Source organism: Nyctereutes procyonoides, unplaced genomic scaffold, assembly GCF_905146905.1.
Source record: "Nyctereutes procyonoides isolate TBG_1078 unplaced genomic scaffold, NYPRO_anot_genome, whole genome shotgun sequence".
NCBI lineage: Eukaryota > Metazoa > Chordata > Mammalia > Carnivora > Canidae > Nyctereutes > Nyctereutes procyonoides.
The window spans coordinates 29,137,639-29,240,564 of NW_026575048.1; the positions used below are offsets into that span (position 1 = coordinate 29,137,639).

The window sequence follows — 102,926 nt, forward strand, 5'->3', positions numbered from 1 at the left end:
TGTTTTAGAGCTGGGAGAAAGCTCAATTTTCCTTTCTTCTGACCCTGAGATCTACAAGGAGACTGAACAGGCACTGTTTCACTGAAAAACAAAGTTTCCACTTAAATGAATTAAGTAGTATTTTAGCAGAAAGTGTGTACTTTCAAAACTCCTGAATGGCAATCGGCAGAATCTAACCCTAAGGCTGATAGCTCTAAGGGGACATTGCTAATTAAATTTATATGGCACTTATTAATTTTAACAATCATACTAGTCTCCATGTTGACCCGCTAACTATGTACAAATATACTGCTTTTTCAGGCAGTCCAAATACAGAGACATTTACCAGTTGTCTAACAAAGCAGTTGAGTACTGTATCAGGAATGTTTTTCATAAATGATTGTCAAAAGATGTGAGAACAATGATTTTTTTCATACACATTGAATGAAATTATTCCCACAGAACATCTGAAATATATGGGCTCAAAAGTCTAGAAAAATACGCAAATATATTTTTAAATGCTTTTGAGAGCATAGTCAAAATCACTCAAAATGGAACTCATCCTACAAAAATGATTCTCCAATCTTTTCATGAGATAATCACTTGGCCACATAAGAACATTTCTTTCATGTCTTCATTCTGACATGCAAATGGTGTAACATACCTGGGCGTGTATTAATATGGCTTCCTAAAATATAATAAAAACTATGTTGTCTGACATTTTACCAGGGGGCCCTAGGACACTTTTGATGTAAAAAATTTTAATTTAGGTAACAGGGACCAATGACAAGCCAGAATTGGAACCATTCACTTTTGTAGGTCAAAAGATCTCAGAGGTCATTGTTGTAGGCCATTAAACGAGAAAGGAAGACAATGAGTGGTGAGTCCAGATTACAGGGCTGGCGACTTTTCCTTCTTGGTGTGGTGCTTCTTTGCCACACACTCACCCAAAGTAAACTTTCTGAGATTTCTTTTGCTTTAAGGTAAATTAACCTTGTTTATTTATGAAATGTTACTGCCTTGGTCCCACTTCTATCAGAAGTAGCTAGATGTCAGTATACTTTAACATTTCAACACGTCTAAATCACAAGCTGCTTGCTTTTACAACTTACACTTAACATAAAATTTTGCTTTCCAGGGCACTTGGGTGGCTCAGTTGGTTACATATCCAACTTGATTTCTGCTCAGGTCATGATCTCAGGGTCCTCTGAGATCATCGGGGATCCTCTGCGCTCAGCGGGGAGTCTGAGACCCTTTCCCTCGGCCCCTCCTCCACTCTCTCTTGCTCTCAAGTAAATAAATCTTTTAAAAATCTTTTTTGCTTTCCATGCAGTTTTTTTAATTAAAGAAAGTTTTTCAGTTTGGGAAATTTCATTTGTGAATGATGGGTTTCTCTTACCATTACCCTTAATTTGATGCTATTATATGAGGTAATTCAAAAATATCTTTGGTTTGAGGTTGGAGATTAGAAAGCTGGTCTATATACTGGATCTTATGAGGGCATGTAAAACTTTGGCACATAAATGAACAATACTAATTCTAGTACTCCAAGTGCTATTTAACAGATGTTTTACTGTGGGTTCTCCTTTACATTACTGGATTAATTACCTCTTTAAAGAGGCACACAGGAAAAGTCAATGTGGAGTTAGCATCTGGACTAGCCTTCAATGTAAGGTGAATGGCTAAATCATCAAGGACAAGAACATTTTCTACAAAATAGGCCCTTCCTGTTAACAGGATATTGCAGATTTTGTTCACTCAAATAGATCTTTCAAGTCTGACTGAGGCCACCATTACCTTCGGTCTAATTAAACAGATAAGATTAAGAAAGGGCTTTAGGTTGTAGGATCTTAGTGAAACAAAGGGAGTCATTCTCTGTATGGTGGATTTTGAACTGTTTGGTTTTGAAAGCATACAAAATATACTAAATTAAAATTTGTGTTCTGGAAAATATGGATTCCAATTTTCAGACCTGCAGGTCTGTGCTTCCCCATAAAACTGGAGTGTCCCGATCATTGTAAGCAACAGGTGTAACTAAGAAGTAACAAGTGGAGGGATGCTTCATGGTTACTGTTTCAATTAAATGATGCTTCCAGATCCTTAGGTGTTCCGGGGGACTACCCTTCTTTGCCACACTCTCACCCAAGGTTCCAGAACAACTCCAAGGCCCCTCAAAACTTCGGTGATGGTCTTGGGAAACCCAATGCAGATCAGAATATCACTCTGGGTACCCCAGTGGGTCCACCAAAGTATGAAATTTTAGCATTCTCCTACCTTCTGAACTAGACTACTCTAAAATCATTCCAGCAAATGTCTCAATTCTCATTAAAAGGGACAAAAGGGATATCTCTGACACAACTAAAAAATGTGTACATGCTAAAAAAAATAACACTCATTACTACAGCAGCATACAAAACATCAAGGAACAGCAGATAGTTTCAAGGACACTCAGATTACACATAACATTATGGCTTCAGATTGGAACACAGATTGTGAGTTATGGGCAGAGAAAGCCTTTGAAAAATAATGTTGATTTGAAGAAGGGGAAGGGGAAGGCTTATGTTTAGTCTGTTAAGTAGCCAAAAAACTCCAAAGATATTAAATTTATATGTGTATAATTTTTAAAAAATATGTAATTGAACACTTGAAAAAATATACATGTCCCTGAAAATATCACTGACCCAATCTTATGGGGTATTTTAATTTTATTGGCTTTCCAAAGGTTCAAACTCTATAATGATAAATTTCTCTACCTTCCTCACAATCAATAACTAGGACTGGGTCATTACTTTGAACTCACATCTACTTTTTCTAATATCCCTTAATTTCTCTGCATGCCTCTTCTACCCGCCCCCACCAAAAAAACAAAACAAAACAAAACAAACAAAATCAAGATGTATTAAAATATTTTAACTGCAAATCCACTAGGTTCCAAAATATTTCAATTCATGAGACACCTATAGCACATTATCTATATTTGTACACTTTATTTAAAAACAAATAATACACTTAGAGCCACCAAAAAAAAATAATTAGCTTATCCATACCCTGAATTTACAAAAGAAACTTCTTGCACCACAAAAATTAGCATTTGGATTAATTTACATTAATTGGTATTATAACTAAATTTAAAAATACCTGAAGATCAAACAGTCTGGTCCAGGGCTCACCAGTTAGGGGGGTGGGGAATTGAGGGTATGGAGAAAAGAAGTTACTGAGGAATCTGAACTGATGATGCCCTGAAGTCAGCTCTAGTAAACTGAAGTTGAAAAGACATAAAGTAACCAGTAGATTTCAGGATTACAAAGAAGTGGTTCCTCCTAAAAACAGATATTAGATCATATAGTTGGAATGGGTGTAGGGACACTTCTTAATTTGGATTGAAAAAAAGTGTGTGGAGAGGGGGGTTGTTATTTGTTTCTCACAAGAGGCAAACTTCAGCCAAACAATGAGAAGAAAGTAGGAAGGGGGGCATGTGGTAGACCGAAGGCTTTCTGACTGCTGATAATACCGAATTTAGCAGATCTGTACAAGTCAACTAAAATACCATTCTCTGAGACATTTTCAGAAAGGAGCTACCAACCAGGGAAAAATCATTCTACATTAACAAGGCACTCACTGGTTCACAGCCTGTTAAAAATCCAGGCAGACATTAAAGTTAATCTAAATTAAAATGAACTTTCTAATTTGCATCAAAAGGATGACAAGCATGTGGTCCCAGTTAAATCAAATCTAAAGCTGGATTAGCAAAGATCCAGAAAATTCTGACCCCTAAGCACCACTTCAGGAATACTCCTATAATAAGTAAGTGGAATCTAGGGATCTCTATTTGGCCTAAATTTGGTTTTTTTTTCTTAAGATTAAGAACAGAAACAAAAATGGAACAAAAGCAAAAAACAAAACTGATGCAATCTGTTAAATACTTTGTCAATCTGATGTCCCTGACACTGACATGGAGGTCCAGCTGGATGATGGATATGGCCAATTAAACTTTCAGTGCTGAAAGTAAAAATGATTCAAATCATTTATGGAGGCCTGTCCTTTGTTTTTAAAGAGGAACATGTTTCCTGGACCTTCCCCTTAAAGGAACTTCTGGAATTGATACATTTCACAAAAATATACATATAATTTCTGTCAGCTACTACTTTTGTACAACCTTAATCCCAGTGTCAAACACATAAAGTACTACAATTATATAAATAACTAGACAAATAACATGGTAACAAAGGCAACTTCTGAGTAAATAAAATTAATGATTATGTACTTAATAGCCTTGAAATAGCTTTCAAAGAATAAAGCAAGCTGAAGAAAACTGTACTTAGAGCTCTTTTTCTTTGTAACTTCAATAACAGTTTGGCTCTTGGTTGAAAATATCACATATACCAACCACAGATTAACTATATCCACTCACTATCAACCTTAATGATAAATTTTAAGCAGTTCTTTCAAAAGAAAACCAAAACTCTATTAAGTCTTTCAATCTGATTTGTGACATCTTAGTTCAATATAACTTAAATGACAAAGCCTGAGAAAAGCACCAACATAGATTTTTAAATTGCATCCAATCATCATTTCAGATGTCATAAAGATTTGCTTTAGTTAAAATGGCAGCAATGACAAAGAGGTAGATATGAAAGATGTCATTTAAACACTACTCTTAGGTGGTATTTTAACTTTTAACTAGTTCAGGTATCTAAAAATAATTTTTACTAGCTGAATCTTCATCACATAAGAATTTCATGGCATGCTTTGAAGGGAAATATATGAAGTACTAAAAAAGAGGGCCTTTAGAAAGTACATTTTTAAAAAAATTAATTTACTTAGCCAACATTTGATGAGATCCCATAATTTTGGTGAACCGAGTTTCTCCTTTTACCTGAACTTGACTATAGTGAAAGAATAGTTATTTTCCTCTCTACTGAAATTTCTAGGAATTCACATTCAAAATCCTTGGAAAGTACATGTGGTGCTCAGAAGAGCACAAAGACAACGCATGAAATGTCCCCTGAAATCCTAGAAGTTGAGCAGATACACTGAAGACACTGATGGTCACAAATCAGGACCGTCACAGATTGGCAAACACACACCCACACATACACACACACACACACACACACACACACACACACTTTCTCTCTCATAGCCCCCCGCCCCCCCAACTCAATCCTCATCCTCACTGTAAGGCTGCATTTGTATTTTATTTTAAAGGCACCTCTCATTCTCTAGCTATTGCCTTCTTGATGATATCTGTTTTGTTAAAAATCCTGAATGTTCAATGGAAATAGTTCAGTACTGAGAATGGAATATTTTTCAATTCACATTTGAATAGCCAGGTTTTCTTACATTCAGATTTTAATAAACTAGAATGACAGTCTTTAAAACAAGCATGCTAGCCTATAATGAATATAGTATATACAGTAATTTAAACATTTAGAACTATATATTATACTGCAAAAGCAAACAGCACAACACTCATCATACTCATCATTACCTGCGGTGTACACTATCTCTAAAAACGAAAATACAAAACAGTAAAATGCACCTATGGTTTATATATATGTGTGTGTGTGTGTGTATGTGTGCGTACACACACACATACACACACACATATATGAAGTCTATATATATTATATATATTCCTACAATATATATAATATATATTTATAAAATATACATACATTTTAGACATTTTCAAATAAATCTTTATCATTATCTCCAAAACAAATTTATAGCAAGAATACTGAAGGAATGAGAGTCAGATAAACAAAAAATTTTTCACAAAGTTCATTATCAGTGATGCAGCATAATTTCCCCCTTTTAGTCCTAACTAAAATGATTATAAAAGCTAAATACTTTGCATAACTAATCTGTTTAATGGCAAAAATTGCTAAACTTGTTCAATAGAAAAATACTGAAGGTCATTATATCACTTATGTTAAATATATGTCTAGGGTTCGAGTAGCAAATGAGCTCCATATGACAGTTGGGTTTTGAGAAGGGTGCTGCAAGCTCCCAGAGATGTATCCATAGCATATGAAAATAAGGCAGGGACCCACATCTCCTGCGGATTTTCAGACTATCCCAATACGTTTCATCCAAAATATTTACAAACCAAATGCTATGAAAGCATTTCAATGACTGTTTGAATCTTGAATTTGTTCGTTTTGCGGATTTCTGTTAAATTTTCAATAGGCTGGGAGGAAAATCAGACCCATGTTTATGCTTCTGGCTGGTTGGAAGACAGCTTTGGCTCATTTCTAGGCTGGGATTATACAGTGCTAGTGGAGAAGAATCTGTTTCTGTGTATAGTCTCCAATGGCATGGCATTGGCTTGCTAAAGAACTTTCAACAGTTCCATCATTTGCACTATGGTCTACGTATCTCATGGTCATTTTCCACTCACTAACAGAAAAATTTCAACCATGAGGTATAAAATGAAGGGAAAGAGAATGTCTTGGTTTTGCGAATTTCAGTGACATTAAGTAAAGCAGGCACTGAAGACCTTGGGAGGTAATTAAAGCAGTAACTGGTAGAACAATAGCTTAAACCATCATAAATATGCCAAGTAAGGGCACCTGACTGAATTTTCCAGTATCCTTCTATAAATGTTAGGTTAGCAACACCATTTTTTCACTCAGAACCAAAAGAGGAATGCACCAAATAAAATGTGGAATTTTGTATCTGCATGGGAATAATATAAACATTCACCTGGTAGCCCAAGTCCAGGTCAATTCATTTGATTATACAAAGGAGTCCCTTGAGCCCATTGTTAACCAAAGCACAGATGAAATGACAAGGTTGCTGTGTCAAAATATTAAAGCATATCTGTATATCGATCAGGCAAATCCAGCACACATCTTTAAAGAAAATTTGCCTGTATACTGCAAAACTCTAGAGGCAGAAAAGCAGAAATTTTAAAGAAAAACTGTCAATTACTATCCATATCACCACCAGAATACATCTTCAAGAAGTAGATACACATGTTATCAGAAGTGTCATTGATATGACAATGGAATATGTAGGGAGAGGAATGTAGGAATTATATTAAAAGATTAAATTCTTTATGGATATGGATTTAAAGGTGAGGAACTATTATACATACATTTTGCTGAAAATTTGGGCATTAGTAATTTATTTCTCATTTCTACATTGGTCTCTGACATTTGGGGTAAACAAGAGAGTGTGAAGACAAGTGAGACAGCTGTAGGGATGATGTCTATATATTCAGTCCAAAGAGTGGGGTTATGGGAATCCCAAGACATGTAGGTCACAGGATAGGTGAGCTCAGGGAAGCCTGGTCCTTTATGACAATATTCTCCAGAAATGATATTGATATATTGCCTATTAAAATACTCTGGGTTTTCCAATTAAGGAATGGAAGAGAAGTAGGGGAAGGGAAAGAGAACGAGAACTCTTTAGCCAAAGTTATGCACCAAACTCTTCCATCCAGATTTCCAGATTCCACTTATTGAATATATTAATGGAGGACTTCTGGGGTACAAAAGAGTTGCTTTATTTAGTCCAGCAAAGACAGCTGCCTGACATTAACCAAACCCTTTGGGTTGTTAAAACATAATAATTTTAAACTGTTTTTGGTAGATGTCAGATAATTTGAACATGAGAGACAAAGAGCAAGAGGTCATCTGAAGCATGGTTTGTGGGTTTTGACCAATGTGAGTACTCACAGATAACTTCCAACTTTTCAACCACTGAAAGGTCTGATTTCATCGATAGGAGATAACCATTCTGGTACTATAAATATCACATGAATAAAGTGAATTTTAAAATTAACAGAGAGTATTATAAAGATATGCCCTGCCTGCCCTTAAAAATAAACAGAATCTCAAACTTGAATAAGTTAAACCCATTAGTAAAAGCAGACTCTATCAACTATTCATAACGGTGACTGTTTTTGACAGCTAAACTTTACAATGGTACCAAATCTATTTTCAAAAATGTAATACAATATAGAAATCTGCTTACAAACTAAATATTTGTTTAGTATTTCTGAATAATAATATATTTAACATATTATTGCATTTCTTTTTTTTTCCCCTAATAGGTAAAATGCTTTGCCAGGTGCTTTATGTGCACAGATGAAAGGAGAGCTAAATTAAAAACTCATTTTAACACTGCCTGGTCATTACGCACATAGGGGTTAGTACAGCAGATATGGTAAAGATTACTGTTTTGACTACCTAATGTGTTTAACAAGATTCTCAGGGGAGAGCTAGGTCTAAATTTCTGTTCTTCCTCTACTCATTCCCAGTCATCAAGCTTTTTAATTATCCCTTATAGCATGCCCTATTTACTCAATAGGGACAAGCTAAACTTATGTTCGCTCAGGCCTGCCTAGCGAATTAGAACAACCTCAGAAATAAAAGCTCCTATTTGGGGGAAAATTTGAAACAGTTTTCAGGCTCACAGATTCAGCTGAGCTTGCAGCAACCTGAACAAACCTTAGTTTTAGAAAACAGTATACGAATTGCAAAACTATACTTTAACAAATGTTCTCTGTGCTCCTTCAGCAGAACAAAAGGGCAGGAAAGGTTGATTCTTGCCCTGGTCTTCTGTATCTCTTTTGTGCAGTTGATTATTTATAAAGAGCTAGAAGGTGAAGATGATGCATTGTGTCATACAAAGACTTTAGCCAGTGCATCAGCCCCAGCACTGGCTATATAGCATTTGGATGGATGGAAAGCTACATCATGAATTGATTCTTCAAACTTTTTCCGATGAGCTGTGAACTCTTGGATACATGTCTTACTTTCTAGGTTCCATAAACGTATTGAACAGTCATGACCTGCATCAAAAGGAAAAAAAAAAGAAAAGAAATTGAAAGGAAATATTACATTAACATGAAAATAACAAGGATAAATAAGTAATCCATAGTTGATGTACTTACTGCCAGACATCAAGTACAAGCCATTAGGGTCAACTGCTAGACTTGTAACAGCTTCTAGATGGGCTACCATGGAGTGGATGAGTTTGCCTTTGGAAAAAAGAGATTATTGCTCTTTATTAATAGTTTTCCTTCTCCTGAAATATATGCCAGCTACCACGTTACACTGATTTCTCCAGTCACCTCTCTGAATACTTACTGCATTAATAGCTTTTTCCATCACAGCTCAACAATGTGTCTCCCTCCCCACTCTAGCCATGGTAACGAAGAAAAACAAAAGCTCAAATTTCAGATTATATTTTTGTCTTCCAAATAACAATATAAAAGTTAGTCATTTGTACACAAATATTCTTTGAGTCATGTTCATTAACTCAGACATTACTAAACAGCTACTTTGCATCCTTTAGCTACAGATAAATTATATGGGTTGTGAGAACAGAAGAGACTGAGACAAAGATAAAGGAACAGAGAAAATCTGGCCACAGTTTTGGTGGAAATAACATATAGGAAGGGATTAAAATATTAAATTACTCATCACTCACAGCTAAGCAAAGTCAGCAAAAGTCAACAGTAGATACTCAGGTAAATTTGGCTGATAATATGGAGTGTTCTCCTATCAACACAGCTCTTCAGGAATTTCTTTTAAACTAGTGAAATGCAATTCAATAAAAAAAATGGGAAAGCCCACACATCCTAATTCAAATCAGTCAGAACCAGACAGTCAATATAATAATACAGAAAAGAGTTGTCCACGGGACATCAAATCAAGTTAACCAAATGACTTGGGTTTCCAACTCCAATACTAAGGCTATGCAAACACTGAACAATTTTAAACAAAATATGATAGAATGATCATATGCCTCTACTTCCAACATGTTTCTACTTTTTCCCAATATATTCACAGCAAGAGATCAGTTTTATTGCTATTTGAATGACCTTTTCATTGTGTCCCTATTCATAACCTTGACTCTAGGGACAAAACATAGTATCTACTTATTAAATAAACCAAGATGATTCTATATAGTACCATGAAGACTAGTTCTTAGAAGATTTGGACAGATTAAACAGAAATTGAGCTGGGAGTGTCTATATCTGTTCATGCCTACTCTTGGACTATGCAGCCACTAAGAGACAACCAAATCAGCATACTTATAGTGGGGTTTGTGTTTTTTTGTTTTTTGTTTTTGCTTTATCACTGATCACTTTGCAAAACACTTACCTGTATTGTTATCATAGAATTTGATGTGCCTGTCTTCATGAGCAGTGATGCTGATGGGAAGAGTGGGATGGCTGATGACTCTATTTATTTGGCAGGAAGAACTGGCTGCAAAAAAGAAAAAAAGAGCAACAAAGTTAGTCAAAACTACTAATTTCTTCACACAAGGGAACGGAATACTCACCTAGGAGACTAAAAAAGTAAATGATTTGACTTTAATTTGTTTTTAGTTCATTTATTCTGTGACTATTTATAATTTTAATGTTTTAGAAAAGAACTGCCTGAGCAATACCATACTAACAAATATAGAAGTACCCACAAACGAGAATTTTCTTTTCCACCTGCAATCAATGGGGGCCAACCAGGCTTTAGCCTAGGGTCACTGACATATCTCATTCTCTGATCATCTGCGATACTTCTACTGCTTTAATAAAGTTCCATCATTACTTACATGTAGATGATACTCAAATTTAAATCTCTTTCTAGATACAGAGCATTTTTTTAAGATTTTATCTATTTATTCATTCATGGCAGACACACACACACAGAGAGAGAGAGAGAGAGAGAGAGAGAGAGAGAGAGAGAGAGAGAGAGAGAGGCAGAGACACAGGCAGAGGGAGAAACAGGCTCCATGCAGGGAGACTGATGTGGGACTCGATTCCGGGTCTCCAGGATCACACCCCAGGCTGAAGGCGGCACTAAACTGCTCGGCCACCGGGGCTGCCCGATACAGAGCTCTTTATCACATAGTTATTATCTGAAGACAAATATGACAAAGAGAGCTTCTGACCTCTTCAATTTCTTTCTCGTAATAGAAATGGTCATCGGGGCAGCTGGGTGGCTGAGTCAGTTGTGTCCAACTCTTGATTTTGGCTCAGGTCATGATCTCAGGGTGGTGAGATTTAGCGCTGTGTCAGGCTCAGTGCAGACTCTGCTCGAGATTCTTTCTCTCTCCCCCTCCTCCTACTCCTCCCCCAAAACTTGCGTGTGCACATGTGCACACACGCTCCCTCTAAAATAAATAAAATCTTAAAAAAAAATAGAAATGGTCATCATTTAACAGTCTATCATGTTTGGAATCTTAAAACAGCATCCTGACTATTATGTGCACTATATAGTAAATATAGTAACTTTAAAGAATTTCAATTATATGCACAATGAGACAGGCAGGCCACATGTCCTTAGGTCCTTATCACAGTGTATGAACCAAGGTCTAGAAAAAGTTGTGACTCCCCCAAAATCATGTGACAAAGCCAGTACCAATATTAGATGGCTCATGCAAATCACACTACTGCCAAAAATGGTACCTAAACTATCACAGGTCCTTCTGAAAGTCTTTTATCAAAAGGAAATCAATCATTAAAAAACCCTTTTAATTAGTAAGTTTTGTTAAGACCCCCCCCCCTTTTTTTTTTTTCAAGGAAAAAACTATATATAAAGGTAACACTAAAGATATGTCAAAGTTAAAATAATCATGTCATGGTCCAGGGAGAGGAAGGGATGACCTTCTTATAAAGCACATTATTGGGAGATCTGGCAAATTTGAATATAATAATTTGAATTTGATAATTTAGACAATAGCATTTTGTTACTGTTAAATTTCCTGATTTTGATTATATGCTATGTCAAAGAATGTCTTTTTTTTTTTTTTTAAAGATTTTATTTATTTATTCATGAGAGACACAGAGAGAGGCAGAGACATAGGCAGAATTCTGGAGAAGCAGGGCCCTCACAGGGAACCTGACATAGGACTCGATCCCTGAACTGGGATCATGCCCTAAGCCAAAGGCAGACCCTCAACTGCTGAGCCACCTAGGCGTCCCCACAATGTCCTTATTCTTAGGAATTACACGCTAAAGGCTCTAGGGCTCTACACAGTGTTATGATGTCTCTTAAGTGGTTCAGAATCAAAAATTATATACATATACAGAGAATGATAAAGCAAATGTCACAATGTGCAAAATGCTAAAAACTGAATCTGGATGAAGGGTGGCTAGTGGCTAGTTTTTGTACTATTTTTGAAGCTTTTCCAAATATTTAAAATTATTTGCAAAAAGAGATACAATTTTTTAAATCTTAGAATAGTTATTATGAATTTATATTCACATAATGGAAAATATAGATAATTTTGGTAAAAATAGCTGTAATATTAAGTGTACTCTATTGGATTTTCTTGTGGTTCCTAAAAATATGACATCTTAAAAACTGAAGATAGTCTTTTCCCAGTGTTAATGGCAAGGGCCCATCCAGCCTGTTCTGTAAGAATAAAAAAAAAACAGTCATTGACCATGTAGAGTAAGCTCTGGGTCAGTTATACTCAATTTAAATGGTCCTAAACAAAGAGTTTAGTTTCAAAAGTCAGCCTAGATTTTTCCCCCCTCCGGAGATAACACACCATTGAGCAATATCCTCTGTAAGATCTAGCAGGAAAGTAACAACAGAAAAAAAATACTTTAAGGAAAATATCCCATGTATTCTGAGAAAGAGGTTTCTGAGAATTGTGTTGTGATCTAGAAAATAATTATGATAGAAATCAAAAGATGGAAGCAGGTAAAAGAGTTTTTATTTAATAATACCTTTAAGGACATGTCTCCACTTAATGGTAAATCAGAAAGTAAGCAAAATGCAAAGAACACTAAAAATCAATTGAAGGCCTACAAGCATCATTCTAACAATGAATCTAAATCCTCCAAGTATTCATATTCAGCTCACAACTTAGAAATGCTTTACTTTTCACTGGATCAAAAGTACTCAATTACCTGCTTCAACTACCTATGATGAGTTTTTCAGTCAAATCACCACTGACATTAAAGAATAGAAAGCTAGTTTATTCTGATTTTTAAAACAAAAATCCTTCACCCTTTTAAACTCTATAAGAAATTTACTTTCACCTTGAAACATGTTTTTGGTCAGAACTTTAATTCAAAAAAAAACACCTGCTAAATTCCAGAAAAGAACAATGTAGTCAAATATAAATAGGGGTAGTCATGGTAGAAAGGAATAAAAGACTAAATTAAATCTGCTCTATACAACTCTAAAGTAATAAAACTGATAATTTAGGAAATGTCAAGACATATTATAACTCAAAATAAATATCAATTACTCCAATAATGCTGCCTTTGTTCAAAACATCTTTGGCAGTTTTCTTCAGAAAATGTTTCCAGTATAGGGCAAAAAGATCTATGACTTTATAGTCATATGCTTTAGGGATAAAATGGGATTGCCTAGCTCAGTTTATCCATCTCATCCACCAGACTTGACATCTTATTAATTTATAGCAGTCATTAAAAATCAATTATTTACCACTCAGGCAGGACATCCAAAGAATAGACCAATCTCGAGGTAATTCCAAAAACATTCACATTTTTCTTAGTTTTATATTGTTTTCTGTATTTTACTCCTGTAACTTTAGGTCATATATTTAAAATGGCTTTAAATTTACTGAGAGCCTAAAACTTGTATTTCTTGGCAAAAGAAATTCTCTTATTCCTATTCCATAATCTCATATTTTTTGTCTCTCTCTTTTACATCCAAATAGTTCAAAATTCTATTAATGTCTACTTCCCAAACAATTCTCACAGGACCTCAGGAAAGAACAAAGGACAATGGACTGGGAAGAGAAAACTAAGAAAGCCAAAATGGAATGAGGGAAATTTTTGAGAGAAAAGGAGTAGAGGGAGAGAGAGACAGACAAACACACACACACGAGATAAATTTTTGAGAGAAAAGGAGTACAGGGAGAGGGAGAGAGACATATACACACAGAGAGACATGTGCACACTGCAGTAATTCTTTTTAAAGCTAGTTCTCAGACTAAAACAGTACCTGTGTACACAGTTTTCTTTATCAACTGCAACCTAAACTATCACTGCCTAGATGAAGCCTAAAGATAGAAAGCAATGGTTAAAAAAACCAAAAACCAAAAAGACTCTTCTTCACAATCTGAGAAATTATTTCCTGATTTTCTAGTATCCAATAAGAAGCTCCATATTTGAGATTCTGAAAGGCAAAACTTGATCTACATTCTAATCAGGCTGTGTCAAATTACATTACTAATAAAAAATTAAGTTCTAATAGGCTATGTCAAATTACATTATTAATACAAAATTAAGTTGATTTAGAAAATGAAACTTAGAAATGAAAAAGACTTATTTTATATTCAGAATAAATATTATTTTCTTCAAATAGAATTGAAAACTAATCATTTGGTATAAAATAAAACTTGACTCCTCTTTGGAATAGCTCAATTGCTATTCCGAATAGTTCAGTTACAAATGTGCATAAACAGCCCAAAGTCTTAAAATCAACTGTGTTCTGTGATTTAAAAGGCAGAACTCTTTATAATAACAAGTATTTTTTGTAGTTGACTCTGGCAGTTATGATTCTAATAAAACTTAAAATTTTGATCCAGAGCAGCCCGGGTGGCTCAGTGGTTTAGCGCCACCTTCAGTCCAGGGCGTGATCCCGGAGACCCAGGATGGAGTCCCATGTCGGGCTCCCTGCATGGAGCCTGCTTCTCCCTCTGCAGGTGTCTCTGTCTCTGTCTCTCTCTGTCTCTATGAATAAATAAATAAAATCTTTAAAAAAAAAATTGATCCAAACAAAGACTAAGTTGGAATACATACCTGAATCTGGGTTGGATTCTAAAGTGAGAATGCGCTGTTGTGTTTCCATGTTAAAGATGCTTGTATATCCTTTGCTGAATGATGCTACCATATGGCTTGGGTCACTGCTCACCAGATCCACAGAGGCAGGGATTCCCAATTCTAAGAGATGCAAAACATATTCAGAGAATGGCGTTCAGAGGATCTACTTGAAAATGTCCTTATTAATATAGCAAAACAAATAGTCACGAGATTTCCTTAAGAAGAAGACTCAACATTAGAATAAAAATTAGCTCATAGCCATTCAATGGAGATTACTTCTTTTGCTACTTTTAGCCCTATTTTATTGTATTACCTGTTCAGCAGGTCTTCTACCTGTTACTCAGCTAAAATATTAATAGAATTCAAGCCTTTACTAAGTAAATAAATGGAAAACATGTATGGACTACAAGTTTTGTTGCTTCCACCTAACCTGAGGTTTAAAGCAGCATCGTGGAAATTCTTTATTTTAAAAGCCTATTTCTTATTAGGAATTCTAATTTCAAAGTATTATTATTATTATTATTATTATTATTATTATTGTTATTGTATGTAGAATCATACAAATATCAGAGGCAGGCAACTCATCAGAACCCAGAGGGATAAAGAAGGTATTTTTTATCTATCATTTAGAATATGGTAAAACTTGGTAAAATTTGGAGTGTATTTATAAACAGAATAGAATATGTATACATAAATATATTGGCTCAAAATCTAAAGTAAGGAAACAGTTCAAAAATGTGTATGTTACAGAAGAAGATATATTAATGGCTAATGAGTACACAAAAAGAGGCTCAAAATAATTAGCCACCGAACTAATGCAAATTAAAACCACAATGAAATACTGCTAAGAACCCACCAGAATGGCTAAAACTAAAGATACTGACAACACCAGATATTAATAATTAAGGACGTAAAGTTATTCTCTATGTTGGTAAATTGAACACCAATAAAAATTAATTTATAAAAAAAAATAAATAAATAAAGGGGCCTAAAGAAACATGAAAAAAAAAATAATTAAGGACGTAAAGCAACTGAATTCTCACACATTGCTGTCAGTGATATAAAATGGCAAAACCACTTTGGAAATTGGCTTGGCAATTTCACATAAAGATAAATGCATAATACCACTTCTAATACCCAGCAATTCTACTTTTAGTTCTTTATTAGCTCATAAAAAATACATGAATGTTCACTGCAGCTTTGATCATAATAGTCAAAAACTGGAAACAACCCACATGTCCATCAAGAGGTAAAGAAACACATATACTGATTTAATGAAATACTATTACACATAAAAATACTTACTAGAACATGGATGAATCACAGAAACGTTATAGAGTAAAAAGTCAGATACAAGAAGAGTATACATTGTATGATTTCATTTATATGAAATTTTAGAACAGATAAAACCTATCTATGATGAAAGAAATCACAGCCCTGACTGAGAACAGGAAGAGGGACTGGGAAGGACACAAAGAAACTCTAAAAAAGTGAAAGAAATGTTCTAGACTTTGATAGGTGGAAAAGTGATGTATCTGTCAAACTCAATAAAATGTATCCTTAATATCTGGCTTTTACTGTATATAAATAATATCTCGATTTTTTAAAACAATTTTTAATGTGTGCTATTTCACCAAATACTGTGCTTTTAAGAATCACTAAGTTGGAAATTCAAGCAAATATACTTTCATTGCTTAAACACACCCCTTAAAATTAAACCTAGACTGTAACAGCTTGTAGAATCATTTACCTACTTATTTGCTTGTTGTTGGATTAGAGGTTTTATAAAAGATTCATTAGAATAATTTTTTAAAAGTATGTACCTTGATTATCATTAAATACACTTAGGGCTGGAGCAACCTCAGTTGTATTCCATAAACGGAGAGTGCCATCTGCTGAACAGGACAACAAACGCTGATGTGCTGCACTGTAAGCCAAGCCCCAGACTGCATCAGTGTGACCCAGCAGAGGGCCTCTTAAAACAGAAGGATCTGTACAAAACAGCAAGAATACAAAGTCAAGAGAAAAAAAAAAATCAAAATGGTACTTAGGTCCCAGAGAAACTAAATATACAGAAAAAAGAGTACCTGAGAACAGTATAAAACATGCTTCCTAGTTTCTAGTATTCTTCTGAAATGCAGCTATAACCAGAAATAGGCTTGGAAATATGCAAATGTAGAGTCTAGAGTTTATAAGTTAAAATTTTAAAGTATATATTTCTCTCCTTAAAAAAATTAGGTATTTCCCTCACTTCTCCCTTTTTTTCTATTTGTTTAGATTTTTTTAAAAGGCAGGTTAACACACATCACGTGAATTTTATCTACCTTCAGTGAAGCCACCACTCTTCCCTAAGAAGTGAAGAGGGATCCCTTCCTCCCCTGGGCTCTCTCAGGCCACTTCCACTCTTGTCCCTTCTTACTATGAATGGTGGTTATTCCTGGGAGCACCAGACCTCTGCTATTCCTAATAGACAGGAACTGAGGCCTAGAGGAACCCCCAAATCCTCAAACAGTAATAATGTGTATAATAGGGAAGGAGTAGGAGGAAGGAGGATCACTTACCACCGTTTCATAATAAAAGTCATATTGGAAACTTTATTACTCCTCACGGTGACTCTATGAAGCAGTACTTTCAAGATGGCTCACACATTAGGCTTAAAATGTCAATAATGTTATCTGTCCTCTAGCCTCTCTCTGTCATACCATAAAATATTTATTGAAGACACAATGTGTCAGGCATGATGCTAGGTGCTGGGGCCACCCAGATAACTAAGACACAGTACTATCTTTGTCTCCAAAGACACTGTGGTAAGTACAATAATCGTTGACAGACACCAGTTTCCATGGAGAGTAACTGGAGTGAGTGAGAGCTTCCTGGGGAGAACGGCACCTCAAATATATAGCCATTGGCCACTCAAAAGCTAGAGGGAACCCACTGCTGGCAAAGAAGGCAGTACCAACAAAATCATAAAAGGGCAGAAAGCAGGACATGTGAGGGAATTTATCAGCATTACTGAAGCATGAAGTTTAAGGTAGGAAGTAGAAGAGATGCAAGTAACTAGATTAAGGTAGGATTTCTTTTTTTTTTAAGATTTTATTTATTTATTCATGAGAGACAGAGAGAGGCAGAGACATAGGCAGAGGGAGAAGCAGGCTTCCTGCGGGGGGCCCCATGTGGGACTCGATCCCAAGACCCCGGGATTATGCCCTGAGCCAAAGGCAGATGCTCAACCACTGAGCCACTCAGGTGCCCCTAAAGTAGAATTTCTACAACATATTAAGGTACTTGGAAATTATTCTGAAAGCAAAATGAACCACTGAAGGGTTTTTGAGGAGCAGTAGGTTTAAGTATTTAATATGGTAGCTTTCACTGTAGTGCAGAAGACAGACTGGAGAGAATCAAGATGAAGGCAACAGGACTGCTTCAGTAGACTGGGAGAATGATGATGTAGACCCAAGAGAGGACAGTGGCAAAAGAGGCAAAACAGAAAGGGTAAATTCAAGAAATATTTAGGGGGTAATATAAAAAAGACTAGGTAATTAATAAGGTGTGGATAGTAAACAGAACAAGACAAAAAGGATAACTTGTAGGTTTCTAGTTTGGGTAATTTTGGTGGTGCCACCACTAATAAAGAATATATGGGAGAAGAAACACAACACTTGTGGGGAATTTATGGACAATGAGGTGGCCACTTTGAAATGTTCTGTAGGCAGTGTGAGGCTTAAAGAAGAGATTTATGAGTCAACAGCATGCAAAACCATAGAAGTAGATTCAGTCTACCAAAAAATATGTGTACAAAGCAAAGAATGAATAGGTTCTGGGCCTTGATAAATGCCAATATCTATGGCGGGAAAAATAAAAGTTTAGGAAGGATAGGAGACAGAAATTGTCACAGACTTAAATGTCAAAAAAGCCAATAGTGGACACATTTCCAAAAGGATGGAATAATCTACAGTTTCAGATAGCCAATATATCTAGCAAAATAAAGACTGTAAAATACTTCTTGGATCAGCCAATTAGGGAGTAACTGATAATCTTATATTTAAGTGGTACAACCAGATGACAGAATGCACAGTGATGATGCACAAGGAAAGGACATGGAATTAGTAACTCTTGATTGCGTTTTCTAGTCATTACCACCAGAGACAGATGATGAAGAAAAGGCCACACACAGGAAAATGGAATCAAGAAAAGGCTTTCCTTTGCCCACAATAGGAGTTACCTGAATTTACTTATATGCTGAGGGGATAAAAAGAAAAGAGGGCGAGGCTTAAGATGAGATTGAAACAGAGCAAGACGGGATCCCTGGGTGGCGCAGCGGTTTAGCGCCTGCCTTTGGCCCAGGGCGCGATCCTGGAGACCCGGGATCGAATCCCACATCGGGCTCCCGGTGCATAGAGCCTGCTTCTCCCTCTGCCTGTGTCTCTGCCTCTCTCTCTCTCTGTGACTATCATTCATAAATAAATGAATGAATGAAAGAAAGAAAGAAAGAAAGAAAGAAAGAAAGAAAGAAAGAAAGAAAGAAAGAAATTAAAAAAAAGAAAAAAGAAACAGAGCAAGAGAATCAAGTTCAGTCTCACCAGAAACAAGAGAGAATGAGGTCAAGAGCAAAAGGGGAAGAACTGGTTGGCCTGGGACAGAATGAAGACAACTGATCCTCTTGACAGAGAGATAAAGGAAGTAAGGAAAAACACAAAGGGGGTTTATCTTTCACAAAAGATATGTTAACTGCTTATTAAATAAATGTTGGGAAAAAAAATTTTTATTGAATTTCTTAGGTTTGGTAGTAAAATTAATCTAAAGTGAAAATGAAAATAAATATGGTTTTAGGACATATATGACACTCCATTCTAGAATTTAAGAAAGAACGTAAGAGGAAGCCAACATAGTCAATTCCTAGACAGTTTTTGCAAGAGAATTAATTAATGGTAACATATAGTTATAGATTATAATGTGGATTTATGTTTCATGGTACTGTTCCCAAGACTAAAAAGGGGCACTTCTTACTTTTTAAGGCTTTTCAAGTATTTTGGTGTCATGGAGTTTAAACCATGACATCATTAACCTCTACACACTCCAATAATTGATCAAGATGATGCCAACATTCATTTTCCTTCAGTTATTTGTCAAGAATAGTAATGAAACATGATTACAGATTAGTAATAATCTATCAAATAGTGTACAGATGCCTATAAAATGAAAAAAACAATTGTCAATCAAGCCAGCATTTCCAATCAATAAAACTTTGGAGGGGAGCGGTAGAAACTGCTTTTTCGGGAATAACATTTTTTTTTCTTTTAGCATTATATATCAAATTAATTCCTAAATACAAGAATCCTTTTTAACAAAATAAAGACCTTATTCTCTTTTACCAATTTACTTTTAAAAATATCTCATTTTATCCTTGTATATGCTATGGAAAATGTGTAAAAAGAAAACAATTTATTCTTTCATATCTTCGGGGAAACACCTACCATAAGAGTCATAGGGATCAATGTTGGGGTTGGTGGTATTCCAGCCCTGGATCAGTCCATCAGTACCACCACTGTAACACTGCTCACCATTGCTGCTCATTACCACACAAAGCACTGGACCTCTGGGAGATAAAAATCAATTTCTATTCCCAAAAATCAATCTGATAATAGGACTTGTTAGAAATAAGAATGCTTAATTATTCATATGGCTATTTTTCTGCTTTTTACAATGAATAAAAATACTATAAAGGCATTGCTCATTTTTTTTTCTGCTAAACCAGAGATTGGCAAACTATAGCCTGTGGGCCAAAGGCAGGCAGTCTTTATACAGATCTCAAGCTAAGAATGGTTTTTACATTTTTTAAGGGGTAATTAAACTAAGCTAAAAACAAGAATATACAACAGAAAATATATGGCCTACAAAGCTGAAAAAGTATTTACTATCTGACCCTTTATATAAAAACCATGCCAATCTCTGTGCTAAATCAAGTGAGTTAGTGTATTTCTTAAGCTTACATGAAAATAGGAAAAGCATGCAATATTATCATTATTTAAAAATTCTTCATATTTTTACCTAGATTATCTTTAAGGGAAAAAAAGGTCAGGATTTTTAATATATAGACCTTATTGCATCAACATATTTTAAGCACAAGATATGTAACATTTTAAACATCATCCAAATAAAATCTAATTTCAGCAAGGATCTCTGGTAGGAATAAAGTTGTTTTTAACACTGCATTATCTGCCAGTTTCTTTTACATTTGCCAGAAAAAAAACCCAAACAAAACCAAACAAAAATGCTACTAAATACAAAAAAATATGTAACATAAATACTCAAGTGAAAGAAAATAATCAGGCTGATATACAGTGATGCTGACTGAAAACAGAGAAAAAGCACATACTTACTTATGAGCCCTGAATGTATAAATAGGTTCCACATCAAGAGAAGTACTCCTAAATCAGAGAGAGAGGACTTTTACCACTCCAAGTTTCAGTAGTAAACAGTATTAATGAATATATGCTGCAAAATTGCCTTTAGAAATACCAACACTGTAGTAATATACCATTCTCAACCTAGGACACTTAGGAAAGTTTACCTGACACCAATCACATATTTCTGTGGCCTTAGGAAACAAAATCCTTGTTTAGTAATAATACCTGATTATAGTGCTCTTAGCATTGTCATAGTCTATTTGACTATTTGAGAGAACCACACTCAGAAAACAGCATGGGCTTTGAGGAGATAAATTTCTGGAATCAAACAACTGGCTAACTCTAGGCAAAATATCTATTCTTTTGAAACTTCAGATTCCTCTCTATTTAAAACAAAACAGAAAAACTGGGATAATATCAAGTACAGGATTAAATGAAATTCTGTAAGTAAAACAGCCTAGGACAGAACCATGCACACAGTAGGGATTTCAATAAATGGTACTTTAATTTCTTTGCATTTCCATCAATGCTAATATGTCTGTCTTTGATACTTGGACAAATTGTCCCAGTCATCAGTTTATTCAGTATTCAGAACACTGAATGTATTGATACTCTACATTGCCTAATACCGGCCATGACTGTAAATTGAAACTGGATTTAAAGTCAACTATTTACCATCTCTTATATTGTATTGAAGCTTTTTATAGGCATATGCTTTCTCTCCTCAAGCATTTCCAAAATGTTAAGCTCAAGGTAAACAGACCATGTTAATGTCTGTTAATGTCACAGACCATGGGAAGGTATTATTACTAAGCTATCACCAGCAAGAAACTTGTTTCAATATTTTTCTAAGTTTTAGTCAAGAATATATGAGACATTCACATTCTCTGATCTAATGAGATGCACACTGTAACCAGAGAAATAGAAAGACAAAAGGCACAATTTATAACTAAGAAATAATTTTTCTCTGCTGAAGATATCTGATCCATATAAGGATTCTCTTGGTGTCAGCAAGATCTGGTTGAGCTATCTGAAGAGGAGGGATATATCAAGAAATCAAGTATTTTATCTAGACTACAGATGACTCACAGCGGGAATGTCACTGATCTCTCAAATTCAGCAACAGCTATCCTCTATCAGTAATAAAACTTCCGTAATCTCCTCCAGTTCACATTTACTTCTACTCTTCTAATAATAAAACTGTCTGACACTGGAGAAAGGCCCTTGTGGGCACATACTGGGTTCTAGACCACCAGATTCAAGGACACAAGGACAGGGACTCCCTGTAAGCACCCCAGCAAGTGGGGCTAAGACTAGTTTGGTGACTGATAAAAGCGTCTATACCAACCCATGTCTGTTCATGCTTACAGAGGAACGAAGGGACCAAGAGCTGGCAGGTAAGTGACAGCAACAATGCTGCCATTCCAACTATACCTTTTGTGGATATGAAAAGTGCCTAATGGGATCAAGGCAAAAAGACAAAACCAAAGAGAAGTCCTTCACCCCTCTCAATCAGCCTTCCTTCCCTTCTACACCCTAAGCTCAAACCTAATAAACAATAGGATGGTGTTGGGGTGGGGTTTGAGGATTCTGAACATGCCTACACCTCTTTATAACAGTAGAAATCTTCAGTACAGATAAGGGACTCCACAAATATGACAACCATTTAAAACACTGTATAAGGATTGTAAACAGCATTCAGAAGCTCTGGGAAACTATCAGATAATACCATCTCTCTCTCAGTGTCAGTTTTCCAACCTAATATCAGATTGTGAGTATGAGGGAAAAAATTCTAATTATGTGACAAGGTAAAGAAGAACTAGAAGAGATACTTGAGAAATTTAATAGCAAATAATTTGAGCATTTTTTCTGCTGAAAAACTAATAATTAAAATACTCAAATACAGTTAAAATAGAATATTCTCACTTTTTGGCTGGAGCTGTTTTCTGCAAATTCCACATTTTTAATGTGTGATCCTCTGATGCTGTTATCAAAACAGGCTCAATGGGGTGGAAAGCAAGGGCTCGAATGCCATCAAAGTGACTTCGTAATGTAAACTTAGGGTTCCACGTCTTCCTCAATGCATCTTTATTATTTGCTATCTATTAAAGAAACAAAAGAAATACACCCATACATTTAGTTCAGGACAGGAAAAAAAGTATATTTCAACATTAATTCTTGCTGATTTGCCATTAAGTCATCACGTTTTGCAACTTTCAAAACAATATAATTTCTAAATGTATATAATCAAATCAATAGACAAAATTAATATGCCAACAGTGCTTTTCTTTGAAGAAATATGAATCCTGTAACAAGAAAACAGGTAACAATTCAACATTGAAAGAAAATAACATAAAATAGATCTTCACTGGGATGACTTAAAAAAAAGATAAGATTTCAACCTAAATTATAGAATAGAAACTAATCTGGGATCAGAACTGAAAAACTAAGTTACCTTTAAACCTGTTAACATTATAGAATACAATCATACTTCTGAGATTTTCAATACTTTCTACAAAGACCCAAATTTTCTTCATGAAATTGGAACAAGATTTATAAACTGGAAACATAAAATGTTAACACTGTAAGAAACAATCAGATGTTACAAAACAATAGATTCCACTCGTAGAACATGTCATGTTGCTTTTCTCCACAAAAACTTCATCCCAACAACTAAAAAAATGCATTTTTTCTCATTCCAACTTTTTTTTTTCATTTCCAACTAATGGTAAAGCCAAAGAAGTTCATGTTTAACTTTACACTAGCACCACATATGAACTCTTCAAACTTTACAACTAACAATTATGCTAGGTTTAAGTAAGAGTAGGGCAAATACTGTTAACACTGGAGAAATATTACCATACTTACAAAGACAAAAACAATGATACTAAAAATAGCTGCTATTTTAAGCACTATTCATTATTTTGTATATTTTTCAAAAACTTAACATGCATTAACTCACTTAACTGTCACAACAACTATGAAAGAATTAACATTATTCCCACTTTATAGACTAGACATATAAGAAAAGGAGAAGTTAAGTGACTTGTCCTCTAGTAAGTGGAGGAGTCAGAATTCAAATCCAAGCGGTCTGGCTTCAGAGATTACATTCTTAATATAAACTATAACTTAGGACCCAGAAGTTTAAAAATTCGCAGAAAAATTTGGATAGAGCATATCACAATTGGGGCAGTAAAAAGACAAAACAGAGGATGCAAGGAACTACTGTAAGAATTGGGGCTGGTTATCCTTGTGGGGGTAGGGGGGACCGGGCAGGCAACTAACTAAGTTGACTCTTGTCTGCTCTTATTAAAGAGCTAAAAGATTTTCATATATAAGAACAATTCTATTCTTTCTGAATGTCTTAATGTAGTAGACAGCCACTAAGATGGTCCTCAACTAGCCCTAGCTCCTCATATTTATGTCCTGTGGAGTCCCCTTCTACATCATAGGATTACTCTGTGACCAATAACATAGAGCAAAAACTTTGCATCTTAAGTGTTCTTGCTGACACTGGAGGAAGCCAGTTTGCCATGCTGAGGAACCCACAGAGGCCCATGTGGTGTGGAACTAGTCTCAAGCCAATAGCCAGGAAGGAACCAAGGCCTTCCAACAACCACATGAGTGAGCTTGGAGGCAGATCTTCCCCAAGTCAAGTCTTCATTGAAGACTGCAACCCTTGCCTACATGTTGACTGTCTCGGACTGTCTGGTCTCTACGAGAGACCAGAACCACACAGCTAAGCTATCCCAGACTGCTGACCCCCCAGAAATGATAAAAAATGTTGTTTTAAGTGGTGCAGTTTGTCACAAAGCAATAGATTACAACAAGTTTATTAGAACTAGAGACTACTTTCAGAAGTGCAGATATAATACTAAGTTTTTTTAACTCAGATATGTTAAAAAAAAAATGACATGACCGAGTTCCATAACATATTGAACTAAATCTTTGTGGGGTTAGTATAGAGAGAACACAAGTAATCTAATGGGAACTTCTGCTTCTAGCTATGATCGACTAGATCATTAGGATCAAGTATGCACTTGAGGACAAGTAAAAAAGCAGAGCTAAAAATTTTTAAATCAAAACCAGCAAGATAGTGAAGAAAAAGCAGACCATAATCCAAAGGAAGACAGAATTCTAAAAAGCCTAATATTTGGACTTATTTTTCCCAGAATGTGTTTAGTGATTCCATAGGGATGGCTGAGAGGTCAAGCTGTGCTTCTGACAGTTGTGCAGTGCAAGAAGATGCAAACTGGTGTTCAGTGCCTGCCAAGAAAGTGGGGCTTGATGAACCTTCTTGCTTTTTAGGTTTTAAGTTCAAAGGGCTGCATTCTAGATAGAAGAGTTAACTATAAGAATACAATTCCTACAAGAGACATGAACAGAAATCTCACAGAGGAAGACATAGACATGGCCAACAAGCACATGAGACAATGCTCCACGCATCACTTGCCATCAGGGAAATACAAATCAAAACCACAATGAGATACCATCTCACACCAGTGAGAATGGGGAAAATTAGTAAGACAGGAAACGACAAATGTTGGAGAGGATGTGGAGAAAGGGGAACCCTCCTACACTGTTGGTGGGAATGTGAACTGGTGCAGCCACTCTGGAAAACTGTGTGGAGGTTCCTCAAAGAGTTAAAAATAGACCTGCCCTACGACCCAGCAATTGCACTGCTGGGGATTTACCCCAAAGATACAGATGCAATGAAACGCCGGGACACCTGCACCCCGATGTTTCTAGCAGCAGTGTCCACAATAGCCAAACTGTGGAAGGAGCCTCGGTGTTCATCGAAAGATGAATGGATAAAGAAGATGTGTTCTATGTATACAATGGAATATTACTCAGCCATTAGAAACAACAAATACCCACCATTTGCTTCGACGTGGATGGAACTGGAGGGTATTATGCTGAGTGAAATAAGTCAATCGGAGAAGGACAAACATTAGATGGGCTCATTCATTTGGGGAATATAAAAAATAGTGAAAGGGAATAAAGGGGAAGGGAGAAAAAATGAGTGGGAAATATCAGAAAGGGAGACAGAACATGAGAGACTCCTAACTCTGGGAAATGAACTACAGGTGGTGGAAGGGGAGGTGGGTGGGGGTGACTGGGTGACGAGCACTGAGTGGGGCACTTGAGGGGATGAGCACTGGGTGTTATTCTATGTATGTTAGCAAATTGAACACCAATAAAAAATAAATTTATAAAAAAAAAAGAATACAATCCCTACAAAGACTACAGATCAGCTTTAGATTATCTGAAAAACTGAAAATGGAATGAGATGATCCAGATTTCTAGTGACTACAGATACGAGAGAAGCAAATTAAAATATGCTCCCTGAGGGAAGATATTACTCTAGGCCTGAAGTTATTGCTACAGACAACTTTTCAAGTATAGTTATCTGGACATAAAAAATGCATGTGTAGGATATGCATATGCAGGATAATACAGCATAAATGAAAATGAGCAGAAACATAATCATAATTAATGTGTTCAAGAAGAAAAAAGACAACCTTGTAAATTTTGGAAGAAATCTATAAACAGTTAAAAAAAGAATTCTAGAAGCAAACAGTGTAAGACCTAATAGATGGGTTTAATTACAGATATGCATAACTGAAGAGAGAATTAGCGAACCAGAAGATGGATCATAAAAACATCTAGACTAAAGTATGAAAGACAAAAGATGGAAAATATCTGAGAGGGAGTTGGAGAGAGGATATAGAAAGATTTAGGAATGCCTGGGTGGTTCAGCAGTTGAGCATATGCCTTTGGCTCAGGGCATAATCCCAGGGTTCTGGGATCAAGTCTCACACTGGGCTCCCCGCAGGGAGCCTACTTCTCCCTCTGCCTGTGTCTCTGCCTCTCTCTCTCTCATGAATAAATAAATAAAATATTATAAAAGAAAAAAAAAAGACCCAACAATAGAGAGTTCCAGAAGGAAAAGAGAGAGAAAGAAGCGCAAAAGCAATATTTGAAGATAAATGGCTGAGAATTTCACACAAAATTGATAAAAATATATTAAGCCAGGGAGGTCTAAGAACTTCAAGAAGGTTAAATAAAAAGAAAACTAAGCTATAGCTGACATTCAAGACATAGGGAGATTATCAGTCAGAGGAAAAAAAAAAATCAGACTACCACTCAATGTCCAATAATAGAAATGACTGATTTTAGCAGAAAACAACAGTGGAAAAAGATGAAATTATATATTTAGAGTGCTTAAAAATGAAACAAAACAAGAAAACCCTTGCCAACTGGAATTTAATACCAGATGTAATAGTTAACCCACTCAGGCGAAATATAGACAATGTAATAAAACCAGAAACTGAAGAAAATGGGCACCAGCAGACTTTTACCAAAGAGAAATATTAACTGTTCTTAGAGTAAAAGAAAAGTGATCGCAGATGGATAATCAGATGTGCAGGGGGGAATAGAATAAAGCAAAATGAGTAACGTAAAGTGGATAATCCTAACTGAATACTGAATGTACAAAACATTATCTTGTAGGAGATAAATGTCTAGAGAAAATACATAACAAGAATGATATATATTCAGGGTAGGAGGCTTTTTTTTTCCTTTTTTTAAAGATTTTATTTACTTATTCATCAGAGACAGAGAGAGGCAGAAATATTGGCAGAGAAAGAAGTACACTCCCTGCGGAGAGCTTGATGTGAGACTCAATCCCAGGACCCCAGGATCATGACCTGAGCCAAAGGCAGATGCTCAACCATTGAGCCACCCAGGCGTCCCAGGGTAGGAGTTTAAGTAGTTAAAAGACTTAAAGGTCTTTGCATTAAAATTCTGATAAGGATGTGTGTGGTAATCTCTAGAATAACAATAAAAAAGAGTAATGAAAGAGTACATAATCTCCAAATAATGGGTACGGGTGAAGAATTAAAAATAATCTGAATATAGGCAAAAACAGAAGAAAAAGGAACACAGAATAGGTAGCACAAATAGATGATGGACTTAAATCTAAATATATCAAGAATTACTTTAAAAAGAAATGGCCTCAGTGCTCCAAATAAAAAAGTTGTGAAAGATTTGATAAAAAAACAAAAGTCAACTGAGTGTTTTTATATACACAGACATAAAATGTAAAGATATTAAAAACAGAAATACTTTTTTAAAAGGACATATCACATATGTGGAAATGAGACCATTTAAATTAGGTTGTTATAGTTCCAGGTGAAGAAGAATTGGAGTTGATGGGAGGTTTAAAAACAAAAACCCAACTATGGATTTTAGCTATTTTTGGAGGGAGAACCTAAAGACTTACTAATGAACTTAGCAAAAAGAGTGAGAATTTTTGATTTACAGGAAGAGGAGTGAGTAGTGAAGTTGCTCTTTGGAGTATTTCCTTCTCATATCCACAGTCTGCTTAAGCATCCATCCTATATATCCTATATGGCAAGAGCTATACTGTGTTCTCCAACAAAGATAATGAAGTATCAAAGTGAGAGGATTTTAATGGAGATAAGACAGACTGTAAACACTTTATAAAATAAGCAACTGTTTTTCTGACAATTTACTGTCATTAACAATTATCAATGTATTTATAAACAACTGCGTTGGGGATTAAGTAAATGCATGCATAAAGGCATCAAGATTTCAATTTTGGTCCAAATCATTGATGGGTCTGCCTTAATATCTGAAAAGAACCCTCTAGACCTCCCTGCCTATAACAATAGCTTAAGTCATTTGTAGGCAGGGTATTCATTGATAATATACTAAAGAAGAAACATCTATGTTGGTAGCCTTAAACACAAAACCCAAACTTGGTAATAGAAAAGGAATTCTTTGCTGTATCTAAAACCAATAAACAAGCTATAATGACTTATGGATTTAGGCAAATAATTTTAATCTCTAAGCAATGTGAAAAATACGATCATTTATAATATTTTTATATTTTCAAAGTTTGCAATTAAAATGGAACCAAATTCTATACTTGTGAAGAAGTTTTACCACTGTCTTTTTCTAAAAACTTTTTATTTTTAAGAACTGAGAAGAGAGCAACAAAAATAAAACCACGACTCACATCATAAGTTAGTGAGTCTGCTTCATTGGCCACTGTAAGGCCTGCCAATTCTCCAAGGCCCAGTTCACTTTCAAGGGCTTCATCTGCTCCCATGATGAAGGACTTCCCAGAAGAAGGAGGAAAAGTCAATGCTTCCACTGAAGGGGAAAGACAAAAAAAACATTAAAAAAAAAAAAAACTTCTAAAGTGTAAACAATTAGTCTCTTAAGGGGTATATCTACATTTGATTACTGTTAAATGCTCTTAGACAAAATTCAGTGAGCAGAAAACCCTGAAGAACTAGCTGTTTGGGTTTTTTTTAATAGATTCTATTTATTTATTTGAGAGAGAGAGAGAGAGAACATGTGTGCATTAGTAGGGGCAGGGGCAGAGGGAGAAAAAGACTCCCCGCTGAGTGAGAAGCCCAACTCTGGGGCTTAATTCCATGACCCTGAGATCTTGACCTGAGCAGAAATCAAGAGTAGGGTGCTTAACTGATTTAGCCACCCTAGGCACCCCAGAACTGGCTGCCTTTTCCATATCTTAACCATAACTAAAAGTAACATCTAATTAGAAAAGTACAACATGAAACAAATCAAATAGATCATTGTCCTTTCTTTTTCACAAAAAAAAAAGGCTTTTCCTCATTTGATAGTTCTTGTTAATTACTCAAATTATTTCTTTCAATTATTAAACATATATAACAAGTGATCTGAACACTGCTGGTCTCATTCAAAATAAAACTGTTTAATTCTATAACCTAAAGGAATATATAAAATTTCAAATGAAAGTGGTTACAACTGTAAAATATGCCTATATGAGGTAAAATTAATGCTGGTGTTAGAAGTCAGGATTATGTCTGGAGACAAAGGAAGGAGCAGTGATCTGAAGCACAGGCAGGACTTCCAGGGCCCTGGTAGTGTTCTGGTTCTTGACTTAGGCAATGGTAAGACAACTGAACAACTCTAACATTTACTACTGAAAAGGAGGATTGTCTAAGTTTTAATTTTAATTAATTTTAATGCCAAAATTTCAACCAAATGACCCACATGAGACTAGGAGGCTGGATCTTCAGCCAGGTGTTTTGTTTGTTTGTTTTCATTTCTACTATTTCCAGACAACTTTGTTCAGGCATGAAATAAAAATGATTCTTTAAAAAAAAAAAAAGAAAAAAGACTAAGATTCATGGGATGTGAGCATGTACAATGTTTGGGCTAATTTAAAGAATGCTCTAAAAATGACCAAGTAAAACCTGAAAACAAAAGAAGACAGCAACTCCTTCTACCATGCACCACTGCCTAAGCCAGTAGATGTGAAGGCCAGAGAGAGGGCAACAATGAGCAGAACTCACTTGATTGATCTAGATCTAAGATGCCTTAGAACTTAAGACTACACATGACATTTTATCTGGTATCTAAACATTAGCTCTAATTAGCTTTTACAAAATTACTGAACTGTACCTCTTAAGTATGGCTCTCTGTCTTCTGAATTATTAAAACAAAAAGTAATAACATTTATAGCATATACGAGCTATAGATGTTTTTTCTGAAATCAAACTGGAAACCAAGAAGCATCAGTCATGGACAATTAAATACACAATATATTTCTTGCCTACTTTTTCGATGCTGAAAACCTTTCACTGAGGAGGAAAGCTTAGGACCAACGTTATAGACAGTAAGTTAGATATTCAACTCCTCAGTTTTAAGGTTCTTAAATATCTATCAAGGGCACTTTCTGTGGCTTATGTAATACTTTTGCACATTTGTCATTTAGTATATAGTACTTAGTCTGCCTCTATTATTAGAATTCTGTCAGATGAAGTCTCTGATAAAACTCTTCAGTAGTTATCAGAATAAAAGAACTAACTTTTTCCTTACCTAGACATGATCTTAGAATAAATGAAACTGATTAAAATTCTCACACTGACAGTGAGAAGTGAATGTATCTCCTAATGAACAAAACATACCCAACTAATGAGGCCCATGACTTCACATCTTTAATTCAAACGACATGTCTACATCGAAGAAATTGTACATTTAAACTACAGAGGTGTACAAAATAAAAATAAAACTATAGAGGTGTAACGTATATGTCTTTGTTATTAAATGTATAAGTAATAAATTCCAAGTATACTATAATTAACTCTAACAAATAACTAACCATGTCATGGTCAAAAATTTCATTTAAAACTTACTCCAATCATAAGTCTCTCCATCAAGGTTCTATCGGTTTATGTCTCTCTAAAATGTAGTTTAATTTAAAAACCAAGAAAGAAAAACATTTAAGATTTTTCTGTGGCTTTTCCCTGGCTGTTTTGTTCAACATTAATAACTTGAACTGATATGTTCACTGCAAATAACTACAGTATTTCAATTCAAGACAATTTTTAAAAATAGGTTTTGAAAAATATTTATTAAGATTATTTTATGTCATACTAGATTTTTAGCTTATGTAAATATATATATATTAAAATCAATTTCTAAATATAAACATTTTATATATTTACAAATAGATAAATCAGAACTTGTATCTAAAAGAAAGAACTGGGGCAGCCCCGGTGGTGCAGCGGTTTAGCGCCACCTGCAGCCCAGGGCGTGATCCTGGAGACCCTGGATCGAGTCCCACGTCAGGCTCTCTGCATGGAGCCTGCTTCTCCCTCTGCCTGTGTCTCTGCCTCTCTCTCTCTCTCTCTCTCTCTCTCTCTCTCTCTGCATCTCTATGAATAAATAAATTAAAAATCTAAATCTTTAAAAAATAAAAATAAAAAAATAAAGAACTGTATTTATATACCATAAGATGGTACTATGAAAACCTAGGAACCTAAATTTCTAAAAAGGAAATGGTTAAGTATCAAGTGTAAAATATAATATGTAGTCTTAAAGTTATAATTATGAAATTATATAATAAATTATATAATTTATTTTTGTGGTTTGATGTTAAGTGAATAAAACAAAATAGAATTATTCTATCTGGGAATTGTAACTTTGTAAAATATATATATATGTATACTCATTTAGATAGGGACTGAAAGGGAACAAAGTAAAAACAGAAAACAGAAAATGTGACTAGACTTTCAGGTGTCTTTTTTCCCTTTCTCATTTATCAGTGACAAACTGCTTAAATAAAACATTTGAAAATATTTATATGAGTCTCAGGGTAAACATTTACTACTATTTACAGCCTTAATTTTCTCATTGTTGCAATGGGATAAATAAAACAGCCTATGTATACCAATACATGGCTTCTGTGGAGCCAGGGCATGTTCTAAACTAGAATTTAGAGTTGGTCTTTAAGTTTACACACCCTTTTTCAAGTCTAAAAGATTGAAGTTGGAATCAAACCCCCTTGAATGTAAGAAAGGCTACATTTGGAAATGCTATGTAGATCAAACATTTGTAAAATAAAATTCTTTTCTTAGATACGTATATCCTGAACTTAGATATTTATATCCCTGTACTTTTTGTGCTCCAGTGTCTTTTTTTTTTCTTTTTTTTTTTTTTAAAGAGGAGAAGGAGAGAGACAGAGAGAGATGGTGGGGAGAGGCAGAGGGAGAGAAAGAGAGAATCCCAAGCAGGTTCCACACTAGGCTCAATCTCACAATCCTGAGATCACGATCTGAGCTGAAATCAAGAGTCAGACACTTAACTGAATGAAGCCACCTAGGCACCCCCAGAGGTCTTACATACTTACCTTCATCTGCCCTATTTATCTCATGTTCAGGAAGCCTGGAGCTCGTGGGTCTGGACGGTGAACCCACAGATGGCTGCAATGAGGGAAGTTCATCAACATCTCTCAAATTAGCAAGCATATCTTGTAGTTTTGACCTATTGGGCCCTAACCCAAAAAAAGGGAGGAAGAGAACAAAAAAGAATAGAATTATCCAACTGCATCAAAATGATGCCACATATCTTATTCACATCTTCCTACATTCACCTTTAAAACTACCCTACCATATTAAAAAGTATTTTCCAAGTTTTCAAATTATTTTAAGTTTATTTCTTGAGAAGAATTATGTTTTACATATGTTTTAAAAATTAAGCTAATGGAATAATACTGCTATTTGCATGAAAAACAATGTTCATGTGCAATTTGGACCATTAAAAATATTATTCTATTATCCCTGTATACTGCTCTAAATGCAGATACCACAGATTGTGAAGCTACAGTGTACTGAATTAAACAATAACATCCCTTTCTGTTTGTTTAAGTTGCATTCATTGCCTTACATCCTGAAGCTATGGTACCCGAGGTGAAGTCTCATGCCCTACTGATTACTTACCTGAGCTTTGATTCTTCATTCTCCCACATCCCTGTTTTGACTGTTTTATATAGGATAGAGGCTGAAACAGATCTTCGGTAGTTTTTCCTGTTACAAGTTTAATTAAGAATGGGAAAATCTTACCCATAGTCCATTATGGTTTTTTCCTATACCAGCAAAGAATACAACTACTTTTAAGCAATTTTAACTAATATCTAAAAATATATTTCAAGACAGTATGATTGAAGTACACGATCTGACTGGAAATATTTCTACTAGACCATATCAAAAGGACTCAAACTTTTCCAGAATAATTTTTAATTCAATTAAAAAATATTTATGGTGATTTATAAATCCATGCTTCATGTAACAAGTCAAAGCACTGCTTCAGTTCTGTTTCTATCATGTCTTCACCTGTTCCCAGAACACTGTTTTATTAAGACAACATGAACTGATAACGATGACCAAGATGTGCTGAGCCTCACTCTGCAGTCCCTCTATCCACAATGAAACAATTTAAAATTCTCTCCTTGAAGTCAATTTTCTTCCTTATCCAAAAAAACTATATGCTATTTGCCTGCATACTGATCATAATCCCCAAATTGAGAAAATCCAATAGCTTCCATTAGTAGGAATACTGTTCCAGTCAAATGGTGCCATTTTAGATCTTAGGTGCTAAATTCTAACTACAGCAATGCCTTGATATTTGACAAGAACTGAATAATCAATATAATAGTAGATGGATTCTACATAAGACCTAGATACCCTTCCAATTGAGAGATGTTTCACATTTGAAGACATTCATTATTGTAGCATAAAGACATGAAGAAATACCAACTTTAAGCCAATATGAAATTTAAAATATTTTCTCATTTATGATATTTGCATTAAAATTTCAGTGGAACTGATTTTGCCATGGCTCTGAAAAATCCTAATAAAGCATGTCTCATTACGGTTTAAGATTAAATTTTTTGTTCATACATTTGGATAAAAGATACAAAATGCTCTTATAATTTAATATTAATCTTTCTCATTGTGATTTAATTTATATTGAGGAGACATCAAATAACATCATCTCTCAGTTATTTAATAGTTGGTATAATGATAACATCAAAACTAGTCACTTTTTATCCATTCAAGCTAAATACTTGTAACACCTAAGATATTTTAAATAAAGATTTAAAAGTTTATCAGTAATGACTACACTACTTTTTTCAACTTTTAAATATATATTTCACTAAAGTGGATTTTATTAATCTTACTTTATACTACTTTAACATCTCAAAGGATGCAATTCCTCTTGCCACAAAAGGGAGATCCATGTTCATAGTGTCAATGAAAGTAGAAACACAAGGAAGTATAGTTTAGCCTTGCTCTCCTAAAAAGGTGTTTTAGATGGGTTTTCAGGGATGCTTGAAAGCCTCTGTATTTCTACTTTAATACTTAATTAGCTCTACTGCTAAACCTAATAATTTGTATAATGAGTTACATATGTATATATGATTCACAGGGCTAGCAATTTCATTTTAGCTCCCATTTTTTATATAGTAAACATCTTATCAAAAAGAAAAAGGCTAATTGGTAATATTACTATAAATGAAATTCACCAAAATTTTTAAATTACAAAATAAATACTTTTAAAAGTTGTGTATTTGACTCTTGTGCCCTGTATAGCATATAGTGGTGAGAGCAAATAAACTGTGTGTTATGAACACATAGAATATTCAGGGGTAGAAATTAACTTTCTAGCTCTAGGTCCTAAAAGTATATGCAGTGCAATAATTTTGGTGGATTGCCAGAGGGTCATGCTAAATCAGATTTAAAATTATCAAGAATGAAAAATCATTGTGGTAATTAAGCATATACACTTTAAAAATGAAATTAGTACTATGTTTTGAATATAAAGTCCCAACTCTCATGAGGCTCTAGATGTATTATTGGGATATATTAAGATTCATAATCATATGCATAGTTATTTTATTTTTTTTAAGGTCATACTCAAATAGCTAACCATTTAATTTCAACCCCTGAGAGCAGATGAAAAGGAAGGAGATCAGGAGCAGAAAAGAAAAAGAGTAAGTGGTTTTAGGAAAACACTGAAAAAAAAAATCGGGGGATGTAAAAGAGGCAAGATTTATGATTTACAGATACAATGTTTTCCACTTACTCTTCACCCCCTTTTTCCCCTTTCTCTCCTTTTTGTATTGTTCCTTGAGTTTGGTAATTACTCCCTGGTCCACATTCCAGGCTTCAGGCACGAGACACTGGTCTTCCTTTTCTAAATAAGTGAAACAAAAGAAACAGCCTTTTTAAATAAAATATTGAACACCATAAATCAATTCACTGTTATGTCACTAAATGACATAACCATTTTCTTCATTGTATCACTAATTTTAAAAAGTTATTGCTTATTCCTTAGATGTGTAAATCATACAAAATCTAGTATCTAAGAAACGACAATCAATTCAATTTCCCAGGTAATAATAAATTTCTCCTGAAAGAAACATAGGGAAAAAAATCCTAGAAGATCTGTGTGACTTTTAATAAATTAAGCCCAAAAACTCTAGAAGAAAACCCTCATTTTCTGAATTCAATTAGGATTGACTCACAAAAATTTATGCAATGAGAGGTTATTATTAAGAAATTATAGAAGTCTTCAATAACCTTTTCACTTTAAAATTTTTATATTTTTGGCATGTGTTCAACTAATGATCCTTTTTTTTACAGTCCTTATAAATAGCACTGTGTATACTTATTAATCAATCTTCATTCAAAATTTAAAGCAATGTAAGTGATTTGTTAATTTACAAATTCTTAAGTAGGAAACTGAGCTTCTAGTAGATAGTAGATAAATTCAATCAATAATTTTCACTATTATAGAAGAAAATTTAAAGAATGAGTTATATATTTTATACTTAGTACAAAATTATTTATATACTATGTAATGTGTTAGCTCAGAACTCTCACTTGAACTCCAGAATCATATATCCAACTGCCTACTCTACATTTCCATTAGAAAGTCTAACAGATTATCTCAAATTAAACATGTAAAATCAAATTCCTAATCTTCCAAACCCAGTATGTTTCATCATTGTTGCATTTGCTCAGACCGAAAAATCTCCCTTTCATACTTCACATTGAATATTTCAGAAAATACTGTTTTTTCTACCTTCCAAATATATCCAGAATCTGACTACTTAGCACATGTACTACTTCTCTAGTTATTCTGTCTCTTGCTAGAATTACTACAATAATTGTCCCCTCTCTCTCCACACCAATACTATTGTCAACATGGTGCTCTAGGTAATCTATTCTCAAAAAAGTCAGAATGATGCTTTAAAATAAAAGTGAGATCAGTCACCCTTCTGCTCAAATTCCTCCAGTGGTTCCCCATCTCACCTGTGTTCTAAAGCCCTACATGATTTAGTCATTTCTTACCATATTTCCTTTAGAATCACTCTGCTCCAGCCATTCTGATGATCCTTGAATTCCTCAAGCATATCAAAGCTGCTGCTATCTTGGGGCCATTTGCTGTGGCTTTCTTTTGCCTGAATATTCCTTCCATAGAAATCATACTGCTAACCCACCAATCAACTTTGAATGTTTTTTTCAAATGTTACCCTCTAAATTGGACCTACCCCATTACAATTTTAAATTGTAATCTGTCTCCTCCACTTCACCCTGACCCCAGCACTCTCTATCCCCCTTACTCTGTTCTACTTTTTCTATTTTCCAAAGCATCTAACACCTTCTGACATGCTATATCACTTATGTTTATATTCTCTTAGTAGACTATATGGACCACAGGGGTAGGGATCTTCACCAAATGACTTGGCACACAGAAAGCACTTGAGCAAAATTTGTTAAATGACTGGAATAAACCAAAATGAATCAGAACAAACAGGAATCTATTTTTAACAAGTTAAATTTCAATCTGCAGTTTAAAAACCTTAACTGGGCCTCTGAATAGATTAAATACAATAAATTTTAAAACAACATTTTTAGGGCTCTAACTATATAATCTATCAATAATAAAAAGTCTCTAATTTCCCAGAAAGATCTAACAATTAAAATTGTTAATATTTCATCAATCACGTAATAAATTAAACTGGGTAGCTTTTGAATCCTACAATGTCTTCAGTTTTTTAAATTAAAAGGTAAGCCTTATTGTAATCTTCACTAGACTCACAGCAATAGTAATGGAAGACCATGGAAGATGTGTGGTAAAATCTATTTACTTTTCAGAAACCAACAACATTCTTTACCTAGGTATGTTCACTCCTTTTTTTAAGAGGGTGGGGAGAAATCAATAAAGCACTTTATACAGTTTAAATGTCCATTTAACTAAACAGGATTTGTAATCTAGTTCTATTAATTGCTTAAAAGTGAATATTTCTGAATATGAATAATGAAATCCTAAAAACATGTAAGGCTAAACTCCTGGTAAAGAAACCTCTAGTCAACTGAAAGATTCTATTCACTCATACTCAGAAATACCCAGTAAACTACTAAAAAGTGAAACAGCTCAAAGGTGGGACTAATCACTCATGTTTTCACCAGTAACTTCACAGAAGGTTAGCTTAAAACATACACATCATGTATCATAAAATACCCTGGGCTGTGACTCACACTATAAAGCAAAGGAAGTGACACAAGAAACAATGCAGCTGTCTTTGGAGAGAAATGAATCGAAATACCCTAGCAATGAAAAAAAGCCAACTATCATTTATACAGATGTATGATTCCTCAGAGAAAGACTTCTGTGTACCACAGTGGATCTAGCTATGCTGGTAGAACTGGTGCCTAAAATACCTGAATAACTTGATATATAAGCTCAGTAGTAACCATACAGAAAAGAGACTTCAATTTCCCCCTGGTTCCCAAACTTTGTTCTGTTGCAAAAAAAAAAAAAAAAAAAAAAAAAAAAGAACTAGTCGCTATAAAGCCATTATATACTTCAATGACTAATTATCCCATATAATAATTACCTTCAAATTTGCCACAAAAAAAGGGAAAAGTGGCATCATAAGAATTCCTGACAACAAAACCCCAAGGAAAGCCCCCAATTTAAAACTAGACTAGTTGGGCAGCCCTAGTGGCTCAGCGGTTTAGTGCTGCCTTCAGCCCAAGGCCTGATCCTGGAGACCCGGGATCAAGTCCCACGTCGGGCTCACTCCGTGGAGCCTGCTTCTCCCTCTGCCTGTGTCTCTGCCTCTCTCTCTCTCTCTCTCTCTCTCTCAGGAATAAATAAAAAAAATAAAGTATTAAAAAAAAAACTAGAATAGTTACTGATTCTCTAACCTTACCTGTCTTTAAAGTACATAAAACCACAACTAAGGGAGTCCTGGAATTCTTCAACCTCAAAAGAAAATTTTCCTCTCATTCTTAATATCTCTCTCTCTTCCTCACTCACACTACATATACACACACCTGATGGAACTGATCACTTTGGAAGAACTCATCACAATGATAACATTTCCAAACCTCTAGAATAATCTATGCTGTATACGTTTTCCCCAAAATAATTGTTTTACCTCCTAATGTTTAAAATTTTAAATTTGTTTACAATAATTTGCAACAAGGAATTCTATGCCTTGCACAAACTGATGAAATCTTCCTAGAATGAGTTAACTACAGATTTTTAAATTTATACTTCTTTTGCACAGAAGATGCCAGAGATAAGTCTCTAAAATTCTTTATTACATTCTCATACTCAATTTCCACAATCTAGACTTGCAAGTTCTACTATCTAGGCAGGAAACAGAACATTCTGTATATGGGTTCAAATGCTTTTCATGGTTTATTGCTTATATTAAAAAAATATACATATAAGATAACTAGTTGTATAACTTTCTTTAAATACACACACACACACACACACACACACACAGATATACCCTGGATAAAAGGTGCCAGCAGTAAAAGGTTCACAGGATATTCAAAATTTCAACATTATAAGAAATTTGCAGTGTTCTTCAAGATGTTGCCCTTCTGGTAAAATACTAGCTTCTTTTATTTACTTAATATCTCTGGCTGGATCCAGTATGCTTCCTTACCCCATTCTGTTCCATCGCCTGCACTTCTAGACTCACTGTCTCCTTCCTCGGATGTAACCAAGAAGTCAAATTCCTTTAGAGCTTCTTTTGTATCTCGATCTTCACTGCTATCAGGCAATGCTTTTTTCCTAACGATCTAATGAAAAAACATGCTAAATTAAAATTTTAGGATATTTATGAAATTAACTTAAATAAAGGAAAACAGTATCCCTTTATCACTGAATGAGAAAACCCAATTATTGGCTTCTTGAGAAAATATATCTTTGTTATGTTAGTTATAATACTTAATTCAATGTAAAACAGATAATCATTTTAAAAAGATATACATTATACATTTTAAAGTAGTAATTTCAACTTTGTTCAATGATGCTTGTTTTAAATAAGCTAATGAAATCATATATTGAAAATACTGAAATATAAGACAGGTATTTATAGATAAACAAAAAATGTCCCTGACATACTACTGTACTGAGAACCAACCATATCTTAACATTTCTTGGATGCAGTCTGTCATTGTACAGACATTCTCATCTAACCAAAAAGAGAAACATTTCATAAAATACAAAAGTTTTACAGAATATAACCACGAGAAATGTTAACTCTACTACATTATCCCTTACAAAATCTAAAATCACGAAAGCTACACACTCAGAAATGCATGCCTCAAGTGTTAGAAAGTACGGTGCTAGAGAAGGGGGAAAAAAAACAAAAAGACAATCTCCCTGGTATTTCTACTATTGTAACCTTGCATCAATTTTCTCCAATAACTCTCTATATATTCAAATTTTTCTAAAATACTGATCTTCCCAAGTGGGACTTGACTTATAGATTTAATAGTATATCTGACTGCTATGTACTATTAAATAGTTTTATGTTTATGTACTTATGTACTGCTATGTTTTATGTACTTAGGAACATTTCTGGATTCACAAATCCAGTTGGAGGATTGAAATTTAGGCTGAATGCATGCAGAGATAATTTTTGAGATCTATATGCCAATACTCTTTATGAATTATCTTCTTTTTAATCACCTCCAACACCAGGAGTCCAAAGAAATTAGGATGAATGGTTTGTAGCTTCTTTTGATAAAATGGACTCACTATCTCAGCTTCTCAAGGCCTTAGGTTCTTCACTTAATGTAAAATGGAAATATCATGATCTGATCAAACTTCATTGCTGGGTTACTGAAAGTGTTTTAAATTCATAAGGGTTCAAGAGTGATCAGTAGAACAGAATATAGAGTCTAGAAACATTATAAGAGATAACAAATACCTGACTTGTGAGACCCTGTTCTCATGCTTATTCCTAATCAATCACAGCACTTTTCATCTAAGATGAGATATAGACTCAGAAATCCTTCTCAGTGAACCAATATGAAGGATCCTTAAAAAGTTAAAAATAGAACCAACCTACAACCCAGCAACTACACTACAAGGTATTTATCCAAAGGATACAAAAATGCTGATTTGAAGGAGCACATGCACCCCAATGTTTATAGCAGCACTATGAACAATAGCCAAAATATGGAAGAGCCCAAGTATGTCCATCGACAGATGAATGGATAAAGAAGATGTGAGATATATAATGGAATATTACTCTGCCATCAAAAAAAATGAAATTTTGCCATCTGCAACACCATGGATGGACTACAGTATATTATGCTAAGGGAACTAAGTTGGAGAAAAACAAATATCACATGATTTCACTACTTTGTGGAATTTAAGAAACAAAACAGATAGAACATAGGGGAAGGGAAGGAAAAAGAAGATAAAAACAAAGAGGGAGGCAAACCATAAAAGACTCTTAACTACAGAAAACAAACTGAGGGTTGCAGGAGGCAGCGGGGAGGTGGGGAGCAGTATGTGCTAAATGGATGATGGGCATTAAGGAGGGCACCTGCTGGAGATGAGCACTGTGTTACATATAACACATAGTGATAAATCACTAAATTCTATTCCTGAAACCAATACTACACTATATGTTAACTAACTTGAATAAAAAAAAAAAAGTCCTTCTCAGTGAAAAAAGTCCTTCTCAGTGTAGAACTCCAGGAAGCCACTATCAGGAGAAGAAAGCTGGTGTAGTAGATGAAAGCTGCCCTCAATGTCCTATTACATATAAAAACTGAACAGGGGAAATCTAGCAATGCTGCGAAAATAACTGATTTAACTATTCAGAATATTTCCCTAAAATCAAGACATACTTTTATGTATTCCATATTCCATATTCCAATCCCCATCTAGCAAATCTAAAACAAAAAAGCAAGACCAGCTTGACATACTGTGTACAGAAAACCTCATGCTGAAGGTGTATTCTTTTGTAAACCATATGCTAAGATTTTTTCTAATTTTCCCTGGGCAGCCATACTAAGGTAGAAAAGTATCTCTGAAGAGTTATACTAACAGAAGACGATGACCTTCATTGTTCCACAAACTAACATACTGCCTAATCTGTTTTCTTTTACCCTAAAGGCTTGACCCCTCCTTTTTCCTGACCCTGACAGGACACCAGATATGAATTAGAGGGGCCATCACCAACATCTTGTAAATAGAGAATTCTTGTTCTCAATGACTGATGAAAAGAGCAGGGAAAATACAGACGTACTGAATGTCTGAATGTAATTTTCACATTCTAATTACTAAATATGGTATGAAGTCACAAAACTAACTCCTTGGGAAAAAAAATGTTTCTAGGTCTCCTCTCCTCCATATAATCTTATGAATGAAGATACAGCAAATTGCAGGCCACTGTCTATCAAGTCTTCCACTTAAATAAACAAAAACTCCTGTGTTTTTAATGGTTAGGTATAGAAGAAAAGTGTGACTACCAACAGAGAGTAGAATTAGTAAATGGGAAGGGGTGGGGTTTGTTGTAATAAACACCTATCACTTTTCCTTACATTTAAGGTTCCACTCCACTCCTACCTCCAATGAGTTTAGAAATCAACTTAAGAATTATGGTAAACACAAAATACTTATAGGTTGTATAGGGTGACATGAAGATTAAAAAAAAGGATAGATGGCCACTTTGAAACCATTAGAAGAAACATAATACAAATGGGGATGGGACTGTGACTAACAATAGTTAGTGATTCTTAATCCCAATCCTCTTAAAGTATCTGAATATAGAGACTAAATCTTGCTAATGAAATTATCCTTCAAACACTTTAAAGTTGATCACTTTTTATACACATGTATAATGTTAAGATCATTATTACACCTAACTAATGATATGGTGAGAATGCAAAACAATGATGGTAAAGAAAAATAAGGTGAAAAAGTTGATTACAAGGAAGGGAGGGATAAAGAGGAGGAAAATGATCCAGAACCCAATGAACAATCAAACTCCAATAGAGAGCAAAGGGCAAGAAAAGAGAGCATATGTGGCTACACAAAAATGACAGTTACAATACTCTGTGTTTCTGCATTTTCTTAGTTGAATCTACTCAACTGTTTTGATTAACAAAATAAAATAATGGTTTAAAAACCTGTTTGTTTTAATAAATATTTTAATATGATGATTTTCAGCCATTCTCTCTCTCTACAGCATTCCAATAAATCTTATAAGTCATGCTTAATCATTGCAACATTGAGTTAAACTGCTGGAAAGTCCTTTTGGTATGTAGCTATTAATCTATACCTATGAAAATTAATGTAATATAGCCTAAGAATTAGCAAAGTTATTACAAAGAAACCAATTATTCATTTAGAGATATTTTTCCCTGAAAAACTAAAAGGATTTTTTAATCCAGTGCTTAAATGGAGTTAAGCATGTTTATATTAGCTATGCCTTCACTGCTTAATCACAGAATTGCTACAATCTAGCTGCAAGACAAGACTTTGTAAATTCAATTACTTAAAAAGAAACCAGTTTATGGCTAGGAATTTCTAGTAAGACCATACTTAAAGTATCATAATCAGTTATAATTTATCAATGAGCTAAAATAAAGTATTTTGATGGGAAAATACCATCTCAATGCAGTTGGCCCAGAGAAATCACAAAACAGTACAAAACTTCCAAATGAACAGGACAGAGAAAAGGTATCATGCAAGTTTAGGCATTTTCTTTTACTACAGTAAATTAAAACACATGCTATTACTACCTGTTTGGATAAGAAAAAATGGGGGTGACTACTTGAAGTTCTAATAATATCCATGGCAAGGCTATATCAGCAGAATACTACTGAAGAGTGGTTCAAGGAAACAATAATCTGGAAGTAATAATTTGAGAGTCACTGATGGAGGCAGAGGGCATAAAGAACAGAGAAGCTATACCCAGAAAGCATTTATATCATTTTTCATATATAGCATCTCATTTATTCCTCACAAAATCTTCTGAGGATATAAGATAGGTTTTTATAGTCCCCATTTTACAAACTAAAACACTAAGCCTGAAGGGTAAGATGCACAGATAATTAGTGAAGAACTGAGACTTAAACCCAAGGCTTTCAACTCTAGGTCAAGTCGGCTTCACTATCTTGCTTTCTCCCTTATACTCTTCTTAATTAAATAAAATGAAAGAAGAAACGTAAATATTTTCCTAGACAAAGCAAGGAAATCATCCATTACTTAAAAAAGAGAGAGAGGAGGAAGAAGGAAAAAGAGAGAAAAGAGGAGAAGGAGGAAAAAGTAGGGAGAAAAAAAGAGAAGAAACGAAAAAAAAAAAGAGTTGAAGGTGACAGAATGGAGAAGGGAAGAAAAGGGAGAAGCAGCAAGAGACACTACTTATTCCAAGAAACTATCATGGGAAAGTCAATGAATTTATAAAGATCTAAACAAAACTACTGAATAATTCTAAGCAAGTTTGAAGGTATCTAATGAAACAGTTCTAAAATTTTGTTAACATTTGTCTACCAAAGCAACCAACCCAGACAAGAGAGACAAAACCACACTGCTTAGAGGTGATGCCTCACTATCAGGTACTATAATGGGTCTGTCAGTTCTATTGTCTTAAAGCACCAGTAACACTGCACTGTTATAGCACACACATTTTTACCATATTCACCAGCTCTATCAAACTACTAAAATGTTTAATGAGTTAACAAGTCAAAGAGTGAGGACCTTTCAGGAATTCTAAAAATTTTTTAAGTAATCTCTTTACTCTGTGGAGCTTGAACTCACAACCTGGAGATCAAGAGTCACATGTTCTATCAACTAAGTCAACCAGGTGTCCCAGAGAGTGAAGACCTTTAAGAGAAAGCTACCATCCTAAAAATATTCTTGAATTTGAACTCAATACTAAAACCTCTTAGATTAAATTTCCCCAAATTCATGAAAAAAGTTAAGGATTTTGGTTGAAGCACATGGATTTTTACTTTAAAAATTTTTTTTTCATGTTGGCAAATGGAACTCCAATAAAAAATTTTTTTAAAATTTTTTTTCATTTCGATTATTTTTTAAAGTAAGCCTAATGATTCCTAAAAATATTAATATCTGAGTATCCAACTCACCGTTGAAGTATCAATGATACTTTTCTCTCTTCCATCAATGTCATCATCTTCATCTTCATCACTGAAATCTGCAGCTGCACTTTCAAGGAATTTGAAATTATCCAGCACAGAGGCAGAATCTGTTAACTCGGATTTTCTGGTTTAAAACATGTACACCTTGCTCAGTTAATCTTTAAAACTCAACATTAAGAATTAATCCTTGATATGTTGCACTAACTTCTGCTTATATTGTAACTATATCCCTCAAATAACATTATGAACTACACTGATTCTTATCCATTATATTTCCATGGATTTTAATTTGAAAAGCACTATAGGAAGCAGTTACTCTTTTGAAAGTACTTTGTAATCATATCTATTTAGATTGATGTTACTATAAAGGACTCCCTCTCCTGATTCAGTATTCTTTTGATCCTTAAGTCAACCTTAATGCATTTCTTTTTAAAAATATTTTTATTACCTCTACTTCTATTTTTCTCTATTTTTTCCTCTCTGTAATTATTCCTCTGATATGTAAATTTCTATAAGAAAATAACTAGTGGATAGGTCCGTTTACTCTGACACAATCTTATATCTCTACTGAACAGCTAAGGAGTTGAAAAAATATGCACATAAAATAATGTACAAAATATATTACTAAAAATAACTTAATCAAAATAATATATTACAAAACTTGATCCTGTTAATGACTATACCATTAACCTTTTTGAAATAATTGACTTTTCAAATATGTAAGATGTTAATTTAGCTCCCTCAAAATAAATCTAGTACACAATTTCCTAAAGGCCAGAATAGGATGATTTCTTTCCAGTTCACTTGGAAATGTTTTAGATAGGAAGGCATCTTCTTAAAAAAAAATTTAGCCACGACTATGGAAAAATTTTCAACACAGATAAATCTTAAATTTCAAATCTGCTAGGAGCTATGTTTTTGTTTTTTTCCACCCTATTCTGTATCCTTACACAAATCAGACTCAAAATAATCAGACTTAGAATAATACCCTTGCCAGTTTCAAAAGTCAGGTCAAGGGCAAAACACTGACAACTAGAGTGGTCTTTTCTGAACATCTTTATAATGATTTACAACAACCCTTTAGGTAAAAGTGTAACCAAGAATAAGGCCTACATTGTTGATGCCTACACAAAGAAACAATAATCTGACATTTGTGTAAATAAGTTAATGTAGTCTTAAATATTAATGAATATAGAAGGCTCTAATGATCTTTGTTTATAGAAGTTTGTTTATAAAAGTCCTATTTGTGAACCTTAACCTATTTGTGAACCTTTACAAAATTATGAAACTCATAATTTTAGTTAATGTTCCAAATAACAGAAACTATGTTCTCACTAGAAAATGTACAGAGTTCAACTAAAACCATTCTTATAGTCCAAACATGCATTAAAATGAAGCAAAATAATATTTAGACTTTCAGAGTTTTTGGCTTTTTTATTTCTTTAAGAATAATTCCAATTTCTTATCAATAAAGAATCTCCTTATTTAACTGTTCATGTTCATTTTAAGCAGAATTCCATATAACTGTATGACACATGATCCAAAAAAGCAAAATAAAATATTTCAAACAGCTGCTGAATTTTTCACACTTATTCTATCAATTAAAAATCTACACTTAAGATATTTTCAAAGGAAAGATAAGTCACAATATTAGTAAAAACATAAATGTGGCTAAAAAAGTTTTACTTCTAAAAAACTTGAGAAATTTATATGATTTCTAGGTCACCAGGATTGAATTTCATTCTTACAGATTTAAACTGAATCTCCAAAAGATGGCTTTTTGTGAAATTCTAATAGTAAGTGACTGAGCTTCAAGATATTAAGATGTTTAAACCCATAAATTTCAAGCAAATAAAAATATCTTTAAAATATTCTTAAAATAATAAGTAACTCTAACTCCTATGGGTTATCTTCTATCAAATGAAATTTCAATTTTTTTATTAAACTTCATAATGAATTATTTCTGTAGCAGTATCTAAAACTGCAAGTATCACAAATGTCACCCAAAAACCAAAAATATTTAATAAAAACTAAAATTTTAGCTAAAAAGCTTTCTAGACAAAATACTTACCCAATCATTGCTGTCTCTTTAACTTCAGCCTCTGTGCCATTTATAACTGAATCCTGATTTTTGTCATCTTCCCTGTCAGTGACATCACTTGAAAAGCCCAACAAAGCTCGCACTCGTTTAGATTTCACATCTAGAATAGTATCTGTGTAACCCACCTCCTGTAGATACCTGCATGTGAAGAAGATCCTTACAATTCAGACATATTGGAATCAGTATTCTCTAACTTAATATGCAAATAAAAGTATTTCTTTAAATTCATTGCCCGCATAAGATTTAACAGTACAGTACTATGCTAGTAAGACTTGCTAATAAATAATCTTCCAGCTGCAGATGGAGCTGTCTCTTGCAGTACCAGCCTCTATGGTCACTGAAAAAAATCAAAGAACTATACAATACACCATTCATTACATTTATCATAAGAAGAAGCTGTTCCTTAATATACCTAATAGCACATTCTTTCTTCTAGGCAGGAATGGAGCAAACTCGCTCTCAAATTCTTAATGAAATACTATTTTACAATAGCAATTACTATATCAGTTTTTTCTTTACATTTCTGATATAGTGTTATCAAATCAATGTTTGAGATCTAGAGAGGATATTTCTAGCATATTTGGTTTCCTCCATGACATACAAGAAAAGTATATTCCAAAGAGTCATTTCTACAGAAAGGAAGCTTTTATCCTAAGACAACTCTAAAATAAAAATAGCCCACAATTCAACTGTGGATGTGGGATGCCTGTGTGCACGTGGGTGTGTTACAGAGAGGCAGAACCATAGAAAAAAAAAAGGAATAGGTTTGTACTGAAAGCTAGAGCTGGTCTAACGCCCGTTTCTGCCATTCTTCCCGTGTAACATTAATTCTCCTGAATCTCAGTTTTCTTCACCCTAAAAGCAACATACCCAGGACAGTATAGAGGATGGCATACAGAAGATACTCGATACCTATTAAGAACAAAGATGACCAAAAAAGACCAAAAGTAGTAGTGGCAGGAATATGAAAAGGGCAAACATCATTAATGATGTCATTAACAAACATGATAGACAATTATTAGGCGTGAACCTCTAAGTAAGCATCAAGTCTATGAAATTGAAGAGAAAACAAAGGTGGACAAGATAACCAGTCTGAGGTCAGTTTATTTCAAGATCTGATATTAACAGATTACAGCTCAAAGAGTTATTTCACAAGGATGTGTGACCAAAATGGAGTAAGTGTATCTTATCAAATCAAGATTCTCATTTTTCAATACTATCCAATATTTATAGAAAGGTTTTGATTAAAATTTGGATAATAAATGTTTAACTTTCCTGAAGTTAATCAGTTCTTCTTACAAACCAACAGAAAGGTGTTAAGTTTTTCTGTTCTTAACAAACATCTGATTTATACCTTTCTTTGGCAACAGAACCACATTACAGATAACTGTTTCAAAAACTGCTCTTTCCATAGGTAAGTCGGCTTTACCAAGTAGTTACCTACTTATTCAGTGATAAAATACCACCTTTAAAGGGGCAGATTATGAGTCTTTTAAAATTTTTGAAAATTATATCTCAGATTGCTTGCTACGATAATCACTTCTCATAAAAAAAGAAAATCAGCAACTTTAAAATCACTTATTTATGAAAGAAAAACATATACATCATATTTAAGACCAAAGTGAGGGCACTATGAAAACCACTTATTAAATGTTAGTGAATTCTCATTTTTTTCTAACTTTGAATAGATAACAAATACATAAAAGGAGACATTTTAATATTCTCTTCCCATTAGTCAAAAGGAATGGCTGGCACAAATTCACTCTGAAAACCATTGGTGTAGACTACTCAAAGGAAACTCAAAAATCCAAAACAGGTAAGTAAATTTTATTTTAGTGAAGCACAAATCAGAATACCAATTTCAAACATGATATGCAAGAATCAGGCAGTGAGCCCGTTAAGTGGGTTGTAGGCTACCACCTGACATGTGAATCTCCTTCCAGCTTTGTATTCCTCTTTATAGTCTCAAATACATATTTTATTTTTTTTCCTAGTTTTTTTTTAAAGATTTTATTTATTTATTCATGACAGACAGAGAGAGAGAGAGAGGCAGAGACACAGGCAGAGGGAGAGAAGCAGGCTCCATGCAGGGAGCCTGACGTGGGACTCGATCCCGGGTCTCCAAGATCACACCCCGGGTGGAAGGCAGCGTTAAACCGCTGGGCCACCAGGCTGCCCATCAAATACATATTTTATAGGAGGTATATATGTTAGTGCAAAATTTGCAAATTTGGGAAATTAAAAAAGTTCTTCAATCTATTTAAAATAGGAAGTTTAAAAACAACACAAAATTACATCTGAATATTATATCTGCAAAAAGTAACTTTAAGAGTATAGAATTCTTTCAAATGTAAATATGCATATATATTAAAATCTAGAAGCTTAAAATTATACTCTGATAAAGTTCACATTATAAAAAGAGAATTTATCCTTGGCAAATCTTATTAGTATTTAATGAAAAATAAATTCTACCACTAGGGACAAAAATGTTTACTATGAAAAAGGAACAGTAATTCAATTAAGTGTTTTCATAGCAACAGTCTAATAATAAGAGATAAAGTTATTCTGAGTTGAAAATGAAAATTATATATATAGTTATAGATAATAATATTATATATATATATGAAAGTATACTTCTCTTTGACCATGGGATACTTACTGTCTGAGTAGTTGTCGGCCCTGTTTCCACATTAACTGGCTATTTTGTTGTGGCTGTACCTCTGTTTCATTACCTTCATCTGGAAAACATTAAATCATAATAAAAGTGCCTTGTTTTATACATTAGAGGGCATCTCAATTCATAAAATTATGTCCAATAAAAAATTTTTAAGATTAAGAATATGCAAACATTCAACAAACTGTAAGGTATGTTTTAGGACAATGTATATTCTGGTTTTTTTTTTTTAAATCTAATGTCCATAACAAAAGTTATATAAATTCATTATTGCTACGAGATTCGCCTGAGAGTAGCAGAATTAAAATAAAGACAGATTCCCAATCTCTAGTAGCCTGAGAATTTCCTTCCAGGACAAAGACCTATTCAAATCAAGTCACACAATAATGGTCTAATGAAAGTATTATGGAGCACCACATCAGAGCTAGAACAAAGCACTCAGTAATGATGATAGAAAAACCAGTTTGGTAAAGAGTAGATAGGGAAGAAATAATTTCAATCCAAATCTATTTCCTTCACTAGTTATTAAATGAAAACTTCAAATATTCTTTTGAAGGCATTCTTTCTTTGAATGAAAACCACCTAAGCCTTGTAAAGCTTAATTCATCATTTGGTAGAAGCTGAATCCTTTCAGGAAGATAGTATAATAAAAAGAGCCTTCTCTGTGACAAATCTGGACTACAGAATTTCCCAACTATACTCTGACTCAACTTTAAAAATACAAAAAAGTTCACACTTTCTATCAGTCCTTGATCAAACTGCAAGAAGCTGTGATCTTTTACAGAAGGTTTTATTCAACTGGAGATGTAAGAAAGACTGGGAAAATTTGTTTTATATTTGATGTAAAGCATTTACTGTGTTCCAGATGCTGTGTTAAAAACACATACATTATCTCTTAATCTTTACAACCTCAAAAGATAGGTGTTATTACTAACCCTATTTTAAAGATGAAAATGATGAGTTTTACAAGTTAATTGTACGATTTCCAAGTTAGAAACATAGTTTTAAGTACTGAAATCACATTTGACTCCAAAACTCACATATTTCCCTCTACATGCTATTCCCACTACAGTAAGAAATTAAAATATGTCAATAAGAATTTGATCTTCCATTTTCATTTTTCACCTAAAATAATTAGGCCAAACTCTGTGATATACTAAAGAAATAGCAGTAGACCAGATTGTGGCGGGAGGATTAAGTTACCTCAAAAAGTTAGATTACTTGGGATGACTTCAGAGTACATACTTTAAAAAAAAAAAAAAAAGGCAAAAATAAAGTCCCCATACTAAGGAAAAACAACACACATTTTGTTTCCATTGACTCACAAATTCAGGAACTATGGTTCACAAATGGTTCCACAAATTCAGGAATATACTATGGTATGTTCTAATATATCTCCTTTTTAAGTCAAGTAAATAACCTATACTTGCCAAGTAAAAATACTTACACTGGCATTTTAAAAGACTAAAAATTTCATATGTGAAAGAACTTTTGAGGTCATCTTATTTCTTATTAGTATAGGCCTCTCTTTACTATCCTCAGATATACTCAACTGCCTTTGCCTACTTTGGCAACTAGTGATGTTACCGAAGTGTGCCACATGCACTCAATGGAATACTATTCAACAAGGAATGAATTATAGATACACATCAACATGAATGAATCTCAAATGTATTATGCTAAATGAGAAAAGCTAGAATCAGAAGACTACATATTCCATATCATTCTGGAATTCATAGAACTTTCTGGAAAAGGCAAACTATAGGAACATAAAACAGAGTAGAGGGAAGAAAATTGAGGTTCAGGAGAATTAATGTTACATACGAAGAAACTGGCAGAAACGGGCTTTAGACCCAGCTCTAGCTCTCAGTACAAACCTATTCTATTTTTTTCTATGCTTTTACCTATCCGTAACACACACCTCCACATGCACACAGGCATCCCACATCCACAATTGAATTGTGGGTTATTTTTATTTTAGAGTTGTCTTAGGATAAAAGCTTCCTTTCTGTAGAAATGACTCTTTGGAATATACTCTTCCTGTATGTCATGGAGGAAACCAAATATGCTAGAAATAGCCTCTCTAGATCTCAAACAATTGATTCAATAAACACTTTATATCACTTTGTATCAGACGAAGGGGTTGACTAAAAAGGGTAGTAGTAACAAGACTATATATGTTTGTGAAAACACTAAAAGGGTAAATTTTACTTATGTAAATTGTACCTTCATAAAAAATAAATTAAGCCAAATCAAATAAGAATACATCTTAACCCTCTTTCAAAAAAGTGTATTCACATATTGAGAAAAAATCTGACTTCCTGGATAACGTTTTAAAGAAAAGTCTGAAGTTAAAAGAAAAAAAAATTTCTTGTACATGTAAACTTGATTTTTCCCACATTTCCTTACCCAAGCTAAAACTCACAACACTGTCTCAATCAACTATCACATTTACTCTTACTTTATCAAGTTTAAAAAAATGACATCATACAAAAGTAAGGATTTTAAAGTGGTAAGAGTTAAACTGCCTGGTAATAAAAACATAGTTCACTGGTACTTCCAGTCAAATTGGAGTAACAGGGACCCAATTTACCCTCCTGCTTGAAACAACTATAAAATGAAATAGATGAAATCATGATTAAGACCCTGAAAGTCAGGCCACAAAGGACAATGATCTCTGAGAGAAAGGAAGCACACAAGTGAGCCGTGATTAATCCAGCTTGCTCCCTTGACAGTGTTTCTTTATCACGGCATAGAGAGACCCAGGAACAAAAACAAAAACAACATCTGAAGAAATAATGGCTAAAAAGTTATAAATTTCACAAAAACTATAAACACACAGATCCAAGACACTCAACGAATCCCAAATACAAGAAACATGGGATGGGGGGAGCACCTGGGACTACATAATGAAATTGCTTAAAACCAATGACAAAATGGAAACTCTTAAAAGTGCCAGAGAAAAAGGTCACATTCTACATATAGAAGAACAGAGATACGTTTAATAGAAGATATCTCATCACAAACAATGCAAGCAAGGATGACTTATTCAGACACAGAAAGGCTGAAAGAACTCATTGGCAGCAGCCCGTATTACAAGATATGCAAAAGTCCCTGAGTCAGATGGAATTGGATACCAGAAAATATGAATCCATACAAAGGAATGATGGGCACTAGAAATATATACTCTTTATATTATTTAAATCTCTTTAAATGAGAATTGACTGTTTAACAAAAATAATAATGTAGTGTGACTTATAACATAATTGAAGCAAAATATGTGAAAACAACTGCCAAAGAGAGAAACCCATGGTTACAAGGCTCTAGAAGTGGTATACTGTCACACTTAAAGACAGACTGCAGTAAATTTTTTAAAAAGTATACCATAAACCCTAAAGCAACCATCAAAATAGCAAAGAGTTACAGCTAATAAGTCAGAAAGAGATAAAATAGAACAACAAAAGAACTACATTATCACAAAAGAAATCTGTAAGAGAGGAAAAGGGATCAAAGAACAGAATGAACAAACAGAAAATAAACAGCAAAAGTGGTAGCTTTAAATCTAACCATATCAGTAGTCACATGAAATGTACATGGTTTAAACATCTCGATTAAAAGGCAGAATTTGTCACTTTGGATAAAAATATTCTATTTTTAATATGTACCTGGCTTCTAATATTAAATAAAGGAGGCTGAAATATGGAAGATAAACAGATTTTAACATAACCTGGGGTAATATTCTCCTAAGGTAAAAATGTAAAGATTTGGATATAGAACAAAATTAGGGGGGAAAAGTGAGAAGGGAAACTAATTTTATTATAAAAAATGTCTCAGATCCTTTCACAAAGATGGAGCCTAAGGCAAAGAAGGATGCCCCTGCCCTTCCCAAAGCCAAAGCCTTTGAAAGCCATCCTGAAAGCTGAAAGGCATCCAGGGTCACGAAAAAAAGAAGATCCGCATGTCACCTACATTCCAACGACCCAAGACCCTGAGTCTCTGAAGGCAGCCCAAATATCCTTGAAAGAGAGGCCCCCAGGAGAAATAAGCTTGATCACTATGCCATCATCAAGTTCCCCAACTACCAAGTCAGCCATAAAGAAAATAGAAAACAACATATTTGTGTTCATTGTGGATGTCAAGGCCAACAAGCACCAGATCAAACTGGCTGTGAAGAAGCTTTAAGACACTGATGCGGCCAAGGTCAACACCTTGATCAGGTCTTATGGAGAGAAGAAAGCATATGTTCAACTGGCTCCTGACTATGATGCTTTGGATGCTGCCAACAAAATTGGGATCATCTAAACTGAGTCCAGCTGGCTATAAATCTAAATATAAATTTTTTCACCATAAAGAAAAAAAAGGTCTCAGAAAATATCTGGATTGTCACTTTAAAAATAAATACTGTAAATGAATAAAAGAACAAAGACTAGAAGAATTCCTGCTTCTTTAAAGTTTACCTTGTTTGGATATACCAACCTCTCCCAGTCATTGTCCTCATCACTGTCACTCACAAATCTCTCAATAACCTGTCACTCACAAATTTCTCAGGACCAGGTTTACCATGCTTCCTCTGCAACCAAATGTTTACCTTATCTTGAGCAAAATTAATATTCATGTGAGTGCTCCAATTCAGCCTCCCCACAACCACCACCCTCTCTAGCTGTCATACCTCAGATCTTGTCATGATGAAGAACAGACAGAGGCGAATTCCCTCCCTGAGCACCTCCTTCAGGCTCATACTCCCACCTCACTAGATCTGTCATTTAGCTGAGACTTTAGACCAGAGGTCAGCAAATTACAACCTGCAGGTCAAATGTGGCCTGCCGTACGCACTCATTTATGTGTTGTAGCTACCTTCATGTTAGGACGTCAGAGCTGAGTAGCTGCAACAGAGAACGTATGCATAAAAAAGCCCAAATATGACTATCCAGCCCTTTAAAGGAGAAGTTTGCTGACCAGCTCCAGACCACAGCCTAGCCCCTCACTTTTGCTCATTAGCCTCCTTTTGTCTTCACTTCCTTCCCTCTTTAGTTTTAGTTCGGTCTATCACTTCAATTATTCTTTAGTCAATGTCTCAAATCTCTCATCCATTTGGTCTCTCCATGAATTCAATGAATTCCATTATGAACTATTTTCATTCTATTTAATTTCTACCCAAACTGTCAAGTATTCAAACCAATGCTTCTATATAAACTCATGATCACACAGCTCACCTGGACTCTTAGCTTTTCTCAATCCTACTATTTGTTACAGTTTGCCCTCTTGCTCATTATTATTTAAACCTTCTCTACTTTTCTTAAACCTGTCATACGTTCTTAGCAGGTAATCCAGTCTTACACATAAAGCTATCATATTAAACACCCATCTTCAAAGTGAAACCCAAACCTACAAACTGATCACCTAATTTCTACATTCTTTCTTGGGAACAAAAAAGACATGCTCCTCTCACCACTCTCAGAATTCAGAATCCAATCCCTGTGCTTCTTTAGATACCTTCCTATTTTGAGTATCTCTTCTCTCTCCTTTTTATATGCTCCCCCTCTATGAAACACATCACACACACACATACATACACACACACACACACACACAATTTCCTTGATTCCATGTGCCTTTTCAGCTATCTCTCTCCTTCACCTTCACAGTCTAAGCTTCCTGAAAGATAACTACACTTAGTCTTCATTTTCCACTTATCTCTTTGTTTCTACCCTTAACTTTCTCCTAAAACTACCCACAATAATGACCCACATGTCACTAAATCCTGAAGCTACTCTTCAGAACCTCTGGCCATTAATCATGGTGCTTTATAGTCCTAATCCCTCTCTTCTCCTGGTTTCTATCCCACCATTAAGATAATTCTTATCGGGATCCCTGGGTGGCGCAGCGGTTTGGCGCCTGCCTTTGGCCCAGGGCGCGATCCTGGAGACCCGGGATCGAGTCCCACGTTGGGCTCCCAGTGCATGGAGCCTGCTTCTCCCTCTGCCTCTCTCTCTCTCTCTCTCTCTCTCTCTCTCTCTGTGTGACTATCATAAATAAATAAATAAATAAATTAATTAATTAATAATTCTTATCATTTCCTTTTCAGCTTTCCATTCTTCTACCAGTTTTTTAAGTGTTGCCATTCCTCAAGGCTCCAGTTCAGGTCCTCTTCTCACTCTGGATAAAGTCTGGAGTTGGGGTGGAGGGGCACCTCTTCCTCCTGTCCAATGACCCGAGTGCCTTTGGCACAACATGTTGATGCCTCTCAAATCTCCATATCAAATCCATACCCCTGGTTTGAGCTCCAGACCCAGAGAGTCTACCAGCCATCTTTCACTTGATTGTATAACAAATAAATCTAAAAGTAAACCCATCATCATCCAAATCTACTTCCAACTGAGTTTTTAGAACTATAAGTGTGGGGGTCATCTTTGAGTGTCCCTTTTTTTCATCTCCTACATTGAAACCAGAACTCATTCCTGCAGATTTTACTAAGGATTTCCTGAACACCCACCCCCTCCTTCATGTCCAGTCAGTAGTCAGTATCCTATCAAGGCAGCCTTCCTCATTTAGTCAGGAGACTGCAACAGTCCTCTCACCAGTCCCCCACCACTGATCCAGCTGCTCTCTGATCCACCTGTTACAGCACTGCTGCCAGTAGGATCTAAGCAAATCTGATCACAAGAGTCCTAATTAACATCCTTCAAATATCTTCTCAAAATTAAGATAAAATGTAAACTCCTTAACATATTTTACAAGACCCTTGTTAAGATACTTTACCATCTGCCCCCCAGCTAACTCTCCAACTGCATCTAGAAACACTCCTTCCCTCCCTTTCTCTACTAGCCAATTATTTCTCAAATGCGCCATATTCTTCCCTCTGCCTTTCTCCCACCTCTCATTCAGCAAATATTTAGTAAGTTCACATTCCCTGGTCAATTCTTACTTGTCCTTCAGATGTTAACCTTAAACACTATTTGACTACTTATGACTAGATCTGGTTCCCCTACCATTACATTCCATAACACCCATTATCTTCCCCATTATACATGTCATTTTACTGTAATCACTTTTTTCCTATCTTCCCTATAAAAATCCAATAGGGCATTGTTATCTTATTCACTTAATTTGATCCTGGGTTTGACAAGCATTACATATTTAGAATTTGTAAAGAAATAGTTTGAGGGACACCTGGGTGGCTCTGTTAGTTAAGCATCTGCCTCCGCAGGTTGTGATGCGCAGGTTGTGATCCCAGCATCGGGCTCCCTGCTCAGTGGGGGGTCTGCTTCTCCCTCTCCTGCTGTGCACATGCTCTCTCACTCTTTCTCAAGTAAATAAACAAAATATTTTAAAAAAGGTATTTGTAAATAAACAGTTTGAAAGATCAGTAGATGGAAACATACTAGGTATTAACTATGTGTTATATATTAAGAAAATAAATCTGAAAGTTAGGAGTTATTTCCACTATTTTTCTCAGTTTCAGATAAGGAGCAGAGTAATCTCCAAAAGATTAAGAAATACCACGGGTAGGGGAATCCCTGGGTGGCTCAGCGGTTTAGCGTCAGCCTTTGGCCCAGGGCGTGATCCTGGAGTCCCGGGATCGAGTCCCACATCAGGCTCCCTGCATGGAGCCTGCTTCTACCTCTGCCTGTGTCTCTGCCTCTCTCTCTGTGTGTGTCTCTCATAAATAAATAAATAAAATCTTAAAAAAAAAAAAGAAGAAGAAAAGAAATATCACGGGTATCTAAAGTGTCGAGCAGAGTTAAACTTACATGTATAAGAGTCTAACTTTTTCTAGAACCACACTGTTTACTTATAAACATTTTCTATATGTTACAACTAGACCTTTATACTCCTAAAATGATATCTAAAAATTAGGAAACAAACTTTTTAATATAAAAGTACTGATTAAATCACTTCTGTGAATCAGACAAGATATTTTCAGGACAGCCTTTAACAAATAGTCTGAAATTTAAAAATTTAAGTGCATCTCAAGTCAAAAGAAGAGACACCACAGTAAGACAGAACAATTTAAAAAACAAAGGAAAAAAAACATGCCATTGATCAACTGTTACTGCTCTAAATCTCAAGGATTCAATATTCAGCTGTGGGATTGTGCTAATAACATTACCAAACTAAATTGGTAAAATTGGCAGCACATTCAGAATTTATTTTATAAGGTTTTTTCCATACATTGTCAACACCAAAGCAATGTAGTAAAATGGGACTAACATGACTATGGGCCAGCTGGCTGGCTCATTCAAAAGAACACATGACTCTTGATCTTGGGGTTGTGAGTTTGAGCCCCACGCTGGTATAGAGATTACACAAATAAATAAGTAAACTTAAAATATATATATATATATATATATGAATGTTGGGAGTCAACAGACCTGGACTCAGATCTATATTCCCATTACTTAATAGTTACATGACCTTGTGGAAGTTTCTCCACTTTTCTGAGTTCAAATTTTACATAGGTAAAATGAGTATAATACCATCCTTATGTATAACTATTTTAAGAACTAAGGTTAACACACATAAAGCCCCTAGTACAAGGCATGTTATTTCAGGAAACGATATAAACAACGATTGATATCTCCAGATATTTGATCTAGAAATTTAATTTGAAATTATGCCAAAACACACTCATTTGAAACATGAATCACTTTTGAACAACTTTTCTTACTATCAGTTATACCTACTAATACGCCAATTGTATTTATATTCCTTCATATCTGATTGTTTACAAAGTGCTATTTTTGTAGAGATGAAGAAGTAGAAGAAGAAAAAAGAAGAAATAACACAAAAAGATAATAAATGCTTTAGCTGTTAAAAGATGGTCTGCTAGCAGAATCTTTTGGGTAAGAAAGTCCAAAAACAATTTTGCACCTGCCAACTGAGGGATTACGTTGAAGGAATTAGGAATTCCCTGTACTTGAGAAGAGATCTCTGAACTCTATCATTCCTTCTCTTTTTCTCAGGATTTCAAGGGCACGATGTACTTGTACGGCACATCTCAAAGTTCCCATTAATACTGAAGAAACCCAGCAAGACACAGTTATGTTAGTGTGTTACTGTGTTACCCCATGAATTCTGATCCTTCTAGTAAGTATAGAACATAAGGAGAACATAAGGAGCTAAAAGAAAGGGAAAGAGGGAAAAGGAAGGAAGGTGATGGAAAATCATCTAAATGACACTAAATGATTAGTGTCAAAGTGGGTCAGAAAAAAATAATAGCAAGTAATTAGAAATTAATTTGCAATATTATAAATATTGTTGCTACAAATACTGGATATCAACTTCTTTTTAATCACTTAAACTTCCTTTAAAATTAGCTTACCAGAATCATAGCTTGGAGGCTTCATATCTCCCTGATTCAATTCTGTCCCATATTTCAACTTGTGGTATTTGGCTCTAACAAAGAAATAAGAAAACACAAACCATCTTAAAATATATTTAAATGAACTTTAGGATATATAATAGGAGTAGTCATCAATACACAGTAGTCCTGGCTACCTTTCAAAATAGCCTTCCACAGAGTCAAAGTCATAAAGTGCTTGTCATTATTATTTTATTGTTGTTATACCATCATGTGTCATTATAACAAATAAAAGAATACTGGGAACCATAAATCTTTCTATAATTATATATAACATTCTAGTTTCTATAGTATTCAAATTTTCTTGATGATTGCCAAAGTACAATTCTACTATCAAAAGCAATAGATAAATTTGGATTATGAAACTAACTTGTAGAAGACTAACCTTTCTCAAAATGATGTATTTAAAAAGAAAAGTCATCTAATGGTATGTATATACAACGAAATATTATGCAACTATAACAAAAGGATGAGATCTTGCTATTTATGAAAACATGGATGGACCCAGAGGGTAACATGCTAATAAGTGAAATAAGTCAGACTGAGAAAGACAAATACCAAACGGTTTCACTCACATGTGGAATCTAAAAAACAAAACAAATAAATAAAAAACAGAATCAGATCTACAAATACAGAGAACAAACTGAGAATTACCAGAGGTAAGGAGGGAGGGGCAGGGCAAAACAGGTTAAAGAGACTAGGAGATACAGGTTTGAGTTACAGAATGAATAAGTCACAGGATGAAAGGTACAGCATAGGGAATATAGTCAATGTTATTGTAATAGCATTGCATGGCGACACACAGTAACTACACTTGTGGTAAACATAGCATAACATAGAAATAGAGTCATTGTGCTGCACATCTGAAACTAATATAACATTATGTGTAAACTATACCCAAACTAAAGGTTTTAGGTCATCCATAATACTCTATGCCTTGTCAGGCAATTAAGATTTACCAAGTATGCATCATAGCAAACAATTCAAAGGAGGGAGGGGGAACCAGCCCAAATCACCAATATTGAATAAGTTATTGAAGAAGGAATGAATAATTTTTTTAATAGTCAAGATATCCTTTGCCCTTTCAGGAAGAACTGTGAACAGAAATTCTTATCTATTTTCCTTTTAAAGGTAGTTGAATCTATTTTCCTTTTAAAGGTACTTCTGGCTAACCTGATTTCACCATTTCAGATTTAACCATTTGAGACCAGAAAAATAATCCAGATAAGGTTAAAATTTTAAAGGTCAACCAAAAATGGCCGTAACTTAGTAATGTACTTGTATATTTGACTTGTTTGCTTGCCCAAAATATTGAGGCCATTTACAATAAATATTATATGTAATAAGGTTAACAACAACAGTAATAGTAATTTGAAAAACCAAAGTAAAAAAGTACTAAGGAATATAGCCAAATTTCAAAGTTAATTTTTTTATTAAAAGATTGAGCACTTAACATAAAGAAGTTTTTATATTTCAAAAAGGTATAAAGGAAATGAAAATTATTTGCTTAAATGAGCAAAGTACTTGAATTCATACTATTCTGCAGTTACAACAGAAAAATCAAAGTCTATATGGAGGAGAATTTTAAGAAAACCTATGAAAATTATTGACAGCTGATGTTTAAGGTAGGTAGCAGATATAGGAGTATAGTCTTTATACATTTTGCGTATGCACAAAATGTTTTGCAATAAAATATACCCACTGGGACCCCTGGGTGGCTCAGCGGTTTGGCGCCTGCCTTTGGCCCAGGGCGTGATCCTGGAGTCCCGGGATCAAGTCCCACATCAGGTTCCCTGCGTGGAGCCTGCTTCTCCCTCTGCCTGTGTCTCTGCCTCTCTCTCTCTGTGTCCCTCATGAATGAATAAATAAATAAAATCTTTAATATATATATATATATATACCCATTAAAAATAAATTATAAAAATAAAAGAATATTTGTTTTATATATGTGTGTCATAGATATATTTCATATATATAGATTTCTGGAAGATTACATGATACATAAGACATTAGTTAATAAAATTTCCTTTGGGAAGGGAAATCAATGAACTGATACATAAGGGAGACCACAATGTGTTATTTGGTTAATTAACAACATGCATATATTTCTTCTTTATTTTAACTTTTAGTAAATATTTTTGTTCCAAATTAAGTAAAACATCTTTTTCTCTATCCCCAATGCTTCTGTTAATCTTAATGTTAAGATTTCATTACCAGACTAAACATTTCCTAGTTATTTCAATGTATTTGTTCCAAATTAAGTAGAACATCTTTTTCTCTATCCCCAATGCTTCTGTTAATCTTAAGGTTAAGATTTCATTACCAGACTAAACATTTCCTAGTTATTTCAATGTATTTTTAATACTGTTGATTATTACAGAGTAAGATTTATAGCCACTTTATTTTGCTTAGTTACTAAGAACTAAACAAGGTTCTTAATGTAACTGTCAATCTTTAGATTTTTCACCTACCACAAAACAAAGTAACAATACCTCCTAAAAGTCAAATAGCAATTCAAAGTAACTGGTCTGAGGAGGAGGGAATAAAAGTAACAATATTATGGCGTTCATTTAAATATACATATATATAGAAAAACATTTCTATACAAAAAATACTGCACTACAGTGCATTCTAGTGGTCTTAGGAAAAACTGCAACAGAGTTTATATTAAAAAGAAACTAGAAAATAATCTTTACAATGTATGTAATAGAAATAACATTATGAACTATTTCATAAATATTAAACAAAGACAAAGGAAAGAACTATTGTGTTTACCACAGGTTATATTCTCTTGAAGCAGGGTCTCCCTACTGAACTGTTAAATTCACTGAAAAATAATTTATTCCCAGAACCCTTCTCAACTTAGTAACATTCCTTTTGAAGTCAATACACTAAATACCTTTCTCACTCATATTGTTTCCCATGGTTTTAACACTTCATCTCACTGTGTTATCTACCAATCTTCTTGTTCCCTTATCTTTTTGTCTAAATGTGACTATATAAAATAAATAGATCTCATGCCAAACAACTCTATAATACACAGCTAGCCCTCCCAACTGGCCTTTACTGGATAAAACAGCATAAAAATTGTATAATAATAAAAAAGTCCTATTATAGCTTTGTTTCAAAGTCTATTATTATATAAAATGTGCTAGGAATATAACATAGCACTCCAATTACACTGTAAATATTGATGCTAAAAATAATTTGATGAAATCAATGAACTGTTTCTCAATTCTTATGACATGTCAGTCACTATATTGGCTACTAGGAATAACCTGCAGTTTATAGTCAATGAAGAGTGGAGGCAAGGAAATGCCTAAGAGAAATTAAAATAAATAAGACAGCACACTGTGATAAGAGTTATGAGTTCTAACAGATGTTGTGGGAAGAGCACCTGGGTGGCTCAGTGGTTGAGCATCTGCCTTTGGCTCAGGTCATGATCCTGGGGTCCTGAGATGAAGTAGATCAAGTCCTGCAGCAGGCTTCCTGCAGGGAGACTGCTTCTCCTTTCTGTTTATGTCTCCTCCTCTCTTTCTGTGTCTCTCATGAATAAATAAAATCTTTTTTAAAAATGTAATAGGAATTCGGATAAGGGATTATCTAATCTATCAAAGGTGGTATCAAGGAGAACTAATCAAAATAAGGTAACATGAGATTTTAGCAAAACCTCAAAAAATCAGGTTTTCCAATCAGAAGAACAGATCGATACAGAATATTTCTGTCAGAAGAAAAAGTGGGGAAAAAAATTATCACAGGTCAAAAAAATGTGTGTGTGTACATACAGGACTAGATAGGGGCCTGGCTATAAGAGTTCTAGGAAGAACTTTGAAATAAGTGAGATATTTTTAAGCAGAGATACATCTGTATTTTAAAAAATGAATCCTATGAATTTAGAAGATGAATTCAAGTATGGAAATATTAGAGGCAAGGAGGATATATGGGTTTTTACAGTAGTGTACATGAAAGACAGAAATCAGGAAAAATGGAATGTTTCAGAACAGTATTTTATATAGTATTTAAGGTTCTTCAGTATGGAAGTTCCAGAGTACATCTTAGACTGCACACTGTATTCCTGAAAAATTAGATGTAAATTTGCTCCTTTTGCATATTCTATCATACTTTAAGGAATGTCTTGATAAATTCACAGCTAGACGAGTAATCTTGCTGTAATGTTAAAGGTTCAGTTTCACTTGAATTTGGATCTTATTTAACTAGGACTACTAAGAAAATCACTAACATGGCAATTCTACACCATGATCCATACACTTAGGTGTGTTGGGTTAAATGACAAGATGTCTAGAATCTGCTGTGCTAAAACAAATCCAGATGAAGCAAGGCTGACAGGAGCATTATCGCTGAGGCTTGGAGGCGTACACGGAAGATATTTGCCTCTCTACACTGATGGTTCAAATTGTCCTCAATTAAAAAAAAATTGTTTTTCTTTAAAAATCTTGGCTTAAAGCATTAGAGAAATAATCTCAGAATCAAAAGAAATGAAATGTTCTAGAACTCTAAAATTTTTAAAAATTCCTAGCATTAAAGCATTAGAAAAATAATTTCAGAGTTAAAGAACTGAAATGTTTCAGAGCTCCAATCTACAAAGAAATGATGTTTTTATTCCTTAATTTACTATACTTAAATAGTGCTATACATCAGGAAAAATCTCAAACCAATACATAAATTTCAGAAGATATAAAATCAGTGACTTTTTCCCAGAATTCCATTAGTTAAAAAAAAAAATCTTCCCTTGACCCAGTTATCTCTTCTGTTCTTCAAAGTCAAACTACTTGAAAAAATAAGCGACTCTATCAGTCTCCACTTTATCTGTCCTTCTCACCCCTCAATCCCCTGTGATCTGGTTTATGTTCCTGCTACCTCACTGAAGCTATTCTGGCAAGGATACCAGCAAGCTCCTACCTGACAAATCTAGATGACTATTTTCAGTTTACAACTTACTTGGAGTCTGTTTGGCATCTGCAGTTGTCAAACTCCCACCCTCTTTAGAGCTTCCAATATACTGCTCTGTCCTTCCTCTTCCAACCATTTCTTTGCTGGCTCTTCCTCCTTCTGCCGTTTCCTCAAACATTTCCATTTTCTGTGGCTCTGGCTGATTCTCCTCTTCCCAAAATTGTTCTGCTTGTTTCAACTATTCCTGTAACTTTATCCACAATATTCACGCTTCTCAAGTATACATCTCTAGTCCTGAGTCCTATTCCCATATCTGCTTTTCAACCCTTAATTCTTAATCTTTAATTCATTTGATAACTTACAAAACTTCTATTCAAGCCAGCAACCTGGAAATCATTCTTGAATTATCTTTCCTCCTCATCTTCCATACCCAACCATCTCTAATTTTTATGGATTCTATTTAAAATGTTTCATAGCTGATGCCTCCTCTATTCCAGCAGCTACCATGTTATAAATTCTCATCCTAGACTCTTAGACTCTTCCAGCTTCTATTAACAGATCTGTCCAGTCCACCCCCATACTGAGGTCAGAGTGATCTTTCTAAAATCTATTTCACACTATTCCATGCTCCTCTCAATTGCATGACAACTAAATACAGTACGTATTCCTAGACTAGATCCTAGACCAAGAAAAAAAGTACCACAAAAATAATTACTGGGACATTTGAGGGAAAAAAATGCTATAAAGATAATCACTGGAACTATAAATACAGACTATGGCTATATTAGACAATAGAACTATTTCAACAGTAAACTTCCTTAATTTGATAAAGAGTTATATAAAGGAATCTTCTTGCTATTAGAAGATATATACTGAGGTATTCAGGGGCAAAGGGGTATAATGTCTACATTTAAGCAGCAAATGATTCAGGAAAAAAGCAATGTGCCTACAGAGTGAACATACCAGTAAATACAGAAAAATGTTGTCAACTCGTAAATCCGGGTAAAAGGCATGTAGTTCTTGCAACTTCTTATTAGCTTAAGAAATTTTAGAATAAGGGGGATCCCTGGGTGGCTCAGCGGTTTAGCCCCTGCCATTGGCTCAGGGCGTGATCCTGGAGTCCCAGGATCAAGTACTGCATTAGGCACCCTGCATAGAGCCTGCTTCTCCCTCTGCCTGTGTCTCTGCCTCTCTCTTTCATGAATAAACAAAATCTTAAAAAAAAGAAATTTTAGAATAAAAGAGTTTGGAAAACTTTCAACATTCCCTATTATATGGAAGATAAAAGTTTGAACTCTTTAGTTAAGTTCCCCATGATCTGGATCTTGCCTAGGTCTACTGTTTTCACTTACTAAATCACAACTAACATCCTATCATCCAAAAAACAGTGACTGCAAATTTCTGGACACACCAAACTGCTCTGTTCCCTGTCAAACATATCCTATTTCCTGAACTTTGCCTACCTGGCAAACACCTTATTTTTTATGATGCTGTTCAAGTCTCACTTCCTCTCCAATTATATCTTCCCTTCTACTTCCACCTTCCAGATCCAAATAACCACTCTATTCTTTGTGACCCCACTGTACCCTGTACAGACATCTCCCATAGCACCTATCATACTGCATTGCACTCTACTTTTGTGGTTTCCAAGTCTGCTTCTTGCTCCTCTGAGTCCTTATGGACCAAGGACAGTGAGCTATGTTTTTATGCTCAGCTCCAGCACAGTGCTTAAGTTGGACAGATACATCAGTGAATATGTTTAGTGAGAAGGGACATATTTATATACATACACACATGCGCATGAGCGCGCGCACACACACACACGGCTAACATCCCTGGTTACTTTAGTTATCAGCATATTTTAATTCTTCTGTATCACAAGGTAGAATAATACACTGGTAAAGAGTACAGAATTCAGACCTGATGGATCTGAATCACAGCTCTATACAACTTTGCAACTCTACTCAAGTTACTTTGTTTTTAAGCCTCAGGGCAGGGTACATAGCAGTTAAGTTGCCATTATTGCTATTACTCTTTCTATTCAATGACGCCTATAATTTGATTGCTTAAAATCTCAAATATTCCCAAATTGCATGCTTTTAAAAGTTGTTTCCCTCCCCCATTTCTCCAATATAGCTGTCAACCAACCTCTCAAGGAATAAAACAATTATCTATTTTTTACCAAGAGGTCAGCTGGTTTTCAATTTCTTGTGCCATTCAAACATCCTGCATAAAGGTGAAACAAGTTCTAATAAAATTTAATCGGCTTCTTAATATTCATAAGTATTATCTGTTAACTGCTATTTTACGGAAATTTTGCAGTCTACAAATCAACCTCAAAGAAATGAGAAAAGCACATGATCAAAACAAGCAAAATAGAAAATTTCAATATTGCCTATCAAGTACTCAATTATCTGAAATGAAAACAAACTATTACCCAAAAACAAAAAAATCCAAAGACCACCTGTTAAAAATTAACTTATAATTCATATGGAAATTTCCAAAACTCTCGTCTATGACCTACTGTCCTTTACTTGTGACCTGAGCTTAGTAACCTATTTTAGACACTAGCAATATAGAAAGATAAGACTCACTTCTTAAGAAATATGAATAGCTAATAGCAAAGGAACAAAATTCCAAAAAAGTCTAGAAAAAGATAAAAAGATTCTCAATACAGTCTGCATTTTTCCCCAAAGAAAACACACCAAATTGAATAATATTAGATGACAAGGGAGTAAGCATTACAGAAATTTCCTTTACAACTCAAAAACAATTTCAATTCCTTAAAGAAATGGACAATGACAGCTCAGAAAGCCAATAAGTTTCTTAAGAAAGGACAAGGCAGAGGTAAAATGTTGCTAAATTTTTTAAAAAATCATATAAATCAGTTTATTGGCTATGATTATTAAACATTCACAGTAACATTAACATATTACAATCATTTGTAAATGTGTATTAGAGATACTATTTCCTGAACTCAAAAGTACTAAGTATTAAAATTTGTGTTAGTTTTAGGAATAAGAGAAATTACCCCAATAATAAAAGAGAACATCGCCTTCCATTTCACTGAATTACCTTTCCTGTTTAAGAGCATACTCCAGCATTTTGATCCTCCTCACAAGATCCTTCTTCAAATTTTCTTGACCCTTCCTTTCCCCCTGAAGGAAAGCAATCTGGGCCTGAGTGGGAAAAAGAAAAGCAAAACTAAGATTAGACCAAATAAAAAAACTTTTTTTTTTAAAGATTTTATTTATTTATTCATGATAGTCACACAGAGAGAGACAGAAAGGCAGAGACACAGGCAGAGGGAGAAACAGGCTCCATGCGGGGAGCCCGACATGGGATTCGATCCCGGGTCTCCAGGATCGTGCCCCAGGCCAAAGGCAGGCGCCAAACCGCTGAGCCACCCAGGGATCCCTAAAAAAACTTTTTAACTCAGTTGAAGAAAGAAACTTTGGGAGACAGGACACTTAGATACAAATGTGTTTCCTTTTACATGTGTGTCACAAAGTATGTACAGATATAGAAAGGCACTAATTGCAAGGGGAAAAAATTAATTTTTTTTAATATGCATTTACTTCAGACAAGGGATTTTACAACAGATAGACTGTATCCTCTAAGAGTCTGTTATCTAAAACAATCAATATAAATTTAGACATATGCAAAGTGTACAGTATAGTTTGATCAAGTGTTTATGGCATTGAGGGGGCTTCTTAAAGAGTGAAGATGGGGAAAGGGAGAAAGTAAAATAGTGAGTTCTTGTAATACCTAATACCATTGCAAAGTAACAGTTCTCAGAGCTTCACCACATATGTAAATCTAATGGATTTAAGACAGTCTTCAAAGAGTCTATTCTGGACTTGCCCTACCAACAATACACAGCTGCCTTTTCTCAATCCCCACCTTTAAGAGATTTAATATGCAGGGGAAAAGTGAAAGTTCAAAAAGGTAAATCAGAGACAAGAGCCCTTCATAGGTTCCTGGCCCCTTCAAAGAATAATTACAGATTAAAAAAAATCCCTAATTTTAACATGTAAACAAAACCATAAAACTCTTGTCTTCAGAAAAACAGCTAGGAAAGAGCGGCTCTCCAGAATACCAAAAACACATTTATGATTGAAATAGTATTTTCCACTTAAGGAACTGAAACTATGTTGCAAACACTAACTTGTTAAATAACTCACATAACACCACTAAGAATAGTGCAGAAAGGATTTAAGGGCCCTCAAGGATAGCTATCAGTTTCACTATTCTCTTATGCTTTCCTCTTCCATTTCTATTACATTAACCTAGATAACAATGTTATTTATATTTCCACAGTGCTTTCCATTTAAGCAAGAATTTATATTTAATGATGACCTTACCACATTCTTAAATTCTGAACTGTCCAACTTAGTTTAGTGAGTCACTAAACTTACTTCTACTCAGTTTGAGTAACACTCCATGCTTTCAGTACCATAATGAACATAAAATCCAATTTATTAAGCATCTTATAATTTTCAAGATGTACATGGTACTGTTATTGTTTGCATTTCAATAAGTTCTTAAAATGCAATTAAAAGGATTATTCTTTTCTTACTGAATTAAAAATAGTCCAAAACAATTGTATTCACAGAGGAAAAGGCATCAAATATCTATACTACCCAAACTTAATGATCATAAAACCTTGTGAAATGATATACCCTGCAAAATCATTATTTTATGTAAGCAATGTAATAATACATTGTTTTTAAAGCTGACAGAAATGAGGGGTGGCTCAGTCAGTTAAGGATCCAACTCTTGATTTCGGCTCAGGATCGTGAGATCAAGCATCGAGTCAGGCTCTGTGCTGTGAATGGAACCGTCTTAAGATTCTCTCTCCCTCTCCCTCTATTCCTCATCTCCACCTACTTCCCCACCTTGCACCATGCACCCGCTAAAAAAAGAAATAAAGGCTTGCAAAAATGAAAGTCTTGTCAAAAGGATTTGATGGCTCAACTTGTTTGACCAATTCTATGCTCTCCCGTAGAATTCTATATAGTCTTCAAAATGGCTTTAATAAAAACAACGATCTAATCTGCATAATTATATAATCAAAATAATAATAAAATTAACGACCAATTTCTTCCTCTCTATTATCCTTTGGCTAGTTTTGTATTTCCGCCACCATCACGGTTCCTGTAGGATTCTGAAACTTTAGCCCATTAATACTAGAAAGTCTTTACTGTACTCATTCCTGAACCTACCAGATACTCCTTGGGTTCTCAGCACACTTGCTTCCCCATCCTATCAATTCACAGATTGTATTAAATATTTAATAAAAATAAAAGACCCACAAGAGAAAGATTACAAAGAAGATGGAGTTACCTAGAAAGACAAACAAAAAAGAGTAATGGAAGTATTGGTGATACTTCTTGGTGATCACAGAACACCTCTGTGATATTTCCACAAAAGATGCATAACCTGAAATCAATCATAAGGAAATATCAGGGAATTTCAAGTTGAGGGACATTTTACATTAATTTTCTTGTAATGTTCAAAACTGTCAGGTCATAAAACTCAAGAAAAGATTTTTAGACTAAAGGAGACTAAAAAGAAATGAAAACTGGGGTAGCCCGGGTGGCTCAGCGGTTTAGCGCCACCAGGGTGTGATCCTGGAGTCCCGGGATCGAGTCCCGCGTCGGGCTCCCTGCATGGAGCCTGCTTCTCCCTCTGCCTGTGTCTATGCCTCTTTCTCTTTCTGTCTCTCTCATGAATAAATAAATAAAATCTTTAAAAATATATAAATAAGTAAAAAATAAAAAGACATGAAAACCAAATTCTGAACTGAATTTGGCAATAAAAGGACATTAGGACAAGTGATGAAACATGAATGAGGTCTGAGGGTTAGATGATAGCAATATATCAGTGTTAATTTCCTGACTTTGATGGTTATATGTGGTTACATAAGAAAGTATTTGTTTATAGGAAATAAACACTTAAGTATCTGGTGGAAGGCAACAGCCTATCAGGTTGGCTGGCTCAGGTTGGCTGGCAAACTGCCCTCAAATAGTTCAAGAAGAAAAAATTCTGTGTATTACCCTTGCAACTGTTCTATTCATATAAGATCTAAATTTTAAATTTTGAAACAAACACTATGCCATCTTCCTTAATACGATAAAATACAAAAAAAATTCAATTCAAAGTCAGCATCATGTATAATGGAAAAACCCAAGAAGTACTGACAATCAGGAACAAAACAAAGATATCCATTTTTCACCACAAATATTTAATTAACCATGTTCTGGAGGTACTAGCCAATATCTTTAGTCAAGAAAGAAAAGTTTAAGAACAGAAAAGAGGAAATAAAATTATCATTATTTGCAAACAATTTGAGTGGATACCAGGAATATCCAAGGAAACTGACTACAAAATCTTACCAAAAAATAGAGGAATTTTAGTAAAGTGTCTACATATAAAAACAATAAATTAAAACCCATGAGCTATAAAAACAGCAGACACAGAAAACAATCCCATTTATAATAACAAAAATAAGCTGATTAGAATAAAATTTCCAAGGGGAAAAAAAAGCTACGCAAAAAATATAGCACACGACAATTCTGAAGTACACATGGAAAAAATAAGTAAGCAAAATAAATATTTAAAATCCCTAAGGGATCCCTGGGTGGCGCAGCGGTTTAGCGCCTGCGTTTGGCCCAGGGCGCGATCCTGGCGACCCGGGATCGAATCCCACATCGGGCTCCCGATGCATGGAGCCTGCTTCTCCCTCTGCCTGTGTCTCTGCCTCTCTCTCTCTCTCTCTCTCTCTCGCTGTGACTATCATAAATAAATAAATAAATAATTTAAAAAAATAAAAAATAAAATCCCTAAAAAAATAAATAAAATAAAAATAAAATAAAATCCTTAAGATACTTTAAAAGATATTATCATTCTACAGTCATTTAAACACTAGTACTGATTCATGAACAGAGAACTATGGTATGAACAATCCAAACACAAACCCAAATATATATAGGAATTTAGTATACTCTAAAGGGAACATTGCAGAGCACTGGGGTAAATGTGGGTTTTCAATAAATATTGATGGGCAGCTATCTAGAAAATATTTCTCACATCAAAACAAATAACAAAAAATTTTCAAAGAACCCCAAAGCATTTGAAGAAAAGGTAGGGTTTGTTTTAATAACCCCAAGGTTAGGAATGCCTTTCTAAGAATAAGACAAAACCCAAAGCCATAAAAAATTAATACATTTTATCTCAAAAAAATATTTACATTTATATGGCAATTAAAAGTTGCCGAAAAACTATTATGAGAAATAAGACAATTCTTTTTTGACAAATGTCAAAACAAAATAGGAAATGCAGTCATCACAAATCACAAGAGTTTGCTTTTCTTATTCAATTTTCTTACTTACAACCAGTAAGATAAAAATCCGGACTCAATAGAAAAACATTCGAAGGACATGTTGATACAAAGGAAATACAAAAAGTGCAAACATATTGAAAAGATGTTTAATGTCACATATAAGAAAAATACCAATAAAAACTATAATCAGATTTCCCCTTTTCCAGTAGACTAAGTTCAATAATGTAATAAAATATGTTGAGGAAAAAGGAATTTGAAAGTTGGCGGTAGTGATGTAAATTATTTTCACTACAGTGGACAATTTGGCAACATCCATTGACTCTGTAAATGCACATACTCTTTACTCAGCAATTCTTTTTTTTTTTTTAAGATTTCTTTTATTCATGAGACACACACATGGCAGAGATATAGGCAGAGGGAGAAGCAGGCTCCCTGTGGGGAGCCCGCTGTGGAACTAAATCCCAGGACCTCAGGATCAAGACCTGAGCCAAAGGCAGACGCTCAACTACTGAGCCACCCAGACGTCCCTTTACTCAGCAATTCTAATTCTAGATCATTATCCTTCAAATATTTTGGCACACATGTGAAATGATGTACTGAAAGAATACACACAAAAATGTATGTATAATTCAAATGTTCATTCAGAGAGGACTGGTTAAATAAATTAGGAATACAACTAGTGGAAAATCAGGTCCTTAACTAATATCTATTAAAAAGGAGGAAGAAACAGTCAATATCTTAAACTTTTTCCCTCTGGAAAACCTCTACTCAGAAAGTTAGAAACAAAAGATCTTAAAACACATGTTCTTACAGACTAATTTCTTCTGTAAAAACCACCTGAGTTTAAAGCATAGTAACTGGTATAAATCTCATTACCCTTTCAAAATAAAAAGTAAATCCCAGATAAAGATATTGCTAATATGGCAGGATACTGTTGTTTGAATTGGATTATTTAACAGAAAAGGCAGAAGGAAGAGGGGAGACATAAGAAGAGACTGAAAGAAAGAATGGAAGAGAAGGGAGGAGAGGAGAGGGGAGAAAAGAACGAAAGAACAAAAGAAAGAGGGAGGGAGGGAGGAAAAAGAGGAGATAAAGAAAATAAAGTGGAATACATCTATATACAAAGGAATGCTGTTTTGATACAAAACAATGTATCTAGATATATTGATACAGAATGATTCCCAAGATAGATTAAATGAAAGACATAGAAAAATGTATATAATCTGCAAACATTTGGTTTAAAAAAAAAAGATACATATACTATTATGCTTCCGTGTAGAAGTAATAATTCTGGAATGATTCACAAACATAGAGTCATTCTGAATGTCTCCAAAGAAAGTAACCAGGTGGCTGGAAGAAAGAGGATAGGAGTTAAAACTACCTTTAAATATACATGTCCCTCCTTATACCCTCTGAATGCTGTACCACAAGCATGTTAGTATGTATAGAAGTCTCTTAATTGAAATACGTAAAGACTATTACAGCCAAACAAATACCTTCCCTAGTTCTGGCTCCACAAGTCACCAGTTTGTAGACTTTGTCTTAGATGTTTTAATACAAATACATTATTTTTACAAAGGAGAGAAAAGAAGCACCAAGAGATTGAGTAGTTTATATCCCTAAAAAGCAAAATAGTCCCACAAGTGAACCAAGATGACAGTCTAAGACCATGAATGAATCACCACTGGGAAAACTCAAGACATACACGCAATTAGTGGAAGTATCAGCAACAAGGACGTGATAGAAAAATGCATGGTCCAAAGGGCCCCTTAAAAGTTCTCCCTGCACATCACTACAACTACAATCTCTGAAGTAAGAGAGACAGATCTATAAGTTAGAGAGCAAATATATTCCTAACCTCCAATACCGTCCTGTAATATGGAATAGTGATAAATTCAGTTATCTATTTTTTTATTTTATAGGTATACTTCTCTATAAACTATTAAGCTACAATTTGCCTACTTTTTAAAACTCTTGCTTCTGCCTGCACTAATGTCACCTCAACATTCTCACAAAGTGAACTCATCTGAACTTTCCAGAGGTCCTGGAACAAAAGATTAAGACATGAGATTGAAATTATAAGAAAAAAATTAGAAAAATGGAGTAAATTCGCAGGTAAGGCATGAAAACAGCTTTCAAATATTATAAATAAAATCATATATATATATATTTTTAAATTTTAAGTCATCATACATCCATTTATCTGTTCAAGGAAACCTAATGGTAATGGTACATATATTTGAACATTTTGGAATTATCCTCAAGGAAAATGAATGTTAGGATTTTCACAATGCCTCGTAAGATTTTTATATTATATGCTTAAAACTAGGCCTTCATTTCTTAACATTAGAAATACAAAAGATAAAAACTGGATATTTTATTATTTAAGTCTACATGATAAACATGAATTTTTGTATTATTTTCAACTCCAATTCATCAAAAGGATATCTATCTGTTATATAGACCTGTTATATCTGCATACACAGGAGGATCTAATAAACAATATTAAAAGTACCATTTAATCTACTGAAACCATTTAAACTATCTTATACTCTAAAATGATAAAGGGCTCAAATTCAAAATTGAAATCACTGAGTATATTCAAAAAAAATACATAAAATATTAGTTTGGGTTGGACGCTATTCAGTTCAGTTGTTTCCTGGTCATTTGCTATGGGAGGGAAAGAATATTCATTTTTACAAAAATGTAAAGTAGGAGAAAACTTGACCAATTTAAGTTTCTCACTTTTATTTGAGCACAAACTCACAAATAATGAGAAATACTTGAAAAGTAAAAGTGAATAATATAGGTTACTTAAGCTAAGAAATAGCATACAATGAAGTTTCAATAATTTGCTTTGTATCTTCATACGTTTATAAGCCATACCTGTTCACTCTGAAAAGCTGTGGATCACATTATTGTCTTAAATTCAGGCTACCAGTTGGTTTTCACTGACATACAACTGTTGCCCCTAGGTAGCCCTCTCTCCTAAATACAGTGTGACCACTTGGAGACAAACTTTACCAAAGGAATCACCTAGAGGACTGGCTAAAGCACAGACTACTGAAACCGAGCTCCAGTCTCAGTCTGGAGTGGGGCCTGAGAATTTGCATTTCTATCAAGTACCCAGGTGATGCTAATGCTACTATTCTGGGACAACACTTGGAGAACCACTGACCTACACCATCTGTGACATAGTTAGAAGGCCAAAAATAAAGCAAATAGGCCGTTAAAGAACAAGGAACAGAGCTGTCCCAGAACCCCAGCTCTCTACTCTACAGAAGTACAAAGTCTTATATATGCCCTCAAGCTGACAGACAAGGACACATTAGCTTTTTTGATTCTCTTCCAAATTTCTCATTTATGACTACATTTTTAGCAATCTTCTGATAAAAAAATAAAATTGACCATTCTTCATTCAGTTTAATCACATCTTTAGGGGATCCCTGGGTGGCGCAGCGGTTTGGCGCCTGCCTTTGGCCCAGGGCGCGATCCTGGAGACCCGGGATCGAATCCCACATCAGGCTCCCGGTGCATGGAGCCTGCTTCTCCCTCTGCCTATGTCTCTGCCTCTCTCTCTCTGTGACTATCATAAATAAATAAAAATTTTTTTAAAAAATCACATCTTTAGGGAATACCTACTACCCAACACAGTTCAAATTACTGTAAAGAATATAGGAAAGACAGGGATCCCTGGGTGGCACAGCGGTTTGGCGCCTGCCTTTGGCCCAGGGCGCGATCCTGGAGACCCAGGATCGAATCCCACGTCGGGCTCCCGGTGCATGGAGCCTGCTTCTCCCTCTGCCTGTGTCTCTGCCTCTCTCTCTCTCTTCCTCTCTCTCTCTCTCTGTGACTATCATAAATAAATAAAAATAAAAAAAAATTAAAAAAAAAGAATATAGGAAAGACAAATAAAACCAAGTTCCTACACACAATGCACTTTCAATCTAAGAGGGTACAAGACCAGAACACGTTATGTATAGAAAAAAGCTAAGACCAGACAATGGAGTCTCCTAATAAATGAGGATTTGAGTCATAAATTTATTGAAATATTCATATTTATTCATTTAACAATATTAACTGAGCACCTACCTTGCACCAGGCACAATTATTGACACTTAGGCCTATGGTAATGACAAAATAAAACGGAGCTCCATGTCCAGTGGATGAAACATGTATGCTGAATAAAACATATGTAGACCAGTAGAATATGCTGTATAGAACCAGAAACGCAGTTATAGGCAAAAGCAGTGAACATAAACTCAAAATAGGGGCACCTGGATGGTTCAGTGGGTTAAGTGTCTGACTCTTTGATTCAGGTCATGATCTCAGGGAGGTGAGACTAAGCGCTCAGGGAGGAGTCGGCTTGAGATTCTCTCTCTCCCTCTGCCCCTCCCCTCCTTCACTCTCCCTAAAAAATAAATCTTAAATAAATAAATAAAACAAATACACAATATACAGATGCCTATACAAGTCTGGGGTCAAGTACAAATCTGATTTCCTCTCAGAAACTGTATCTTAATCTAGTATTAATTTTACAGCTAGCTTTATTTATCTTTTAACAAATGAATGAGTTTCCTGAAATCTTCCTCATTAAAGTTCTATACCATTATTTTTATTTATTTATCTAGCATTCCTTTCCAAAAAAGAGTAGTTTTTTTTTTTTTAGATGACATATTATGTCTGAAATGCCACAAGAGATATAGTGGCTTATTCTATCACAGCAATCCCTCCATCCCTAAATGATTAAAAATATAGATTGTCCTACATAAGAAATTCTCCACTGCCCAAATTCACACTTGAAACACTAAATTACACACATATTATCAACTGATGGCAAAATATAAATAACCATAAATCAGCAGGTTTCTTGAGTCCTCACACAGGTTCCCTCTTGCCCCCAACCAATCAAGTCCCACAGCATATCCTCCTTTCTCCCAAATCTTTGTAAATGTTTCTAATGTTTGCACAAGAAGTGAAAAGTCCAGTTTTAAAATATACATATATACATGCAATATACATATATACATGCAAAAGTATTAGATCAACATATTGTACACTATACACTTGCACAATGTTGTATGTCAAATACATCTCAATAAAGCTGGAAAAATATGTACATATTCATATACACATATAGAATGGAGAGAATACAGTCAATCAAGGGAAGAATCTGCGGATGAGCAATATAATAAAATTGACATTCACAGATTTAAAATTCACAGTTATCACTGTTTAAGAGCCACTGAGAAGACATTCCATTAAGACAATGAGAGGCTAGAGATCAAATCCAGATTAAATGTGTGAGCCTAGCCTAAATAAGCACTCATATCTCAAAGTTCATAAGCAGTAACTCTAAAATAATTTTTTTAAACTGAGTTTCTTTATAAAAAATGCCCCCCCAACCCCAAAGAAAGCCAAATGACTAGCAGTGGTATTGGAAGTGAAGAAAAATATATGGACTAAGAAAGTGATAGCTCTTAGAAAAAGAAGGAAATGTCAGTTTTGGTAACAGCTTATAACTATGAACGTGAACAAGTTCACCAAATGTTCTACACACACACACACACACACACAAATTACTGACTCAGCAAGTGCTCCAACCTGAGCAAAATCTATTCATCAAAAGAAATAAAACTTTCATTAACATTGAGAAGAATATTAACTTAATAGGAATGTATATACAACAGGACTCTCAAAGGAAATATAATTCAGTGGAAGCAAAGATCCCACACAAAGACCTCTCAATTTTAAAATTTGAGAATTCACAAAGGTCTCAAAGTAACCCTTGCAAATCTCAAGTTTTCTACAGTGTATGATTTTCTTTATAGTTAGAATACTGCAGAGGAGTTCTAAACATGTTTTAGATCAATCAAATTACCTTTGATAGATATACAATCTCTACAGAAATATTCAATATATCTATAGAGATATACAATCTCTAAAGAAACAGTCTTCAAGGGGCAACACTCTTCATATTTAAAGCATTTATTCAATGTGTCCGAATCATGATCCTATAAATCTAAAGTATTATGTAAGTAAAGCCCAAATTCTTCCCAATGGAATCTAAGGCTATCTATAATCTGTTCCCAACTCACCTGTCTAGCTTTGTCTTCCACATTCCCTTCTCACACATCCTGTGCTCCAATCAAAGCAGACAATCTTTTAGTCTTCAAATATGGCCTAAAATCTGCCAAGCCCATGTCTTGGCTTATGCTCTTCTCTTTGTCCCCACTAGCTCCCTATAGCCCTTCTGAAATTTTAAGTTCTATCAATGCCAAGTCTTAGCTTATTTAGCTTAAAGTAATCCCTCCCTTCTCTGAGGTACTCTGAAGAGTACTTATTATTTTCTATTAAAGAAAAACACCTCTATGTGATAAATACTGTTTTACTACTTTATGGCACTTAAACTAATGTTCAGTAGGAGGCAAGAAAAATAAGCACTTTGGAATACCAAGGATTCTGCTAAACACAGTTTAAGTATGCAACTAATCTAATTTTCTGTTATTACTTTTTTTATATTGCTGTTTTATACCATCATTTTCATTGAGTTTATTACAGAAGTAAAAATAATAACTGAGTAAAAAAAAAATCAATTCAAGTAAATTTACCCTTACTTATTTAACCATTGTAGATTTTGTGGACTGGCTACTCAAAATACACATTCCAAACCCCTTTCTTTTTTTTAAGATTTTTATTTATTTATTCAGAGAGAGAGACAGAGGCAGAGACAGAGGCAGAGGGAGAAGCAGGCTCCATGCAGGGAGCCTGATGTGGGACTCGATCTGGGGTCTCCAGGATCAGACCCCGGGCTGCAGGCAACACTAAACCGCTGCGCCACCAGAGCTGCCCTCCAAACCCTTTTCTATCTTGTAACTTCCCACTATAGAATCTGGAAAGTAAAATTCATGCTTTTTGGTTTCTGTTGGCCAGACATGGCTATGTAACCAATGAGAGATATATATATGGATACCTGCTGGGGATGGGGAGAAGCTACTTATGGGAAAGTTTACCATTCACTAAAAAAGTAGACTCACTCCAAAATACATTCAGACATCTTTCTGCTGCTTTTCACTGGGGTCTTGATGTCTGTAACTATAGCAGTCCTGTAATCATAAGTAACAAGAAAGAAGACAAGAAGCCAACATGCTGGGGGTGAAGGATGACAGACGGAGAAGAATAACAGAAAAGGCCTAGTTACTTCATGTCATCACTGAATAACTACACCAGCTTATGTCAGAGAAAAAGACTACCCACCACCAGACTTGTGGGAAAAATAGAACCTTTGTCACATCAGTGCTATAATAAGGTTTACTTGCAGCCAAAAGCATTCCTGATATTCATTTCACTATAGTTGGGCATTCAGACTAATTTTTTACTAGTACAAAATAAACTGCTAATGATGTTCTTCATGACATCATTAGACTTTTAAAGTTTAATTCCAGTGTAGTTAACATACAGTGTTATACTAGTTTCAGGTGTACAATATAGTTATTCAACAGTTCTATACGTTACTCAGCACTCATCATGATAAGTGCACTACTTAATCCCCATTACCCATTTCACCCATCCTCACACCCCTCCCCTCTGGTAACCATCAGTGTGTTCTCTATAGTTAGAAGTCTTTCTTGGTTTGTCTTTTTTTTTTCCTTTGTTCATTTTGTTTTGCTTCTTAAATTCCACTTATGAGTGAAATCATACGGTATTTGTCTTTAACTTATTTCATTTAGCACTATACTCTCTAGATCCATCTAAGTTGTTGCAGATTTCATTCTTTTTTATGGCTGAATAATATCCACTGTTTGTGTGTACACCCACACACCACAACTTCTTTATCCATTCATCTATCAATGCACACTTGGATTGCTTCCATAATTTGGCTATAGTAAGAAATGCTGCAATAAATATAAGGGTGCATGTATCACTCTGAATTAGTGTTTTTGTATTTTGGGGGATAAATACCTAAGAGTGTGATTACTGGATCATAGGATAGGTTTTTTTTGTTTGTTTGTTTGTTTTGTTTTGTTTTGTTTACTTTTTTGAGAAACCTCCATACTATTTTCCACAGGGGCTCCACCAGTTTGCATTCTCACCAGCAGTGCACAAAGGTTCCTTTTTCTCCACATCCTCGCCAACACTGGTTGTTTCTTGTGTTTTTGATTTTAGACATTCTGACAGGTGTGAGGTGGTATTTCACTATGATTTTCATTTACATTTCCCTGATGATGAGTGAAATTGAGCACCTTTTCCTGTGTCTGTTGGCCAGCTGATGTCATCTTTGGAGAAATATCTATGTATGCTTTCTGCCCATTTGTTAATTGGATTGTTTTTTGAGTGTTGAGTTGTATCAATTCTTTATGTATTTTGGACACTAATTTCTTATTGGATATGTTCTTTGCAAATATCTTCTCCCATTCAGTACGTTGCCTTTCATCCATATAGGCCTTTAAGGATATTATTTATTTCTCTGGGAAAGCCTGCAACAAACTGAATTATGATATGAGGTCAAAGTATGTTTCCTGACAGACACTGACCATTTGATAATACCAACAACAATGTATGAGAGTAAAGTTTAACACATCTCGCCTAGTATTGAGTGTTATTAATTTTTTAAAATTAATAAATAGAAAAAAGTATTTTCATTACTTTAATGAATAATTCTTTTAAGATACTGACGTCGTGTCATGTTGACTATTGTCCTATAACAGAACCATGAAATACTCATGAAGAGTAGTTCAATAAGCTGTATTTTTATTGCTTTTTAAAATTTTTTCATTAAAAAATACTGTAAAATGGAAAAAAATTCAAATTTTATATAAACATACAAAAAAAACCCCAACAAATCCATTCCTTTACCCCTATCCCACTACCTAGAGATAACCAATGTGAAGAGTTTCCTGAATTCTCTTCTGAACTTTCCTGTATGCAGAGACAGATAAGCAAAACTGACATCTGGTTTGGTTATATAATTACTGAAAGAACAGGAACTACAACTATACATATATGAAAATAAATGAAATTAATGAAACTTATCTTTTATTGAGTTCTTTTTAGGTTATATTTTTCTAAATAAGTTTTTTATTGACTCATTTCATTGTCACACAAAGACACAAAATAATAAATTAAATGCAAACCAATCATATCTAAAACATAAATGTGTATACTAACAGATCTGAAGAAAACACAAATGCTAGAGAGTTAAATTTAAAGACCTTGTAGTGAAGGAGGGTAAGACTGAAATGTAAGTTTACATGTTGCTGATTTTACTATTAAGGTGGGCACTCCCTGCAGGCAGTTGGCAAGACAGCACCTGAGCTTCCAGACTAGAAATATATCTGGTAATCTTGATTATCATGCACAAATCCATAACCTGTCCCAAATCAATTAAGTTAGATACAAGTATATGTGTGTCTATAGATATATATGTAGATATCTCTATGTGTCTGTGTGTATATATATATTCTTTTTATTCATTTATAAGAGATCCAGAAAATATGCTTTTTAAAAATTAAATCCATTACATAAAACAATGCCTATTATTTTAAGTAATATTCCTAATATAAATACAAATCCCAATAACTTCATCTTAACCTACTTTACAAATATATTTATTTAGCTTTCATAAATAAAACCAGCATTCTGTTTCTTGCTAAAACTGTACTACTAACCTAAAAAATTACCAAAAATAAATTATAGAAAAAGAGGAAAAACTAATCCCACTTGTAAATATAAGTAGATATTCCATGCTCTCATAAAGCATATGAATATGAAATTTAGAGAACAAGAAACCCAAAAGGCTGACAAGCTTAGAAAGAGATGCTTGTTCTCAGTAATAATCAGAAAAATGAAAGTTAATATGAATAAGAGATATAACTTTATATTTAATGAGACTAGCAAGTAGTAGAATTCTAGACATGATCAGGCACTGCTAGCATAAATGCAGACAAGGGCATTCATTCTCAAAAGCAATTGGCAACTCAGATAAATTAGGTTTATGTATACCCAACAAACCATTACTATGTTAAGGAAATTCTCAAACAGTTCAAAGTAATGGAGTTAATATACACAAAATATCTCATATGAATCTTTTTAAAAAGAAAAAATGACACAATTTGATTTTTGTAAAGAAAGAACACATGTACAGAAAAAATATTTTACAAAGAGAAAAATGGAAGGAGAATTGAAAAGAATGAACATTAAAATAGGTAAGTAGATTAAACAAGAGAGCAATGAACAATTATTGCCAAGGTAAATGCAAGTTCAATAAAAAACCCAAGTGTGTATGTTTATGTGTGTATACATAAAATTCTGGAGGGATACACACTAAATTGTTGGTAGAATTTATCTCTAAATAGTAGGTTTGTGAAAAGGATTGGTGAGAGGAAGGGGTTCTTTCTACCCTTTATCTCTCTCAATATCTTGTGTTTTATATATATATACACCTATTCTTTTTTTATGTATTATGTATTATCTTATTTTATGTATAAGATTTTATGTATTAGAGAGAGAGAGAGAGAGAGAGAGAGAGAAAGCATGTGTGCATAAGCGAGGTGGAGAGGCAGAGGAAGAGGGACCAAGCAGACTCCCTGCTGAGCAGGAAGCTCAGCATTCTGGGATCATGACCTGAGCCTAAGGCTGACACTTAACAGACTGAGCCACTCAGGCTCCACCACCTACTGTTATCTTAAAGAAATCATTCCTTCTTCTTCTTCTTTATTTTAAGATTATATTTATTTATTTGACAGGGAGAAAGTATAAGCAGGGGAGTGGCCGGCAGAGGGAGAGGGAGAAGCAGGCTCCTGGTTGAGCAGGGAGGCTGATGCAGGGCTAAATCCCAGGACCCAGAGATCATGATCTGAGCCGAAGGCAGACGCTTAACCAACTGAGCCATCCAGGCACCCAGAAATCATTTCTTCTGACAAAGATTCTCTTCTCAACCAAACTTCAGTTAGGCTCCTCTGAGCCGGTTTGCTTGACTAAGCCAGATCTTTGGACTTCCATGTCCACCTGCACATCCCCCAATTTTAGCAACAATCATAACTAAATCAGTGTGGCAGGAATCCCTCACCTTCAATATCTCACCACCTTTAACATCTGATCAATTTCCTCACCCCTCCCATACCGCAGGTCACATGTGGTCACCCTGGCAGGCCTTCAGCAAGAATCTTCTCAGTCTAACGAGAATCCCCCTAATCCTGATGCTTCCTCTTCATAATTTACATCCACCCACTGCCCCAACCCCTTTGGCTATAAATTCCTAATTTTTCTTGTTGTATTCAGAATTGAGCCCAGTTCTATACTGAGGTCTCTTTCCTCATATTTCAATAGCCCTTGATTAAAATCTGCTTGTACTACCTTAACTATGTCCAGCTCTGGTTTTCTTTAACACTGCTAAATGTAAAATTTAGGCAGTTTCTAAAAATAAAGTCTAAGTTTAACTCTGAATTCTAAGTAAGGATTAAAACTTTCTTTTTTGTAGAAAAATTGGTGGTTTCTAGTCAGTGATTCATGCTCTAAATCTCTTCTCTAATCCATGTTACAGCAAACTTACAAAAACATTTTAAAGATATATATATATATATATATATATATTTTTTTTTTTTTTTTTTAATTTGAGAGGAGAGCATGTGTAGGCATGGAGCGGAAGGGACAGACAGCAAAAGAGACTCCCTGCTGAGCAGGAAGCCAGTGGGGGGCTAATCCCAGGACCCTGAGATCCTCCCCTCAGCCTAAAGCAGACACTTAACTGACTGTCTGAGCCACCCAGGCACCTCTACAAAAACATTTTTAAAAAATCAATATAGATTCCTTAACTAGGAATGTCAAGCTTTATTAAAAAAAGCTTTAATTAATAAGTACCTGATTTTCAAACATCATAAAAAAATATGTATACAAAAAATCAGGTCAAAATATCAAAGTAACCATTTTTATTCAACCAAATAAACAAGGGAACACAGAGTAGGGAAAATAGAAAAAAACTTATTAGACATACATAAAAAATACCCAAGATAAACCATTTAAGCTTTGATGCATATGGACTTTTAATGATCAATAAATTCCTGCTTTCATTTTGGAAAAAAAAAAAAAGCCAGGAACATAATTTTTCCTGATAACTCAGGACCAGAACTATACACACCAATTATTGAACTGTATTGTACAAATATTCAATGTTCAATGTTCTTTGATGTGGAAGTTGGGAGATTCCTACTCCTGGTTCTGTCACTAATCTGTGTGATCTTATTAAAGTTACTTTTCTTACCCTCAGTTTCCTCAACTACACAGGGAGAGTCTAACATTCTGTGATTATATGGAACTGAATATGATATGGGGAAAACAAAACTAAGTCCTGATCCCAGGACAATGAGTATTTTTTTAAATTTCTATTTATTTGCATTCTGTTAATTTGCATGGGAGACTAATTATATACAATTGAATTAATATCTTCCAAGGCAGTATTACTTTGGCTAATTTCTTTTAAAAAAATTATCGTTGAATTCAAGATAATAGCCACCTTCCAAAAGATATCCTCACCATCCAGAATAATTATCCTTTTCTCTATAGTTATTAGTGTTTTTTGGTCAGCAGCAAGGCAGGGTTTTTTTCTGTATTATTAGTCAGGGGCTCCTTCTTGCGAATTTGAACTCAATTATAATATCATCATTATTAACACATAATACACATATTATGTGTATTAATACACATACACATACTATGATAGGAGTTAGAATTTAAAAAATAGTAAGGTACAGAGGAAGTTGCTAAAGCTCCAAGAGGACAGGGAACTGTCCTCAATGCCTAGAACAGTCACTTGCGTGTAGCAGATGCTCAATAAATGTTTGTTAAATTAACTGAACAGATTCATAAAAAGCAAGTAAACAGTAAGAGATAGCACACCCTAATTGCCAAATGACAAAAGCAAGTACTAAAAAAGTAACAATCAAAACCAAAACCTCTTTGTGTTGAAACAGGACTTAAACTAAGTTTGAATAAAGAATATATAAATCTGAAAGAATACAAATTATGAGGTGGTGGAAGTATATTCCAGAATGACAAAACTTTTGAGCAATAATTAAAAAAAAAAAGTAAACATGACTTATGTGCAAAGCAAGATTAAATAAACTATGTTGGTTTAGAAAGTGTACCCTAAGAGGTAGGAAATATAAACATCCTAATCATGGAAGAGATTTGAAACCTACTACAGGCAAAAAGAAAAAAATATCTTGAACACATTATTATTTTTAGAAGCTTGAGAAGCAATATTGTGTAAAATTACCTTGGCCAAGGGAGAGACCAGAGATAAAAATTAAGAAGGTCCCTAGTGCAGTCATCCAGGTATGAGGTGACGGGGATCTGAACTAGGTTAACAATAGTTTTAAAAATTAAATGATTAAAAGTGGATTTAAAATATTAAATCAAGTTTACAAAACCAGATGCATAGCTGGGAAAGTGAGGACAGAAGAGTGAAACACTGACTCAAAGCTAAATCTGGGTTTCTAGAAAGGGTAAATTAGGAGCTGAGTATGGGGAGGAGAGGCAACTTGGGAGAAGGAATTTAGAAAGGTTGCATGAGTTTCAAGTCATAGCAGGTCATCCAGGTGATATTAGCAAGAAATCAGACATGCAGAATTGTAACTGTGGAAAAAGATCAGGACTACCTAGAAATGTAATTTTATAAGGCATCTATCTATACAAAAAGAATCAACTAGTAACCCCAAAGAGAGAAAGAGAACAAAGAAACTGAGAAGGAAGAAAATGAGACTAGTAGAAAACCAAAGGTACTAAATGTGGTCTGTACAGAGAAATTAACAGTGAAATGAGAGAGAACAAGATAGGATGACAGTACTAACGGATAAGAGAGCTGAGAAAGGGGTTTCTTTTGTTGTCACTATTGGTTTTGTTGGTTTTTACATGGGAAAAACTAAAATGGCATTGCCACAGTAATACACCATGGCATAATGGACTCAGGTCTATCTAAAGTTGAGAATCATCACTTGGTTATAAGCTCCATGTGACATGGAACTATATCTGCTTGTTTTCCACTGTTATCCGTAATGTATTTTCTATGAGACTTTGGCAACTTTGGTATTTCCATACTTTAGCCTTTTTTGTGCTCATTCTCACTTACTTGGCTAGCTATAAGGACCTCGGAAACTAAACCTCAATTTTTGATGAAAAGAAGCAGGCTTAGGGATTAAAAAGGCAGATTTTTAAATTATGGAAAACTACGGCATTTCTATTCTATTAAAGTAATAGAGCTTTAAAAAGTTTAAAATCACAATATATTAGTAATGCAACTATAAACAAAATTGGAAAAGTAGAATACAAAGTAATGAAAACCACACAGTTAATTTAAAGTCAGATTTATCCTCACAGAAAATAATATTCAATTCGTTATCTATTCAGAAGGAATAATAAACATATATAAAATTTGAAGGCATGAGTTTCAGAAAAGAAAAAAAAAATGTTATCTGACCCTGTTGACTATAAAGGCTTTTCAGGACATGATGCCAAAGACATTTCCTGGCAGTCAGTGTTTCAACACACAAAGGGAGAAGAAAACAAACCTACACTCACAACTACCAAAGCCCAAGCACCATTTGCTACAGCTAACATCAAGCTGCAATTATGAAGCCAGTGGCATCCCTAAAATGAGCTCTGTCAGAATGACTTGGCAGGGCCTAGGCAATGCTCTACACAACAGAATAGAGATACTACTTGCTCTCAAAGTCTCCTTCCAGGAGTAGCCATAAGGCAGAACTAGCTAGCAGCAAGAGGGACAGATACACTGCTCCCCTACATACCGCCATATATCATACACTCACAAAATATGACAAACACTGTAAATATCAAAGATATCTGAGACACAAGACCTGCCGTACAGCCACAATTTACCTGAGAGATAGGATATACATATTCAAAACATATATATTTAATAAATATTCAGTAACAATGTAGCCTCATATATGATTTAAGAACCATTTATTAAGGTGCTACTATGTGCCAGTAACTGCTAGACCTTAGAGAGATAAAAATGCCCTTAAGTGACTCAGAACCTAGTGAGCAAACAAATATGGAAAGTACGAGATGGGTGGTATAACTAAGACAAAGAAGTTCCCACCACTAATCCTCTCTTAACCAAACCTCTGGATTAACCAGTATTCTTCAGTCCCTTTGTAAAACACTGCCCAATGCCCTGGCACATTAAATATTCACAGCTGGAGTATGCTGTTCTTTATAGTTCACCCATCCAATGCGGTTATCTCAGTCAAGTTGTATAAGCTCACCAAGAGTCCACTTGGTTTCCTCCCAAACCTGTTTATGTCAATTGCACTTGTTGCTTTGATTAGATAATTCAATTAAATATTACATAAAGCAACAAAACACAGGTATGAAAAGAAAGACTAAGTTGAATGCTTTGGAAAGACAGGACAACAAAGACCTACAAAAAATACAGCTGTCACATGTTGGTGACACAACTGTAAAAGACTAGGGAAAAGTCATAAAAATCCATGATTCTACACTGTATACTCAAGGAAAACCAAAACTAGAGATCACAAGCAATGCATTAGTTTTTAGCATTAGCAATCACAAAACAATTATATGTAGTTTATTCAAGAAAGACAACACACAATTCTAATCAACATTCTAAAAAAAAAAAAAGCGAAGAGCAGGTGGGCTTGGTCTTACAGTGGCAAATAAGTATACATTTATGTATTTTTAACTTAAGTGACTTGGTATCATTTCAACCAGGATTAACTGCCCAACCACTGGTCAGGATAGTGTCAGTCTTATACATACAAGCTTTTGGGGGAGCATGAGCATGATTATGTCTGGAGGTCAGAGAGGTTTTTCCCAAAGAAGAGAAACTGAATCTTGCTTGGAAGAGGTTAAGAAATCACCAGGCAGACAAGTGAGGGAAAAATACCCCAACTCTACACTGACTGACAAGCATGAGAGAACAAGAAAAATGTCAAAATACTTCCTTCCATTTACCATGTCCAGGCCTATCACTCAAACTTTTCTTATGGCAAATTATTTATCCTCTCTCATCCACGAATTAGGGAATGAGTAGTAATACCTCCCACAAAGAGTTTTGCAAAGATTAAAATAGATTACACATATCAAGTACTCTGCACTGTACCCAGCACATGCTAAGAGGCCAACAATAACAAAAAACTATTATTATTTTTGGAGGATAAAGAAGAAAGGAAGGGAAACAAGATAAGTATCAGGTTCAAGTACTGGGACCATGGTCCATCTTCCCCAACTAATCTAAAATTCAGTAAGTGTACTGACCCAGATCTCTAGGCTCCTCCTTGTTCCCTTTTAGCTTTATATGAATCCACATTCCTCGGGAGCAGGTTTTGGTTGTGTATATAATTTAGGCTCCTTTGCTGACTCCTTAACCTTCTCATTGAGGAAATACAAACAACAAAAAAAATAAGAACAAGTCCCAGACTGGGCTGTAATTTTCCATTAGGTGAACCTGCTATCACTCTTGTGGAATCTGACGTCTTGTTTTTTTCTCCCAACTAGATATGCTGGTATTGGATCCAATTTCTGTCCCATGTAAATGAGTGCTAATGGAACCTGTATGTAACACTCCCCCCGCCCTTTCCTTGAATCTCTGTAGTGCAGTTATGCCAAGAACCCATTCGCCACACCCAAAATACCTCTTCCACCCAACCCTATCCAATATTTCCCAAAGCTCCTCTTAATTCCAGGGCTTCTACTAATTTACTTTTCTCCCAATCTTATCTACAAAAAAATAAAATCTTATTTTTCCTTGTGCCATACTGCTTTTAGCCAACTCTAACAATAAATTTTCCTCATTTATCAATATTTTCTAATATTCCATCATCCTTTTCAGATAAGGTACTTTTGTAATGAAAGTTACACAGAATGAAGTCTGTCAAAGAAAGTGACTTTATTTCTTCAAATACCTTAATGCATAACAGTAAATACAGAGTTGACATATTATTTTGTCCAAACAGAATATGTAGGCTGAGAATGACCTAATAACCGAAGCACTACACAAAAGCTGACATATGGTCAATAAACACTAACTATATTTTAAAAAACAATACACATACACACAGAGAACTTAATTAGGCTACTCGCAGGACAAGCTGAAAAAGATCCAAATTTGCAGGCTTTCTTAAAGAAATAAACATCTTATAATTCCCTACACAAAAATAAAATTATTAAAAGAAACTAGAGTGACACAATGTTAAACACTTTTGAGGAACATAAATTGTTGAAGACTTTCCTGAGTCCCTTAAAATACAGTCATTTCACTAAATTGTTCTGCTTGAAGAAAAGTTTAAAATATGAGAAGAATTTATATTATGATAGCTACTCAAAGCATAATTAATCATTTCAATATTGCAATCCACTTGGCTACTTCAGATCAGAAGCAGCTACACAGGGTGAGGGACTGATAAAAGGATATGACGTGATATGGAGAACAATGCCCAGGCCAGAGTAGCAGGACTCTTGGGTTCTAAACTAAATCTCCGCCAACTCACAAGACAATTTACTTCATCTCTCTCTGTGGCCCCACTGATAAAACAAAGGATGAAGACTACTGAAGATCTAAGGTCCCTCAAGAGGTAAAATATTCTTAGTCTAATGAAGAGAACAGAAAATTGAGAGTAGAGATATGGGGGGGGGGTGCCAAAAAAGGGTGCTGGGGGGAGGGTGTGGGTGTGTGTGTGCCCTAGAATTCTACAATTATAAGTGCTAAAATGAAGACTACAGATAAAATGGGCACTAAGGAGGGCACTTGATGGGATGAGCACTGGGTGTTATGCTATATGCTGGCAAATTGAATTTAAATAAAATATTTCAAAAACAAACAAACAAAAAAAATACATGCTCTAGGAATTAAGAACAGTTCATGTGCGCAGTTTCTCCCTCCTGCTTCTGTCTGCTCCCGCTACCCCTCTGCTCGGTCTCTTCTTTTCTTCTACCTCCTTCCCCAGCTTCTCTCTTGCCTCAGATTTCTCTCTTGAACTCCAAAGTATCCTCTATTCCTATCCCCAGTCCTCAATGCTTACAAGTTATTATCACCTATTACTCTACACCTCTCTGGCCTGTCCCTTACTTCCAATACTGTCAGTTTATTGTCTTTAAACCACTAGGAGCAGGGCAAAGAGAATAGAAGTAGCCATTATATGCCAAATGGATCCCTTAAACTAGATCTTGGTTTCTAAAATTTAATTTAAATAAATAACACAGTTAAAAGCATTCTCTCCATAGAAATCTCAACCAGCAAGAGCAAACCTATTATGGGTCACATACTTTGCATACTTGATCTTTTTAAAATTACAACTACTCTTGTTCGGTGGGTATATTAGAATTCACAATTGACAAAGATGAGGCCTCAAGAAATTATATACTGGAAATGATGGAGTTAAGACCCATATTTTCCGCAGCCACATTATGATTGGCAATAGATTGTTTTGTCAAATAGACCACCAAAGCAAGAAATTCTAAGGATCCCAAGGGCAAGTTTATTTCTAATGGCCCAGAACTGAAACCTAGACACCATTAAAAACACTCATAAACCAATCAAAAAGTATGGCTAAAATCAAGAAGAGAATAAGCTTTTAACAAAGGGAAATTATTCTAGATTATTTGGACTTTCAAACAACTTTCAAAGGCTGATTAGTAAAAGGGGTTGTTTGTTTTAAATTCTGCTTCAATTACCAAGATTTTGGAGAAAAGTTATAGTCTCCTCTCCTACCACCGAAACTCAGAAGACTTAGAAGGTAAATAAAGTTTGGGGCTAAATTAGGATCTCTCTTAATAAAGAAACATTATCAATGATATTTCTCCACAATTACTGTGCTATTCCTGTCCATTTTTGAAAGTAAGAGAATTCAGTTTCCAGCAACAGTGTCCTGAATTAACGCTTCTACTGAAAGCAGCTAAAAATTCTGGACATTTTTACACCCATCTAAAAGGCAAAGCTGATAAGAAGTAAGAAATTATTTGGCCAAAGCTGAAGGGAAAATGAAAACTTAGTTAAGAGAACAAATGCCACTTTTGCCCTTTGGGTACTGGCCAAATGGAACAAACCTTCAGCCTTACAGGACCCCAAGGGCAAAAATCAAAGACCAGGACCATCCAGTGTGAAAAGTCTAACAGGTGACAGGCCTCTCACATTTAGCTAAGACCCTAAGGAGCTTATACCTTCAAGGCAAAGGTGAAGTACCCTGGTTCTCAACTGTATTTGGGACCAAAATTTATATCAGCAGGGTGGTCAAGCAACTCAAGCAATTAATTTATTTTAAATGGTATTCTGGACTGGTAATGCCTCCAAAAACCTACCAGAAGCAAACGCAAAGAACTTCTGAAGAAGATACCTTTATTTGAGACCTCAGATTAGTCTTACACTTTTTCAAGGTCGCAAGCAGCACACAAAGATAACCACGCATACAAAGAAACAAATCATCACGAACAAGTACCAGCAAAAACAAAAGATCACAGAAAGGTACCTCCAAGACCTCAGAAATAGGAAATACAGAGATACCAACTATAAAATAACTATAATTACTAGGTTTAAATAATAAAAGATGACTTGGGGTGCCTGGGTGGTTCAGTCAGTTAAGCAACTGACCTTGGTTTCAGCTCAGATCATGATCTCAGGGTCCTGAGATAAGCCCCATGTCAGGCCCCATACTTGGCACAGAGTCCGCTTGAAATTCCTTTCCCCTTCCCCTCTCCACATCCCCATACACAAACACACTCTCTCTCTAAAATAATAAAAAAATAAAATAAAATAAAATAAAATAAGACCTGAAAATATCTTCAGGGAACAGGAAACTATTAAGAAAAGATCCAGTAGATTCAAAAAGGAACCAAATTGAACTTCAATAACAATCAAAATTAGAAATTCATTGGCTGGCTTTAAAAGATTCAACTGAAGAGAAAATTAATAGACTGGAAGATAAATCAGAATAAACAGATAAAGAACGTCTAAGATACATGTAACCAGACACCCAAAAGAAAAGGGAGTTAGGAGCAGAAATCTAAAAAGATAATGACTGAGGATTTTGCAGATTTTTCAAGGAGCCCAACAAAGTTACAAACAAACAAAATAAAAAAAAAAAAAAACTATATCCTGATACATCAGAATAAACACCAAAGTCAATACAAAACATTAAATGTAGCCAATAAAATAAGCTAGACAACAAAAGAACAGAGTAAAATATCCGTATCTGTTGTTTCAAATAAAAAGAATAATGATAAGCAAGCATTAGTGTGATTATCTTAGAAAGTTCTACGGATAAAGCAAGATAATATATCTGAAAGGGCTTAAAAAAAAAACTGTAAAGGTATCTGGAGACTTAAGTGATAGCTTGTATAAAACCTATTTTATTCTTGGTCATTCACCCTCTCCGTGGGGCCTCACTTTACCTACAAAAGAAAGTTGCAGCTGAATTGTTTCCAAAGTTCATTCTAGCTCAAAGATTATTCTATCATTATCTCTCTCAGTCAGAGGGAGGTGAATCAAATTATAATATTCTACTAGCTAAAAATAATATGCTAGCTATCAGAAAGAATAATAGAAATTATATCCCAAATTCTATAAAAAGCCATCCATATCTGGAATACTAATACATGTGTTAAAATCATCACACTATACATGTTAAATCAGAAATGAACAACTAAAGCAGTGGTTCTCAATCCTTGCTGCATATGAGGACTACCAGGGAGCTCAAAAAAATACTAATACCAAGGGCCCTAAATCCTAAGATTCTGATTTAATTGGTCTGAGGTAGAGCCCAGGGAATGAGTTATTTTAAAAGTTCCCCCAGATTAAAATTGAGCTAAAGCTGAGAAATATCCTATGTACAAAATTATACCATACCACAGTGGAGTTCACCAGCTCCAAGTTTAAAGGATGTTGTTTAAAGAGCTGAATAAACCAAAGATCAGTTTTATAAAGTAGTTAGTAAATATACATGATTTGTTACCCAAGACATCATGCAATGTTAAGATAAACACCCTCAGAAAAATCTACACAAATTCCAAGATAACAGATGCATATTAAATTATAAGGAAAGGAAACAGAATTGAAGTATACAATCAATGTCGTGAGGCTGACGGTAAAGGCAACAATTCACTCCTATGAAACACCCTTTAGCACCACCATCAGACCTGGAATATTAGACTGCCTGGTCCAGGATGGCACTTACATGCTCTAGCCTTAGAAGAGCTCTAAAGATCATGCTTTTTTCTCTGGAGACAAGGACATAAAAAAGAATGCAAATTTAACATCATGTATTTGCTACCATTTATTCACTCAGCATTTTTGTGTTGTGCCAGCCCTCCCTGAGGTATTTTAAAACATCTCATTTAATTCTCACAAGGTAGTTTATTATCTTCACCTTATACATGAGAAAACGAAGGTTCTCAAAGGTCAGAATTTGCTTGCCACTTTTGCCATAGAGTAAAATAGTAAGTCTTAGAGAAAAGATTGAAACCAGGTCTATGCCAGATTCTCCCTCACCATAATTGTAAATAATATCACAAACTGTCATTTTAAGTGCTGTGTCCATCTAAACGCTAAGTAAATCTTAACAGTCCTTTGCAGCTACTCAGTCAAAATAATTTTGAATCATACTTGACTCCTCTTTTCCGCACATTCTATTATTCTTCAGCATATCCTGTTGGTTTCTATCTTCAAAAATGTACTTGGAATCCATTATATCTTGAAAATGTATCAAAATATATATTCACCTATTCCATCACTACCACCTTAGTACATCTCCAGCCTGGATGATTAAAATAGCCCCCTAACTAGACTCCCTAATTCATGTACTCTTTGTCTTCCCTCTAAGTGTATTCTAAATCCTTGTAAAGGGTTCCTTTTAAAGATGGTATTGCTCTTTTGCTCAAAACATTTCAACAGTTGCCCATCTGGCAAAGGTAAAATCAAGGATCCTTACAGTGGGCAAGACCCAGTATCTCTCTGTCATTTCTTCCATGCTTCTTCTCTCTAGCCACATGTGCCTCATTATTCCTCAAACATTGTAAGTATGTTCCCTCCCCCCTACTGTTCTCTCAGGGCCTAGAACATTCTTTCCTTACTTTCTTTCACCTTTTCAAGTCTTGCTCAAATGGCATCTCATCAGTTAAGCCCCAGTTCATCCTCTCAAGCATTTCATATCCAACTTATACCATGTTATCATGGTGCTCGCTACCATCCAATATATTGTATACATAGGTATGTTGTCTGCCTTCTTCCAGAATTTAAGCTGCATGAAAGTAGGACCTATTTTAATCACTCTTGTGTCTCAAGTGCCTAGAACAGGAGATGACACAAAGCAGGTGATTGAAAAACCTCTGTTTAATGAAAATATGAATCAGTAATGCCAAAATACAAATTAATAAACACTGCAGTAGACAGTCTCTGTGCCACATGCCCTAAGCTACTCAATCATATCATCTTTTCACACAATTTTAGCATTTCCAGGTAAATGGCAGAGCCCCACCACACACACACACACACAGGCACTCAAAATCTAAGGCCAATAAATTTTATTTATTTATATGCCTGCTCTCTGTTAAGTAAGTAATTTCAAATTAAGTTCTCATTACCTTATAAAGTTCTTTCTTCCTGCCATTCTCCCCATTCACTGCTAGCTCTCCTCTTCAATGCTATTCTAAGAAAATTTAAGCCCCCAAAGCTATAAATACTGATTTTTCTGCATCTTGCTTGTTTTATCACTCCTTCACTGCATGCTCTTTTGAGGTCATCTAGCTCAATGTCTCACATACAGAAAATTATCTCAAATGTTATGATTAGTATTCCAACTCTACTTCCTTTCACAAATATAAAGCTCAGTAATAATCCTAACCATTCTTTTCCCATAAATTACCTATTTTCATCTGAATGGTGGTAATGAGGTGGGAGAGAGATTATCAAAAATAAAGAGAATTCTACATTAACCAAGATGGGCAAAGGGTGAGGGTAGGAGGGGAATGACAAGTCTGTGGCACAACATAGCTGGTTCCTTCCTCCCAAGACCTGAAGAAGGGAGGAAGTGGTAAGGGCAGGCCAGGTAGATGAAAACTTGGATTGGCTTGCACAACTCTGCCCTGGCAACCTGAAAGAGCAGGACCGACAGGTTCCTGAAGGGAGAAATTAGACAATCTTAAACGTATTTTTGTTGACTTTGGTGTTAATGGCTTGAGAAGAGATTAAAAAATCAAAAGGGGCACACTAACTGATCCAAATTTCATCATCATTCATTCAACTCTTACTTCCCATCATTTTTTTCTAGGAAAATTCCAACGGCAAAAGAAAAATGAAAGGAGATGTTCATATTTAATGATGTTGATGAAATGATTTTAAAAATATATTTTAAATTGTGAGATTCCTGCAAACTCTCTCCACCAAAATACAAAAGCAGAACAAAAATACATGGTATTTGTCTGTCTAGAAAATATGACACATTTTTAACGTTTAACGTTCCTCCACAGATGCTTAAGTTAACCTGAGCACAAACCAAATATACTGTAAAAACGTAGTGCCTTCAAGGGGATGAGCACCAACGGGAAACCTACTTGAACTTTAACATTTGCCATAAATAACCTGGGAAGTAGCGTGCCCACATGCCTGTGTGTGTGTTTAAAACTAAAGAGTAGGGATGCCTGGGTGGCTCAACGGTTGAGCGTCTGCCTTTGGCCCAGGGCCTGATCCTGGATTCCGGGGATCGAGTCCGGGGATAGGGCTCCTTGCATGCAGCCTGCTTCTCTCCCCGCTGCTTTGTCTCAGCCTCTCTTTCTGTGTCTCTCGTGAATAAATAAATAAAATCTTAAAGAAAAATAAAATAAAACTGAAGAGTGACTACAATTAATACCACAGGTAAACTGAAAAGTTAAAATGGAGGAGTGGATGAGGAGCACTGGGAGATCTGACAAGGGGTGAGAGGAGCTGGAAATTCCCAAACCTCCACAAGTAAGAAGAATTATCTTGCTTTTGACCGAATTACTGTGACTCACCTTCCCTAAACTGGAAATTAAACTTTAAGCAGTCACATACAAAAATCATTCTTCACACCTGAATAATGTCAAAAATTAAAGCCTACCTTTCACACTTTTTTGAAGTCTGAAATCCACAAGCCCATTTACAGAACACATTACTAATAAAGTGAATTACTAATAAATTTGAAAAGGCATGTAAGTCTGCTTGTTATTTATAAATATATAATATTTATATATTATGGTCACATTTATTTTGAGAAAAATTACAAGTATCATAGACTAGATACTGAAGTACCTAACAGTAGAAATAAAAAAGCCGCCAAAGAATATAAACATACAACTGTAGAAATAAAGAAAGAGAAAAAATTTTAATAACTATGGGTCATTGCCTTGATTCATTCAACTCCTCCCAGAGGCCTTCCTTAACGACCACATCTAAAATAAAATAGCTGCCCTATCGCACTCTATTTCCTGTGCCTGATTTATTTTCTCATCCAAGTTGCCACTAGGTTCAGTATATTATACACTTGCATTTGCTGACTTTGTCTGCCTACTAAAATGTAAGCTCTATGAGGGCAGAATTGCTGTCAGTTTTGTTAATACACCAGGGCCTAAAGGCACACAGCTGGCGCTCAATAAATGTACTGAATAAATAAAAGAGGAAACTGAAGTTCAGAGAGGCCAAAGGATTTCCTCAAGGTCAGTGCTAGCAGCAAGCACGGCGATTAGGTACTATAACTCGGTCTACTCCCTCTTTCCACAGCCACTTCCACTACGCCGAAACACCCTGTTCCAGCACATGATTCTATTTAACAGATTTCTCCTTTTTTTTTAAGTGCCAAAGAAAATACATGTTACCAAAAAAAGTGACACACTGGGTAGCGTTTTAACTTCAAGTGTTTCACCAACCAAAACTATACTCAGATTTCATAAGCACACAGGATTAGCCAGTAAAACAGAAAGGCAGAGCTACTACTCAGTTAAGCTCCTTGTGAAATTGGTGCATGCCTTGGTAGTTTTAAGAAGGAGCCACTGAAACCCCCTTAGCAATTCAGAAGGGCCAGTAAACTATCAGCCTCACTTTCTGCTAAGAGCCCACAACAGCTCCTTCCTGGATATACTTTATCTCGCAGATTATGCAAGGGAAATGTAACCAACTTTAGAGTCCCTCTTAGTTCCTTTCAAAGTACAAGCCAATCTCACTAAACACTGGACATAAAATTAACCCTTGGGAAGTCTCAGATTCCGAGGACAGGAAACCATCCCCGAACCATCACCTGACTGTGATCATCTAGGTCCTTCAATCGAAATCCGTGAACCTGAAATACCTAAAAGGAACGCGGGAGGAGGTAAGGAAGAGGAGAGAGAAAAACATTCACATGCATCGAAAAAGGACCTGATATTCCTATTGATACTTTGGCCCAACATGAGCTCCTCGCCTCAAGTCAAGGCCCCACGGACACGACTTGGTGCTGTCTTCATCACCTTCTTTCCGGAGACCGGAGCCAACTACCAATACCTTTCGCAAGGAACATCGCTAGACCTAGGATGGGACTCACTGGGGCAGAGGATGATTTGCTCGACGCCTCTCAGAAACTACTGTCAGCCCAATTAGTAAACCGAAAGGGACGACCTGAAATGTGGGACGGCGAGAGAGTTGAAAGGAGACGGAGTTGAGAGTGGGAAGGAGCAGACGGAAAGGAGCGGGGAGGGTAAACAACGCATCAAGGGCGGGAATGGGAAGCCGGTCAAGGAAGTGGGGTCAGCGGAAGGCAAAGGTGAAGGGGGTCAAGGGGCGCGGTGGTGGGTGGGCTGGGCCGGAGGCAAAGGGGGAGGGGGCGAGCGGGGGGGGGGGGAGGGGGAGGGGGAAGGGGGAAGGGTCCTGGGCGGGGCGGGGCGGAAGGCAGCGAAGAGGCGGGGTGAGGAGGGCCAGGCCGGGAGGGTCTTTACCTGCAGCTCCGCCCGCTCCACCTCCCACTGGGCTCTCTCCACCTCGAAGCGGGCCCACTCGTGCTGCAGGAAGTGCAGGATCCCGGGGAGGCTGTACTGGGCTCGCGCCGCCCCCGCCGCAGCCGCCCCGTCGCCAGCCGCGGCAGCCTCCGCCAGAGGCCCGAGACTCTTGGCACCGCCGGCGCCCGGGTGGTTGTTGCTGAAGAAGACGCCGGGACCCGCCTGCTCGTCCATGGCGGCCGCAGGAGCCCCGGGAGCTGCCCAGGCGCCCAGCAGCGGAGGCAACGGCGGCGGCCAGCAGCGCCTCCTCCTGCCTCCGCCGCTCCCCGCCCACACCCCAGTCAGCAGGGAGCAGCCGCCTGGGCGCGGGGGCCGGCCGAGCCCGGGACGGGCCGGGAAATGGGTCAACTGCGGCGCGCGGGAGGCCCGGGGCTTGCTGGGAAATGTAGTCGCGGGGCGCGGCGGCGGCGAGCGCGGCGGCGGCGGCGGCGGCCTGTGGGGCTGCCCGCGGCTGGGGCGCGGCCGCAGCCCCGCCCCCCCGGGTCCGCCGGGTCCGCCCCTGCGCGCGGCGGCGGGGGGGGGGCCGAGGGGGGCCCGCCGGCCCGGAGCGCGCGGGTTTCCTCGCCAGTCCCCACCCCTCCTCGCACGCGGAAGTTCTCAGGCGGCGCGCCCTGTTGCACACACACACACACACACACACACGCACACACGGAAGTCGTCGCGCCAAGATACCAGGCTGAGCTGCCCATCTCTCGGGGCTTCCTGGTGGTTCTGCGGCGGAGCAGGCTCGGGGCGGGGCTCGGAGGTCCGGCTGCTGGACCGGGGATCGCCCGCTCTCTGGCCTCCGCTCCCCTCGGCCCGACCGCAGGGCTGCTCTGGCTGCAGCTACGCCTCAATCCTGGATGCCCGCTTATCGCTGTCGCTCCTCTCTTTCGTTTTCTCTCGGGGGTTCAGACCTGTTGCCTGCTCAGTTTTCACGAATAAGGAACTCTAATCACCCCTCTCTCCTACACTAGCCCCCCACCCCTTCCAGCTTCTAAATTCTGGGTCGCTGGCGCCTCCTCTGAAGCCCTGCTCGGCCGAAGCCCCCTCCTCCTGCAGGCAGTCCTGCAACAGTCCTGATCCTGGAAAGCTTCCCCTACCCAAGGCTGTTGTTTCCGTCTCCTTTTGCCTACCTTTTCCCGCGCAGTTCTTACTCAGTCCGACTCCGTGGATATTTGATTGTCGGTTATTTCGGGCACTGTGGATGTGGAGGTAAATGACCCGGTTCCTGTCGTTCAAAGGGAGATTGCCAGACAGTGCTTTAGATCAACACTCCCTGAGAACAAAGTCCCCTTCTCTTCTCTGCAACAGTCTTAGGTGTCCAGGCGCTTCTCCCTTTTTCTCTTGTCCCCTGGTTCACCTGCTTAGCCCTACCGAAGGTGCACCAAAGTCCTTTCAAGGGTTTCTCAGTTAAGTGTTATCCTCCGAAGCCCCTGAAATTATGTCACGGTGAGTTCACACAATGAAAGGAAGGCGCCTGGAAAAATCTAACAAATAATGGAATGAAGCCCTTATCTTGTCCTCATAATGAGTTATTAGTAATTCTTTTGTTTTGTGGAATGGACTTCTGGAAGACCAGACCTGATGGCTGTGAAAAAAAAAATTTAGACATTTAGGCTGGTTATTGACATGTCAGGGAAGGACATCCTGTTCCTGTCCTCCCCTCCCCCCCATCCCTTCCCATAGCTACTTGTGGAAAGGACAGGAAACACACTGTATCTGCTCTGGTTGCAAATAAAGATGGCAAGCTCTCTTTTCTCACTTATTGAATGTTTCTGCTTCATGAATTCATTCTTTATTATAATAAAAGTTGGATCCAGCCTTGGCCAAATTCCCTGTGTCATAAATTAATTTAGCTGTAAGTGTCCTTTGAGACACTGCCCAATCCTCTCATTTTACAGCTCAAGAAACTTAAGTCCAAAGAAGTTGAGACTTGTCCACAATGAGGCTTTGAGTGGATGTCATAGCCAAAATTAGAAACCAGAATTCCTGACTTCTAGCTCATTGATCTTTCCATTAACATGTTGCCTTCTTTCTTACTTCGCAGGTCTACCAGAATACCAATGAGTTAATAATGCCACAATGGTATATTTTTTTTCATCTGGAAGATTTAAATACTCCTATGAATTGTGAATGTTAAAAGTTTTTTTTCCTCTAATAGAAGACATGTCTGACAATTCCCTGAAATAAATTTTGTAACACACTATAAAACAATTAAATCTAATGGTAGCTATTTAAGAACCCATAAGTCCTATAGCTAGACTACCAAGAAAAAAAAAAAAGAGGACTCAAATAAAGAAAATCAGAAATGAGAGAGGAGATATTACAACTATATCACAGAAATACAAAGGATCATAAGAGACTGCTATAAACAATCATATGTCAACAAATTGGACAACCTAGAAGAAATTAATAAGTTATTTGAATTCCTTATCAAGACTTAATCATGAAGAAACAGAAAATCGGAAAGACTGATTACTACTAAGTAGAAACAGGAACCAATAACATCCCAATAAATAAAAGTCTAGGACCGAATGGCTTCACTGGTGATTTCTATCAAACATTCAAGGAAAAATTAAAATCAATCCTTCCCAAACTCTTCCAAAAAACAGAAAAGGAGGGAAGTCTTTCAAACTCATTTTATGGGGCCAACATTACCCTGATACAAAAACCAGATAAGTTTGCCACAAAAAAAGAAAATTGTGGGCCAATATCCCTGATGATCACAGATGCAAAAATCATTGACAAAATATTAGCAAACCTACATTGAAAGGATCATACACCATTGTCAAGTGAAATTTACTCTAGGGATGCAAGGATAGTTCAACATCTCCAAGTCAGTAAGTGTGTTACACCATGTTAACCAAATTCAACATCCATTTATGATTCAAAAACAACACTCCACAAGGCAGGTATAGAGGGAATGTACCTCAACATAATAACAGCCATCTATGACAAGACAACAGCTAACATGATACTCAATGGTGAGAAACCAAAAGCTTTTCCTTTAAGATCAGGAACAAGACAAGGATGCCTAATTTCACCACTTTCATTCAACATACTACTGGAAGTCTTAAATTGAGCATTTAGGCAAGAAAGATAAATAAAAGGCACCCAAATTGGAAAGGAAGAGGTACTATTTGTAATTTATTTGTAGGTTTCATGATATTATATATAGAAAACCCTAAAAACTCTATTAAAAAACTGTTGAAACTAATAAGTGAATCCAATAAAGTTGCAGGACACAAAATCAATACACAAAAATGTTGTATTTCTTTTTTTTTTTAATTTTTTTTTTATTTACAATAATCATACAGAGAGAGAAAGAGAGGCAGAGACACAGGCAGAGGGAGAAGCAGGCTCCATGCACCGGGAGCCTGACGTGGGATTCGATCCCGGGTCTCCAGGCTCGCACCCTGGGCCAAAGGCAGGTGCCAAACTGCTGCGCCACCCAGGGATCCCAAATGTTGTATTTCTATACACTAATAATGAACTATCAGAAAGATAAATTATAAAAATAATCCAATCACAAGGAATGAAAAAATAAAATACCTAGGAATAATTTGACAAATGAGAGGGAAGACATGTATACTGAAAACTAGCAGATATTAAGAAATTAAAGAAGACATAAACAAATCGAAGGATATTCCATGCTCATGGATTGGAAGAGTTAACATTGTTAAATGTCCATACTACCCAAAGCAATCTACAGATCAGTGCAATCCCTATCAAAATTCTAAGGGCATTTTTCACAAAAATAGAACAAGCAATGCTAAAATTTGTATGAAACATGAAAAGGCCCCAAATAGCCAGAGCAATCTTGAGCAAGAAGAACCTCAATTTTATTCCTCACTCTACAATTATCCAAATCTAGAAATCTTGGACAAATGTTTTAACTTTTTTTTAGTCACCATTCTGTCATTTTTAATATGAGAATGATGTTTACCTTACAAAGTTACCATGAAGATTAGATGAAAAAGGGGCACCTGGGTGGCTCAGTCAGTGAAGTGTCTGCCTCTGGCTCAGGTAATGATCCTGGAGTTTTAGGATTTAGCCCTGCATTGGTCTCCTCCCTCAGTGGGGAGTCTTTTTCTCCCTCTGCCCCTCCCCCACTGCTCGCATTTGTGTGTGTGTGTGTGCGCGCGCGCACACACACATGTTCTCTTTCAAATAAATAAAATATTTAAAAAAATTATATGACAGAAAAAATGTGAAGTACCCCAGCATAGTGCTTGACATAGAGCATATAACAAATAATGATAACTATTATTGTAACAGAGTTCAAGACTAACCGAATAACACATAAGAATAATAAATACTGGGGCTCAAAAATTATTCTTTTCTTTCTCATTCCCTACTTAGAACTTTAATTCATCTACCTCTGAAACTAATGATGCAGTATATGTTGGCTAATTGAATTTAAATTTTAAAAAAAAGGAAAAGAAAAAAGAAAAAAATTTAATTCAGCGGAACTAAAATAATCTTCAAAAAATTCACATCTATGCCTCACCATTAAACCTCGGACCTGAAGGTGTTGCTGATTTCCTGTTTATTTCATTTTATAATAAATAAAACGTGTCACGCAAAAGATAAAGTTTCCTTCTGAAGCACAGAGAGCAGCTGTCAAGATGTTGTTTTATGTATTGGTTTAACTAATTTAAAAAGCAAAAAATTGTGGGACGATTGGGTGGCTCAGTGGCTGAGCATCTGCCTTCAGCTCAGGATAATTCAGGGGTCCAGGGATGGAATCCCATATGGGGCTCCCAGCAGGGAGCCTGCTTCTCCCTCTGCATATGTCTCTGCCTCTCTATCTCTCTGTCTCCCATGAATAAATAAATAAAATCTTTAAAAAATAAATAAAGTGAAAAATTGTGAAATGCTAAACAGTTATTTAAATAATTGTAGTGCTTGCTCTTTTTTTGTTGCTCTGGGTGTGTTATGTGGGATGGGGATTATAGTTCCACGAAATGACAAGTCATCTACTCTTTTTTTTTCATTTTTTATTAAAATGAGTGGCTATTTAAAACAACAACAACAACAACAACAACTGTCCAGGAGTCCCTGGCTGGCTCAGTGGTAGAATGTGCAACTCTTGAGACTCTTGATCTCAGGGGTCATGAGTTCGAGCCCCATGTTGGGTGTAGACTTTACTTTAATTTTTTTTTAATAGAAAAAATAAAAACCTCTCCAAAATGACCATTCATCTGGGTCTCTGACTTTTTAACTGCTCCAAGAAAAGTCTTCAACTTGATCTTCATGGCTTTTTCAGAATTCTGGCCAGAGAGTAGACCACTTGAGTGGAGATAGGCCTGTGCTGGCATGAAGAGAACTTTGGGGAACATATGCAATAGCCCACTGTTTATCAGCCTCTATAATATCTGCCACTCCCTGATTGCCCTGACCTCTCCTTGCTGCCTCCCCTGCTTCTACTTTTCTTCAGCCTCCAAACTTCCCCTCGAGATTTGAAGTCTGGTAATAACTAGGTTGGGAAAACAGCCAATAACAGATTGGGAAGTGAAGGCATTCCATTAGTTGAAAATGTTCTTGGAGTTCAAGAATTAAATATACATCATAGTCATGTGATAGAATGGGAA

The 102,926-nt window shown here is 35.5% G+C and overlaps 1 protein-coding gene across 4 annotated transcripts; it reads right to left on the reverse strand.

Annotated features, from left to right (window-relative positions):
* Nucleotides 1-2,856: 2,856 nt before the first annotated feature.
* Nucleotides 2,857-97,665, reverse strand: STRN (striatin). Of its 4 annotated transcripts, none has more exons than XM_055327091.1 (19): nucleotides 97,291-97,665; nucleotides 67,071-67,174; nucleotides 59,046-59,119; nucleotides 49,709-49,787; nucleotides 47,020-47,187; nucleotides 44,937-45,072; nucleotides 39,488-39,623; nucleotides 35,599-35,709; nucleotides 33,453-33,539; nucleotides 32,864-33,007; nucleotides 29,195-29,331; nucleotides 23,077-23,252; nucleotides 21,124-21,171; nucleotides 20,218-20,339; nucleotides 16,567-16,734; nucleotides 14,723-14,863; nucleotides 10,101-10,205; nucleotides 8,885-8,971; nucleotides 2,857-8,782 (listed from the first exon to the last, which is right to left on the reverse strand). In XM_055327091.1, exons 1-19 carry the CDS (start codon nucleotides 97,522-97,524, stop codon nucleotides 8,613-8,615), a joined length of 2,427 nt encoding a protein of 808 aa, XP_055183066.1. In that variant the 5' UTR covers nucleotides 97,525-97,665; the 3' UTR covers nucleotides 2,857-8,612. The 4 variants fall into 4 exon arrangements, with proteins under 4 accessions (XP_055183066.1, XP_055183068.1, XP_055183069.1 ...); XM_055327093.1 differs by lacking the exon at nucleotides 97,291-97,665 and adding an exon at nucleotides 96,900-97,025; XM_055327094.1 differs by lacking the exon at nucleotides 97,291-97,665 and adding an exon at nucleotides 96,737-96,851.
* Between the last annotated feature and the right edge of the window lie 5,261 nt (nucleotides 97,666-102,926).

Coding starts and splice junctions, on each gene's coding strand:
- STRN (XM_055327091.1), bottom strand. CDS start 97,524: ATGGACGAGCAGGCGGGTCCCGGCGTCTTCTTCAGCAACAACCACCCG. Junction 67,175..97,290: donor TGGAGCGGGCGGAGCTGCAG/GTAAAGACCCTC, acceptor TTTCCCACTCAG/GCCCAGATTGCTTTCCTTCA. Junction 21,172..23,076: donor AAAACAGCTCCAGCCAAAAA/GTGAGAATATTC, acceptor TCTCTGATTTAG/GAGTACTTCTCTTGATGTGG.